The sequence below is a fragment of the Amia ocellicauda genome, chromosome 18 (assembly GCF_036373705.1).
Source record: "Amia ocellicauda isolate fAmiCal2 chromosome 18, fAmiCal2.hap1, whole genome shotgun sequence".
Lineage (NCBI taxonomy): Eukaryota > Metazoa > Chordata > Actinopteri > Amiiformes > Amiidae > Amia > Amia ocellicauda.
The window spans coordinates 16,419,387-16,558,999 of record NC_089867.1 but is presented as its reverse complement, the minus strand read 5'-3'; the positions used below and the strand labels follow the sequence as shown (position 1 = coordinate 16,558,999).

At 48.3% G+C, this 139,613-nt stretch overlaps 10 protein-coding genes across 15 annotated transcripts in view; 4 read left to right on the top strand and 6 right to left on the bottom strand.

The window, feature by feature from the left end:
- Nucleotides 1-9,255: 9,255 nt before the first annotated feature.
- On the top strand, nt 9,256-19,461 carry fam131c (family with sequence similarity 131 member C). The gene is made up of 7 exons (XM_066690695.1): nt 9,256-9,583; nt 13,085-13,158; nt 13,855-13,887; nt 14,785-14,872; nt 16,846-17,082; nt 17,378-17,476; nt 18,101-19,461. The coding sequence occupies exons 1-7, from the start codon at nt 9,562-9,564 to the stop codon at nt 18,412-18,414; spliced, it is 867 nt and encodes a 288-aa protein (XP_066546792.1). The 5' UTR covers nt 9,256-9,561; the 3' UTR covers nt 18,415-19,461.
- A 155-nt stretch (nt 19,462-19,616) lies between these two features.
- clcnk (chloride channel K) lies at nt 19,617-28,518 on the bottom strand. The gene is made up of 21 exons (XM_066690694.1): nt 28,439-28,518; nt 27,536-27,786; nt 26,413-26,590; nt 26,164-26,295; nt 25,867-25,995; nt 25,519-25,658; nt 24,921-24,998; nt 24,649-24,724; nt 24,308-24,433; nt 24,049-24,133; nt 23,799-23,900; nt 23,396-23,480; nt 22,965-23,141; nt 22,625-22,694; nt 22,240-22,350; nt 21,640-21,853; nt 21,273-21,406; nt 20,796-20,866; nt 20,507-20,587; nt 20,200-20,286; nt 19,617-19,870 (listed from the first exon to the last, which is right to left on the bottom strand). The coding sequence occupies exons 3-21, from the start codon at nt 26,576-26,578 to the stop codon at nt 19,817-19,819; spliced, it is 2,118 nt and encodes a 705-aa protein (XP_066546791.1). The 5' UTR covers nt 26,579-26,590; nt 27,536-27,786; nt 28,439-28,518; the 3' UTR covers nt 19,617-19,816.
- Nucleotides 28,519-30,997: 2,479 nt separating this feature from the next.
- hspb7 (heat shock protein family, member 7 (cardiovascular)) lies at nt 30,998-35,464 on the top strand. The gene is made up of 3 exons (XM_066690693.1): nt 30,998-31,658; nt 33,639-33,772; nt 34,071-35,464. Exons 1-3 carry the CDS (start codon nt 31,478-31,480, stop codon nt 34,254-34,256), a joined length of 501 nt encoding a protein of 166 aa, XP_066546790.1. The 5' UTR covers nt 30,998-31,477; the 3' UTR covers nt 34,257-35,464.
- A 7,087-nt stretch (nt 35,465-42,551) lies between these two features.
- Nucleotides 42,552-52,746, top strand: zbtb17 (zinc finger and BTB domain containing 17). 2 transcript variants are annotated; one of them, XM_066690540.1, is made up of 16 exons: nt 42,552-42,688; nt 43,748-44,142; nt 47,236-47,412; nt 47,590-48,096; nt 48,224-48,319; nt 48,592-48,851; nt 48,961-49,103; nt 49,465-49,765; nt 49,889-49,976; nt 50,071-50,187; nt 50,280-50,400; nt 50,527-50,657; nt 50,804-51,037; nt 51,221-51,310; nt 51,437-51,874; nt 52,190-52,746. In XM_066690540.1, the coding sequence occupies exons 2-15, from the start codon at nt 43,938-43,940 to the stop codon at nt 51,847-51,849; spliced, it is 2,883 nt and encodes a 960-aa protein (XP_066546637.1). In that variant the 5' UTR covers nt 42,552-42,688; nt 43,748-43,937; the 3' UTR covers nt 51,850-51,874; nt 52,190-52,746. The 2 variants fall into 2 exon arrangements, with proteins under 2 accessions (XP_066546637.1, XP_066546636.1); XM_066690539.1 differs by having other exon boundaries at nt 51,437-52,746.
- Nucleotides 52,747-55,036: 2,290 nt separating this feature from the next.
- On the bottom strand, nt 55,037-91,675 carry spen (spen family transcriptional repressor). The gene is made up of 15 exons (XM_066690538.1): nt 91,463-91,675; nt 79,851-80,171; nt 73,886-74,515; nt 69,625-69,785; nt 69,194-69,394; nt 68,694-68,845; nt 68,242-68,367; nt 67,809-67,922; nt 67,020-67,133; nt 66,539-66,639; nt 58,330-66,238; nt 57,745-58,149; nt 57,410-57,604; nt 57,116-57,274; nt 55,037-56,996 (listed from the first exon to the last, which is right to left on the bottom strand). Exons 1-15 carry the CDS (start codon nt 91,543-91,545, stop codon nt 56,865-56,867), a joined length of 10,803 nt encoding a protein of 3,600 aa, XP_066546635.1. The 5' UTR covers nt 91,546-91,675; the 3' UTR covers nt 55,037-56,864.
- A 9,212-nt stretch (nt 91,676-100,887) lies between these two features.
- fblim1 (filamin binding LIM protein 1) lies at nt 100,888-107,543 on the bottom strand. 3 transcript variants are annotated; one of them, XM_066690724.1, is made up of 9 exons: nt 107,515-107,543; nt 107,081-107,208; nt 104,394-104,936; nt 103,030-103,172; nt 102,769-102,880; nt 102,245-102,414; nt 101,902-102,080; nt 101,645-101,765; nt 100,888-101,322 (listed from the first exon to the last, which is right to left on the bottom strand). In XM_066690724.1, the coding sequence occupies exons 3-9, from the start codon at nt 104,932-104,934 to the stop codon at nt 101,209-101,211; spliced, it is 1,380 nt and encodes a 459-aa protein (XP_066546821.1). In that variant the 5' UTR covers nt 104,935-104,936; nt 107,081-107,208; nt 107,515-107,543; the 3' UTR covers nt 100,888-101,208. The 3 variants fall into 3 exon arrangements, with proteins under 3 accessions (XP_066546821.1, XP_066546822.1, XP_066546820.1); XM_066690725.1 differs by lacking the exon at nt 107,515-107,543 and adding an exon at nt 106,788-106,927 and having other exon boundaries at nt 107,081-107,275; XM_066690723.1 differs by lacking the exon at nt 107,515-107,543 and having other exon boundaries at nt 107,081-107,275.
- Nucleotides 107,544-109,240: 1,697 nt separating this feature from the next.
- On the bottom strand, nt 109,241-112,708 carry tmem82 (transmembrane protein 82). Its single transcript, XM_066690931.1, has 6 exons — nt 112,265-112,708; nt 112,014-112,086; nt 111,686-111,842; nt 110,406-110,811; nt 110,030-110,217; nt 109,241-109,911 (listed from the first exon to the last, which is right to left on the bottom strand). Exons 1-6 carry the CDS (start codon nt 112,347-112,349, stop codon nt 109,807-109,809), a joined length of 1,014 nt encoding a protein of 337 aa, XP_066547028.1. The 5' UTR covers nt 112,350-112,708; the 3' UTR covers nt 109,241-109,806.
- A 1,374-nt stretch (nt 112,709-114,082) lies between these two features.
- Nucleotides 114,083-118,820, bottom strand: slc25a34 (solute carrier family 25 member 34). Its single transcript, XM_066690932.1, has 5 exons — nt 117,599-118,820; nt 117,102-117,167; nt 116,768-116,920; nt 116,420-116,554; nt 114,083-115,099 (listed from the first exon to the last, which is right to left on the bottom strand). Exons 1-5 carry the CDS (start codon nt 118,064-118,066, stop codon nt 114,911-114,913), a joined length of 1,011 nt encoding a protein of 336 aa, XP_066547029.1. The 5' UTR covers nt 118,067-118,820; the 3' UTR covers nt 114,083-114,910.
- A 4,281-nt stretch (nt 118,821-123,101) lies between these two features.
- fbxo42 (F-box protein 42) lies at nt 123,102-133,938 on the bottom strand. Of its 3 annotated transcripts, XM_066690791.1 has the most exons (11): nt 133,547-133,938; nt 130,724-130,807; nt 129,976-130,338; nt 129,747-129,863; nt 129,500-129,634; nt 129,176-129,329; nt 127,114-127,224; nt 126,876-126,972; nt 126,707-126,763; nt 125,270-125,386; nt 123,102-125,039 (listed from the first exon to the last, which is right to left on the bottom strand). In XM_066690791.1, the coding sequence occupies exons 3-11, from the start codon at nt 130,328-130,330 to the stop codon at nt 123,981-123,983; spliced, it is 2,202 nt and encodes a 733-aa protein (XP_066546888.1). In that variant the 5' UTR covers nt 130,331-130,338; nt 130,724-130,807; nt 133,547-133,938; the 3' UTR covers nt 123,102-123,980. The 3 variants fall into 3 exon arrangements, with proteins under 3 accessions (XP_066546888.1, XP_066546887.1, XP_066546889.1); XM_066690790.1 differs by lacking the exon at nt 130,724-130,807; XM_066690792.1 differs by lacking the exon at nt 130,724-130,807 and having other exon boundaries at nt 129,976-130,335.
- A 2,131-nt stretch (nt 133,939-136,069) lies between these two features.
- The window catches only part of szrd1 (SUZ RNA binding domain containing 1), a 6,446-nt gene continuing 2,902 nt past the window's right edge, over nt 136,070-139,613 (top strand). The window contains exons 1-3 of the mRNA XM_066690689.1: nt 136,070-136,227; nt 138,036-138,085; nt 138,444-138,725. Of these exons, the coding sequence (XP_066546786.1) occupies nt 136,177-136,227; nt 138,036-138,085; nt 138,444-138,725 (383 nt within the window). The 5' untranslated portion in view covers nt 136,070-136,176. The remainder of the gene's footprint in view (nt 136,228-138,035; nt 138,086-138,443; nt 138,726-139,613) is intronic.

The window sequence follows — 139,613 nt, the reverse complement described above, 5'->3', positions numbered from 1 at the left end:
TAACTGAGCTCCCAGCCGCCTGTAGACCCACCTTGTTTGTGCATTCTTGCACAGTGACACTGCCACCCTGTTCCCAAGAACAGGATTAGAGCGCCTGAGGTTTAACTGGAGAACAGCACCCCCTCCTGTCTGTCTGCGCCCCTACAGGGCAGGTGTGGCCAGTCTGCTGTGACAAAATTATTATTATAATTATTATTATTATTATTATTATTATTGTCTGTGCTGAAGGATGCAGGTGTATATTAACAGACTCTGCTCTGTCCAGTTCTCCCAGAAAGGAGCCGTTTTACAGTAAGCAACAGTGAGTCAGTCAATGTGTCGGTGTCTCCGGGGGACACAGGGATTTCCCCCTCTCCCTCCCCCTCTCTCATCCTGCCTGCACCTCTCCCTCCCCCTCTCTCTCACTCCCTGAGAGATCTGAGGGTTTGGGCTGCTTTGTTGTAGCGCCCTCTCCTCTCTGTGCGCCTCTCTCTCCTGTGACGTCAGAGGTCTGAGGGTCTCAGTGGCTCTGATCCAACCCATCTCTCTCTGCCTGTGAATAATACTTTTTATGAAATATTAACAAGGATTTATTATTTAATCGGATAATACTAAGATATACAAATATAGTATTATTCTCACATTAACTTTTATTGTACATTTACACTGCATGGCCTATAAGGAGTATATAATCGACCTTTTACAAACCTATACTGTCCTGTGTTACTTGCAACATGTGTAAATGACATACACAGTACATACCTTTATGATACAGCCCCAATTAATATAGGTACTGCATAAGCATAGAAACACATACATCACTTTCACAAAGGATGACTGTTTGTCACTATGTCCTCTAGTAACCACCCCCCCAAAAACCTGGTGCAGTCTACTTAAGTATGGTTGCCCATGCTGGTATATGTCCACCCACTGTGGCCTGGTAATTTCATTGTATTTTATTCATACAGCCTTTAATATGTCATTTATAGTACTGGCTTTTTTATGGAACAATTACTCAAATAAACAGAATTAGCACTTGCTGTGTGTTTAGCACTGTCAGTAATGTCACCTAGGGATGTGCATGACAAATATTGTGACTATCGACAATTCCACAGCTGTTGAGACAATGAGACCATTTCTGCTTTTGCAATAAGTTCTGGACTTAAAAAAAAAATACTTAGCTAACACAACAACTTAAAACGTTGTTAAAGAAGCATTAATAAATATTAGGCAATGTAAAAAAGGAGACGTACGGAAATGGCATAATGACAGCAGCAATACGCAGACCTGTCACTCTCACGCATATCGTGTCAGACTCTCATATGTTGCAATCATTTGTTATTGTTTCCTGATATTGTCACAACATTTTATGTAAATTACAATTTCAAATTAGGCTACCTACCAAGGTTGTGATAATTGTCTTTAAGAATGAATGCTTGTTTACACTTGTCTCTCATGAAAATTACGCCACAAGAACTGAATCTTTTGCAAATACAGCTGTAACCTGACCGACCAGAGTGTTTTTGTTTTTCAATTGTTATTCAATATACACTCACCTAAAGGATTATTAGGAACACCATACTAATACTGTGTTTGACCCCCTTTCGCCTTCAGAACTGCCTTAATTCTACGTGGCATTGATTCAACAAGGTGCTGAAAGCATTCTTTAGAAATGTTGGCCCATATTGATAGGATAGCATCTTGCAGTTGATGGAGATTTGTGGGATGCACATCCAGGGCACGAAGCTCCCGTTCCACCACATCCCAAAGATGCTCTATTGGGTTGAGATCTGGTGACTGTGGGGGCCAGTTTAGTACAGTGAACTCATTGTCATGTTCAAGAAACCAATTTGAAATGATTCGACCTTTGTGACATGGTGCATTATCCTGCTGGAAGTAGCCATCAGAGGATGGGTACATGGTGGTCATAAAGGGATGGACATGGTCAGAAACAATGCTCAGGTAGGCCGTGGCATTTAAACGATGCCCAATTGGCACTAAGGGGCCTAAAGTGTGCCAAGAAAGCATCCCCCACACCATTACACCACCACCACCAGCCTGCACAGTGGTAACAAGGCATGATGGATCCATGTTCTCATTCTGTTTACGCCAAATTCTGACAGAAATCGAGACTCATCAGACCAGGCAACATTTTTCCAGTCTTCAACTGTCCAATTTTGGTGAGCTTGTGCAAATTGTAGCCTCTTTTTCCTATTTGTAGTGGAGATTAGTGGTACCCGGTGGGGTCTTCTGCTGTTGTAGCCCATCCGCCTCAAGGTTGTACGTGTTGTGGCTTCACAAATGCTTTGCTGCATACCTCGGTTGTAACGAGTGGTTATTTCAGTCAAAGTTGCTCTTCTATCAGCTTGAATCAGTCGGCCCATTCTCCTCTGACCTCTAGCATCAACAAGGCATTTTCGCCCACAGGACTGCCGCATACTGGATGTTTTTCCCTTTTCACACCATTCTTTGTAAACCCTAGAAATGGTTGTGCGTGAAAATCCCAGTAACTGAGCAGATTGTGAAATACTCAGACCGGCCCGTCTGGCACCAACAACCATGCCACGCTCAAAATTGCTTAAATCACCTTTCTTTCCCATTCAGACATTCAGTTTGGAGTTCAGGAGATTGTCTTGACCAGGAACACTCCCCTAAATGCATTGAAGCAACTGCCATGTGATTGGTTGGTTAGATAATTGCATTAATGAGAAATTGAACAGGTGTTCCTAATAATCCTTTAGGTGAGTGTATGTAATGCAAATGACTTAACATTAGCATCCTTGTGGCAATGTTTTCCGGTCATAGCGAAATATAAAATATATTACATAATCTAGATACCTAATTTATACAATCCACTTAACTAAACGATTTACTTTTCCAAACCACCCTACCTTAGACTACCAAATCAAATCGGAAACATACCTGTGCTTTCAAGTTCCAGTGAATAAAAAATAAATCGCTTATAAGCAATAGCAGGCTATGTATGTACAGTAGCTATATAATATGAATTTGTTAGTTTCTCCTCTTTCCTTTTCTGCCATTGCTAGCGTCACAGAAGGGTATTTGGCTTTTAAGTGTGTCAAGCTATCAGTTGTAGATTTGTGGTAGTTTAATTGCACTGCACATTATTTACACTTAATGGTGTTTTAAATTCACGTATTTACTTAAGTATTGCCATGCAGTACTTTTCTGTGTAGAATACATTGTTAGCCAAGGTACGTTCTAGTTTAGCCAATCACAGACAAGAAATAATAACCTATTAACCTCCAGGCAATCTTCATTACCACTAGAGACCAATCATCAGTACATGCACTATAATAAAATCAATATATACTTTATTTTTGTATCTATGGAATTTTGGACTCGATTGTGAACGAATAGTCGAACGTTTGACTTTTCAGTCTCTTCACCCACAACCTGTTGAAAAAAAAACACAACACACTGTATAAATCTTTGCCATTTTTTTTCTAGTTTGGATAACACCGAGCAGGTTAACTTCCTCTGTCCTGATCCAGCATGACCCCCTCCCTTTCACCCCCCACACACACCCCCACCCCCGGCAGGGCAGAACAGTACACCAGTGTGCTGACTCAGGACTCCTTGCCTCAGAAACAATCCTGACACAGGCTGTGATTATAGTAATAGCGAGGCCCCCGGGCAGCATAGCTGTGTCCAGAGTGCCAGAGTGATCGCCTACCTCCTGCTCTTTGATTGAGATCTTCTTTTTTCTCTTTACAGATAGGATAACGCCTGGGAAGCCTATAACCTGCAAGCAGCTCTGTGCCCCGAAAGAAGCGTGTAATCAGGGCTGGCCAACCTTGTGCAGGGGCTCTTACCTTTGCAGAACAATGGACCTCTATCCACGGAGAGAGAGGCTCTGAGTCATGTTTTATTTCAGCACTGTCACAGAGTGGTAGGAGGAGGTGTTAATAATAGCCAGCTGTCTCAACATAAAACACTGCCCCCACCCCCACCCATCTCTCCCTTACACTCTTTGTTTTTCCTCAATCAATCACTCACTCACTTGCTCACATTCATTTTTATGGAGAGCTTTTTTATTATTGTTTTGCTTGGTTATGTTATTCTTCCATGTCTGAATGCCCAAGCTTGTCTCCGTGCTGCCATGACTCGCGTCTCCACAGGGCACTGTAAACGCAGAGCTGGCCAAATGCAGGGGTGCTGGGGGTGGGATTGGGGGTGGGGTGAGTATTAAACTTGAACGATCAGCAGGTTTTATGTCTGAGGGCCAAAAAAACAACTATAAAATAAAAGTAAGATTCGTTCTTACTAGTCCTATGGGGGGCTGCAGGGTCTTGGTCACAAGATTAAGATAATTAACTTTCTGTAATACTGCGGGAGGACCTGCTGACTGCTTCTGCTGCTAATAAGGTGAGGCTTGTGTTGCTGCTGGGTTCATTGGGGGGGAGTCCTTCTAATAATTCTTTACTCTGGTGGGAGTCCTGTTGTCAGGATTACAGTTGTAAGGATTTTGCTTGGGTCCGCTGCACTGGCCTCTCTCTTCCACTAGGTGTCAGGCTTCAGCACACAGAGCTCAGATCCAGAGCTCACCTGCTTAATGGCTCCTCAATATAACATTTGTTTTCATTAAGAATACAGATGAAGGAATGCAGTTACCCTTACATGCAGGTTGTTATTCTTATTCTTATTATTAATAGCATTATTTTGAGTGATTTAGTCAAATTATGCTCTTAAATTAAATTTAGCTATCAATTTAGGGTTGCATTGTGTGTCAGGTTGGGGATAGAGTCCCCAATATACGTAGACTTTCATTTAGGTTGGGGTTGCATCCTTCTAGGTTCACTGGATTGAGTGTAGATTGGTAGGGGCCTATCTTAAAATGTATGGTGTTGACTGGGGTTGGGGGTCAGGCTGCTGTTTGGGCCTTTAAATGGGTCAGGTGACCAACTGATGTAACACAATGAGTTCCAGTGAAAGGTCCCTGCTTTTCCACACTGCAGTGCAGCATCTCAGCTCAGAATAAGGACCTGATATTATTTAGGTGTTAGACTGATTAATTGCCTGTACAGGCTGAAGATTGTGACCAAGCGAAGTTTTCACTGGAGATACAGATGAAGGTAGGAATGGTCGAACAGTTACATTCAGGTTTTCAGGAGTTTATCTCAATTTAAAATTCAGTGATGATATTAGGGTTACATGTTGGTGAGGCAGGGGTGAGGGGCCTAGGCTGCTATTATGGTTGGGGCTGCATTCCTGCTGGGTTAACTGGATCAGGTGTGGGTTTTTAGGGGACAGGCTTGGATTTGGGGTGCTGGCTGGGGCGCAGAGAGGGCAGGCAGCGTCTGCACACAACGTGCTCAGACTCTGGAAGCTCCTGCGGTCCCCACTTAATCTGCAGACAAGTCAGCGCTTGTTTTCTCTGTCTCCCTCTCCCTGCCGCTCTCCATCTTTCAGGGATTAAAGACCAAAAGCTGGGAGCTCTGCTGATAGCGAGGAGTTGCCATGGGAACCAACCCAGCTGTTACCGGAGTTCTTTTGTTGCCGGGGGAATGATGTCAACGGATCTGGTGCCTCTCTCTCTCTCCCTACCTCTCTCCCTCTCTCTCTCCCTCCATCTCTCCCTCCATCTCTCCCTCCCTACCTCTCTCCCTCTCTCTCCCTACCTCTCTCCCTCTCTCCCTCTCTCTCCCTCCCTCTCTCCCTCCATCCCTCTCTCTCTCTCCCTCCCTCTCTCTCTCTCTCCCTCCCTCCCTCTGTCAAAGTCTGGTTCTGCTTTTTGACAGCAGTTTTTCCCACCCCACACTTTTACTTTAATTGCTTTTCTTGATGTTTTTAGTTTGTTGCGTTTTTCCTCCTTGGTTGTGCCCCGGTCCACACAACACTACGCTACACAGTGCTTGTGCCAGGGTCACCACAGCTATCATTTTGTGAGTGCTACCTCTGCCTGACCTTCTGAAGATGGTCTAAAACACTGACACAATGACTGACTGACTGACTCATAAACTAACAGACAGATACATTGACTGATTGATTGACACACTGACACACTGACTGACCGATACACTCACTAACAGACTGATACATTGACTGATTGATACACTCATTGACTTGATTAACTGACTGACTCCTGCAATGGGAATCCTCTGTTGCTGTAGACTGTGAACCAGCTGACCAGACTGGAGAGGGGAGCTCATCTCGCTGCTAACCTCTTATATTCTTCTTCATTCATTTATGTTTTGTTTTTGCGCTATATTTATTGTGTTCTGCGCCAGGCAAGGGGGGCATTGCCTGCCAGCGGCGCTTTGAATGTCTCCATCGTCGGCGAGTGGGATTTGTTTTTCCATTGTTGATGAGTAGCCCGTCCCTGCCACCCTGAGAAGCAACTGCAACTTAACCTTCCTGCCGCTCAGGGGATCCTCCCTCCAGCAGTATCTGGAGCAGCTGAAGCAGACAGTGTGCCACCAGCAGAGCTTTTAACACCCAGGCAACAGCAACAACAGGGAGAGAGAGACTGATAAATATAAACAGAAGCAGTAAAAGGGACGAGACAGGTTCCTCGCCCTCTGTGTCGCGTTGTCATCTCACTGCCAAGAGTAGTGTTGCGTACAGCGCAGCCCAGCGCAGCCCCCCTCACAGCAGAGTGAGAGGGAAGAGAGGAGAGAAGGGGTCTAGAGAAGAGTGAAGTGAGGACAGAAGTGTGAAGAGAAGATTCAAAATAAAAGAGTGAAGAAAGAAGAGAGTATAGTGAAAAGAGATGAGAGAGGAGAGGAGAGTGAAGGAGAGAAGAGTAAAGCATGGGAGAGGGAGAGAGAGAGAGAGAAATAGTGAAGGATGGGACACATGTAACTACATTAACACTATACATGGGAGACAACATGAGAGTTCAACTAAGACACCGGTAATTATTATTATGGAACACACAGTAGGCCAACAATACAAATACCCAATACAAGAACAGCAAACCACACTCTTGCAGCCCCCAGGCACGATCTCTCACATTCAAATTTGAAATCACAAGCAAGCATCAAGACTGGTGCGAAAACACAGAAGAAAATACATTATCAGCTCGACTCACAATAAGAGTTAATCTCCTCAGGACTCTCTCCTTCCACTCGTTTTTGTCCATTTACAGGTAAGGTTACTATCATCTGTTTCTCCTGCTCTGGCCTATCTTTTCCTACTCCCAGAAAGACTTTCATTGGTGGAGGTCGATGAAGATACCTTTTGGAGACACTTTCTTATTTCTATTTCAACCACAAAATAAATGTTAGTTTGTTACGTTATTTCATGGAGTACGTGCCTGAATTCTGAATTCTGAAAGATGATAGTTCGGGGATTTGTTTATGTTAAAATTAATTCTCTGCATAAGAAATTAATATGATCGATACACAAAAACGGTGTACTAAGGTTGCACTAGGGGGTAGCCACAGAGAGGAGACGGGACAGAGCATTCACCTGCTCTGCGCAGTACCGCCAAGCCCCACATGGTGGCAGTGTGGTGCTGTGTCAGTGTGGCTCTGGTGCGCTGCGGGGGTGACTGGGCGTTTACAGGACTGTTCTGCACTTCCAGCCTACAATGCATGTCGTCTATCTACAGATACAGATTGAGACGGGAGCTGAAGGGAGAGGGAGGGGATGAAGAAAGCAGAGGGAGATAGAAGGAGAGAGAGAGGGAGCTGAGGAGAGGTGAAATGGGAGGTGAAAGAGAGAGAGATTTTCAGAGATGCCAGCAGAGTCCCTGACTTTGCCCAGCTGCGCCTGGCTCAGAGTGGTGCTGGGGAAGCAAAGACCCTGCCATAGATCTACAGCCATGTATCCAAACCACCAACACAGCGCACTAACCATGTAAAGGTGGCAGGTTCTTATTCATGGGGGTCCCACGCAGCCCCCCCACCCCCCCAACACACACATTCACACACACACACAAAGAGAGGGAGAGAGAAAGAAAATGTACCAGCACTGGCACAGGAGAGTAACTGGCCTGGATCCCCAAGAGACAAACAGAAGGGCAGAGGATACGGACAGAGCAGGAGGGGGTAAGGCAGAGCGAGAGAGAGAGAGAGAGAGAGAGAGAGAGAGAGAGAGAGCGGCGCTGTGGTCACTGCGAGACAGGAGAGGTCAAGAGATGCACTTTCTCCTGCAATACAAAAAATATGCCCAGATAAGGGACACTTTCTTCAACAAAATAATGAATGCCCACCCAACCTTTGACAAAAGTGAGAGAAAATAAAAACTGTCAGTCCTCCTGTGGAGGGACACAGGCTGCCCAATATGTCGCCACCTGCCACAGCCTGAGGGGCACAGTGACACACGAGCACCAGCTGTAGATTAAATGGAAATACTAATTTGTAATGTATGTCATTGTGTTTCAAAAAAGTAATCTGTAAATAGTATACCTATTTTCTTTATTTCTATGTATAAAAGATAATTTATGTTTTATTTCATTTAGTTTTTTCTGTACTTTAATACGTCTTATTGTGATTTATAATTGTATACAGCCGGAGGTTGTAAGAGGAGTCAAAAGCAACATGCCGACAATGATAATAATAATAATAATAATAACCATGAGTTATTGGTTTCAGAATGGTTTCACACTTGTTCTTCACACTCCTCTAATCATTCCTCTTCACTTTTCTCTTCACTCTCTTTTTCTACTTTGGAGATCCCTGACACTGGCTGAGCTGAGCCCTGGCCCCAGCTCTCAGCCTCTCTCTCTCTCTCTCTCCCTCTGCCTTTTCTCCCCTTTCGCCACCTCCCTCCCCTCTTCTCTCTCAGTCTTTTCTCTATCTTTCTCCCCATCTCCCTCTCTCCCCCTTCGCTCTCCCTCCCCCCCTCTCAGAATAAAAGGAGCCGGCCTTTATTTGTTTACTCTGTTGTTCACAGGTTGAAAACCAATCAGTTGAAAGTGTTGTGCGGCGCTGGTGGCTCCGTGTGCCCTCTGTCTCTCAGCAGCCTTGCAGCCCCTGCCCAGCGAACTGTGACAAACTCTCTGACTCACAGGGGCACTCACACTGTTATCTGTGCGTGAGGGTGAGTATGTATGTCTGTGTATAACACTGTGTGTCTGAGTGTCTGGATGTGTGTCTCTCTTAAAGTGCCTGCCTGTGAGTGTGTGTGTGTGAGAGTGTGTGTTGTGTGGAGCAGCAGTGTAGTGCACTCACAGTCCTCCAGCATGCAGAGGGTGAACCACTGGAGGGGTAGAGGGGAGGGGAGGGGAGGGGAGGGGAGGGACAGAGAGTCAGCAATGTGTGTTTGTTATTCTCTCTCTCTCTCTCTCTCTCTCTCTCTCTCCAAAACGACAGAGACGCTGCTTCCACGGCTGCCAAGCATCGGGGAAACTCATCAGAGCCGCTCACCTTCCCGCTCGTCTGTCTTCCAGTCACACTCCCACCTCTTCTTCCCTGCCTCTATCTCTATCCCACCCATTCTCTCTCTCTCTCTCTCTCTCTCTCCCTCCCTCTCCCTCTCTCCCTCTCCCTCTCTGTCTCCCTCTCTCTCAGCCCTGGCACCTTTTCTCAGCAGCATGGTGAACAGATAACTGCCTCTGCATCTCAGCAGCCCCCCCCAACCCACCCCAACCCCAGCCCCCCTCAGACGGCCACTATGGGCTCCTGCATTAGCAAAGGTAAGGGACTCACCTCTCCTGGCTGTGTACGGCCGATGGCATTCACTCCGCTGCGTGTGTTGGGGTTCGGGGGGCGCCGGCGTGTTGGGAACTATGATATTACTGGGAGGGGGGACAGGGCTGGGGCAACAGGTGCATCTGCTGTGGAGTTCTGACAGGGGAGGTGAAGGAGGTGTCGGGAAAGAGGACCTGTGGCTTGGTTTGGTTAGTGTTTGTAAAGTTGGGAGGGGGTGTGTAGAGGAGTTGGGGTGGGTACCCATACTGGTTTAATTCATTTATTTGTTTATCTTTCATTTAAACGAGTGAACAGTTTACACGGTGAAGAGCAGGGGAGCTGTGCGTGACATGCTAGTGTGGAGCGGCCTCTCTCTGGAGGGCTTGGTAAAGGTGTCTGTGGAGGATGGGGTGTTGAATGCGAGCCAGAGGTGAGGAGAGAGGGCTGTGTGTGTGTGTGTGTGTGTGTGTGTGTGTGTGCGTGTGCGTGTGTGTGTGCTGACAGACCAGGTGCGGAGCGGCTCCTGTCCTCCAGGGGACCAGCTTCCTGCAGGTGTTACAGGCACCGTTCTCAATTAACAGCTGGTTGACACCTTGAATCAACAGGGTGATTAGACTTCTTATCCAAATAACAACTCAGATCAATTAAGAGATTAAGACCCTGAGGAGGAAGTCCTTCAGCCCTGCAGTGGGCTGGATGTGCCTGCTGGAGTCGGACCACATCCAGGCCGAACATCACAAACCCACTGACACCCAGAACAAGGGCCGGGGAACAGCCAAAAATCTGAAGACTTGCATCCAACTCCAATTGATTAGTCTGTGAATTGAGCATCTGATTGGAGGTGAAGGGAATATTTATTATTGTTGGTTGGTGCAAAAATACCCCATGTGTCTTACGTAGTCTGATTCGTGATTTGTATACCTCGTTTCTGTTCCTATCGACTGATGGCTTCGAATTTGCGTGGATTTGGCACCAAAGGAGAAACTATCGGAAAATAAACATTTCTGTTATATTTTTTAAATCTTATTGGACGAAACCCCCACTGATTTTCAATGTGTTAAGGCACCGTAGGCAGTTTCCCTACAGTCTAAAGAATCGGCAGTTACGCAAGTTTCATTACCATACCTGCATGATGGCGGTGTTTGGATTACAGTGCACAGACGGTTCATTTGGATGTGAAATAAGTTATCTTTTGAAACTGAGAACCCCCCACCAGAGAGGAGGCACTCTCCACTCAGAAATTAGCCACCAGCCGTGATCTGGTTCTCATGTGGCCCTTCGCTCCTGCCTCAATACAGTGTGTTCGTACAGAGTCCCCCCCAGGGGCTCTGGAGCTCTGCATCGCGCACCTGGCTGGAATTACAGCAACGCGCAAGGAAGGGGAGACTCCATTTAAATGCAAATGCGCACAGTGTGACCTCAAACAGCATTTCCGACTGGCTGCTCAGACACTAACAGCAAGCGTGTTTGTGGTGGGCGTAATTAGTGTGTAATCAGTGTGTAAACCTCTGCTGCAGCCATGCCTTGTCTGCCAGTGTTTGTCATCAGCACAGCCACACTTACTGAGCATTCGAAACCCTCTGCACTATCACTGTTATTATTGTAATTATTAGCATTGTAGTTTGTTTAGTTATCATTGTCATAAGAGTAGCAGCTGAAGGAACTTCTGAGAAGGGAGTATTGTTGTTGTGTTCCTGGGGGACTCTGGCTGTCAGACTGGGCTGTGAATGGCAGCGTGACCTTGACACTGCAGCTCCTCAGCTCTCTGTGTTTCCAGGCAGAAGAGAGGCAGAGGAACTCCACGGAGGTTTTAACAAGGATCACGTAAAAAAGAAAAAAAATATATATTTATATATATCTAAAAATAGGAAAAATGTAAAACACGGAAAAATGTATTATGATGTCATCTTGTCTGGGCGCACTGGCTGTGTGGCAGGGCACTTGTGTAGCTACAAGTTGTTCTGGTGAGACAGTGGCTACATTTCACCTTAATGTGTGGATAAGGTGGGGGGGTAAATTTGCTTTCACTCTCAGGGCATCCCTCAGGGGACAGTCTGCTTAGTGCTTCTCAGTTGCCATGGAAACGTGGGTAGCAACAGGCGCAGAGAGGTGCCCCTTCTCCTAGAGCATGCTGGGAGGAGGACAGAGGAATACAGATTGGCCTCAGTTGCTGGTCTTGAGTATTATATTTAACTGTGGATCTTTATTGAAGATTTCAAAATGGGTTTAAATCTGATTTCCTCTCGCGCTGCTGCATCTTTCTCTCCCCTCATCTTGTTCTTTATTGTTGTTGTTCTTTATTATGTTTAATGTGTTTCTGCAACACTGGTTTAAATGGTTTTCATTGAGAAAAGACGCACACACACAGTGACACATGCACACATAGTGACACACTGACACACACTGACACACTTGCACACAGTGTTACACTTGCACACAGTTTAGCACGCACAGTGACACACTCACAGTGACTCACTCACAATAACACAGTAAAAAACTGTGAAACACAGTGACACAGTTAAACACAGTGTCACACAGTGACATATTCACAGTAATACAGATGTACACAGTGACACACTCATAGTGACACAGTTGCACACAGTAACACACACTCAGTGACACATACTTGAACATTCACAGTGACACACAGACCCACACAGAGGCTTTCCAGTGTAATCTTGTTCTGTCCCTACCCTCCTTCCCCTCCCCCTGACGAAGCTGTAATCTTTGACATTTTCAGTGAACTCACTTTAGCAGCTCAGACAAAACTGACGTGACTATAATAATAATACTAATAATCGTAATAATAATACTTTCTCAGTATTGTGTGTGTCCTGTGGTTGGGGCCGTGTTGTCATACCAAACTTCTCATTCACTCTGTAATTCCCTTTTGTTTTCAGTTCACTCTTTCATGCAGTGATTGTGGTTTATTTACAATAATTCAGTATTTTTCCACCCTGCAGACATGGAGAGGAGTTTGGAGATTGCTTCCTGCAGGGTTGTAACAGCTCCTGCACTTTTGTTCCAGCATACCTTGTAATACCTTAAATGTACTAATTAATCAATTAACTAATTAACAGGGACCAATCTCAGCTCACAGTGTTCTGCAGGTGTCCCCAGTGGAAATAGGTGCATCTTCTGAATCTAATTGCAAAAAAAAAAAGAAAGTTAAACTTGTATTAAAATGTTGAGGTGCCTGACAGACTTCCAGCTGGCAGGTCCGGGTGAGCTCAGCGTTGGCTATGGTGGTGGTCCCCTGGCCTCCAGGCAGCCGGGCTGATGCTGCGGGGGTGAGAGTCTGTGTTCCAGGTTTATTGTTTTATGTCTGCAGTAAGTCTCCTGCTTCTCATTTGATCCCTTTATTTTCTAACTCTTGTCTACCTGAGTACTTACATAGATCTATCTGTTTGTCTTCCTTGCCTGCCAACTGGTCGGTTATTGTGTTTCTGTCTGTGTGTTTTATCTCTTCTTCTGCCCTCAGTCTTCTGTCTCTTGTTGCCCCACAGAGTTCCACAGCGCCCCCCAACACCCCTGCACAGAACTGCAGCAGCCTTGCCCTGAGGGGACGCCCATAATGAAGGTAAGAGGTACATGAGGGTGTTTATTTAAGGGTACATGTAAAGGTAGTTACTCCACCTTGAACACACACGCACCGCTCTCTGTCTGCACACCGCTGTGAGAGTCTGCCTCCTGTGCTGTCATGGTGAATCGGTCACAGCACAGGAGAGCGCCAGCGCACGCAGCAGCCACTTCAATGGCACATAATGTGTCGAGTGCAACAAAGTAAACGCTGCCTGCCTCCCTGTTGCTGTTTACCCCCACCCCATTCCCCCCGTTACCCTGACACTGACTCCCAAGGGGGAAGGGGGTTGGGGGGTGGCTGAGGGAGAGGGAGAGGGAGAGGGAGAGGGAGACAGACGCACACAATCCTACCTGCTCACAGAGGGACAGTAACCGAGCTCTGCTGCCGAAGCTCACCCATTACCGCCACAAACACAACCTGCAAAAACAGTCATTAAATTACGTATCAGAATGCTTGAGGATTTACAGACTGACAAATCCCCAGTTCCTCACATTCCCCGTTCCCCCGACTACATTTTTATTCACATCAGTCATTGTCAGGGAGGGTCACTGTAACAGTGCAACGATTTTTTAATGAAGCTCATAACGAGCTGTAACAAGTTGTACTACCTCGTTAAGACAGAGTAGGACTGCACTCCCCCCCCACTCTCTCCCTGGGCGGTGCTTTTTAACTGGGCTGTTCTGTGTTTTGCAGGAGCAGACAGTATTTTGCTGGGACCCTCTGCAGGTGAGCTCAGCACCTGTGTCTGGGACTGTGCAGTGAGGAAACATTTATCTCTTATCTGTTTTTTCTGTCCCTCTCTGTATCCTAATCTCTCTCCCCACCTCGTTCTCTCTCCCTCTCTTCCTCTCCCTCTCCCTCTCTCCCTCTGTGTCACCAGTTCTCTCTCTCTGTCGTGTCGATGTGTCTATGTGGCTGCCCAAGCCCTGCTCAGTGTGAGCTCCCTGGCTCTCCGTACACCAACCCTCATCGCTCTCTCCAACCTCCCGCATCTGTCTCCATCTCTCTTTCCATCTTGAGTCCCAACCCTTATCGGTCTGGCAGAGAGGCACCCTGAGGCCACTGCTAATCTTTGGTCGCTGTGTCACAAATTCTTTCACTTCTATTGATTGATTGATTGATTGATTTAAGGGAGAGACACTAATCTCTTGCCGACGCTACTCCAACAGCTGTCTTGTAGCGACTATAACAACAGTGTAGGATAGTGCTGCTGGCGATGAGTGAGAGGCTGTCGAATCTGTCTGGTCTTCAGCTCACGCTCAGTGGCACTCTTTCAGCAGGGGGCTGCAGCCCTGGCCCTGGAGAGCCACAGTCCTGAAGCTGTCATGGGGAACCTTAAATGCTCAATAATGACAGATCTCTGTAACGAGATACATGCTCCTAATTACACACATAGTTAGTCCAGTGAACCAATGCAGAGCTCGGCAGGAGACCCTGTGAAGTGTGTCACGACTGTGTGCGTGTTGCCATAGTGATAGTCCAACCCCCCCAGTGGACAGCGCAGTGAGCCTGATGGACGCTGCGTCTTTGTGTTTCTGTGCGTCTCTGCGCTCCCTTGGCGATGGACCAGGCCTTCCAATTGGACAGGTGTCTGACCCTATGTGTGCTTCTCTGTTCCCGCAGCAATGCTTCAAGCCCTCCTCCAATGGGACGGAACGGAAGGTTGCCCCCGGTTACGATGTGACGGAGCTGGCCACCTCCTCACTGCTGGGTAAGACTGAAGGGGGGCGGGGGGGCGTAGAAACACAGATGTATTAAATTCCAGTTGTCAACAAGTGTGTGTCTCTGCCTCTCCATCCCTCAGTCTCTCCCTGTCCAGCCCCCTGTCTCTTCCTCTCCATATGTAGGTATTTCATTTTATTTTTTATGGAAGGCCCCCATGTCCCACTCCATCTCCCTCTACCTCTCTCTCTCTCTCTCCCTCTCTCTAGCTCTCTCTCCCCAGCCCACTCTAATTAAGTCAATGATTGGGTGTCTAATAATAAAATGTCTGTTTCCAAGGTTACTGCAGGGAGCAGACACCCTGCCCGTACACACAAGAACAAAAACCCTGCCCCCCCCCCCCACCCCACCAGGGAAGCCTGTGATCTGATCAGGAGACCCTGTCTCTCACTCTGTTAAACCATCTCCGCTGATCAATACCCTGTCACCTCAGTCTCGGAGTGACTCTCTGCGCTGCTCCTGTAACTGCAGTCTCTCTTCCTCTTCCTCTCTCTCTCTGCCACCCGTTCTGTCCCTCTCTCTCTCAAATTCATTTTCGATTTCAAATTCAAAAAAGCTTTATTGGCATCATTAATTCACTTCAGTGTTGGCAGAGCATTGACAGACAGGCCCAGTGCTCAGGATCAGGGAACAATTAATACAGGAATGATGCATTTAAATATTTACAGGCATTTTTTTATCAAATTGTTGTCTCCCTCTCTCTCTCTTTCTCTGCAGACCTCCCTCTCTGTTCTATGTCTCTGGCTACACTCTCTCCCTCCCTCCCTCCAGAGCAGAACTCAATTACCATGCTGATAAGAAATTCCCTGTTTGAACTCCTCAGCATTGCTTTGGGTCCCTTTAATCCAAACAGGGTTTTAATTAGAAACTCAATCAGAATAAATACATAAATAAATAAATAAATACATACATACATAAACAAATTAATAAATAAATACAATAAATCCAGCCTAAATGTTCGTTTTTACAAAAGATAATGATTTCAAAGGTGCAGACTCATAGGAGTCAGCAAACAAGTCCTGTAAGACTCCCCGCTGCTCAACTCTGCATTTTGTAAAATTAAATGTGTCCTATGGGATTTTCACTTGGGGTTGGTTTGGCTGTTGTCTTCTATTCCATACCCTTCCTGTCTACTTTTCTTCTTCATCTTCTTCCTGTAGTAGTGGTGGTTATGATTGTGTGTAGTTGTTGTTGTTATGATTGTGTGATCGGCTGTAGGGAGCAGCTGCCCAGAGAGCTCGGCCCTCTGCTTGACAGCGCCACATGTGGCCCCGTGTGACTCTGTGTGTCATACAGCTGAGCACCTGTCTGACCTGACCGGGAAAAACAAACACAAACTCACATCGGGCGTGTCACATTAATCTTTCAGGATCCTAATGTGTGTGAACAAAAGCATTTATTTGTGTTCCTTTCGTACCATTGTGTGTTTGTTTTTCAGATAAAAGAAAGGAGTGGTGATCTTCACACCAGATCAGTTGTTCAAGTGTTGTGGGTTTGTGTGTGGTGTGCAGGCAGGAGGGGGAGTTTATTTCCATGTGTGGCTCTGTACTGGCACCTTGTGGATAGTGTGTAGTACTACAGCTCACATGAACCACCCAGAACTACACACAGTGACTGCGATATAGGATGACCTTTATCTATTTACTTCTTTCTTTCCTCATTCCTCATTTCCTTTCTCTCCTTGTGACCCTCCCTCTTCCTACCTGTCCTCTTCTCCTTTCTCTCTTTACCCCACTGCACCTCTCCTAATCTCTCTCTTTATTCCACCTCGAATCCTCCTCCTTCCACCTCCCTTCCCCTCTCTCTCTCTCTCTCACTCTCTTCCTCTGTCCTCTCTTACCACCTCCCTCTCTCCCTTCAAACCCACATACTCCCCCTACCTTTCACCTCCATCTCCCCTTCTACCTCTCACCACCTCTCACCTTCCCCCTCTTCTCCTCATTTTCCCTCTCTCCCTACTAGGCCTGGTGGCAACCTTTAAGGATCACATCACCAAGCCCACTGCAATGGCCCAGGGTCGAGTGGCCCACCTGATCGAGTGGAAGGGCTGGGGCAGCTCCGGACAGCGGGACTGGGGGGTTGGCGCTGGCCAGCACACCTGGGTGGGGGCGCCCGGGCAGCGAGACTGGGGGGGGCTGCAGGAGCAGGAGCAGTACAGCGACCTCAGCGACGAGCTCAAGGAGGCCAGGTTTGCCGCAGGTACTGTCACATAAAAACCGCACTGCTGAGATTGACACTGACGTCAGCTGACCACTGGTCCAGCTGCCATGGGGGGCTGAGAGCAACTGATCTGTGTGAATCGAGACAGGGTGTACAGTCCCCTTAAACTGGACAGGGTGTACAGTCCCCTCAAACTGAAGGGCACTGAAGTTTCTCTGTCCCCTTTTCCCAATCTTTCATCCTTCTCCCTCTAATCCTCTCCCTTTTCCCATACCCTTCTCTCCCTCTCCCTCCCCCTCCCTTTCTCTCCTCCCCCCCCCTTTCTGTCTCCCAGGAGTCGCGGAGCAGTTTGCCCTGGCCGAAGCCTCCCTGAGTGCCTGGTCCTCGATGGAGGCCCTGGAGGAACCTGATGGGAGCAGCATCCTGCTCCCAGGTATGGCCCCCGGCCCTCGCAGTGCCCCCCGGGCTCTCCATAACTCTACTGTATTCCAGTGTTTTTCTCATTCTCATTCTCTTTCTCTGAGTCTCTCTGATCATTTCTCACCCCAGTTGGGTCCCCAGCAAACTTAGTCTGTCACTCAGGTTAAAGGGGTTCACCGGATCGAGTGTAGATTGGTTGGGGCCTGGCTTGGAATTTGGGGTGTTGGCTGGGGTACGGGTTCAGGCTGCAATGGGTTACAGTGAAAAGTCTCTCCTTCTCAACACTGCAGTGCAGCATCTTGGCTCAGAATAAAGATTCAGTATTATTTAAGTGATAGAGTGATTGATTGCCTTATCTGTACGGGCTGAAAATGTGGATGTTTAAGAAACAAATCTCAAATAAAAACATTGAAAATCCAAAATGAGAAAACAACCTTAGCAAGCAAAGTTGTCATTAGAGGCGGGGATGCAGGTGAAGGTAGGACCATCCCACGTTGCAAGGCAAGCTCCTTCAGCTGTGCTAAGCATGAAGTGTTCTTTCTGTTGAAACCCAGAGCGTCCACCTCAGGACCTGGAGTGCAGTCTGCTCTGTGCTGTCCCTCTCTCACTCTCTTATTCCCCCTCCTCTTGTCTTCAGACTCAGATGGACCATACCTCTCTCAGTTCCCGCCCAATGGCGCCCCCTGGCTGTACAGTGAGGTCGACACCGCTGGGCCCCTCTCCCCGCTGCCCTCTTCTGCGCCCCCCTTGCCCCACCCTGGAGAGGAGACAGAGGGTGGTGTCTCACCCTCCAGTCTCGGCCCCTCCTTGTACACGGGGCCAGGCGAGGAGGTGGAAGCAGAGAAGAAGACAGGGTGCCCCCTGGTGGTCAGGAGGACGTCGTGTGGGGACGGGGCCCTGAGACACGCAGACAGCAGCTCCCTCTCAGAAGATGAAGTTTTTTACAACTAGTGCTGGCCTTGTGTGTTCACCGCTCTCCTCCTCCTCCTCCTCCTCCTCCCTTCTCCTTCCTACTTGACCAAGCCTCTCATTTTATCCTCTCTCCTCTTTCTGTCTTTTTGTCTTGTCTCTTTCTCCACGCTGTCTCCTCCCTCTCTCTCTCTCCCACTCCTCATTACTCTCCCCTCTATCTCTGTCTCTCTCTACATGTGTGACTCTCAACTCAGCAGCTGTTTTGTGTGTTTCTTTGTGTTTCTGTTGTAAAGTGCTGTTCTAGAGCAGGCCTCTGTGCTGTGGTTCAGTGCCTTGGGGTCCTGCTGTATCAGGTGTTACCCCGGGACTCAAAGGGAAGGACAATTGGCCTGCCCAAATTAAAGACCCGCTCTGGACTATGGCAGAGAGCTCCCACTGCCTCCCTCTCTGCTGTATTCTGCCCCACCGCACACCCCAAGAACTGTGAACTCATCGCCCTGCAGAGTGATGGAAGGCAACAGCCTTTCACACTGGAGTCTCCAGGCAAGTGGATTTTGTCCCTCAGGACTGTGGATTTCACCTGGGAGGTGGGACACATGGAGTCATGCAGTCCAGGCAGTCCAGTCAGCCAGTGAGTGTCTCAATGTGTCCAGCCAGTCTGCCAGTTTGTATATCAATCAGTCAGCCTCAGTCAGTGTATCTGTCAGCCTGTCAGCCAATCCAGTCAGTCAGTTTCTCCGCTGCAGCCGACCTGTTGACCCCAGTCCTGCAGATCCTCCAGCTTGTCCCTGCAGTGTCTCCTGAAGTGTTTCTTAAGAGCTGGCAAGTCCAGTTAGACTCTCAGCTTTAACTGCAGCCGCAGGGATGTTTCCCAGTGTTTCCCGGAGCGTCTCTGAAGGGGACAAACTTCCAATGCCTCTTTTTTGACTGGACTCCCTGTCTCCCGTGGCCTCCGCTTGCCAAGGCAGCAGGGAAGGCCAGAGGGGACCCAGGCCCAGTCTGATTTGGGCCAACAATAATGATAGAGTAAAAACTATCGATGTTTGTGAATGTGGAATAAATAAAAGTGTCTTTATCTAAACCACAGTGCAGTCTGCGGCCTCTGTCTCGAAGAACATTGGACAGGCTGGACCCTTTCTGCTGAGGAGCTCGAAGCACAAGAAACACACATACACTCACGCAGTTTCTCCTGCATAGTACTGCTACAGAAACACTGTTCACTATGTACACATGCAAGACACGTTATTATAATATGTTTGTGTTTATTTGTGGTTTTATGCTGCTGTCTGTCCAAAGCAACCGCTGTTTAGACGCGAGCCTCGCATCATGCGCTACTAAGCAGCTGCAGGGTGTGGCAGGCTGTTACGGCTTAGGTTGCATTGTACGCTTTGTCAGACGCAGGCATTGAGGTGCACAGTGAGAGGGGAGAAGGCCAAGCAGTTTATGTTGGTGGAGATATTTTTCCATTGGCCAGGTCTTCAATTGCTTTCTTCATCTGCAACAAAAACAACAATGAAGGCAATAATAATAATAATAATAATAATAATAATAATAATAATAATAATAGTAGTAGTGATAATAAGATAGCAGTACTGACAATTGAGTGGCTGTGTCATTCCTGCATGTGTCTGCAGAGCTGAGCAGCAACTTTTTAGGTCTTCTATCAGTATATTCCTTTCCTGTGTGTGTGTGTGTGTGTGAGAGAGTTTGTGTGAGTGTGTGTGTTGTGCGTGTGTGTGTCAGTGTGAGTGTACGTGTGTGTGTGAGATAGTGTGAGTGAGTGTGTGAGGGTGTGACTGCTTTCCGAAGGATGTGACCTCTCACCTCTGAACTGGACATTACCCCGACAAGCTTTCCCCCCTCTGTCACATACAGAGGATGCAAATCCAGGACAGTTAGCATAGCATGAGCCTGAGACAGGGAGGACAGGAGGAGTAAAAGTTTAACTATAGGGGGTTAATTTGCATTAAATATACATATTTAGACCATTAACTTTTTTTTTTGTTAAAACTCCACATCTGTCTGTTTTCATTGGGCTGCACACCAGGGAGCCCCCAGTGAAGGGACAGTGGTGTTGGCAGACAGACAGGTGGAGGTGCTTGGTGCCGATGAATGCGTGAAGGGGCTGTACCTGCTTGATGGTGGTCTCTGACAAGAGCTGAGCTGTGGTTGGCTGAATAATGCACACCTCCCCCAGTTCTCTGTCCAATCCCTGTGAAGGACAGCAAACATGGGTGTGTCTCAAGTGTGGCAAATGGATTCTTATAACAGCTCTCTATACACCCTACACCTCACCCCCTACTCCATACTGACCCTGTACCCCAAAATGTACTCCCACAAATAGCGTTTCCATAACAACAAGGCACTGTTGTGCTACAGCCCTGCAGTTTTCATGTATACGGCCCAGGTTTCTCCAGTACCGATCCAGTGGACTCTTGCAAGAAGCGGATCAGCTCAGACCGGCACACAGAACCCAGCAGAATCATGGAGTCTGAAACACACAAAGCAACACTGAGCTGACCACATGTAGTGCGCTGCCTCTGATCAACGGTGTGACCAGTGAAGCTACATGATGTTGAAGAAAATTTCCACTTGTCACTGGGGCATCAAGTGTGGAGAATTCTGGGTTAATGTTACAGGTACCCCCCCTTCCCCCATAGTCTGTCTGTATTATTCGTTGTGATGGTATTGTGAAGTCATTCTGTATTTGTTTAGTTGTTTATTGTTTCTTGAGCACCTGTATGTACTGTGTATGTAGTAGTTGTTGTTTGTTATTGTATGGTTGTTGTTGCTTGACCTCACTGAGTACTTGTATCACATTGTGTTGCTTTGTATTCCTTGTGTGGTGGTTTGCTGTGTGAGAATTCTGTGGGCATTGTGTTGATGCTTGACCTCACCGAGGGTGTCCACCACGGGGATCTCGCTGTCCTGGACAGCGGTCAGCGCCGCCCTCACCTCCCCCGCCTTGCCACACCTCGCCAGCACCGTCACTGAACGCTTCATCAACTGACTGACCTTTACCGCACACAGCCTGACAAGGGTAAGGGTCATAGGTTAGGAATTATGGTAATAGGTTAGGGTTTGGAGTAGTTTTAAAGATTAGGAGTAGGGTTATATATTGGGATGAGAGGATACAGGTTAGGGTGAGGGATTAAAGGATAGAATGAGAGGATAAAGGTTAGGATTAGAGGTTACAGTCTCGCGCTAGACATAAGTGCTTGATGCTAGAGGTTAAGGGTTGAAGGGCGGGCTGGACATGCTCACTCAGGGTGGTACTGCAGGACCATGGGCAAGTAGGGCAGTTTTTTGATCAAGATGATGCCATCGTAGAAGTTGGGCGAGAAGCGCCGGCAGACAGCGTTGGACAGCAGCACAGCCAGCAGCACGGGCAGGGAGTGGTACAGCTGCCCGGTCATCTCCAGCACCAGCAGCCCCGGGGAAAGAGTGTGCGTCACTGCGCCCGAGAACGCCGCTGCACCTGTCAGCACACAGCACATCGCACTGCGATACAGCACAACACAGCACAACACAGCACAACACCACACTGCAATACAGTACACAGCACACCGCACTGCGATACAGAGCACAACAAACCATGACATCACTCTGTAATACAGCACACAGCACTGCGATACAGCACACAGCAACACCACACAGCACAAAGTACTGCAATACAGTGCACAACAACACTGCACAGCATCTTGGTTCAGAATAAAGATTCTGAATATTATTTAAATGTTGGACTAATTAATGGCCTCATCTGTATGAACTGAAGATTTGGAAGTTTAAAGTAGGCAGGAAATCCATTTAAATTAGAATCAGATCCGCTCCGCTGTCTTTTTGCCAGGCCAGTCCTGCTCTTACCAGCCAGCGCATATCCTCCAGGGTTTATAGGGTTAACAGACCCCTCGGACTGGATCCCCTCTGGGAACACAAAAGCCACGAACTCCCCCACCAGCCGACCAATCGCAGCTCCTGAAACAGATGCCCCCCGGTCCAATCAGAGCGGATTAGTCAGAAGGGATAGCTGTAGTGTGAGGTGTGGATCGGGGTCAGAGGTGGATTCAGAATACAGTTTGGGGTTGGGGTTATTGGGTTCGGAGGTGGCGTTGGGCCGCAGGTCAGAGTTCGTGGTTGGGGTGAGGGTGGGGGGAGGGGGGTTCATTGGGGTCAGAGGTGGCGTTAGGTTGTGGGACAGAGTTTGTTACTGAGGTGAGGGTGGGGGGGGGGTGGGGGTTTGGTTTCTCACCGTAAAGGTACACAGGCATGAAGTACCCAGCAGGCATCGGGATTGTGCAGGCCAGGAGCAGCAGCCAGAACTGGGAGATTTAACACAGCAACACACAGTCAACCTGATCCAGTTCTCAGTGCTTTGAGCGCATGAAAGCTGCACATCTGATCTGATCTGTCATCTCTCTCTACTTTTCCAAATGTCTGTCGGTCTGTCTGCTTGTTTGTCTGTTTCATCTCTCAGTCAGCATATCTTATATTATATGTCCCTACCTTCTCTTTCTCTTTCTCTTTCTACTCCTCGCTGTCTGTCACTCTCTTAACTCCATGTCCCTATTTTCTCTCTCTCTCTCTCTCACCTTCATGGACAGGAAGACCCCTAGTGTGGTGAACACACTGATTCCTGGAGGGGTCCACTCCAGCCACAGCCTCTTTACGTCGACTTGTGCTGGGGGCCAGGGCTCGGAGCTGTTCTGGGGCAAATGAACCCATGCCTGGCTGTCCAGCAGTGATGTCAGCAGCTCCCTCATGGAAAGCTGAGTGATGGAGAGAGAGAGTTTACAAACAAACATAAGAAAGTTTACAAGCGAGAGGAGGCCATTCGACCCAGTTGGAAGGAGGTGAAGGTGATTGGTGGGAGAGGAGAGGAAGGGAGGCTGAGACAGAGGGAAGGAAGGAGAGGGTGGCTGAAGGAGACCTGGGGGAGGGTTGTCAGGGTGCTGGTAAGGATGAATTTGTCATAGTCAGGGTTGGGGATTGAAGTTGGAGCCGCAAGGTCAAACAGACTCACCCTGGAGGCCATCAGCCAGCCCACACTGCCAGGGAACGTCATACTTGCCAGCACAAACACCACCAGCCCCGTGTACAGAGTCTTCCTGCGACAGAGAGACAGGGAACTCCCTTAGATTAACACACCAGAGGTAACTGCCTTACTGTAACACACACAGAGGGACACAGAGAGAGAGAGAGAGAGAGAGAGAGAGAGAGAGAGAGAGAGAGAGACTGACAGACTGTGAAAAGGGGCAGTCTGGTTATTTTGGTGTTCAGTCAGCCAGGCTTGGTTGATTACCAAAACTAAATTGTTGTTCATTAGGAAGTGACCAGAGGTTGTGGGATTGGTTAGGTAGGCCAATGCATTGGCTGAGTGGCTGATTGACAGATTGATTAGCCAATGGATTGATTACCGCACTCACTCGGTGGTCAGCAGCTTCTTGAGGATTTTATTTTTGAGGGTGAAGCGGATGATCCAGCGATGGCCGAACAGGTAGACAACGCACAGCAGTCCACACAGCAGCCTGTACACACACACAAATACACACACACACACACACACACACACACAGGACACACAATGGGAAGACAAGAGCCAGACAGATGACCAGAGTCAGATGGACAGGCAGACCCAGAGAGCAGGGATACCGGGGATACAAGGAAATTATTTACCCCAGGACAGCAAAGAACACCATCTCAGGGAGGTCGAAGGGGAAGTCCACAGGGAAGGAGGTGCTGAGCAGTGGCAGGATTGTCTCTGTGAAACAGGAAGAAAGCCACAGCTTCATACAGCACTGACCCCACTGCCCTGAGTTTAACTTAATTTGTCTTTGTGCCTATCTATCTCCTAGTGTATTTATCCCTGTGTCTCTCCATCACACATCTGTCCCTCTCCCTCTCTTCCTCCAGCCTTGGAGGTGGTGCTGTGTACCACGCTCGTTGCTGCAGATTGCCAGTATCCGGAACATCATGGCCCCGCATATGGCAGTGAAGAAGGAGCGACAGTAGTTCTTGGTAGCGAAGTGGGATGACATCACCTCCACACTGAATAGCACTCCTGAGAGAGAGAGAGAGAGAAGAGGAGTAAATATGAGTGCAAGTCTGCTCCTCGGGGGCCAGAGTGCTACTAGTTTATATTCCAGCCTGATTTCATTCAATCATTACTTAAACCAATTGACCAAAAATGCACTTAACCGGAGCACCATTTTCCTCAGGACTGATGCAGATTGGTTTAAAGAGACACGTCAAACCTGATACTCAAACAATCCTCACCGCTGATGGGACACCCAAAACAGCTTGCCATGGCCACTGCTGCGGAACACACCAGCATTTCATAGTGGAAGGATTCCTGTCAAGGAGAGAGGCGGACAGTGATAGGAGGAGCACGAGGGTAAAAGGAGAGAGAGAGAGAAAGAGAGAGAGAGAGAGAGAGAGATGGAGGTAATCACAATGTCATGGCTCTCTTCTGATTTTCTTCCCCTTTCAATCACTCTTACTCCTTCCCCTCTCTCTCACTACCCTCTCTCTCCTCCATCCATACTCACCTCCCCCACTTCGCAGACGATGCTGAGCAGCCGGTTCAGAAATGCCCCCACCATAGTGGACAGATGGACAAAAGGACCCTGAGGACAGACAGACAAACAGACAGACAGCTGAGTAGAAGAGAATAATAATAATAATAATAATAATAATAATAATAATAATAATAATAATAATAATAATAATCATTCCTTATTATTCCCTCCCTGTCTTTGTCTCCTCCTTCCATTTCTCTGTTCTCTCTATCTCTCTCCCTGTCACCGTTTCCCAATCCCTCTCCTGTCTCACAGTCACGGCAGTCCTCTCTGGGCATCCAGGTCTGCCTGTGTCGGCCTGTTTCTATGGCCAGGCTGTGGTCACTGAGCCTACACTGCCAGGGTGTATTCTCTGTTGAGAGTCCGATAGCATTTGAGTTTGTTTTAGGATTTGGTTTCTTTCTTCCAATGTACCAGATAGGAGTTTTTGGAATGGTTTATAAGTCGGGTTGAGCAGTGCTGGTTGGTATTGTGGGGGGTTAGTCCAGTAAGAAGCTCGCTTTTCCTCTCCCTGTCTCTCTTCTTTGCCTGCCATCTCCCTCTCTCCCTCCTTCCCACCCTCCCTTACCAGTTTGCCCAGGAATACAGGGCTCCCAGCAGCCAGGGTGCAGGTCATGCCCACAATCTTGGCTATCAGGTTGTTGAGGGTCAGGTAGTCTGGTAGTGGCACCCCCCCCATGATCGTCTTCACCTCAGGCACACCTGAGCCTGGAGGAGAGGAGGAGGTGGTTATGTGTGTGACAGAGACAGTGAGTGAGAGAGAGAGAGAGGGAGAGAGAGAGAGAAATTGAAATGGTTACAGTGACAATTCCAATTGCAGTACTTTACCCAAAGTAGACAAACTACAGACTGCAGACAGTAAGGTCAGAGATTAGTATAAGGACTGTGCGGACAGCCTGCTCCCCCCTCCATTTACCAGCAGACTGTGGACAGACGCTCTGTGTGAATCCAGTGCCGAAGGTTGTCAAGGCGATTGGGCACACGATCCAGACCAGGTACTGCAACCCCACGCCACCCCCCACAGAGCCCATCAGCCATCGCTGAGCTGGGGGCAGGGTCAGAGGTCAATGCATATATATAAACATACACACACATACAAATGCACTCACACTTACCCACACACACATATACATGCACATGCACACACTCTTATACACTCTCTCTAACTCACTCACTCTCTTCCACCCGCTCCCTCTCTCTCTCCCTCTCTCACCGTTGAGCACTCTGTCGGTAGTGAAGTCCATGAAGCAGCTGGTGAGGGCGGTGAGGATGCCCAGCGCTGCGAGACACATCCAGCGTGCCACACCTGTCCGGCATAGCACCCTTGCCAGGCACCCCAGACAGCCTGCAACACAGAAGATACACCAGACACACTGAGAAACATTGGGTGAGAGAGGACAGCCCCTAACTTTACAGTAAAAAAAAGATTCTTAATCTGCAGTAAGAACAATAGATGGCTGACCTTTGACCTTGGCCCGTGTGCGGGGCCATGGTTTACATGAGTTCTTCTGCAGGAGGAGGAGCTTCTCATGGGGCCCCGCCCTCTGACCATCTGTCACCTCCCCTCTCTCTGTCTGATTGGCTCCTGCATCACCCACTCCCCTTGCTCCGGTCAAGACCCCCTCCATGTGAGGAAGACACTGTGGAGTCACTGTTGATTAGGCACTGTCTCCTTTAATGCGTCAGACTTTAAAAAAAAAAAAATCACCTGCCGGCCTGTAGAGGCTCATCCCACAGAAATCATGTGAAACAAACCACAGCAATACAGTGCGCATTTAAAATGAACTGGCTGATTAAAAAGTGTACTTTGAACTGGTTTAGATTAACTGAGCCGGCCAATTAGACAGGAAAAAACAATTAATTCCCTTGTGATTATCATTTGTTAATTATCAGTGCAGTGCAGCGCATTATCAGTGCTGTGCAGTACAGTGCAGTTCAGCTGATTTACAATGCCAGCCTCAGTAACACGCTCTTCTCTTCTGTCCACACAGTGCTGGGTCCAGTCAGTCAGGCCCCCTCCCAGTAAACACCAGCAACTTGAGTACTGGCCCAATACAATTTGAATATTTACACAATGCAAGCAATATGGACGCTATATATCATATAACACTCATCATTAAACTGCAGCATTGACACACAACAAGCAATAGTAGTCTGCGCACCACCAACAGACAGTGAAACCTCAAAACAGAACATAAACAAAGCAGCCAGAGAGAGTAGCACAGTGTGTGTGACTCACCATTACAGTCAGAATGTATTTTTCCTGGTCTTTGCTGATGCAAACTCAGATTTACTTGATAGCTAGCTAGATAATAACTAGAGGGAAGAATAATTCAACCTGTATCCAATGGCTGGCAAACATTGACCGCGGGGTGCACACTAAATGACACACTTGAGAAAAGCAAAACATGTTTTAATTGATGTTACATTTCCATTGAGAGCCAGACTGGCTAATGCCCCCTGGAGGCCAAGGCCCTGGGTTGCAGCCCATGTAGCCCATTGGGTTAACCCACCCCTGCCTGCAGCTGACTGTTCACCCCCCCAGCTGCAGAGCTGAACAGCAGTGCTGGGAAAGATCCTCTTACCTTGATCAATTCTTCTGTCTCAGAGGCAGCGTCTGTGTGTCCCTTGGTCTTTCTTTCACTCCCAGTCTCTCAGTGTCTGTGTCTCTGTCTCTCAGCGTGTCTCTCAGCTTCACAGTCTCTCAGTATGTGTCTCTCAGTCTCTGCGTCTCAGTCTCTCAGTGTCTCGTAGTCTGTCTGACCGAGCCCAGAGCTGTCGCAACGCCAGCCAACAGGAGTCCTGCCCCTGAGACCAGTCTGAGCCGCAAACACACCTGGCCGAGCAGGAATAGGTGAGATCTGCAGCCACACAGGTACCTTCTGACCTTCAAACTCACTGTTATAACATGTGTGAGTGTGTGTGAGTGACTGTGTGAGAGAGTGTGTGAATGTTTGTGTGTGTGTGTATGCGTGTGTGTGTGTGTGTAAGTGTGTCTGTGTGTGCTTGTGTGAGTGTATGTGTGTGTGTGTGTGTGTGTGTGTGTGAGAGACAGGCCTGTATTCATAAAACTTCAACAGAGCCCTCTACTATCCATCCCTCCATCACACACACCCCTCCCTACACCCCTCTCTCTTCCTCAAATTCCTATCTCAATTGAAAGGCGCTATACTGATGAGACAGTCAGTTTTGCCAAACATTTTTTTTAAATGTCACATTTCTCTTCTTCTACCCCATCTCCCCCTCTCTCCCTCTCAATCTATTTGCCTCTCTTCCACCCCCCCTACCCCCCCCATCTCTTTTTCTCCAGTTTTTCCCTCCCCCTCTCCCCCTCTGTTAATCATTAGCAATTTTCCTCAGGCAGTACGGCTGTATTGCTAATTTAGTCAACTTTCTCAGCTTTAATATTTTTGAACCTGCAAACCCCCCTCCAACACACACACTCTACATTTGTAAAGCAGAGATGCCCCAACCCCACCCAAACTCACGATTTCCATAGTAACCTCACGGTAGTCTCGCACCCCTAGTGGCATTCCTGTGATCCTGCTGCCACACTCCGGGCTGTGCGTGCGGGGGTCCCAGAGTGCAGAAGCCACGTGAAGTCCAGCTGCACGCCTGAGTGGACTCAGCTTTGACCCCAAGCCAAAGTGACTTTGACTCCCTGCCACCCCCCCCCCCAACACACACACACACTTTCAAAATAATTACAGTGTAGGAGGAGCTGGTGGAGGTCGATAATGCGCTTATTGCAGATGAAGTGCCAGGTGCTACTGTGCTTGCTGTGATGGTGCTGCCACCTAGCAGGACAGTTGGTGGAATTATACTCTGTACAATCTTGATTTTCACTTGACACCATTCCTGGGGGGTAATTGTGTAGACTGGCTGCAGCTCAGTTAGCAAGGCCCTGGGGGTTTTGGTGGAATGTAGCATCTTCACTGCAGTGACTAATGCTGTCATTATCAATTCAGTTACACATTCTTCATCTCTCCCATTTCATCCCCTCTCCCTCCCCTTTTCCCACTCAATTTTTTCAATTCGATTTCAATTTAAGGAGCTTTATTGGCATGACAAACAAATTTGTGTGGGCAAATCACTCTCTCTCTCTCTCTCCCCCTTTCTCTCCCTCTCCCTCTCTCCCTCTCCCCCTCTCCCTCTCCTCCTCCCTCCGCCTCTCAGTCACTTTCTCTCTACCTATCAGACTCTTTCTGTCTCCATCGCTGTTTCTCTCTCACTCTCACATACTCCCTCTCTCTCAGCTGTGTCAGCAGCAGGTCTGGTGTGACGGTTAACACTCTCTCTGTGAACACAATGTAACTTTCAGATCCAATTACCCTCTCTCTCTCTCTCTCTCTCTCCGTGTCTGTTTATAAACACCTGAGAGTACTTACACTGTACATACAGGCAGGTAGACACATACACAAACCTCTCACTTACAGCACTAACCCTCTACTCAAACCATTGAAATCTGACACCTGTGCTTTCAAGAATACACAAGAATAGATACACACACATAATCACACACACTCACACACACATATACACACTTACACACTTAATTATTGAGCTAGGCCAGATACACACTCACACTGTGTTTCAAGCACACTTAGACAGTTATTACAGTATACACTATATTCACAGACAGCCCCCCAACACACACACTCACTCACACATACACTCACCCTCCCAACACACACTCATTGCACAAGAATAGACTCTTGCACTCTCTCTTGGTCATTTTGCTAGAGTTAACCCCCTCTTTCACACTGACACACACAAACACATAGTGTCACTATCTCTCAAAGACACACACTCTCTCATGTGTGGGCTGCTGTGGACTGTATTGAGGAGGTCGGTCAGGACAGTGACTGATGGTACATGAGTCCAGACTCGGGGCAGCCGCATCATGGGACTGGATTCCTGCAGATCGCAGCAGTGAGATCACCACCACTCACCCCCCCACCCTCTCTCTGGCTCATCTCCTCTGGTCATTTGGAGATAAACACCAGAATGTCAACTGGGATATTTTTTTTTCCTCTCACTTGTTCAGAATTCCAGATAGTCAGTCAGTCAGTCGGTGTATCAGTCAGTCAGTGTGTCAGTCAGCCAGTCAGTCAATCAGTCAGTCAATCAGTGCATTAGTGTCTGCAGTCAGTTTCATCTACCCATCCATGAGCCCCCTCTCCCACCTCTCTCAGTGTAAAGTAACTCCTCTAGATTCTCCAGTCTCTTCAGTCCCAATCGCCCCTCTGCTCTTAATCCCCATTCTGTGCTCTCAGCTCACAAAGCATTGTGGGGCCTGAAGTGGACTGCTTTGGGATGACCTTGCCCTCCCCCTCTGTCTCTGGGGTTAGATATTAATTTTGGTGGTTCGATATTAATAGCAATTATGCTCTCCAGCCCGGACGGACATCGCGTAATCCCTTTTTCCAGACACTGCAGTGTCCTTTATTCCAACTTTTATTTTCCACATATCTGTTGACAGAGAAGGGGAATGTGGTTGGGGGGTAGGGAGAGAGAGTGTGTAAATGCTTTGGCAACACTTGTGTAAACTTGTCATTCCAATAAAGCTCGAATTTGAGTTTGAGACTCAACCAAGATGAAGACAAAAAACAGTGGGGGGCAAACTGAGAGAGTTGCCGAGAGAAAGGTGGGGAAAAGGCAGAGAGGCGGAAAGATGGATAGAGAAAACAAAGGCACAGAGAGGGAGAGAGCAATGGAGGGAGGGGGGAGATAGCAGAGCAACAGTCAGGCAGCTATTTCTGGCTCTCATTGAGCACTGCTGGAATGATAGCTTTGACTTCACCCTGTACCCCCCCCCCCCCACACCCAACCCTCTACACCCCCCAACCCCAGGCCTCTTCTCTTTGTTCAGAGCAACTGGCCAAACTCTTACTGTCACCTCCTAAACTTTCCACTGCGCAACACACACACACACGCTCACTCACAGGATAAATATAGCTCCAGCAGGCATCCTACCAATAAGTACCCCCTTCCCAAACACACTCACCTCTCCCTCACAGGCACACACACACACACACGTGCACATGCACACACACACACAAAAGCCCATAACTGAAGTTGCTGTATAAAAGCCAGGCGGAGCAGCATTCCTGTAGAGAACAGTGTGTGAGAGGCTGGGAACACAGCAGACAGACCCTCTTCAAATACACTGAGAGAGACCAAGGCAGAGAGAGAGACGGAGAGAGACAGGGGGCTCCAGAGAGAACGAGAGAGACAGAGGGCGAGTGAGATCCAGAGGAAGACAAAGAGTCTGAGAAGATCCAGAGAGAGTGGAATACACACAAACGGATAGAGAGAGAGAGAGAGAGAGAGAGAGAGAGAGAGACTGCGAAACTTGGACACTGAAGAGCTGCTCTTCCTCCACACTCCCCTGTCTGGATCTGTCTTCCTGATCTTCCTCACGCTCATCTTCCTCCCTCCCAGCAAGGTGTGAGTGTGTGTGAGTGCGCAGCCTCCCACTACTACCCTCCAAACCCACCATTTTCCCACCCCCCCACCCACCGTCAATGAGCCTGAAAAACGCCTCTTCAGCCTTCCGATCGGAGCGCAGTTTCCACCAGGCTTCCTCCTCTTCCTCTTCCTCCTCTTCCTCCGGCACCGAGCCGCACATGGAGAAGACCAGAGGGATCTTCGGTGAGGAGTTCGGCTCCTTCCTGCGACCACATGAGGAGCAGCGCAGCTTCACAGGTGAGTCAAGAGGGGCCGGGGGGGTGAAGAAGAAGCGGCAGTGGCGTTGCATTGTGTGGGGGATGAGGGTAAGAGAAATCAGAGTCGGGGGGGCACCAAGTAGCGGGATTCTGAAAAGGAGGGGGACGTTGATGTGTTGAGTGTTGATGTGTGTTCGAGGGGTAGGTAACAATGAATCAGTGACTCTCACACCTGGACCTAATTTTCTGACTGGAGGCGTTGGCCCTTGCTGTCCCCCCGACCCCCGCTGCTTCTGGGGGCTCTCCCAGAGTGTTCTGCTTCTGGGGGCGCAGCTCAACTCTCACTACAGGGGAGACGCGCCATGTGATTCCCCCGTGGTTGTTTTTCGATTGGCTGTGCTGGGAGACCAGGCCCGGACTGCTGCTGCGCTCTCCGCAGGAATAAACTCGCGCACGGCCTCATTATTTGTTTATGGTGCAAACAGAGTCCAGTGGGATTATACAAAAGAAAGGAACACAATTTCACTTCATGTATCAGCTTCTGAAGAACAAAACTCTTTGGGTGACAACATGGAAGGAGTGCGGCCTTTGAGGTGCCAGGCGTGTGGAGGTGCCAGGCATGTGGAGTCCCGGACTAGAGTCTGGTGTGTGGATGGATTCGCACTTTATTTCATGCTGTTTGCAATGTTAAAGTTTTTGGCATCTGGTGTGTTAAATGTGCAGGATTACCCACAACTTTCTGATTCTGATTCTGATTCTGATTATTCAGTTTGCAGGAGCTGAAGTCTTTAGGTTTGGTGATTTTATCAGGACTGTGCATGTTTGTGTTACTGCGCTGAACTGCACACACAGAGGGAGAGGGGGAGATTAGGGTGGGAGAGAGAGAAGGAGAGCAAGAGAAAGAGAGAGATACACAATACTATTCCTGTATGCCATGCCAATAAAGCAAACTTGAAATGAAAAATTGAATTGAATTGAGAGAGAGAGAGAGAGAGAGAGAGAGAGAGAGAGATTAGAGTGGGAGAGATAGGTGGAGAGATTAGGGTGGAAGAGAATGAAGGACAGAGAGAGGGAGAGATGGGGTGGGGGAGAAGGAAGGAGGGGTAGAGAGAGTTTTAATCCATGGCCATGCCCGGAGGAGGGTGCGGCGCCAGCACATTTTTGGTCGGCGTCCAGCCCCGTGATGCCACGGCTGTGGAATGGCTCTGGGACAAAGCGGTCATCGCCTATGTCTAGCCCTGCACCCCCCCCCACTACCCCAGGGACTATGAGACATGCGGCACTTGCCCTCTGTATAAGGGCAGCACTGCATACAGACAGCACTCACACACTCACAACCACAGACAATCAAAATCGCACTGTCACACAAAACTCTCACACACAAACACAACATTCACAATTACTTAGACACACACCAGTCATTCACTGACAAATACACAACTCTCACACACTCACAATCACACAGACATATAAGACTCACACACTCACAGACACACAACTCTAACAAACACACAACGCTTGCACAAACACACAACACTCACAAAGACTCGCAGATGCACACAGATAGCTGAGTCTGAATTGGGCTGTACGCTACAGTGGCCCTCCTGCATCGCAGGGGTTGTGTTGCTCAAGAACACTTTGCTGGGCGAATATTCCTTGGACGGATTTACTGGAAATACTTAGGCATGTTGTTGTATTGTAACATTCAAAGTAGAAAAACAAGGTGAACGGCGGTGAACCCAGCATGGAGAGATGTAGAGAGGCGTGGGAAGCTGGACGATGTTCCTGAACACGCACTGTTGTGTGTTGGGTGAACCACACATTATTGAAGGCATTCAATAATGAGCATGTAAGTGAATCTGCACTGGAAGAACATGCGTTGGACAAGGGCTTACTGCACTGGAATTACATTTTTGGGACTAGGTTTTAAAATGGTGGTTGTTAGATTAAATTTGGGACACATTCAAATAAAGGTAGGCTTGGTCTCATCTATACTCCCTCCCCCCCTCCTCTTTCTCAGCTCGCCCTGGCAGTGCTGGCACTGTCCGCACGATGGGAGACACGTACCAGTTCACTGTGGATGTCAGCGACTTCTCTCCTGAGGACGTCATCGTCACCACGTCCAACAACCAGATCGAGGTCCGCGCTGAGAAGGTGGGACACTGGACAAACGGGGACACATAGTGACACACAGGACACACAGAGACATATAGGCAGATTACGTCACAATACACACACACACTGTGAAGTTAATACATAGAGAGTTTTACAAACACAGAGACTGTACAGTTTGTCAGTAGAGGGCTCTGCACTGAAGCTCAGCTCAGTATCAAACCTAGGATTACTTACCCATAAGTCTGCACACTGAACATCTCTTTCTCCCTCTCCCTTCTCCCCTCACTCTCTCTCTCTCTTTCCACCCCATCACTCCCTCCCTCCCTTCCTCTCTCAGCTGGCTCCTGATGGCACAGTGATGAACACCTTTACCCACCGGTGCCAATTGCCAGAGGATGTGGACCCAACCTCTGTGACTTCTGTCCTGGGGTCCAGCGGGGCACTCACCGTCAAGGCCCGGCGCCACCCAGCCCGGCCCGGCGAGCATGGCCAGCAGACCTTCCGCACTGAGATCAAGATCTGAGCCACAGTGGGGAGCCCGCCCCAGTACCCCCTTGTACCCCTCTCTGACTCTCTGTACACACCCTATAGCCCCTGTACCTCCTCTGTTCCCCTACTGTACTCTGTACAGCCTATAAGCTACAGGGTTGTACTTCAAAGATTGTGTAGTATATATATATTTAAACATAATAATTAAAAAAACTATGTAGGATGTACAGCTAATAAATAAGTAAAGTTTTCTCACAATGTAATTTTTAAAATGTGACTATTTTCAAGTTTTGCTTTTGATTGTCCTGTAACTGTAGCTGGCATTTTCTGGATCAGTATATGGGTTTGTTTACAGTGGTGCTTTCTTTAGTAGAGATGGACTGTAGGGGCTTGTTTGTTTGTTTGTTTTAATGGAGTTTGAGTCCAATTGCCCTCCAGTTTGCCAACTCTCCCATCGCAGAGGTCAGAGGTCAGACCAGAGACTGAACGCCTCTCTCTCTCGGCAGGACTGCTCTTGCACCTACAGGTGTGGAAATCCAACAAGAGAAAGAGAGAGAGAGAGAGAGAGAGAGAGAGAGAGGAAGCGTGGTAGAGGGAGAGCGAGTGGGAGAGAGAGTGCAGGAGAGGACTTGAGAAATGTCAGAAGAACCACCCTTCTGCTCTGGACCAAATCAACAACACATCCATCACCTCGCCAAGCACAGAGACGACCGCTCCCCACAGTGCCCACTGCGTCCCTCCTGCTCCCCGCCCATTGTATGTTGTTCAGTGATGTATTTGTCTTGTGTGTCTATTTATTTTTCCCCGGTGCAGTCATTTGCGCCGGTGTATTGATCTAGACCAGCCCTTCTTCTGAGTGGGTTCAGCAGCAGTTACCGGGAGCATACACAATTATTATAAATTATTTAATCAATAAAGAAATTAAACTGCAGCCCTTCAGAGTTTGGAAGTGTTTAGACTTCAGTGCAGAATAGAACAGCTTCTGTGCTTTCAGCTAGCAGTTGTGTTGTGCCGTGCTGTGTGGTGTGCTGTTGTACTGCACTGTTTTCAGCAGGGAAAGGTGCTCAGTGCAACACCCTTTAACTCGAAGGAAAGAAAAAACACATGCCTAGGTTTACTGCTCTGGCCTCAGCCCTGCACAGCCTGACCCTGCAGCTGCCCTCATGCCCCGAGGCGGGAGGGTTGGTGCACTGACTACATAAGTGTTGAATTTTTACATTGCCAATAAAGTGTCTGTGAGTCCCTGGGGCGTACTGCCACTTATTGATCCATTGACTGACTGACTGACTGACTGACTGGATGACTGGCTGATTGATTGATTGGCATGGTTTTATTTCATATTCATCCTGTGTTTCTTTTGAATGCCAGACAGGAGATGGAGGAAGAGAGAGAGAGGGAGAGAGGGAGAAAGAGATCGAGAGCTCAGAGAGAGAGTGAGAGAGAGACAGAGAGCGAAAGAGAGACAGGAAAAGTGAATCTGAAAGTTATCAGAGGGAGTGTTTGAAAGTTTACAGTGACACCAGACCTGCTGTTTACACAACTACAGACAGAAACAGAAAGAGAGAGAGAGACAGAGAGAGAGAGAGAGAGAGAGAGAGAGAGAGAGAGAGAGAGGAGGGGAGACGGGAGAGGGAGCGGAAGAGACCGTTTTTATAATGTTTATATGAGAGAGAGATGAGGAGAGAGCACGAGGGGTCACAGAATTGAGAAGCATAGTTTTGTGTTGCGATGGGTTGTGTTGTTGCAGAGTCAATATTGACATGGAGACTGGGTCCCCTGGGGCTGTGACCACTTGCTCACCCTCCCTCTGTCTCTGTACTGAGTATTTCCAGCACCTGACTCAGTGTCCCCGGCTCTGTCAGCTGTCAGTGTAACAGGAGTGCAGGAAGCCAGCCTGTCCCATTCCCCCACCCCCCCTGCTGTATTTATAGTACATGCTGCTCTCTCCCTGGCATGCCTGACGTGAGCGGCCCTGTCTGAGTTTATAGCTCAACAGATACAGTCAAGTTCAGTTTAGTATATTTGTTTATTTATGTATTAACTGCAAGAGTAGTAACAAGGGAAGAAATCAAAAAGACAATGTTTTAGAACAAAAATAAACTGGAAAAACAAGAGGAAAACCAAGGTAATCTATTGCCACACTACAAGCAGAAGCCCCATCCAGTCACCCCAGTTTCTGAGTCCCTCACTTCCTGTCACCCTGCTTCTGCCCCTGAAGGACCCTGAGCAGGAACTTCACCAGCTTCTTCCCACCCAGCAGACAGGCCTTTGCCAGCTGATTGGCTGCCACCGTGCTACCCGGCCCCCGATTGGCTGGATGTGCCACCTGTTGGGGTGGTGGCTGGCAGCCCTTCTCTTTGGTGACGCTCCTTGGAGACAGCTGCATGGTGGAGCCATCAATCAGCATGAAGGTGTGGTGGGGCAGGCAGGTGGGGGGGGGCCTCTGGGTAGGCCTTGCAGGAGGGAGAGGGATGCGGTGGTCAGGCATCAGCACAGCACCGGAGCCTGGGCACCCCACTAGGAACACAGGGTGGGGGCCAAGGCAGTGGGGGACGCTCCTCCTCGGGGCCACAGACTGGGGCTGCAACCGGCCTGCAACAGCACCAAAACCAGGAAATTATTAGCAGCAGGAAAAATGTAGATAAGCTTGAATCTGGGGTGTGCCCTGTGCCTGCAGGCCTGAGTGCCAGCTCACCACCCCCCTCTACTGGATGAAGCTGATATTGAAAGTGGATGGATGGATTGAAATGAAGGTAATGTGATGACCAGGGGAAAAGCACAGGATTGTCCTCTTCTAAGTCAGAGTCAGAGTCTGGGACTATAGTCAGACTGCAACTGGACAGTAGGAAGGAAATAAAGTTAAAAATCAAAGATGAACTTGGATCAAAAGGGAAGTGGTGCAATCCAGTTTGGGAGGGCTGTAGGGGGGCAGAAGTATAGGACTGTCCTCTGTTGGGTCAGAGCCTGGGACTGCCTGTGCTGCAATGTTAGTGAAAGATTTAAAAAAACAACAGAGATGTGTATCTTCAGCACCTCTGACTGGCGGGAAGGAGAGAAAGAGGAAGGGGGGCAAAGAGAGAGGGAGCGAATGATCAGACAGGTTCCCCTGCAGTATTCTTGCTCCAGGGCAGCCGGATTGTTTTCTTTTTCAACTCCCAGTACTTTCTGAATCTACAGCCACTTCTGCCTGGAACTGCACTGAAGCGACAGGAAAATAAAAATAGCAGAAGTGTGAGGGCACTCTTCCTCTCTCTCTTTTCTCTCTCTGTCGAAAGACAAGGAAAACAACTGAGAAAGTCTAAAGGTGCAAAAATCAAAAGCAGCCGCAGCAGCAACAACAACATAGACAAGGAAATGAAACTAAACTGAATATCGTTGTTATCAATTTAGTGAGCACATGAGATACGGAGAGAAAGGGGAAGAGCAAGAGAGAGAGAGTAGGAGAGCAAGAGAGGGAAAGCTAGAGGGAGAGACAATGTTAGATGGAGAGAGAGTTGAGTTGCAGTGCAGGGTCTGCAGGTACCCCAGATAAGTGGCAGCAGGTTAGCGAAAGAGAAATCCATAGCACTGCTCCGTACCTGTGGCCTGCGATCTGCGTTCCTGCACGGGCTGCATGCTGTCTCTCTGGTTTGGCGCTGAGACTGCAGGTCACTGATCAGAGCAGAGGGCAGCGAAACACACTGCCCTATCCTGTCCTGTCCTCGTCTCACCGCCTCGCCTCGCCTTTTCGCGCCTCTCCTCAGTTCTCTTCTCCTCTCCCTCCGCAGCACAGACTGAACTGGGCTTCCTCCACCCCACACATCTCCTCTTAAACCGTGGCCCCTCCCTACATAACAACCCCGCCTCTCCTGCAGTCTTGCATCATGAACAACAAACAAACACACCCCCACACACTTACACAGGTACACACACACACACACACACACTCATGCTGATACAAGCATAGACCCATGCACACAAACACACACATTTTTTTTTGGCAAACACAGACACACAACACATAAACACAGGTGCTCACAGACCAGTGAACTCAGAGACACACCAACAAACAATAACGCATACCAAGACACACACACTCCTCTCTCTTGCCACTGTCTCTCCCCTCAGCCTGCCCGGACGGCAATTCTGACAGACCTGTACTGGCTTGTCAGTACAGCAGCTTGCATTCTTTAATATGTATTTATTTATTAATTTCTCTGTTCTTCGGGGCTTCCTCATTCTGCACGGTCTGTGTCTGTGGTTGCAGTTTAATCTGCAATATGCAAACAGACACACAATGCAAACACAGAAACACAAACCGACACACCCACACGCAAACACACACAGACACACACTCTCATATACAGAAACACTCAAACACAGACACAGACACACACACGTTGTAAACAAACTTGGGAAGAGCTCACAGATCTGCAGTTGTTATGCTGTCTTGTGGTGACTCAGGGTGGCTGTGGTCTGCTTTCACCACGCCTTATCTTATATCTTTTTATCTCTCTCACCCTCTTATCTTTTTCTTAACCAGACACCCTTGCAGCCCGCCTAGCCTTAACAGGATCTATTTCTGAGGAGCTCCCCCTCCCCCTCCCTGCTACCTTACAACATTGCAGATTAGGCTACACCCCCCCAGAGATAATGAAGTAAAGGAAAAGAGCTCTCAGGGCTAAAAATACTGTTTTATTGTATGTAGTATTTTACATTACATATAAAAACAATTCAATTTTTAATACTTATGATTAAAAACTTTTAAAATCAATTCTTAAAATCACTTAAAATTTTTAAAATCTTTGTGGTTTAACAAAATCAAAAACAAAAAAAACTTAACTTTAAATAAACGTGCACAAAACAACAAAACAAACGTGATTAAAGCAAAACTACTCACCAACATAAAAGTCAAATACATTGAAAATAACTGAAAATGCATTGGACAAAATAAAGAAACAATAAAAAGAAACAGGGCTCAGGGCTAAAAATGTTGCATAACCAGCTGCCCAGGTGTCTGGATGGTGCTGCGCTGGGCCCACCAGATCAAGCTAGCCAATTGCTCCCTCCTGTTCACCGGAAGCTTTGCCCAACCCAGGGGTGCTTGCACGTCCTGCTGCACGCTGTGTGCTGTGTGGAGCAGCAGGCAAATGGACACACACACACTAACAGGACTCTGGGGGAACACACTTCGCCTCCCTCTCCAGCTCTGAACAGCGTCACACGAGTAAACCCATGCACATGCCAAGTTATTGTGGACGCGGACCTATATATATAGACCAAATCAAGTGGAAACATCTTAAGGAGGCATTCATCCAGCAGTGGATCGATATAGGCTGATGCTGATGGTGATAATATGTATATATACAGACGGGTGAAAAATTTAAGGAAAAACCTGAATAAATGAGTGGAGGAACATAACGAATGCAGATGCCTCCAAACAGGTGTACTGCATGATACAATTAAGCAATTCATATCCTATCATGCTCTGTGGCATGCATAAAAATGCTGAGCAGGCCCAGTTGACCTCGATTTTGGATCAAGATGGCAAGAGGAAAGGATCTAAGTGATTTTGGAAGAGGAGTCATTATTGGTGCATGAATGGCAGGAGCTTCAGTCACAAAGACACTCAACTGGCTAATGTTCTCAACAAGTGGGCGAGTGCATGTGTGGCGACACCAAGAGACCGGTACAGGACTGACTGCTTGACCCCTACAGTGAGGGGGTCCGGAGGCTCTGTTAGGCTGTGGGGGGCATTTTCCTGGCATGGTTTGGGTCCACTTGTCCCCTTAGAGGGAAGGGTCACTGCAAATCATTACAAAGTTATTCTGAGTGATCACCTTTATCCTGTGGTGAAACACTTCTATCCTGATGGGTGTGGTCTCCTCCAGGATGACAATGCACATCCACAGGGCACTAGGGCTCACTGAATGGTGTGATGAGTATGAAAATTATGTGAATCATATGCTATGGCCTTCACAGTCACCAGATCTCAACCCAATTGAACACCTATGGGAGATTTTGAACTGACGTGTTAGACAACACTCTCAGCCACCATCATCCAAACACCAAATGAGGGAATGTCTTTTGGAAGAATGGCGTTCCATCCCAGTAGAGTCCAGAGACTCATAGAATCTATGCCAAGGTGCATTGAAGCTGTTCTAGCGGCTCGTGTTGGCCCAACACCTTACTGAGACACTTCATGATGGTTTTTCCTTTGTCACCTGTATATGTCTCTGTGTGTTTGTGTCAAAACAGGAAAATACAAGTTTTCCTTTTCAATTATTATTTTCAACTATTATGGAAAACTAGTACAAAAATCCCCCCACTATAAATAGAATTTAAGGTAACTCCCCATGGTCCAGACGGACTAAAAATAGAGGTTAGTGGAAGTCTAGTGTCTGGGATGAGATATGCACTGCGGATCCCAGCTAACTGTAAATAATAATAAGGGCAGCAACATGTCAACACAGTACAGGCTCACACAGGCCTGCCTGGCACAACACCACCACACCTCACCGCTGAACCACATCAACAAAAACACAACACATAATACATTCTGTGTTTTGATATTGTGAAAGCCAACCACACTGGATTTGGGAGCTATCAAGGGTCTCCAGCCCTAGTCCTGGAGAGACACAGTACAGCAGGGTCTTCAGCATTGGTCCCGAAGAGGACAGGGACACGGGACAGACAGATGGACAGACCATAGCTCTAATTACACCAATCAGTCGTAACATTTTGACCACTGACAGGTGAAGTGAGTAACACTGATAATCTCATTATCATGGCACCTGTCAGTGGGTGGGATATATTAGGCAGCAAGTGAACACTTTGTCCTCAAAGTTGATGTGTTAGAAGCAGGAAAAATGGGCAAGCGTAAGGATCTGAGCGACTTTGACAAGGGCCGAATTGTGATGGCTAGACGACTGGGTCAGAGCATCTCCAGAACTGCAGCTCTTGTGGGGTGTTCCCGGTCTGCAGTGGTCAGCACCTATCAAAAGTGGTACAAGGAAGGAAAAATGGTGAACCGGCGACAGGGTCATGGGCGGCCAAGGCTCATTGATGCAGGTGGGGAGCGAAGGCTGGCCTGTGTGGTCCGATCCAACAGACGAGCTACTGTAGCTCAAATTGGTGAAAAAGTGAATGCTGGTTCTGATAGAAACTTGGCCTCCAAACTCCCCAGATCTCAATCCAATCGAGCATCTGTGTGATGTGCCCGACAAACAAATCCATGGAGTCCCCACCTCGCAACTTACAGGACTTAAAGGATCTGCTGCTAACGTCTTGGTGCCAGATACCACAGCACACCTTCAGAGGTCTAGTGGAGTCCATGCCTCGATGGGTCAGGGCTGTTTTGGCGGCAAAAGGGGGACCTACACAATATTAGGCAGGTGGTCATAATGTTATGGCTGATCGGTGTATATGTTAATACCACACTGTATTGTACTGAGGATATTACATGCAATCTGTGGCTTCATTACTTGTCAAGGACTATAACTGCTGGTCATCTGGGTACACACCACAGTGGATATATTAATAAAAACATAAGAAAGTTTACAAATGAGAGGAGGCCATTCGACCCATCATGCTCGTTTGGTGTCCATTAATAACTAAGTGATCCAAGGATCATGTCCAGTCTATTTCTGAATATTCACAAGTTTTCAGCTTCGACCACAGCGCTGGGGAGTTTGTTCCAGATTATAACGACTCTCTCTGTGTGAAGAAGTGTCTCTTGTTTTCTGTCTTGATTGCCTTTAAGCCTAATTTCCATTTGTGTCCGTGTGTCCCTGCGTTTCTGGAAAAGCTCCTCTGGTTTGATGTGGTCTATGCCTTTCATGATTTTGAAGACTTGGATCAAGTCCCCACGTAGTCTCCTCTGTTCCAGGGTGAAAAGGTTCAGGTCCTCAGTCTCTCAGTAGGACATTCCCTTCAGACCTGGAATAAGTCTGGTTGCTCTCCTCTGAACTGCCTCTAGAGCAGCGATATCTTTCTTGAAGTGTGGAGCCCAGAACTGCACACAGTATCCAGATGAACTCTAACTAGTGCATTGTACAGTCTGAACATCACTGCCCTTGTTTTAAATGCTGGCAATGTGTTTAATACTTGTTCTGTTATTTTCATGAGCAAATGTAGACCTTTCACGGAACTGGTAAATGCAGAGAAGGATCTTAGCCAAAGTTTATCGTAATGACGTTGACAATTATTACGATTAAATTCAAATCGTGCTTTAATAAATAAATTATGTAATCCCTCATGCTCGACCCCGTGTGCCTGGGACTTGTACGTCATTGCACGGGAGCGCGCCTGCGCCTGCGCCTGCGCAAACATCAGCTTTCCGCCCGGCCACTATCAATCGATCAGAGAGCCGAAGATGGCGGCGGATCGAGTCTGAGAGGAGAGATCGATCACCGAACCACTCGATCGAGCGGGATCAGCGTTTCGCCGAGAAAGCGTCACAAAACGAGCCCGGAGAGACGGGGGCAGGTGAGAGAGACCGCGACGGGGACCTAACAGGTATATTGTAGAGCTGTAACCGGAGAAGGGAGGCCGGGAGGGTACGTGACTCGGCGGACAGACTCTGCTCCTCTGCGACCGCCATCTTGTCTCTGCTCACTCCGGCTCACTGTCTATGTAGCGGCAAGGCAAACTGAATTAATCCCGGATAGACAGCGGGAGGGATAGAGGGGGCATAATCAATCTGCAGCATCGTCAACCAAATACAAAAAAAGGAAAAGGAAGAAAGCTCGGTGTGCTTGACCGCCGTGCCTCCCTCGCTGCCCGGTGCTGACCCGCACGCCTGTCCGGTGGCCCTGCGTGCACACACCGCGTCTCAGCCCCGCACGGCAGCTTGAGCAAGCGGGTTTTGAGTCACCGTATATTAGTAGCCTAACCTCATCCCCAAATAAAATACATAAGACACACAGATCTATAATGTGTTTCAGCACTGTGTGATAATATCCTACGATAGTATAAATCCATCAGTGAGTGCATGTGTCTGTCTGTCCTTCAGTCCGTCCGCCAGCCATTCTCATTGGCGGCACAGACGCGAGTTGCAATAATAATCATATAATTAGGCTGTATTATTAATGTAAAGGGTGGTTTATTAACAATATATATAAAAAATGATATAATTTTGTTTTAATAATAAAACATGTTTTACTCTATTTAATATATACACACACACATACAGAGGGAGAGATATTAGTATTGCACTGGGTTAAGCTTAAAATGTGACTTGTGAGTGGACAGCCCTGGATGCAAGCAAATTCTGCTGTGTTGAGCAAAGACAACACACCCATGTGGCTGTTTCAATGGGTGCCCTTGTGTTTCCCTGTGGATAAAAGCATCAGAAAGTAAATGCATAAGAACAGCAGTTCTCAATAGTAATTGCAGTGCTGTTTGTGGGTGGGGTTCAGAGGGTTTGGGGGGTCAGCTGAAAGTGGGTTAGTTGGGAATAACACTGCTTTCTCTGTGGCAGCTAGTACAGGGTGCTGTTGAACTGAATGTGATTTTTTTTCTCTTATCTGTCTGTCTGTGTGTCAGTGAGGAGCTCTGTGTGTCTCCTCCCTCTCTCTTTCTCTTTCTCCACCTGTCTCTCTGGGTCAGCGTGCACTCTTTCCCCCATCCCTCTCTTCCTTCTCTCCCTCTAACCCTCTCTCTCTCCTAAATTTCCTTTCTCCCTCTTTACCCTCTCTTCCTTCTCTCACTGTCTCCCCCACCCCGGCAGTGTGGGATGGACTTCCCATGGCACAGTGGGAAGGTGCTGGAGCAGCTGAACCAGCAGCGACAGCTGGGCGTGCTGTGCGACTGCACCTTCGTGGTGGACGGCGTGGACTTCAAGGCACACAAGGCCCTGCTGGCGGCCTGCAGCACCTACTTCCGCACGCTCTTCCTGGAGCAGAAGGACGTGGTGCACCTGGACATCAGCAATGCTGCAGGTGAGCCCCACCCCTCACACCTGGGGACAGACCCCCACATTGCTGGGCAGTAGTAGCACGGGTGGTGTTGGGAGTGGCACCACTCTATCACTGTAGTGGTAGAAGGGGTAGCTGTGGCATAACTGATATTATTAGGGTGTTTCTCATTAAACCAACCTTGAATCATGGGCATAATTTGAATATAAAAACAAATAATGGATCTAAATGGTAAAACCTTAATGCAGTAGATATACATGTATTCTGTCTTGCATAATTACATTATTTAAGATTTTGTCTGCATTTTCCAGTTAATTTCTTATTACCGCAATGTGTCCCCAATTCAAAAAGATGGTCATCTAATGTATTACAAGTAAAATACACTATTGGACATTTTTTTAATTAGAGTTTATCAAAATAATTTATTTAAAAAAAACTAGACATGATCATATGGATAATATCATGAAAAAAAACATGGTGTCCATCAACTCATTTCTCATTACCGCAATATTTGATCATTGCCCTGTCAAAATCATAAAGATATTGTCAATTCAGTTTTCTTCTCCCATGATGCATCAACAAGAGAAGGTCAAAGATGGACAAAACGTATGCTAGTATCCTCACTTTTATTCACTAAAAATGTTGTTCTTGTATCTAAAGCCCCTGTTCCCGACACTAGATTCTCATTACCGCTATAGATGATAAATTGTTATCATCATAATTTTTTTTTATACATTTTTGATCAATATGACAGTCTTTAAAAAGCTCTACAAGATGATGTATTATTTTTTGCTGAGTCAAAAAGGCTGCCCCTATTGGTAGCATTTTTCACTAGGCCTCCTCATCACCGCAATGTATTTTCTCATTACCGCTATTTTACGATACCGTTACGATTTCGGTAATGAGAACCTCAGTTTGCGGTAATGATGAAAAGCATATTTCTCAGTATTTTACGTTGAACTTGTCTTTTTATCTGTAATATTAATGGATAATATTGTTAAATTAATATATTATGTGGTTACCCAGGTTGACCGGTAGTGAGAAAATATTACAGATGAACAGTTACATTGTTATGATACTCCGGGGTGGATCGGGAGGGGGGTGCAGGGGACTCGAGCCCCCCCTAAATGTTTGGTCTATATGTACTGTTCCTTGAAATGATAAACCATGTATTTATTTATTTTAAATGGGTGAGGATGCAAAATTTTCGATTTTTGCCCCTCCTAGAAATATGCGTTTTCATTGGAAATATGCTGTTTCCGTGTCGGAGTTTGTAGGTGAATTCAAGTCTCCTGTTGTGACGCCTAAATTCATCAAGAACATCTGCATAAATTAGTTTGAGATACTTATTTATGTACAGGTGCACAAGCCCATCAAGTCTTTTGTCTTTCATAGTGGGGTGCAAATATGTTTTGAGTAGTTTTAGCCACTGGATGATTGCTCCCCTGTTGATAGAATAATAGAAGACCTGAAGCTAGTTTAAATCAGAAACTATTTGATTTCTGGAAAATATTTAACTTCATTGCCAATGAAGACTACCATCCTGCTACCCCCTCCCTTCAGTTTTAGTTTTTAATTTTTTTCAACAAACAATTTCAATAAAAGAAAGTTTTCCTCATATACACCAAAGAAAATCAACAATTTTCTTACCTCCAATTTGAAATTCCTGACTTGTGAATCTCAGGGTCTTAATCTGATGCTTTACAGAGGAAAGTCTGCAAAAATAAAAATCATAGATTCTGCTCCAGTTTCACTTTCACTTTCACTTTCACTTTCAAATTGAGGTAAAGACGTTAATGGAGATGGTTTAGCCACTCCGGCCTTGGAACTCAGGGATAGTCTTGGGCATGACTTAAAGAATCACAGTTTTTTTTTTTTTTCCCTCATGGCCCTGATGCCCCTCCCCAATAAATACGTCACTGTTTTTCTTCTTAGACATTAGTCATTCGATTAACTGCAAATTACTGATTTTGACCCACCTAATAGAAGAGTTGAGGTCACTAATCCATTAATAAAAGGCGTAGTTTGATTGTCTATTAAATGTTCTAATTTGAACGCTAGGGGCACTGAATTGAAAATGTACTGCTCATGAGCCATCCACCCCCAATACTTAATACTTATATAATTATCTAGGTTTTTTGAAGTCATATTATCACCTATGGATATTATGTTTCCTTTGATATGAAACACAGAATACAGTTTTTTCACTTTCCTACACAATTGTCTTTTATGTTTCTTTTTTGGTTATTATAATAGTCCTATTAATTTCAGGGCTGACATTAATGGTTCCCTAGTCAAGATTTTGGATTGGCAACCCCAAATACCAGCTTTAAGTAAAGCCGTGGAATGTGATTTATTATGAGAGTAAATGGTACTGAGGAGGGTCTGGGGGTCTTCAGATACAACTACATCAATTATCATGTTTATATTAATTCAAAAGTAGGCAATATTAGGCATAAAATCAAGTCATATTTTGTAATCTCAACCCCCTGGATGGATGTCGGCCTAGGTGACCTAGGTCGCCTGTATAGCCTATGCCTGGAGTCAGCCCTGATTAACTTAAATTCAATAAACATTTCTAGTGTTTTATGCTTTGATATTGATGCTGCACCATATCTATACATTTTACACTGTTATCTGATTAACATGAAACATGAAATCAAATACTTTTGCTCTTTACATAGGCTACTCAGTTACTCTCATTACCGCAACCTGCTTATCATTACCGATATATAAAGTAATTTAATTATTATTACCTCAACTGCACCTTCAGTTAAGCTTAGCATAATATAGACCGACACTATGGGTTAAGCTGTTGTAGGAACTCAACTAAATTTGGTAAGGTAAGTAATTAAACATGAATGATCCCAAATGTTACAATTGCATTCTTGAGGTATATTTCGGTAATGAGAAAATATTGAAAATAAAATATATTAATAAAGTAAAGAATTATATTTTGTCCATTACTATATTTTTATCATATCAGTTCAAAAAAGTGAAAAAGAAAAAATGAATGTCCCACTCTTGTGCTTGTGAAATATTATTGCGGTAATGAGAAATACTTTTAGATAGTAGCCGTAGTGGCAATATGTGTAGTCACCTCTCTCTCCCCCACAGGCCTAGGGCAGGTGCTGGAGTTCATGTACACTGCGAAGCTCAGTCTGACACCTCAGAACGTGGACGATGTGCTGGCGGTGGCCGGATTCCTGCAGATGCAGGAGATCAGCAGCGCCTGCACGGCCTACAGGAGCCTGACCGCCCCCCCCGCCGCCGCCGCCGTTGCCATCGCCATCGGTGCGTGATCACAGCACAGAGCAGCTCCTATTACAGCCCCCAGCCTCGCCCTGCCCTGGCCCTGGCCCTTTCCCTGGCCCTGGAGTTAGCCTCATCATTATAATAATAGTCATATATTAAAATAGTAGTACTAACAGTAGTGATAATATTAATAATAGTTTGCCTTGACCTCTGCAGACTCTGAGAAGACAGAGGAGCTGGGGAAGGAGAGGTCAGAGGTCATCGAGGCGGGGGAGGCCACGCAGGGTGAGGGTGGGGGGGAAGAGAAGACTATGGCCATCACGCCCCCCCCTGAGGCCCCCACCCAGGAAGAGGAGCAGATAGTGGTGCTGGGGGGGCTGGACACCGAGACGCAAGCAGACACGGCACAGACCAGCCTGGGCACTGTCCCCGACTCGCACCCCCCCACTGAGGCGGAGGGCGCACCCCTCCTGGAACCCACCATCTCTGAGCCTGAGCCTGAGCCTGTCTCCACACAACCCCCCACCGCCCCCCATGAAGGAATCGCCGTGACAACGCAGCTCCCAGGGATGGAGAGGCTGAAGCAGGAGGCAGGGGAGGATGAGCAGCAGGCGGCACTGGTGGAGGAGGAAGAGGAGGCAGGAGGCAGGGGCGCGGAGGAGGAGGAGGAGGGCAGAGAGCCGGTGTTCCAGGATGACCCCTCCGACGCAGACTACAGGCCAGGTCTGAGAGTGTGAGTGTGTGTTTGACTCTGAGAGTGTGAGACTGTGTGTGAATGTGCCTGACTAATTGAGCGTCAGTGCATCAGTGTCAGTCAGTGATCGTCTGCACTCTTGATGGTCGTTTGCAGAAGTCCCGGTTGGTGCCACAGGAGGGCGCCAGACACACATGACAACTCGCCGGAGCAGAACGAAGAGAAACACTCAACGAGCCCAGAGAGAGAAAGGTAAGAGAGAGAGAGGGAGAGAGACGAGGGGAGGGAGGGAGAGAGGCAAGAGGTGGATGAAATGGGGAGGTAGTGCGAAGTAAGAAAGATGGGTCAGGAGAGAGGTAAGAAGGGGGGAGAGAGAGGAAGAGAGTGGGGGGAGAGAGGGGACTGACTAGAGGTAAGGAGAGAGATGGTGTGTATCTCAACAGAAAAGTTAAGACCAGTAAATGAAATTAACCTCACTTCTCTTCTCTTCTGTCTGTCTGTGCATCTCTGTGTCTGTGTCTCAGATTCTGACTCAGCTGACGCGGGCCTGTCGAAGGAGCAGGAAGGGGAGGATGATGGGGAGGCACAGGAGGAGGAGGAGGAGCAGGAGGAGGAAGAAGAGGAGGAAGAGGATGAGGAAGGGGAAGTGGAAGTGGATGGAGCAGGGGAGGACGAAGGGGCGGAGGAGGACAGCAGCAGCTCTGATGGCAGGCAGCTGCGCTCAGGAGCCCTGGGAGATCGCAGCGAATCTAGAGCATACGGCTCCGTGACTCACAAGTGCGAGGTGAGCGGGAGGGGGACAGAAAGGGGGCGGGGAAAAGGTAGTGAGGGGGGCATTGAAAGTGACCATTTCTGTTTTGTTTCTTCTGTGTGCCCGTGTGCCCGTGCTGTAGGACTGTGGGAAGGAGTTTACACACACAGGGAACTTCAAGCGTCACATCCGGATCCACACGGGCGAGAAGCCGTTCTCCTGCCGGGACTGTCACAAGGCCTTCTCCGACCCGGCCGCCTGCAAGGCTCACGAGAAGACGCACAGGTGCCCTCTCCCTCCCTCCCTCCCTCCATCACTCAGTCACTCCCTTGCTCCCTCCCTGCTTTGCTCCCATTGTTCCTTCCTTCCTCACTCCTCTCCAGCCTTGATCTCTTCTCCCTCTGGTCTCTCTCCATCCCTGTCTGTCTTTCTCAGTGTCTGTTTTGTCTCCATCTCTCTCTCTTTCTTGGTCTTCTCTCCCTCTGCTGCTACTTCTACTGACACAGTCTACTCAATTCGCTACGTCCACTGCTGGTGGTACTGTTACTTGTAACTGCTACTACTAGTACTACTGCTACTCTGGCCCACATTCTCTTTCTTTCTCTCAATACATTTTTACAATTACATTTATCCTCTCCCCTCTCAGCCCGGTGAAGCCGTACAGCTGCCTGGCCTGTGGGAAGAGCTACCGGCTGGTAAGCCTGCTGAACCTGCACCGCAAGCGGCACACAGGTGAGGCCCGCTACAGCTGCGACGAGTGCGGCAAGCTCTTCACCACCTCGGGCAACCTGAAGCGCCACCAGCTGGTGCACAGCGGAGAGAAGCCCTACTCCTGCGACTACTGCACTCGTGCCTTCTCCGACCCCACCGCCAAGATGAGGCACCTGGAGACGCACGACACCGACAAGGGCCACCGCTGCCCGCACTGCGACAAGAGGTTCAACCAGGTGAGGTCTTCATGTGTTCTGTGCTTCCGCTGTTCTTCTGTCCTTCCGTTCTCATATTCCATTGCTGCCTATGTCCACTGCCCTGCTGAACACTGCCCTGTGTCTCTCTGCTGCTGCTCTCAGGTGGGGAACCTAAAGGCTCATCTGAAGATCCACATCACAGACGGGCCCCTGAAGTGCAAGGAGTGTGGGAAACAGTTCACCACCTCAGGTACGCCTGTCCGACGCCTGTCTCCCTCTCTCCCGCCATCTCACTCTCATTCACTCTCCTACACCATTGCCCTCACTCTCTCTGTCCCACACAGGGAATCTGAAGAGACACCTGCGTGTGCACTCCGGGGAGAAGCCGTATGTCTGTATGCACTGCCAGAGAGCCTTTGCGGACCCCGGGGCTCTGCAGCGGCACGTCCGCATCCACACAGGTACACTGTCTACACACACACTCACCTGTCCACATGGCAACACCGCCCACATACACACTTGCCTGTGCTGAGCTGCCGGTGCTGTGTTGCAGGTGAGAAGCCGTGCCTGTGTCTGATCTGTGGGAAGGGCTTTACCCAGGCCAGCTCCCTGATCGCTCACGTGCGCCAGCACACCGGAGAGAAGCCATACGTGTGCGACCGCTGCGGCAAGAGGTAGGGTGGGGGGGCAGTTCAAACAGGGATGGAATATAGAGGGGGCAGGGGGGTATAAAAGCACTCAAAGGATTATGTCTTCTGACCTGCTGTCTCTATCTGTGCATCTGTCCTCTCACCCCGCAGGTTCGTCCAGTCTAGCCAGCTGGCCAACCATATCCGCCATCATGACAACATCCGGCCACACAAGTGTCACGTGTGTAACAAGGCCTTCGTCAATGTGGGGGACCTGTCCAAACACGTCATCATCCACACAGGTATGACACGCCAGTGACATGCGAACATGCTTCCACACACCCACACTCATAATCAACTGTTGAACAATATCGTGGGACTGGGAGCAGGCAATGCTTAGCCCTTGCTGGCCCTCACTGTCCCTGACTCTCTGCCCCTAACCCCCCAGGAGAGAAGCCTTTCCTGTGTGACAAGTGTGGCCGTGGCTTCAACCGTGTGGACAACCTACGCTCCCATGTCAAGACTGTCCACCAGGGCAAGGCCGGAATGAGGAGGCTGGACTCCTCCGGCACCCCCCAGGAGCTGGACGACAGCGAGGTCAACATAGTGACTGTGACGACTGATGAGATTGTCACGCTGGCGACCGAGGCCCTGGCAGCCAGCGCCGTGACCCAGCTCACAGGTCAGACGCGACACGAGTACCTTCCTAGCACAGAGAGCGGGGAAAAGGCGCTATATAGAATAATGGGCTTTTAAAGACTATTATTTTTTAATGTCTGGGCTCACTGTGCTCTATTTGACTTCTATCTCTCTCTCTCTGCCCCGTATACCCCTCTCTTCTCTCTCCTCTCCCTCTCACCCTCAGTGGTCCCGGTGACTGCCTCCGTGTCTGCAGACGAGACCGAAGCTCTGAAAGCTGAGATCACCAAGGCGGTGGAGAAGGTGCAGGAGGCAGGTGAGACTCCACTGAGACATTGAGAACCTCAGTAATATCTCTGTGTGTCTTCAGCTCTGTCTCTGTGTCCCCCTCACACTCTTGTGCTCTGTTTTTCTCTCTCTAATTTCTGTGTCTCCCTTTCAGACCCCCACACTCAGATCCTGTACGCGTGCGACTCCTGTGGTGAGAAGTTCGTGGACGCCAGCTCCCTGGCGCAGCACGTGCGCCTCCACACGGCCCAGGCGCTCGTCATGTTCCAGGCCGACTCGGACTTCTACCAGCAGTACAGCGGTGCGGCGGCAGCCTGGACCGGCGCCGAGCACATCGTCCACACGGGGGAGCTGCTGTTCCGCCCACGAGACGCCCCCACACACCCCCCCGACACCGCGGCGGCCGCGGAGGAAGCCGGAGCAGAGACGCCACCACCGAGCATGTCGGCGATGGTGGAAGCGGCGGAGGCAGCAGAACTGGGAGAGGGCCAGGAAATGGACACACAGCCCGAGCCAGAACCACAGACCCAGACAGTGGAGATGGAGTGCAACAGCCAAGCGGAGTAGAGATGGGAGAGCTGCTGTTGGAGAGGTGCATTCGGGCAGGCTTTCACAGGGTGCTTGGCCAGGTGGGGTCAGGGGGAGGCCGGGTAAGGGGGCGGTGACAGCAGAGCGAACAAGCAAACGGGAAGAGCAATAAATCTGAGAACCTGCTCTCCTCTTCCCAGAGTGCCCTGCAACTCACCCCCTCTGAACGCCTCCACACAGCAACACCAGCACACTGAGACCGAACCACAGACACACACTCACACGCTGCTCTCGCAATCGTTTCCACATCTCAGACGAACGACAGGTAAGGCTTTGCTTTCCGCCAGTTGAAATATATTTTACTTCATGGTTGTCACAGCAAAAGCTCCTGCAGTGACAGGCAGAGGAGCAGGGGAGGTCCACGGCTGCGGCGCCGAGACGGACAGCATGCAGCGAGGAGAGAGGAGGACCCTGGAGGCCCCCTGCACTCCCACACTGCGCTGCGCCACTGACTGGTTTCTGCAGGACAGGAATTCCCAGCAGGGGTGACTCCCCTTCAGAGGGTGGGGACACTGTGTACTCACGGGACTGTGGGGAGCAGTCAGCAGTGAGGGCCCTTTCAAACAGGGTTCTGTACATCTGATGAAGTGCCGCATTAATCAGGTAATGGAGAGAGAGACACGCAGCTGGAACTGGAAGCCCCGCGGGCCCCGGAGGAGCGCAGTTTGGGCCCTGACCCCTGTGTGTGTCACTGATGGAGCTGTGTCTTGTCACACTGCACTGCTGGGTCGCTGGACTCTTTTCCAAAAGTAACAAAACAAGGAGCAAACAATCTTTAAAGACCTAAAAATCAAGAAATTAAAAATGACAATGTTCCTGGTCTCTGTATGCACCTACACACTTGTCATTAGATAAAGGCATTTCCGTTTAGTTTCATGAATGTGTTTTCTGTGAGGTGTGTTGCAGCATCTTGGGACTGCGGTACACAGGAGTGATCATTTCAGTGTGATTTTTTTTATTTATATTTTAAAGTCATTAAATCATTAGCAGTCCAGAACCTCAACATTTGTGATAAATTGTACTTATAAGTATCAATTGTTTTGCAAATTCTATACACGATATAACTTAGTGATATACATATATAATGATTTAAAAACACATTCCATTAAGTGTCACTTCACTGTCTGTTGGAACATATATAGAGAGAGTGTGTGAGTGTGTTGTAGGGTATGTGTATATGAATATAGAATATATATAGTAGCAGTGTCCCCTCTACTGGCAGTAGTGGAGTCTGAGCCTCACCTGCCTCCTTAAGAAATAATGACTACTAAAATACAGATATTGAAAACAAAAAAATGGGAATAACTACCCCATCAAACAGCACTTGTAGGGTGTAGTGCCAGGCAGGAACAGCTCTGCGGAGGTCAGACTGATACTCGAGGCAGCTCACCCACACACATTTCAGGGTCAGGGTTCAGAGAGAGTATTAGGGTCATTGTAAGACCCTCCTAATCCCAAGTGTGTACTGTTTATGTGGTCCTGTTTATAACACATGACAACTTAGACACTACCCTGAGCTTCAGCACAGTCACCTTGTCTCTGAGTATCAGGAGTATTTCTCCAAATCATCAGTGGTGCTGATCAGTGTATTACCCAGGTCTGGGGAGCCATTTACAGTGTGTGCCGTTTTGTGATCTGCAGCTCAAGAGGAGCCCTGACCTCATAAAGGATTTCTGATCAGTTACAAACCATGGTGTAAAGCCTAATCTATTCATACACCCTTTGTGAAACACAAGCAATTCCAATTAATTTTCCTAAATGTATTCTAAATTATTTAAAGAACATGTCAGCGAGATCTTGAGCTGCCCTGCCCCGTGTCGTTGCATGTTGTGTTTTTGTGTGGTACCGTTTGAATCAATATAAACAGCTCTCAACATGCGACGCATCGATCGTATGGTTAGGGTTACAGAGCATCTTTGTACACAAACTGCCACAGCGTTCTTTGCCCACCAAGGGGGTGCCTTTACAGACCTCGCTGCACTCACTAGAACATTCACAGCATTACCGACTCCTCAAACTGTTCAGCGCAGATGTGGCACAGGACCCTGCTTCATTTGAAACCATGTTATTCTGCCGGTCGCAGTCAGTTCATATCTTCATATCTATAGTCGGTTTGCAGGGCGCTGAAGCGTTTATTCCGCCCCACAGAGAACTACAGATTCTGGCTGATGAACTGACATACAACTTTACTGGAGTTCAAAATTTGTCCAAGTACTCGGTGAACCACCGTTTTAAATAAAGGTTGTGCATTCTAACCCCTACAGCTATGAGTGAGTGAGTGTGGGTATGTGTATATTTAGATTACACACACACGTATACTGAACAAAAATAAACATCTAAAGTGTTGGTCCCATGTTTCATGAGCTGAAATGAAAGATCCCAGAAATATTTCATACACACAAAAAGTTAGTTAGTGACCATTTCTCCTTTGCCAAGATAATCCATCCATGGCATATGAAGAAGCTGATTAAAGAGCATGATCATTACACGGGTGCACCTTGTGCTGGGGACAATAGAAGGCCACTCTAAAATGTGCAGTTTTGTCACACAACACAACGCCACAGATGTCTCCGGTTTTGAGGAAGCATGTGATTGGCTGCCGACTGAAGGAATGTCCACCAGAGCCGTTTGCCAGATAATCGAATGTTAAGTTCTCGGCCATAAGCTGCCTCCGTCGTTTTGAGAATTTGGCAGTACGTCCAACCGATCTCACAACCGCAGACCATGTGTAACCACGCCAGCAACACGCGTGTTCCAGTTCCCGCCAATATCCAGCAACTTCACACAGCCATTGAAGAGGAGTGGGACAATATTCCACAGCCACAATCGACTCTATGTGAAGGAGATGTGGTCGTGCTGCACGGGGCAAACAGTGGTCACTCCAGATACTGACTGGTTTTCTGATCCATGCCCCTGCACATCTGTATTCCCAGTCATGTGAAATCCATAGATTATGGCCTAATACGTTTATTTCAATTGACTACCGAGTTACACTTCGTATAAGGAAATCAAAGTCTTTGAAATTGTTTTATGTTGCGTTTACATTTTTCTTTGGTGTACACAGGTTTCATTTCAGAATTGGGGGGTGCTGTCAATATTGCGGGTGACCAGTTGTGATAAACCTAAATCAAACACATGAAATAAAACTCCTCCAAACGACCACCAGTTTAAGATTCATTAATGTTATTTTTATTTTTTTTATTTTTTTGGTATTTTGTTTTTATTTCTGTGTATCAAAATTATAAGTGCCTTCAACATCACCATGAAAGAACTGTCAGCCTGGACGCTGTACAAATATTTACACCACAAAAACTGTTAACATGGTTCAACCGGTTTTGTTATTTTCTGTTTGTGTTTTTGTACTTTACAAATCAATGACCCTGAAAAACAAACAAAAAAAAGAAAAAATTAACACAGAAGTCCGAGTTACTATTTACAACGTGTGACCGGATGTACAGACTAAGGGACAGAGGGAGAGTGTGGTTTATCTGCAGTCTGAGTGAGGAGTTGGCTCAGCTTACTGTAAAATCCCAGACGTCGTGTTCGTGTCAGTCTCTGTGAGCCGATCTCGTCCGTAGTTTCAGTTGTGATGCCAAAAAAAAAACCAAAACAACGTTTGCGAGTACAAGGGAGAGAGGGAAGGCAGAGAAACAAGAAAAGTAAAAATAACAATAATTATAATCACGGTTGCAAAAAAAAAAAAAAAAAAAAAAAAAAAAAACTTTCCATAAATTAACAAGAATTGTAGAGGAACATCTTTACAAGCATAAAATTCTCCCGAGGAGGGGAAAGTAAATTCTTGCGCTGAGGAAGGGAGAGCGCAGGAGCCTCCGAAGGACAACAGGAAACAGGCAAGGTCGAGAGTGAAGCGCACTTACGATGAACGACGATACAAAGTCAAGTATGAAAATAAGTTTTAGTTTTTTCCCCGTTATTTTTTCACTTCTTTTTTAAAGTTTGTTTTGTATTTCTCTGAAAAGATATTTTGGCACAGATTTAAAAAAAAAAAAAAAAGTTGCGCCACCCTTCCCCTGGCTTCGTGTCGGGTTCCTGTCCAGTCCTCCGTCGGTGCTCTTCCGTTGGTCTGCTTGTCCTTTGAAATATTTATATATGTACACTTCTGCGTCTCCCTCGCTCCAATTCCACAAGGTAACGACAATCAAGAACAGAGCAGATCAGCCCCTGTGCGCTGTGCTGCCGGGAATAAACTACACTGTACAACTGCAGCAGGACGCACCACTGCCAGGGAGGGAGAGAGTGAGAGCGAGAGAGAGAGAGCACGAGCGAGCATGTGGGCCAGAGTGGCTGTAGCAGTAGCAGTAGTACAAGTAGCAGTACCACCAGCAGTGGACGTAGCGAGTTGAGTAGACTGCGTCAGTAGAAGTAGCAGCAGTAGGAGTAGCAGTAGAAGTAGCAGCAGTACACTTTGCAATCTGAATAGAGACAGCAGCGACGGCGGTAGAGTAGCGACGCCCTGTGGCTCTCCCAGGTCTCCCTCCGTCCTCTCTTCAGGCCGAGTTCTGTTCATTGTATGAGCAGGCAGCTCTGGGCTACAGTTCTGTGAACAGCCTGCGCTCTGTTTGTCCATCTGTCCGTCTGTCCAAAGGGCCATGGTGTTGAAATATAGTGCAATGACTGATCCCATCCTCTTGTACGGAAAAAATAAAACACAAAAATGAATGAGAGCGAGACAAGTCCGTCGGCGCGTCCTCACTCTGCCCCCACACCAAACACCCCCTACCAAACCAATCCACTGTCAGCTCTGCCCAGCCCCCCCAGGCCCGCTCCACCCTCTCCCACACACATCGCCCCAGGAGTCACAGGGAGCCAGGAGGTGCCGGGAGCGCGAGAGGAGAGCCGGACTGTAGGCAGGAGCAGCGGGCAGGGAGAGCCAGCAGCGCTCTTGCTGTTGTGGGGAGCGGGGTGGCGCTCGCAGTGTGGCTCCGAGGGGGGCTTCCAGGGCGGCGGGGGCCATGGCTGCAGTGGAGGGGCACTCACACGGAGGCGATGACAATCATGAGGTGTGGGGAGATGCTGGAAACGCGAGCCAGCAGGTCCGGGGCCAGGCGGCACAGGTGGCTCTCTGAGAACTCGCAGGGAGGGAAAATTTGGAGCACGTAGGCTGGCTGAGAGAAGCAGGGAGGGAGAGAATAATATATAGATTAAAATATATTCTACATTACCTGTATCCTACATTATTTGTTTTTGTCATTCACACCCTCACACACTGCGGGGGGTGGCGTACCTGGTTGGAGCCAGGGTTGGGCACGTTGATGATGCCGGCTGCCTGCTTGGCCTGCAGGTAGGTGATGAAGGCGGCCTTCAGGGAGGCGGTCTGGCTGACCACATCCTCCTGGTCCCGCCCGCATGGCAGCGCCAGCAGCAAGCAGTAGTCACTCTCCACCTGGGCGACAGCACAGAGCTTCAACACACAGCACCTAACTGTCCAACATAATACTACAGAGCACAGTACTACACAGTAACACAGCACACACTAAGACTAACAATAAAACACAAAGTACAATAACAGCGGACTCACGGTCATTCTGCGGGCCACGCCCTCGAGCTGCGACGCCTCCAGCCGCATGCGCTGCACGATGCGCAGCAGCTGCCCCCCCTCGGGTGCGGGGAGTGAGCGGTGCGCCAGCACGTTGTTCCCCGACACAAAGTGCAGCTGCACTGCGGCCGTGTCGTTCTTCAGGGCCAGGTGTCCCTGCCACACGATGGGGTACTTCTGCTCAGAGAGAGGGGGAGAGCCAGTTAGTCAAACAGTTTGTTTCAATCTAAACCATTCATTTCCTAAAAATATCCTATTACAAATGTTCTTGTTTCTTAAACTGTTATCAAACTCATCTTCACCCCCCCCTCCCTCACCGTGAGCAGCTGCACCATGTCCACAGAGCGGTGTCCGTGCTCCTGCTTGCCCAGGCTCTGAGTGTCAGGCCGCTGGGAGGGGGCGGTGGAGGGACCGGCAGAGGGCGGCGTGGAGAGGAAGGTCTGTTGCTGCTGTCCCTGCCCCACCTGGGCCACCTTCTGGCCCGGCATGGGGGCCAGGTCGTGCTTCAAGGAGATGGGCACAGGGGACGGGTAGGAGGGCGAGCCCGCGTCCCCCTGCACTCTGGAAATGTGTGGGGGCAGGTCCATGGCCCCCGTGTGCCTCAGAAGCGTGCTCTCCGGCCCCACTGCAGTCTTTGGGTCCCCCCCCCCACCCGAAGACACCTGAGGCGTCTTGCTGCGCATTGGCTGGCTGGGATGTCCATGGTCCCCATCCAGAGAGCCCTGGAGCGAGGGAGGGAGAGAGAGAGAATGAGAGGGGGAAGGATCAGTCAGCGATGGGTGTGCATGTTTCAGTGCATGTGATGGAGTGTGCATGTGTAAGTGAGACTGTCAGCATGCATCAGTGTGCGTCAGTGTGTATGTGTGTCAGTGCACATGGATGTGTGTAGCGGTAGTCTGTACCTGTGAAGGTGTGATGCTGCGAGTGGGCAGGCTGATGGTGAGGGGAGAGCCCCCGGGGAACTGGTACCCACGGATGTCCCGGTACACGGCAGGGTATTCGGAAAAGGGACCAGCAGAGGGGGGCAGCAGTGGCACGCCGTGGGGCACCATGACTGGCTGGGGCAAGGGGGGATGAGTTGAGGGCAGCACCCCCATAACTGCCTTCTGGGGATCCTTCCCGGGCTGGGGGGGCTTGTTGGTGGGGGGGGTCTTCGTGGAGCCTGAAGAGGTGGCAGCGGTGATGGAGGACGAGGAGGAGGAAGAAGCGGTGGCCTCTGGAGTGCGAGCCTGCCTGCCCTCACCGTGCTCACCCATGGGATGGTGCAGCACCATGCGCATGTCCCTCTGTGCTAGGCTGTACTGGTCCAGCCGCAGACCGCCGTGGTGCAGACGGTACTCAGCCTGCATACCCATGACGTCAGGCGGCCGGCGCAGGCCCTGGGGGAAGTGCCGCACTTCATCCTCTCCAGCTGGCAGCGGCTGTAGCACCATGTCCCTCAGCGCGGGCTGCGGTGTACTGGAGCGCTGCTGCAGGCCAGAGCGCGGAGACGACAGTGACTCAGGGCGCAGGGGGTACCCCATGCCCGGAAGAGGTGGGGTGTTCATGCGAACCTCCCCCTGCGACAGGTGGCTTAGCGACACTGTCTGAGTCACACTGTGTGGTGGCATGATGACAGAGGATTGCTCCGAGTGGTGCACACTGGACACGTACTGGGGCATCGGATGGCTCGGGCCAAGCACCACGCTGGCGCTGATGGGTGACGCAGAGCTACTGCCGCTGGGCTGACACACCTTGGGGAAGGGTGAGTGGCTGGTGCGAGGGGAGTGCGGCTCCTGCTTCACGGCACCCAGGTGGGGAAGCGTGCGCTCGGTGGGGGTGCTGGGGCTGGAGCTCACGTGGTTACCAGTGAGGGAGGGGTGGTGGGGGCTCAGGCCTGGGCTGAGAGTGGATGGTTGTGCTGGCTTCCCCGATTCCACCTTCAGGGACACTGCCTCGCCGCCCACACCCTTCTTGCTCTGCTGCTGTATAATTGCCAGTTGGTTGTACACCAGCACCTGGGGGCTGTTGGACTGGGGAAGGATCTTCCCCTGGGGGCCCGGGTGGTAGGGGCCCTCGGGCTTGTCAGTGCTGGGACTCTCCTGCTTGACAGAGGATATGACGGGCTGGGTGTTGTAGGGCTGCCCCGCCAGCACACCTCCGGAGTGGGCAGGGCTGTAGCCTGTGGGAGTCTGTGAGCCCTTGGGCGTCTGGGAAGGCGTGACAGGCTCCTGCTTGACCTGGGCCTTGGAAACTGACTGCTGGAACTCTATGTCCACCGCACTGGCCGGCGGGATCTGGCTGATCTTGGCACTGACGCGATGCGGGCCCTCTGTCTTTTGGCCAGAGTAGCTGAGCACCACCACACCCTCAGAAGTGTTGACCCTCAGGCCAGGGCCTGAACCGTAGGGTGTGCTCTCCACCAGTGCCCGGCCCTCCTCTGCCCCCGCCACCAGCCCGGTGGCACCCATGTGGTAGCGGTTGTTGTCATTCATGCTGGCGCGGTACTTCTGCTTGGGCAGCGACATGCTGGGCAGCCGGGGGCCCAGGGAAATGCGCGGCGTGTCGTCCGGATCGAAGGGCAGCGGCATCCGGCTGATGACTGAGGTGGCCTTGGCGGCGATCACTGAGTTCACCAGCTTCTCCCCAAAGGGCTGTGGCTCAGCCAGCGTGGTGGGGGGTGGGGCCAGTGGAGGGGATGGCTTGTCCTCCATAGGTGGGGCCTTGGTGGGCTCGGACTCAGGCTGGGAACGGACAGAGCTGACCGGCTCACTGAGAGAGGTGGTGAGCACTGTGCTAGGCACAGAGCCCCCCACTGCCGACGACACATATTTAGGCTCCATGAGGATTTTCCGCAGTGTGCTGGAGCTGGGGTCCACATCTGATGCCTTTGTGTCTGGGGGCATGGGGGGGGTGGCGGCGGGCACGGCAGGGCTGGCGACAGGCCCCTGGGGCACTGCAGGGGGCAGAGTAGAGTCCTCAGGCCGGGGCAGCCAGTCTGGCACAGCTGGGGGGGGCGTAGGTAGTTTGTTTACCGGCGTCGTGTTGAGCCTGGTAGGAGAGGGGTTGGGGGAGGGGGTAGGTGGCTCGTTTGCCTGCTGCTGTTTGAAGGGGGCACTCTTGTGGCCAGTGTGGATGGCAGATTCACGAGACTCTGGCTGCTCCACTGGCGGCTGCTCCGCCTCCTTGGGAGTGGCAGAGCCTGCTGCCGGCCGAACTGCCTCCTGTTTGACAGCAGGAGCGGGAGCGGGAGCGGGAGTGGGAGCAGGAGCAGGTGCAGGTGCAGGTGTAGGTGCAGGGGTGGGGGTGGGGGTGGGGGTGGCGGCAGGGGCAGGGGCAGGGGCAGGGGCAGACGTGGTGCGTTGCGTCTCCTTGTCCTCGGGGATGGACTCTGGGAGTTTGGTGGCGCCGGGCTCAGGCTCACTCACACCCTCCTCCACCGCCTCACCCTTCCTGCTGCTGCTACCCTTCCTGGCACGCGTCTTCTTGACTTTGGGCCGTTTGACCTTCCTGGGCGTCTCTGCCTGCCCGGGGGGGGATTCCTCCTGTGCAGAGGCCTCGCTGGGTGCAGAATCACCCCCTTTGGTGTCTGGGAGCAGGCTGCCCATCTCGGGCTCTGTGTCTAGGATGTTGCTGATGGCCAGGTGCGTCTCTGGTTCCATGCCATCAGCGGGTGGCAGCACCAGCTGCTCAGGTGGGGGGATAATAGCAGTGTAGGTGGGTGCGGCGGGGAAGCTGTCCGCATCGGTGGAGATGTCCTCGGCAGTGATGGAGTCGATGGCAGCAGCGAGCTCGGTCTCACTGGCTGGGTTGGTGGGCTTGTCGATGCTAATCTGACACCGTGGCTCCTCGGGCAGGGGAGGCAGCTCTGGGGGCTCGGGCGGTGGCTGCTTATATGGAGGGAGCAGGGTGGGCTCCTCCGTCAGCTTGGCAATGTTCTCCACCGCGCGCTCCAGCTCCATCTGCCGCGCTAGCTGAGCAGCGGCCGGGTCAACTGGTGGCTCTGGGTCCGACAGCACCTCCTCCTTGTCTGGGCTAAGCTCCGGTGCCTCCTTATGGTAGGCGGGGGGCAGGACTTCATCCTTGATGGCAGTGGGTTTGGGCTTCTTCTGCGAGGCGTCAAAGGACTCAGGCTCACCCTCGCTGCGCAGCACACCCTTCACATCATCCACGCTCAGCCGGATCTCCAGGTTCTTCAGGCTCAGGGACGAGTCGTGCGCTAGCACCTTGGCATTTCGTGTGGTGCGGCCAGCCTTGGCTTTCCCGCTCTTCTCCAAGGGGGGACGCTTCTCGGGCTCAGATTTCTCACCCTCACCCAACTTCCTGTCCGCAGAGTCCCCTGGCTCCCGCTCCCTGTCCTTGAGTGCTGCGGGCAGCATTGCCTCCTCCTCCCTAGCCCTGGCGCTGGGTTCCGTGGGCTCCTCTCTGGGTCGAGGGGCTGGGGGCTCAGTGGGGGCCGGGGGCTCGCTCCCTGTGCTGTCAGTCGGCTGCTCTGGGACTCTCTCAGCTTTGCCTCCCTTCCTGCCCTGGGAGGGGGCTGTTGGGGGGGAGCCCTGGTTAGAGGCAGTTTTCTGGGTGCGTGGCGAGCGCCAGCCCTCTGTGGTCTTGGTGCCCTCACCGCTCTCCTTGCCATCAGGCTCCTCCGGCTCAGCCTTCATCTGTTCCCCTTTCACGGGCGAAACGTCCTCACCGCGACGCCGTGTCTTGGGCGGCCGTCCCCTGCGTGGGGTTGTGGGGGCACTAGGCATGTCACTGGTAGCTGGTTCTTTGTCGACGCCTCGCTTGCGAGTAAAGCGAGGCGACTCGGGCACTTCCTTCCCTGCGGCCTCGTCCTCCACGGGTGTGGCGTAGACGGAGCGCACGTTGCGGCGGCGTGTGCGGCCAAGGGGCAGGCTGGGCTCATAGCTCTCAGAGTCTGGGGCATGGCTGGGAGACTTTGACGTGCTCTTGGGGTCAGAGGCTCTTGGCGCCTCGCCACGTGGGGAAGAGGCTCGCTTCAGTTTTTCGCGGTCGATGCGCTCGCTCTTGCGGGTGGCGGGTTTCTCTGTGCCAGCTGGGGCAGGGGGGGCCTGTGTCACAGCAGGGGGGGCCTTGGCGCGCTTATTCTTGGCTTGTTTCCGCGCGGGTGGCAGCGGCTCCACCTCTGTGTCATTGTCGGAGATTAGCGGCTGTGGCTCATGGAGCTCGTCTGGCCTCGGTGCCTCGCTCTCTGCTACCTCCCCCTCCCCCGCCCGGCCCTCCCCACCGGGCTGCACCTTTTCCTGCACTTTGGGGGAGGAGGGCCCAGGAACTTCGGAGGTCTCCACCTCGGGTTCAAGGCCACTGAGGGATGCCCCTGGTGTGGGGGGCTTGGTGTCCAGGTATGAAGGAGCCTCGACACTTAGTGCAGTCTCCACCATCACCAGTGGCTCTTGTGCCTCCTCCTTGGGCTCCACCTTTGTGTCGGGCTCTGGGGTGGTGGGCTCAGGAGGTGGTGCACTTTGGGGGGCGGCAGGTGGCAGGGTGTCAGCCAGGGGGGTCAGCAGAGGACTGAACTTTTCTGGTGGTGCATCAGGCTTCTCCTCCCTCACGGGTGGTGGTGGCTCAGTAAGCTGGGCATCTAGCACTAGCTTCTCAGGCTGTGGTGTGTCACGGAGCAGCGGGAGCACTGGGGTGGGGCTCACTGGGGTGACTGGGGTGACTGGGGTGACTGGCTTAACTTCAGGCTCGTGCGCAGGCTCCGGGGCTCTGGGCTGCTGCTCCCCATCCTGCTTCTCACGTTCAGTCACTGCAAGGCCGTCGCTCTCCCGCGGGCGCTGCTCCTTCTCTCTTTCCTTCTGCTGCTGCAGGCGTGTCAGCTCCATGAACCGGCTGTGGAACAGCACCACGGGTTCCTGCAGCAGCTCCCCCCCTGCACTAGCCCCCCCCTCCCCCGAAGATCGCCTCCCATACAGCCTGCCAGCCGGCACCTCGGGCTCCTCCTCCTTGCGCTCCAGGTGCTGCAGCCGACGGGAGTCCTGCTCAAAGATGGAGCTGTGCAGGAAGCGCGAGGCAAACAGCTCCTGCCGCTCCGGCTCCTCTGGCTTCGGCTCCTCCTTCTTGTCATCCAGTTTGCCCTCCGAGTCAGTGCGGATCTTTTTCTTCTTCATGTACCAGGAAGGGATGGGCCGCGGCGCCGCCTGCACTTGCTCCTTGTCCTTGCTGCTGCGGAATGTGGCAAAGCGCGAATCACGGTCCAGGAAGGACCAGTTCTCCTCACGAGATGAGGACAGGGACTTGGCACGCTCCAACAGCGCCTTGGTGTCGGGTGTGATGGTCTGGTCCAGCGCAAATGAGTAGAACTTGTTCCTCTCCAGGGAGCCGGTCAGCTTCAGCTCTGACAGCCGCTCCTCCCGCTCCCTCAGGAAACAGGAAAGTCGAGTACTCTCCAAGGAGGTGGAGGGCTTAGGAGAGTGCATCTTGTTCTCGATGTCCTCGTCCGAGTCAGAGGGCACCTCGCCTGGCTCGAGCTCACGCACCAGCCGTTTGCGGATGCCTTCCCTCTTTACGATGCTGCTGGGGAAGCTGAGGTCCAACCGCAGGGGCTCCTGCTTGAGCCGGCCATCCCAGCGCTGCAACTCCTCCTCGCAGGCCAGACTGGCCGCCTTCAGCTTGGGTAATTCCAGGTGCGAGGGCCGGCGCGTCTCGTATGCGCCAAGCTTCAGCATATCCAGATGAGAGAAGTCCTTCTCCTCAGGCCGTGGTGAGTCCTTGGCCTCCGGGAGTGTGACCAGACGTGGCGAGTGGGGGACGTTTTCGTCCTCATGGTATGCGAAGTGCCGTAGGCCGGGTGGCGAAGGCCTGCGCTCCGAGTCCTCGCTGGGCTGCCGTGTGCTGCGGTAGTTGCGCTCACCTCGCTTGGCGCTCAGCTCGAAGTCGAAGGCCTCCATCTTCTTGCGCTTGCTGGGCGGGGAGTCATCCGTGACGTCCTGTGGAGGCTTGCCCACTTCGTGCACCAGGCTGCGGCGCTCGCAGTCCTCCGGGTCGGTACCACGTGGGCTGTCTGGCTTGTCGGGCTTGGCACCAGTGTCCACCTCCTGCAGCTGCTGCCGCAGGCGCCGGCTCTGCTCCATTTGCTTGCGGTAGCTCTGAGAGTGGTCGATGTCAAGCAGCGGGCGTTCGTCGCCCTCCCGGTCCTGCGCAAGGCCATGTTCGCACAGCTCGTCTAGTAGGCTCTGCCGCTGTTGCTCCTGCAGGTCATCGGGGTCCAGGCTGCCGTCGTCAGAGAGCATGCGGGACAGGCTGGCCTGGTGCTGTACCCTCAGCCCTGCTGATCCGCTGGCCTTACGACAGGGAAAGTCCAGTGGGTCAGTGCTGTCGTCCACAGGTTCCCTGAGCCGGGCTTGCAGGTCCAGGCTAAGCCCTAGGCCAATGCCCACAGAGAGGCTGCCGGTCTCCTGGCCGTCCCTGGGGCTGCAGACAGTGACAAGCCGCTCGGGTCTGGCTTTGCGGTGCTCCCTCTTGTGCGCCTCCTTGCGCAGAACCTTTCGGTCACTGTCCAGGTCCTTTCCTAGGCTACCTTCCACCCTCTTCAGCCCCAACCTGTCCTCCTCATCCTGGACAGCCCGCTTCAGCCCCAGTCTCTCCTCATCGTCCTGGACGGGCCTCTTTAGCCCCAGTCTCTCCTCATCCTCCTGGACACTCCTCTTCAGCTGCCGCTCTGACTTGGCGCTGGCCTCTGCAAAACGCCGCTTGCGCGCCTCCAGCCTGTCCAAGTCCAGCGAGCTGGCACTGTCGGAGCCGGGCTCGGGCTTAAGGTGCTTCTTTGGCTTAACCTTGCCCTCCTTGTCCACAAGCTCGACCTGGCTTGCCAGGCCCTTCTCCTTGGACGCTTTGCCACGGGGCTCCCCCTTAGGAAGCTCCCCCTTTGGCAGCTCCAGACGGGGCAGGAGCCCCCCCTTTTGATCGGATGAGGGCGGTGGGGGCAGTGGCAGGGGCGGAGACCGAACACTATCATTCTCCCCTTTCAACCTCTGTTTGTCTGGACCAGGCTGCTCCAGCAGCTTCCCCTCCTTCTCCCGGACCCGGGTGAGTTGTACCACACAGGGTGGCAGGTCCATGCGGGTCTTGCTAGAGCCGTCCTTCTCCTTAGCAGGCAGCTTGGGCTTCCCACGCAGCGCAGCGTCAGGGCTGGCTTCACGGTCCGGCTCGGGGTCGGTCTCAGAGGATGGAATGCTGGGAGATGGCGCTTTCACCTTGCGCAGCTTCAGCTTCTCGCCCTTGTCTGCCTTGTCCTTGCGGCTGGGGCGCTTGTCCTTGTCCACGCGCTCCTCAAACCCACGCTCCTTCTCCGGCTTGTCGCTCTTGAGGTAGCGCTCAGGCCGCGTCTTGTCCGGTTTGTCGTAGTGTGGCGGTGACAGCGAGCTGCAGCTGCCACTGCGCTCTGAGGAGCGGCTGTACATGCGGCGCTCAGAGTCACTGGGCAGTCGGTCTGAGGGCGCAGGCGAGGCGGCGGGGCTGGTGGGCCGTCGAGGGTGGCCGGGACTCTGGCTGCGCTCGATGGTGCGGCGGCCATGGTCGCGCTCACGGTCCGTTTCAAATCGTTCCCGTTCGCGCTCCCTCTCGCGCTGCAGGTAGCTGTACTTGCGGATGTCCTGCTCATATGGGTCCCGGTACTCCCGGTACTCGCGGGGGTCATCGTAGTAACGGGGGTCATAGTAGTCACCCTGGTAGGGGTCCCAGTCAGCGTAGAACTCACGGCTGCGGGCCGGGTACTCCCGCCGTGGGTCCTCAGTGTATGAGCCTGGCGTGCGCACGCTCTCGTAGTACACACGCTCCGCAGAGTACTCGTGATAGGGAGGCCGCCGCTCGTCTCTGCAGACAGAGAACAGATCAGTGAATGCTGATAGAACTGAAAATGAGTTGATATTTAACTAGTGAATTTTACACAACAGTCTCGGAGTCAATACTACAATACATACTGGAATTATGCTCATATACAGATGCTCTCTCACACACATTAACTCACTTATAACCAAGTCTTAATTATGCAGCAACTCAAAAGAAAAACTATGTGGGTTTCCTGCCTGCTGTCAGAATATGACCAGGGAGCAGTGGCTCCTGCGCCTTGCTATTCAACACTATTCAATCAGCACCGCAGTGCAGTCGCCGCACCTGCGCTCAGACAGGATCTCGTAGAAATCCCGGATGTCCTGGCCAGATGCCTGCATGGAGCGGTAAAAAGCCATCTGGCTCTCCTGGTTAGCAAAATCCACCTGCAAAGAAAACGGAAGAAAACAAAACAAAACAAAAAAAGGTCAGAATACATTTGGGAGGTCAGCACAGCTCCTCTCCACACGGCTGCACTGTGAGCATGAGTCTGGTACACAGCGCAGTGTCAAAACCTGCTGGCACAGAGCACTCCACCATCAGGGCTGCATTTGAATATCCAAGAGGCAGACTCTGCACCCTGGGTCCAATGACAACTAACATCTGAACAAAATCAAAAGGTCTCAATACTGGTTCAGTTCTTAAAATGTATGCATTAACTACTGTATGCATTGTTGCCATTGCCTTGTTCCTGAGCACTGGAGCTGTCAGCCAAGCTTTCTTGAATTGAATTGTAAAAGCACCCCTGCCCCCACCCTGCACTCACCTTGATTTTATTGCCCCCAATCTTCCAGCCCTTGGTCTCCTTGACGGCGGCCTGTGCATACTCGATGTTGTTGTACAAAATCAGCGCCATTCCCTTCAGCCGGTCGAACACCACCTGGGGCACAGCACAGGGAGTGAGGCTACAGACAGACACAGAAGGCCCCGCATAGACAGCACTGTTGGGGTAAAATTGCTTTCCAGTAAGATACTAGTTAAAACTTGCTCTTATAAGGGTTTCCTTGTTCTTATTTGGATTTCTCTTCTCAGACTTATCTGTGTGGCAGATAGAGATAATTTCTACTGCCGTGGACATTCTTTAGTTAACGAACCAAAACTATATAACATGTTCTTATCAGTATAGTGTGCTGTGTCCTTGGTACCAGTGCTTCCATGTCTGGATGAAATATTGTTTCCCCAATTATAAAGAATACCTTATGAATTATTGCTTCCCGTGTCTCGGAACTGCCCCGGGACACATGCCAAGAAAATATCATCCAGGTTCGGGACAGCCCCGAACCTCCTTTGAAATATTGCTTGTAGATGTATAAAAGGCTGTGTGAAACTTTCAATAAACGAAGATAAACGAACAGACATTGTGTCAGTGACTTTACTTCCCGGGTCTGTCTCCTGCTGAGAGTCTACACTGTTACTGGAAGCGCTCATTGGGGTGCCTGATTCACTGGGATCCGAAGGGTTGCTTCAACTGAAGCTTTGTACCTTAACAAGCACAGACCCGTACAGACACGGGGGAACAACGCAGCGCATGGACTGGCTGCAGGGGAACACTGACCTTGACGACGTGGCCGTAGCGACAGAAGTGACGTGTGAGGTACTGCTCTGTGATGTTGGAGGCCAGGCCGTCCAGCCACACACAGGTGGTCGGCATGCTCTTCCCAAAGCCCAGCTGCACACAGGACACAGACAGCACAGTGTCAATACACACAGTAGTTAACAACACACAGGACAGCACACGGTCTATACTCAACCAACACGTACTCCGTCAATACTCACAGTTGTAATACTAACACACAGCACACTGACTCAGAAACCGTACTAATTATTAATACCCCCCTACAGGCTTCCTGCTACTGTGACTCCCAATTCTACTGCTACCACCCCCAGTTACATTGCTGCACATAAGTGTTACTACTGACAAATTAGGACTGCGAGATACATGTTAAATTCCTACAAACCACCACTTTTCTACCAGTGAAGCCCGCTACCTTGAGCCTATTGTTGCCCAGGTACTCCCCGTCCATCTTCTTGATGGCCTTGCAGACGCTTGCGATGTCACAGTACTGCAGGAAGGCATACTGCGGGGCTCCATTCACCTTCTTAATGTCAATGTCCTGGGAGAGCACAGGGCAGGAAGAGGGAGGTGGAGAAAGAGAGAAGGGTTAAAACACATATACATATATACACATATATACACATATACATATACACACATATACATATATATACATATACATACACATATATACACACACACAGAGATAAATAGGTATTGGTATCCTCTACATGCTATAATATCCCAAAGAACATCACACATTCACTCTCCTACGCACGCTCACTCTCATTCTTCTACACACCATTACACACACACAGTTTATTTATGTATGTGTATATGTGTTAGTGTCCAATTGTATGCTCCCAGCATGCCACAGGGCCTCACCACTATCTCTCCAAAGCGCTGGAAGATGCTCAGCAGGTCATGGTAGCTCGTGGTCTTTTCCAAGTTGCCAATGAACAGCGTCCGCGTCGCCTTCGGGTGGAACTCATCTATCCGCTCGTCCAGCGGCCGGAACTCGTTCTCACTTTCCGTCTCTGGAGAGGGGGGGGATTTATTACAAATGTGAACATTTTATCTTTCCAATCCAGACCATGCTATGGAATAAGTAATTGGGTGGAGGGAGAGTGAGAGTCCATACAAGCAAGAAAAAAGAACAAGGGAGAGAGCAATAGAACTTGGGAAAGAGTAATCAAAGAAAAACAGAACAAGGGAGAGAGCCAAAGAGCAGGACGGAGGAGCAAGAAAGCAAGAGGGACAGAGCTGAATACTGTGAGAGAGAGAGAGAGAGAGAGAAGGACAGTGTGGAAAAGAGAAGGAGCGGGATAGAGGGATGGCACGAGAGAGAGAGAGAGAGAGAAACAGCTTGCGAAGGTGGGCCGTACCGGGGCCGCTCCAGGCGGTGACCTCGATCTGCATGCCGAAGAACAGCTTGCCCTTGGAGGCGCTCAGGGCCTTCTCCTGGTCCTCCTGCTGGCGGAAGAACACCAGGCCGTAGCGCTCCTCCGAGGCGCCATGGATCTGCACCGACGTCACCTTCCCATACTTCTTAAACTCATGGAACAGCCCGTCCTTCAGACTGGTGTCTGGGAGGGAGAGAGAGTTGTAATGTGAAGTACTGTATACAACAGTACTGTATCATAAAATAAGGTACTATAGTTAATTACAAAGTATTGGTCCACTGAGCACTGGATAGCTGTATTACACTTTACTGGGCTACTCTTCTACTCAATGCCACACTCCTCATATTTACTATTAGACTGTGCTGTACCTACTGCAGGTGGGCACAAGTGTGGGCATGGCAAGGGGGGCTCACCTGTTGAACGGACGGGCAGGTTCTGCACTTTGATACCAAAACTCTTGCGTGGCTCATCCTTGTCCAGCGGCGGGGGGGGGTTCGCGGGGGGGGCGGGCACAGCGGCTGACTGCACTGAGCGCGCAGGCGACTCATCACTCGAGCTGCTGCTGGAGTCACTGCTGGAAGAGACCAGAGAGCACACAACACGTCACGCACAGCGCACACAACACGTCACTCGCATACATGCATGCACACTGTCCCACTCGCATATGCTCAAATACACACTCTCACAAACACTGACCAATAGCCATGGACACACACAAACTGCTGTCCCCAACACAGAGCATGCAGTAACAAAGAAACCTAAACAATGGTCCCTACCACAGACAATATGCACGCTCACTGACACACACATACAGAGCTGACTTTACATATTCGGTGTCACACAAATTCATGGAACTTCCAAGGCAGTAATATACAAAGGAAGATTTGGATTTAATAAAAAAAATCAGTTCTTAGTTGGTAGTGTAATGAGAAAAATAACTAAAAATAAATTACAGTTCTACTTTTCTTCCCCCAGGTGGCACCCCTGACTCACAAAGCATCTACTTGGAGCATAAACAGGAGAGCTGGGAGAGGGAGGGAGAGAGCAGAGCAGAGAGACTGACAGAGACAGAGAAAGAGAGCGGAGCAGAAGAAGAGAGGGATACAGAAATAGAGCGGAATAGAGAAAGACAAAGAGAAAAAGCAGATCAGAGAGCAGTTGAGTCAAAGAACTGAGTGTTTTTATTCTGGATCAAAGGCTGTTGAGTGAAGGCCCAATTGATCTGCCTCACAATGCCACACAGGGGGCTACAAACAGATAGAGTAGTGGGGTGTGGAGCAAACTATCCAGGCACACTGCAGAGTGGACACTGAGAACTGCAGGGAGGGAGTTGGTCTAGACAACTAAGATTATTATAATTCATTATTATTAGTATTCGTAGTAGTCGTAGTCTGACTTAAGTAACATTACACCTCTGCATACCCGATTACGTTGTACAGTGTTTATGTGTGAGAAAATCAACGTTTGTCAGTTAGGCTTCTGGAAAGCCAGAGTCTCCCAGCCTGCGCCTGTACAGAACATGGATCAGTAAGCAGCTTACTGTCCTGCTTGTGTAATGCAGGAAAATCCTCCTCAATTCACATACTGCGCACCCCCCCCCCACACCGGTCCTCTGTTTAACCCTTTCTCCACCTCCTCCTCTCCTTGCACTCCTGTACCTACTCCTCCCATTCCCAGTCTCCCTATCCCCTCTCCCCCTTCCTGAGACACTCAGACACCTGCTGGCACAGAAAACTGATTAAGCATTTCCTAAACCAGCTACACCCCCTTCCCAAGAGATGCACAGGGCTGGGGGAAGGGGTGGGGGGTCGACAGCTGGCTGGCTAGTCATTGAACCTTAGACTCAAATGCCTGGGAACATGTACACACACACACACACACAAACAACCGGGATCCGATCACTGCGTATACACAATCACATACACATGCAAACGCAGATACAGACATTCAGACACACATACAGACTGAGACACTCAAACACAGATGCACACACACAGAAGATTTAAATTATTTCCTCACACAAGTCACCTCAATCTTTACTTCGGTATTTCTCAAGAGAATATACAAATATAATTAAAATTAGACCCAGACATCGCTGTGCTGTAACAGTTCCTGGAATACAAGCACAGCACTCTAACACTGCAGCTGTAGTAGTGTCTACCATCAAAGGGCTCTCTTCCTCTGTAAACTCTAGAGGCAGTAAATTCTCTCCCCTTCTCAACACTTAAGAAAACGCTTGCTCTCTCCTCTCACTCTCTGTATGTATGCAGTGCAGAGTCGGCTCCCAGGCTGTGTTGTCCTTGCCGTCTGACTCTCTGACAAGTACATCCGGGTTAATGAGACCCAGCAGACAGACCATACTGGTACTATGGGAGGGAGAGGAGGGGAGTGGGGGGGAAGACTGGATACACTCTCCCTCATCAACTGAACCATTAACCACAGACTTCTGTACTACCACAGAGCCCACAACAGCCCCCCTTGTCCCTCGCTCCCTTTCTCTTCTCCTCAAACAGGAAGTGGCGCTGACGGAGTGCCTGCCTGTGGGAGTGGGCAGCCAGCCAGCAACGGCCAGAAAATTCCAGTTCAGACCGGATCACACGGAGGCGGGGGGAGGGGGAGTAGGCGCATAAACAAGAAAGCCAGAGAGACTGTGGAAGAGGCCGGCTGTATCTCTCTACATAAACAGAGCACACTCACTCTCCCTCCTTTCTTCCCGCGATCGCTCTCTCTCCTGCACCCCCCTTGGTTTCTTGTGTTGCTCACACATTTCAATTGATATCCACAAAAAAAAATCAAGGTGTGCTCTCCCTGCAGAAGGCACAATTCGACATGCATCCGGTGCCAGGGAATGCACAAGTCACCCCTGCTGTCTGAACAGCAGCCCACTTCCCCATGACCTACTAATCTCACTAAGGAAATCTACAACTATAAAAAAACAAAAACTAATTTAAATCCGACAACAATCGAGAGTTATGTGAATATTTGTTCTACAGGCAGTACTTGCCACAGAGGCAGCAGCGAGGTGTAGGGAGAGAAGTTGGAGTCCAGTCTATGTTACGATTCGGGAAGACCGGTTTATATACTCTCTCCCTTACTTGGACACGGGCACACACACAGAGACAGACGGACGAACAACATTTGCAGACACTTGCTTGCACGCACGCACACACACATAGAACTGTGTATGCTCACAATAACTCAGACATTTCAATGTCTCAGATATATTATGCAGTAGAGTTCAATAGAAGGTATGTGTGTGTAAGAGTGTGCGTTGGTCTGTCGATCTGTTTGGGACAGTGTTAGTCTAGCTATGTGCATGAGTTTGTTTGTGCCTCAGCAGTGCAGGCACAGAGCAGGCCTCCCCAAGCTGAGGGGCAGGGAGGCACTGAGGCTCTGGTTACTGTTTACTGTAATGGTGAAGAGAAGCTCGAGTAACACCCCCCTCACACAGGGAATCACCCTGACCCAGCACAGGAAGATGATCGAGAGAAAGAGAGAGGGGCAGAGAGGAAGAGAGTGAGAGGGACAGGAAGAAAGGGGCATGGAGGTGGAGGGGGGGTGGAGACAGAGAGATAAAGTGTAGCAGACAGACTCCCAGAGCACAGCGGCATAGCCTTGTCCACAGCAGGCTTAGTATGAGAGTAGCTCCCACAGACACTAGTGGTGGGAGCAGGAACACAAGGATGACGTGACATTCCTGTGACGCAGCACTCTTTTGGGCTGAGAATATAATCCTCTTCTGCAGTCTGGCTATCAGTGTATGAGTTAGTCAGTGTTGATGTGAGATTTTACTTCCTTAGCCCGTCATAGCAGGGAGTGACCTCCTTCCCCTACACACACATTTTATATATACATCTCCACACACACATACATACATATTTCAGAGTGAGCGTGGTTATGTGAGGCCACATCAACCAGGAGGGAGCAGGGAGAAGATGAGCAGAGTCTGTGAACACAGCGCATTACCCAGCAGGAGCGGCGAGAGGAAGGGCTGGCCTACTTTCTCAGAGAAGTGACGCGCATTACGCGAGGAATCCTTGACACACTCTGCTGCACATCACAGACACTGCTGCACACATGTATACAATTAGTATTATACATCTCCCATTCTTTCACACACACTCGTTAGTCCCAGGATGAATGTATATTGGACTCCTCTTCTTACACACCCTCCAAACCACTCTAGTCTTCCGGTGCACAAAGACTCACAGAACCCCCTTTCCACTGCCCTCCCACTCCTTTTCCACCCTGAGCCCTAAGTGGAGGAACAACCTTCCCACAGAGGTCAGGACAGCACAGTACCGGACCACCTTCCTACAATTACTCAAGTCTGTTCAGACTGTACCTGTGACACAGCAGACTGATCTCCTGCGCTCTTGCCCATAGACAATTTATTAAATTCTGCCCCATCACACCTAAGAATTACTTATTCTTACTATATTTTTAGCACTTCATTTTACCGCAACTTCTCCTGATCCTGTAACTACACCACCCCTGAGCACACCGGGGAGTGTCAAGCCTGTCATCTGATCACATGAGCAGCTTATTCTGAGATTTATCTACACTAATTACAGCCCTGAACAAGTGTGTGTGTGTGTGTGTGTGTGTGTGTGTGTGTGTGTGTGTGTGTGTGTGTGTGGGCACACAAAGTGTTAATGTTTGAGCTCCCCATACCTGTCACTGCTGGTGCTGCTGCTGCTGCTGACTGAGTCGGAGCTAGAGGAGCGGCTGCGGGAAGCACTGGCACTGCGGGAGCGTGGGGGGCGGGCAGCCTGGCTGGCGAGCCTCTGGGGGGAGGGGTTGCGGGACTGCGAGGAGTGGGGGGACCGGGAGCGGCTGTGGTGGTAGCCCCTCTCCCCTCGGCGGCCCCGGCCCTCGCGGCTCAGCTCATCACGGTACAGGTCACGGTGCACCACACTGGCCACGGTGAAGGGCTCCCTCGGGCGCGGCTCGTACCGTGGTTCTGGCGTTTCGAAGCGGCTGGGGCTCCGGCTACGTGAGCCGTAGTACCCCCCACTGCCTGAGCCTCCCCCACCACCGGCTGCTGCACCTCCCCCGCCCCCACCTCCTGCACCCCCAACTGCGCTGCTGCTGCCCCCCCCAGAGCCCCCGCCTCCTCCACTGCTGGAACCGGAGCCCCCACTGCCCCCCCCGCCATGCGGCAGTGTCCTGTCGCGGTAGTAATCCGTGTCGTAGTGGCGGGCACGCTCGAATCCTGCTGCCCCGCGCTCGAACCCTGCTGCCCCGCGCTCATGGTGTCCATAGGCACTGTGATCATAAGCACGCTCCCGTGTGTCGGAAGCCCTGAGAGAAAGGGAGGAGGAAGAGGAGGAGGAGGAGGAGGGGAGGGGGCAGGAGAGAGAGAGAGAGAGAATGGTAGAGAGAGTTACTTTTGCCAGGCCAAACCCTGAGAAGCAGACAAGGTACACATTTACAAAATAAATAGTGAGGTCACAGCTCTTGACACTGTCATAACCTTGCGTCCACAAACAACTGCCCTCAGATGCTCCTGTGGGCGTCAGGCAATCAGAGACGGGGGTGGGGGGGGCATGCAAAGAGGCAATAAGAAAAACTGACAAGGCTGAGAAAAGAAAAACATCTATGGGACAGGGGTATTTTACTGCCTGCAAGTAAGTCATCCGCAGTAAAGGTGAGCTCAGTGTCTAAGCCCGACGCCCCTAAGTACGAAATAGCAGATACGCAGGAGCCCAGTGATCTGGAATGGACTGAAGTTCCGAACCCTTTATCCTTCTTGAGAAAACATGACGCAAACGGCAACCCCCTCTCTGCCCCGAAACCACACAGCCCACAGCACCTGCTCCTGCCAGGGTACAGGCACCAGTTGTGGTGCTACATCATTATATTGCGCATTTTCAAGTGGGAGCATGAAGTGAGAAGTTGAAGTGATGGTAAAAGTAAAGCCTGGATTTCAACAGCAGAGTGAATCGTGGGGCTGCAAACCACAAGATGTACTCTCTGGGGGGCTTGTGAACTGTGACCAGCCGGAGCACCCTCCATAAGGTAGGGAGAAGTGTATTTGTGTGAGTGAGAGAGAGTGGCAGTGGGGGGGGAGATTCCGAGCGCTGTGGAAGCCAGGGTGCTCAGGGGCCCAGGGAGCCGGGGCAGAGGGGTGAGAGGGCGGGAGGGCGGGAGGGCAAGTAAAGAGTGGTTAGCAGGGAATTACCACACTTTTTTATTACAGGACTGGCATTTCTGCAGATCTGTTTTTCAATCCAGTGACAAGATCTGTGAGGACTGAGGGGGGAGGGGGGACTAGGCAGGGTAACGCAGACGGCAAGGCCTTTTTAGTTTTCTTGCAGTTGTGTTTTCATTGGGCACTGGGAGGGTACAGTTTAAGACCCAGTGTACCCTGCATGGGTAGGGTACAGCTCGGGTTCTGGTGCCTCATGACAGTGGGCTGGCCACCACATTAAAACCTGTAACTGGGGGCTGTACAATAGCAACAATAACACATTTCGTTGAGCCTGCTAGTTTGTGTTTCAGGAGAGAGTATGGCATAGTAGCAAAAGGCTAGGGACAGGACTGTTGTTTGGGGTGGGGGGGGGGGGGGTCAGTCAGGGGAAGGGTCCTTAGTGCAAGAATGGGTCCAGTAACATGTGACATCACAGACTGTGATGAAGTGGAATGTGAGCGTCATACGATTTATTTCGGGAACAGGGGAGTGGCTTCAAAACTGCTTCATAAGGACCTTGCTGTACATGGAGCGGGTGAACAGGAACCCTGTGCCAGTGTGCTCAAGAGTAACAGCCAATTCAAAATAAAACCTTGCAGACAGTACACAAATACTGTAAAGTGAGCTCTAAGGATGCGCCAGTGTCAAACAATAAAACAGCTGCTGCCTCCTCTCACTTTACTTACTGATTTAAATACTTTATTTTCAGCTCTGGATTTATGGCAGGGCCCTTTTTGTTGTATTTTTAAAGCCACCGCAGTGTCAATATGGAGGAGAAACACAGGCCTGCATTTCCAGCACAGTGTTGGTGTTGTGTTAGACGCACTTTGTGATGCAGCTCTCATTACACCGTATGAGTCGTCAGGTGTGCATTAGCCTGCAGGGGTCACTACCTGATCTGACTGGCGCACACGCCCCAGCTGTGTGGAGCAGCACTGTGCGGTGATGTGCAATTCGGCCTGGCACTGTGCAGTGCAGAGCTGTGCGGCCTGGAGCTGTAAGGTGCGATTCGGCACGGCATCGTACAGTGTGGTGCAGAGCTGTGCGGTAGCCAAGCATTCATTTATGTATTTCTATATTTAATACACTTGAAAGGATTAGAAGCCATCATCCTGAATTACACAGGATTACTGTCAGAGCTTCACTGATGCTGCTGTTGCTGCCACCTTTGCTTCACACTGACTCCCGATTTATTGTTGGGGCCTCCCTCCACCCCCCCAGCCCTCTGCCCTACTCACTGCACTGTCCGCACTTCACAATGCTGAGAAACACAGGAGGAGGGAAAGGCAGAGAGAAAAAAGGGAAATGTAGATTGAGGGGTGCTTAAAAAATGTATTTCCTTAGACAGGATACAAATAGATATCTATATGAATTAGTGGACAGCCGACCCTGTGCAGGCAAGACCCTGCCCTCAGAGGCCAGCTCCTCATAGGCAAGTGAACTGCTCTGAAATGCACTGACCTGTACTGATTTCTGTGCTTTATGGTTTTGCATTATACTGCAGCACTACACTACTTTATTGTAACACACTACACATGGTATTTAAGTGTCTTGCACTGCACAGAGCTCTGCTTCACTACAGTGATTGCCACGTCTGCACTGTGCTATACTGTGATTTTGTACTATATATTGCATATTATGCCACTACTATTACACTGTGTTATATAGCACTAGAGCACTGTGCTGGACAGTTCTGAACTGTATTGCACTGGTTTATGCTGCTATGTTTTGTACTGTACTACAATGACTGTATTGCACTGTACAGTTTTAGACCTATAGATCAACTTTATTGTACTGAACTTTCACAGTGCGTTGTGCTACACTTAAGCTTAATGCACTGCACTGTCTTGCGAGGTTAGATTTCATAGGTGCTCTCCTCCACAGTGCATTACACAGTGTGAAGGCAACCTCTGTCTCTCTCACACACACACACTCTCACGACTACCGTTTGTATCGGTTGTGCACTGAGGAAAAATATCAATGTGTGCCAGGAGTATGCAGAGAAGCTCTGATACACACATGTCAGAGAGAGAGAGAGAGGTCAGAGAGAGAGGACTACAAAGAGAAGCCAGAGAGACTGAGACTGCAGTGTAGTCTACAGGACTGGAGGCAACAGCTCTTCTGTCGCCGCCGTTTTCTCTACAAGCTACTGGAGTTAGTGGAAAGAGACAGGGGTTGGACTGGGGTTAGAAAGAAGGGCTAAAATACACAGGGCAGGACATACCAACCTTTTCAGACTGTGGGAACCCGACCTAAAATCCCATTTAAAATCTAGGGAGACAGAATTTTGTGAGCAAAAAGGAAAAAAAAAAAAAAAAAAAATGGAAAAAATTAAAAATGGAAAAATGAGAAAAAGCAGAAGTAGTAGCACTGGTAGTAGCAGCAGTAATCCTCTGGGCCGCCACTCAGCCAGGCAGGAGAGTGGAGGGTATAATCCAAACATACTTGCACAGATCCCAAGAGTCCCCTTTTCCATTTGATGGTTAGTTTTTCTCAAAAAAACAAAAAGAAAAGAAAGTAACCAGAAAGGAAAAAAAACAAAAATCTCCAGTCATGAGGTTAAAAAAACAAAACAAAAAAGCCAAGAGTCTTTGCAGAAAAAAAAAAAAAAAAATAGAAGAAAATGAATAAAACATAGATCCATATGGAGTTAGATCCCCTGACAGCGCAGTACAGCTCGGTCTACGTTTCCCCAACACAAACGCAACTCAGTGTCCCATACAATCCCAGGACGGGCGGTCCACAGCTCCCCTCGTCTTCACACAACTGGTCTTCCACTGCAGTCCCTCTCCACAGTGCCCCCTGGCTCTGACCCGTCTTCAGAGCAGCTGCCTCCGCCACCCCGGACTCTAAATGCCTCAGCCCTGGCATGCAGCAGGAGAGCGATGCCTCGTCTACTGAAGCAGGCCTCAATCCACAGTGTGTAGCGTTCACAGAGTCTAGCCATTGCTCATCACACAATCGTATTAATAATAATAATAATGTTGATGATGATGATGATGATGATAATCATATCAATAAATCCAAACAAGTCTTCGCAATGGCATGAGGTGGTCTTGACAGATTACAATCCCCAGGGACAATCCACTATGTTATTCCATTTGGTTTTTTTTTGTACAGACCAGTCTTGCATCTATCCATCCATCCATCAGCAGGCAGGCAGGTGGAGAGAGAGAGAGAGAGAGAGACCCAAGATCTCTCTGGCAAAGGCTTTTATGTAGGTGTCTGTTGAGGCTGCAGCTTCTCCACTGTGATGCATCCACAATCCCAGCCCACAGATCAGGACTGAAATGCACGGTCATATCCTCGACTGGTGATAATATGATTTTAATCCAAGACAGAGAGAGAGAGAGAGAGAGAGAGATGGAGGAAGGGAGGGAACGAGAGAGAGGACCCCATATACATCCAAGAAAGAGCGGAGAAGGGAAGTAGAACATTTTTTTTGTATTGTACTGTATTGTATTTCTGCTGGAGTCTTCTGCAGCTAAGGTCATATTTCCACTGAGTTTGTTGCAGCTTGCCTTTGGTTGTATAGATCCATAGTCTCCAGGGGGTTAGCACGATAGTCCTCATCTTCACAGAACATCCCCCTCTCCGATCAGAAAAACAAAACTAAAAATCAATCACTTACAAAAAAAAAAAGATGAAAAGGAAAAATAAAGGAAAAGGAAAAAAGTGTTTGTTTGCTCAGAGTGCGTTTGTGTCTGTCTGTCCATCCACGTGGCAGGGTGGAGCAGTCGACCAGGACTGACGCCCATAACACATAATCCCACAGGAATGCCCGAGACCCACTGGCACAATCCACACACTTATGCTTATATCCAAGGGGTACATTCCTGGGAATATCCACAAACTCCGGAATCCACACCCGTAATCCTAACAATCATCAGAATTACGTACTTATAATAATAGCGAAAGAAATGATCGGAAGCCCTTAGTTAAAATATATATAATTTGTTTAATATATATATATATATATATATATATATATATATATATATATTTTTTTTTTTTTTTTTTTTTGGAATAATTCCAGCATGTGCAGTACTGTACTCCCAATCCAGGAAAGCCCACAGGCGCAGCAGGACAGAACAACTCCCGTGTCCAAATCCGCAGAAATTATCCAACACTCGGTATTCCCTGGGAATCTGTTATCCAACCCGTACAGGACACAGCTCCCACAGTAACTCCCAATCATACACCAGCGGATCATTAAAATTGCGTTCGGTATATCAAAATAAAAAAATACATACAAATATGTAAAATTTAGATTTTGTGAATATATCCATCAGGGGGATTCCTAGAGTTATCGGTTTCTGTGCATGTTTTGTTGTTTTGTTCTGTTTTTGAGTTTATAAAATCACACCAAAAAAAAAAAAAAATGAAAAACAAAAAATAAAATTAATATTACTAATCACCCTGCCGTAGAGAAATCTTTCCACTTACCCGTCCAGTCTTCGCTCATAGCGGCCCTCCCTGCTGTGCAGCGAGGTGGGGGGTCCGTACACCGCCCCCCCCGGGCCTCCACGGAAGCCCGGGACCTCACGGCCGCGCGAGCCTATGGACAGCGTGTCGTCCAGCCCGCGCGCCGCGCTGGGGATGGTCCCCGGCTCATTGTAATCGGTCCTCAGGTCGCGATCCCCCATTTTGTTGACGGAATTGTGCGCCTTCTGCGCGCTCTTAATGTCCACAAAATCCACAAAGGCCGCCACCCCGCCCTCTGAGCCACGCTTGGGCAGGATCTTGACACTCTCCACACGGCCATATCTGCAGCAGGCAAGGGGGAAGAGAGAGGGAGAGGAACAAGAAAAATATCAGTGCAAAGCAGAGAACTGCTGTACAGAGCTTTTCATTAACAGTCACAGGACCAATCGCAGTCTCCCCTGTACACTCTTCTAACTGAGCTCTTATGATATAACTAGAGCACGGTCTGATTGGCCACCGAGCAGCACGCCAGACCCAGAGTGCCACTGCATGGGAGCACAAGACCCCCAACCCGATACGCTTGTCAGACCCCGTATGCCCGGGTAATCATGGCTGGGGTGTAGGAAGTGGCTAGAGTACCACGTGAAGGACAACACCAGCATGACAGCAAATGTATCAATTCAGTGAGTATCCCTCTGCCCTGTCTGTGTTTGGGTTGGTAGGCAGAGTGCTGCCCTGTCCCTGTTTGTTTGCACCTTGCATCTGTTCTTAAGACGCCCCCACGCCCATCCGTCTGTCTGCTTAAGACAGAAACTACACACTCGCTGTCTCAACGCAGCCACAAAATAATCTCTCACACACACAACATAGCAATGGATTATGAACAGAAAACAGTGTACTGACTAAATTTAATACACAAAGCTTCTGCCATCATATTACTTTTGTTATAATTGCGTGTCATAATAAATAATTAAATCTAAATAAATTAAAATACACACACAGGCAGGCATGCACAGAGACACTCATACCAATACAAATACACACATTCGCACTGTCCAGTCAGACACTGTTCCTGTCAGTGAACAACAGAAAAAAGGAAGAAAGAAAAGGAGCAGTCAATGCAGCTGGACACACTATGCTTTGATCACCTCCTCAGACAGGCAGAGGGAGAGGGAGAGGGAGACATAGGCAGACAGGCAGCTGCTCCAGCAGTGCAGGCTGCCTCAATTTGGGGTAGGCCTCTGGACAGCAGGCACTGAATCACAGTCCGTCAGCAGCGGCAGCTGCTCTGTACCCATCACTGGTGTCCGTCTAAACAGCCACAGCACAATATCACGCAGACCCCACTGGGCTCACCACTTTCTGTTTATTACAACACACACACACACACACAAATAAGCTCCTGCAATTATTACTAGGATTCACTTTACAAATGTGAACTCAATTTAAGAAGGGGCGTATTATACAGTGAGAGAGGGATAAGCATAGTTAGGGAAGCTAGAGTTACTGACTTACTGCTCACAGAGAATAACAATAGAACAAATGGGCAACTGTCAAGATGCACTGCCTTTGGCTGGATTCTATTGATGAAAAAAAATAAAATTATATATTTAAATATATATTTAAAAGGGGGGGGGGGGGTTGGGAGATTGAGAAATATGGGGTTTTGTGGTTTGTTAGAACAGCACAGGAAAGTACCCAGTGTACCATAGCCCTCTAACAGTTCTGTGACCAGATGAACATCTCCCACTTCCCTCTTCTGTGGAAACAGTGTCGACTTATGAGTGCCTTGCACTTGTGAGTACCTGTTCGAGCACCTGTGTACACGAATGAGAGTCTTTGTGCGTGCGCAAGTCTGCGTCAGCTCGAGCACCCCTGTGCGTGAGAATCTCTGTGTGCCTGCGAGTCTGTGTGTGCAAAAGTGAGACAGTCCACACACAGGCACTCCCCTTTGTGCACAAATGTCTGTGCACATGAATGAGTGTGTGCACTTGCAAGTCTGTGCGCGTGCGAATGTGCAAGACACAGACACTCGAACCAACAAATGCACTCACACCAATACACACTCGCTAACTATTGTGTTGCTGTAATAAATCAAATAACATTACAATTCAGTGTTCTCCTGCGCATCACTTATGTTCATTGTTTTATTGTGTAGGCCATTATTATGGAGAAAAGCAGTGAACCTCAGCTCATAATGACACAGAGGTGTTGGAGTGCTGTATTCAGACTGCACAGCATAGCTTGCATTACAGACATAAGGGAGTGCTTGGAAATCTAAGCAGTTAAATAAGCATCAGTGAAGGCGGCTGTCCTGTAATGACACGCACAGAGATCAACATTTTCGGTCTGCTGTCAGCACTGAAGCCAGCTTCATCTGATTTTTGCATTCTCTCACTTCAGGTCACTACACACCAAACCACTGTAGCTGCAAATGCTGTTATGAGTTACTGAATCAAACTGAAGGACATTTAAGCGTTCCTCTTGTACAACAGTTCCCTGGCTGTCTCACACAACATCCTTCCCTTATTGTCCTCAAATTTACATATTAAAGGCATGAAGCTACAGAAGGAACACTGATCAGGTCACAGAGTTCTTGATTGGAATCGTGATGAGAAAGGTTGTGTCTCTTATGAATTCCCCCTATTTTCACTGTGTCCCCCCGTACTGGTCTTTTCGCTCTGAGCTTTGGCACACTGTTCCTACCCCAGAGACAAAATGGCCGAGCACACACCCCCACCGCGCCTGCAGCCAGCGTGAGAAAATACAACGGCCTACCCAACATTCCCACTGAAACACTCAAACTTAGGAACAAGTTGCACAATAATGCAATCCCACACAGCCACAAAGCCCCTGCACTGCTACAAACCTAATTCATGTGAATGAAGGACAGCATTCTTTTTTCTTTTTATGTTTTCATTCAACATCTTGGAAAATGGTCTTAAATCAGACAAAAAAAACAGCAAAAGAGCTTAAAATTAGTCCAGCTTTAAAAGTAAATAAACTCCATAAGTTAGACCTGGCTCACGCTCTCACACACAGCTACTCTGAACAGACCTCTCTTTGTAGTGTGCTGTGCAGCAGCTCTCTGTCTGTCGGAGGAAGAGGGACCAGAGTACACAGAACACCAGTTGCTGTACATGTGACAACTGCACTGTGCTGAAAATGTACAGAAAACAAATGAATGATAGAGAGGCTGTGAGTGGAGGACTAATAAGGCCATTCTTCAAGGATGTCCTGAACCCAGAGCACTCACAGACAGGGTGTCAGCAAAAAACAATATAAACACTGAAGCAACAGTTTTTGTGTGCTAATGAACTGAGCCCTGTAGAGAATGCAATTTATTTTCAGTATATAAAAGGTGTCTTCCTGACTCTGGAGAGACTTTGGTTAAAAAAAGTATCCATTTTCCAGCTGAAACCATAGTTGAAAACCACTCAATCAGCAGAAAGAACACCTGAGTGGAGGTCTTGCGCAGTGGAGTATTGTAAATTCAAAAAAATGTTTTAACAAAGATAACTCTACATTGCCAATGCTACCTGCTATGCCATAGAAAAACAAGAAAAACAAAACAAAAAAAGGAACAGGAATGTCTAAGTCAGGCCCTCACAGGCTGCTCACACCCCTGCCCTCTCTCCCATATCTGTGGGAGAATTCCCACACTGATTCCCATGGATGCCTTATTCCTCCCTCACTATCATCTCCCTGTTCCTGAACTTTCCGCCCTCACTTCTCTGCAGAGGTGATTTACTTCAGTTGTAAAGACAAAAATAAAAACAGGCTGCCGGGAAAATTGGTGCCGAGCAGGCTGCAGTTGGCTCAACTCGCGGGACGAGTATTTCCACACCACCATTATGCCACTTTTCTCCCTCCCCTGTCTATTGTAGATTTGTGTTGACAGGGTGTTCCCTCCTCTAGCCTCCCAACCTTAAAAAGTCTCTTACAAAAGGATCACCATCCACCAAACAGATCAAAACCTCTCCTTGTCTATAAAGAGATGGGGGGAGCCATCACAGAGACAGAATCAGAGAGATATAGGGACAGAACTGGCTAATTTAAAAACACCTGTGTGCAAATGTTACACTGTAATGACACAGATTTATTCAGGTGGTTTCATTTTTAGCCATTGAGGAACCAACCTCTGGCACAGAAACAACTATCACACAAATACACTGAACACAGTCAGTCAACCCCTCAGGCACAAAAGAGAGCAAGGCAGGCATTTACATATGCATTATCTTTCCATTATTACTATTGTATAGGTCAGTAACACTTTCTTAGAAATGGTACAAGGACTCATACAAACACACAGTCACCTGAAAAAGTATTGGCATCTTGTATAAAATAAGCAACACAGGTAATGAGCTATATTTTATCCTCAAAATTATGGGTAAACTTATTTTAAACTAATGCATTTTGCTCAAATAAATTGTTCTTTTCTCAGGAAGATAGGTGTCAAACTAAATTATTGCCACTGCAAAAGATTCTTATAAATAAATCTGCATTACCATTCTATTTTTTTAAGTACATCTCAGTATTACTTGTATTGTGGCCTCCCATGGTAAAAATTTAGCAATATACATGTAAAATTCATTCGACATCCATCACCATTAGGAACAGAAAAGAACTCAAATGGAGAACAATAGTTGCTGACCTTCGTAAAACATGCAATGGCTAAAAACCTAAATCTAGCACTTACGACTATTAGGGCAAAACAGTGAGGAAGGTGGTTTGGGAGGCAAAGACGAATTACAGAACTTGGTTGCATCTTGAGGTTTACAATTCTCCAAATCTACAATTAGACACCACTTCCATGCCAATAGCCTATTTGGAAGGGTTGCCAGAAAAAAATAAACCTTTATTGAGAGCAACCAATGTATGCACCTGGAGTTTGCTTAAATGGCATTGGCACTTGGATTGGAACTGGTCAGATGAGACTAAAATAGAACTCTTTGGCCACACACACCAGCAGTGGGTTTAAGTGTCGAAAGAAGGATACACATGCAGAAAAGAACCTCTATACTGTAAAATATGGTGATGGATCTTGATGTTATCGGTCTGATTTGTTTCCACTGGTCCTAGGACTCATTAAGCCTTTCTCCACTTAGGAGCCATTTTTGCTTTTTGAGCCTCAGGATGGTAGCTTGTAAATTTGATTCTGGCTGCCTTGAAATCAGCCTTCAATTATTGCTGACTGACTGAAGAATTCCATAAAAACACTTCATAATGACCTGCTGGCTGTGAAAACTCATGCTCTTTTGTAAACAGAAAGGGTTAAGGTCAACACCATTATGAACCATCAATTACCAAGATATTTTAGACAAATACTTTTTTGCCTCCGAGTCTGAAACTCGGCCACAAGTGGATCTTCCAGCAAGACAATGACCCCCAAGCACACAACAAAATTCACAAAGAAATGGTTAAGTGACCACAAAATCAACATTTTGCAATGACCATCTCAGTCTCTGAACATGAATCCCATTGAAAACTTGTGGATTTGCATTGAAGAGGACAATCAATAAGCACAGACTGAAGGATATCAATGATCTGAAAACATCCCGAATGGAGCAATTGTCTAATATCCCTTCAAATGTGTTCTCTAATCTCATAATAAAATACAAAAAAAGGCACGGTACTGAAAACAAGGGTGCCAATAATTGGGAATTGGGAAATAACTTCATTTGCGAAATTTGTGATTTTCGTTAGTTGTCTTGAATCATTAATAAAGTACAATATATACATGTATATAGCTCATTACCTGTATTTACTTTATACAGCCTTTATTGCTAATCGTTGTCAAGGGTGCCAATAATTTTGGAGGGGTGCATGTATATACAGATAAATATAAACAAAAAAATAAAAACTCCTAAAGGATGATCTTGAATAGGGATTATTTTTAATTTTAGTGAAACAATGCAAATAGGATGAATTACGTGCATGGTGATTAAATAGTATCATATATATATATATTATACACACACACACACACACAGGTATTAGGGCTATATTGTTTTGCTGAAAAACAGTAGGGGAAACTGGTGTAGAGCAGCCGCCATTCCGACAACTGTGGGATTTAATTGGAAACAGTTGCCAGGCGCACTGTATAACACGTCATCCTATTCAGGCCTCCAGAAAGGTCACGAATACTGAATACAGAAGTAAAACTAATTTTGTAAGGGGGTTAAATTCGCTTCCAGTTGACAAAAAAAAAAAAAGTATGCATTGTGTCTTGCTGACGTTAACGCCTTAGATGCAATGTTGACCAAGTCGCTGTATCCGCCGAATTAATTAATTTCAATAAACGTATCTTGTGTGTGTGTGTGTGTGGGGGGGATTATTTAACCACAACACCTTCTTTAAAGGCCTACATACGTCTAGATTTGTTGAAGATCGCAGACTAATTGTTTTTGCGATGCACTGTTATTTTAGTTTTAGTTGTATATAGGTTCACGTATACAAGAACAATTGAATATAATATTTCCCAGGGGTACAGAAGAGCGTCGTATTTTTCCCGCACGTCGGGGGGAAAAAAAGTTCAAACATAAAAAGGGAGTACGCGTTTTCGCAAGCTGAACGACAGAGAGAGAGAGAGAGAGAGAGAGAGAGAGAGAGGGAGAGGGGGGTGAGAGTCACATGAGAGAAATCTTACACCAAGACAGGAGAGGAATGTGCAAACAGGCCTGGGAGCTTTAGCTGGCTAAAATGAGTCAGAAACCATTTACAGCGGTATCTAAATAACGACACAGGCCGAACCAGCGGCTGGGGGGAGGGAGTAGCCCTTGTAGTATTTATTTACTGGATTATTTATAAACTAAATACATAAATATGTTTTTACTCGTCTGGCGGGCTTGTTGCCTTTGCCAGGTAGGCCCTGGTTTGTGTGAAAAGTGCTGCTGGCCCCGTTTGGCCCGGGAGGCTCGCTGACATACTCGTTTTGCATCCAGGCAATCTGTCGGGGGGGTGGCGTATTTACATCCTAAAGTACACCGCCGCTGGAGCGGAAGAGACATAGCTGGACCCACATTCCCACACTTCACAACAACAACAACAACAACTAAATCAACAAAATGATGCACTGCATGTGGAAATCATGTTTTATTCACGAATGAACTTCGTTAAATACACGCGCTGAATTGCACATTGCATTTTAACGTTGATGCGTTTAAATGGCACGATTTCACTGTGTGGAAATAGTGATCTTTATAATACAATCATCTCCCGGTTTTGTTCATTTTGCAATGATTTCACTGTAATAAAATAAACTCTGATACCCCAGTCCATTAACCCAGCAAATACCGAGCAGAAGTCACTGACCAGTCCTCCCTGACAATATTAACATCAACCGATAAACAACTTCACAGACAACTGTCCCCCCTGCCCTCGCCACATGAAGCATGTTCCCCATAATGCAAACAAATATTAATCTCTCATAGCTATCAGGAGAGCGAGGTTTTAAACACGATCTGGAACCTCGGCTGCAAATAAAAATTAGAGGAGAAACTTCTAGCATAACGCAAATACAGGTTTCAGCAAGAATCTCTCTGTTAATTACACCTCCAGAGGACATTACAAATTAAGATTCAAAAGAAACGTCACGGGGGAGGAATGCAACACAGTGCCAAGCCATCTCTAAGCTAGTGTCACAGAATAAACTAACCCAACACAAAGCACACACAGAAGTGCGTGTATAACATGGCTGTATGCAGATATTGACACGTGTGTAGGTGCACGGCGGTCTCTGTCTTATAATCCATCTCCAGCATGCACCAAGCAACAGTAACTAAGCAACTCCAGCAGAAACGCGACACAATTCTATTCGGCACATAAAAGCGCAAGGACAAGTGTAAGAAAAGGACAACATGTCGATCAACTGATAGAGAGAGGGGAATGGGTGGAAATAGGGGGAGAGAAAGAAATGGAAAGATATATAGAGTGACAAATTGATATAATGAACTCAATTTGGACAATATTATGTTTAATTCCTGTATAACTTCCCGTGTTTAAGTAACTTATAATAATAATAATATAAAAAAAACCGAGAAAGCTGTCTCGTGTGTATGGGGGGGGGGGGGGGCAATGATAATCAATAAGATTGCAGGAGTAAACACACGCAACAGACACAGGCAGAACCAGGCTCCTGTGCCGTTGCTTTGTGTATTGTGTTTACTTTCCAATGCATTTTCCATTTTTGTGTCTATCAAAAAAAAAAAAAAAAAAAAACGCGTTTTTGGCATGGCAACAGTATTGCCGGAGCATTGCAGAAATGATCAATAGCCACGTATCCCGCCGCTCCACGTCACAACGCTACCTTCCGATCACTTAAGGTTACCTTGACAACAAGCCCCCCCCTCCCGAGCCAGCCCGGTGAGCGCGAGCGCCGAGCCGCCCCGCGTGGCTGTCAGTGCTCGGGAGCTGCATCGAGGTGGGGTTTTACCTCCTCTCCCCCCTTTTCACTGTACCCCGAGGCATTTACCCCCCCAACATCAGCCCTCGTACAAATAACACAAATAAAAGCACAAGAGGGCAGGACTGCAGTATTGTTAAGGGCCCCATTCCCTGAACTGTAAACAAACTCAGAATATTTCCCTGTCAAGCTGAATGCGCTGTCATGTACCTTACAAGTAGCAACTGGAACAGATCACCCCCGGCGTTGTATTATAGATACAGACGTATTCAAATGCAACCCGCTACAAAACAATGTCACAAAAACACCAGAAAGGCTGTCGTAATGCAGCCATGCTTCGGGTGCACACCGAGCTCAGCTGACTGTTCTGACAGCACTGGAAGTGCGTCGTGTAGAGTGCAGTGCAGCACTAAGCACACTTATATACAATATGCATGCTAGGCTGTGTTTTAAGGGGAGGGGTTATGGAGCAACGAGTATTTAATTTGATTATATATATATATATATATATATATTTGTTTTTAAGCGATATATTTGAAACAGGGGAATGATGTAAGAGTGTACAGACGTGTGTTTATTAAATTCTGTATTTTTAAAGGACAGTCGTCTTTAAGGCCAGATGCCTAGACGGTTCCCACACTATCGAGTCGTGGACGCCATTTTACAAACCCATTCACACTGCTTACTCACTATCCCATCCCCCAATCCTCCCTCCCTCTCTCTCTCTCTCTCTCTCTGTCCCGCAATCTGCTGACACGCTATACTGCTGCGACTGCCTCACTGTGAGGGCATAAACACCAACAAGCGCTTCGAAACTATATTCGTGTTTAATAATCATAACAATACTACTACTAATCATAATTTTAGTTATCCTTCCTGATATGCTTCCTCAACACTGGGCCATTCCACGCTCCGTTAAACGTATCAATTGTCAAAAATAGAAATGTAAAAATGGTTGTAATTTCACATGCCTTATCTTTCAGTCACACACAGACTACATTCTCTGTATCTGCAGTGTTTTACCATCTAATTCACCCTGAATCGGAGAAGCAATGAACGCACACGCGTCTCCAGTCTGCTTTCAATCCATAATCTCTCAGCCAATCATACACCCAGTATACTCTGTCTTCAGCACTGTCCAAATCATTGCACTTTCACGAAGGGCCCAATAACTGCCTACTACCAAAGTTATGCATCAGCCTTTCACCATGAAAACGAAACAAAAATGTCCAGAAAAACCTCACCTGACCTACACAAATCTGCCCCAGAATAACACACTGGCGCCCGCACAAATAGTCAACGTGCTTCTCTTTCATTTTCCTCTGCAATTATCATCAGTGCGTCCACATATACGTGTTTGTGCCATTCACACATCATCTCACGCAAACAGGAGGCAAACCACCAACCAGCAAAAACAGAGCAGCAGCAATAATAACTACTATTATTACATATTAATAATACAAGGGGCATGTTTAATATCATTGAAACCCTTCAAAAGTCAAAAGCTACATGCCCTCAATTCTGCACGCCTGCAACCAGCTCTGCTCTGCGCTTAACCCCCTAAATCCCTGCTATCTCAAGTCTGGATGGCACAGTAGCATTATTATTATTAAAAATGAAAGCATGAAAACGACACACACGTGATGTTCACTGGCGCTATTTATTCCCCCCTTTCTTTTTTGTAAAACATTTTTTAGGCAGGGCGATTTACTGCACAGTATGTTCCAGCTCGTTATAAGTGCCCTGGAATACACCATGAAAGGTATGGTATACATCTCCACAACCCACGTGTAGCATTATATATACACACACACACATATATATATATGTGTGTGTGTGTATATATATATATATATATATATATATATATATATATATATATATATATATATACACACACACATACGCTTCATGATAAAAAAAACGATAGGGCAATCATTACTAGGCTGCTAATATCAAAGAATATTATCAATAAGGAGGGAGATCTCACTCTTGACTGGGATCTCACCTTTAGTAGCACACAATGCCACAGTATCATTATATCTCTAAATTACAGATTAGGAAACTAGCAAAGCAAAAGCCACCAGCTACATGTACCCTTTAAACTGGTAGAAAAACGATCAGGAAGGGGGGGCATTATATATATATATATATATATATATATATAATACACACACACACACACACACATATACACTGAATGTATATATTATACACACAATTCAGCATCGTGTAACACTGATTTGCTCGAATTCGATACAATTTTACAACCTTCTACATTGCCAGTTCGCAATCCAATACTGGATACACAGTAACCGCTAAGATATTTTACCCTCCTCCTATTCCTCTCTCTGTTTCTCGCAACAAATAGAGGGAATGTATTAAAAAAAAAAACACAGTCACATCAAAACACACCCCCAGCAATAAACTGCATTTTTAAGGCAATCGAGAGAAATAACAGACATTGACAGAGTACTAAAGTCCAAGTCTTTTTAGCGTGATAATAAAACACACAAGGTCCTCTGGCTGTTCAACTCTCTCCCTCCCTCACTCTCACATACATACACAACCATCGTATGCCGTATTCCTGAATCTGGATTGTACCAAAAAAACAACAACAACTCTTAAACAATCAAAGTAGTGCATCTCAAAAAGCCTGCTCTCTCGTTTCTGGGGTTGTTTTCGTCCGAGAGGTTCCGTTTCTTTCTTTCTTTTTTTATTAACACAAAACCTTCAGATCTATAATTCTGCAACTGTATTTCAGCAACACAACTGTAATAACGGTGGCTCGCGTTTCTTGTTTGTTTGTTTTGCATTTGACCAACACAAGAGGGACAGACGTTTGAAAGCAAACACATGCAGATAATATAGTTAATCGCAGCGTCGTTACCGCGATGCCTGCTCTCTCGGAATCCTCAGCCAGTCCTCGATATCCTATGCGCCTGGGCTCGCAGAGAGCATTGAAACAGAGAAACATGCACACCATCCTGTAAACCCCATCTCTTTACTTAGCTTGGGCTCTCCGTTTCTTTTTCTTTTGTTTTTAATTTTTAGTGCAAGCATATATTCCCAGCGGAACAGGCGGTTTATAATCCAGACGGCATGTTATACATAAACTCTCAAGGCAACGTATCCATCCACAGCGAACACAGAGAGAAAGATAGGACGGAATCCATGGTGCCGTATGTCGGTATTACCCCCTCTCTCTCTTTTTTTTTTTATAACTCACCGTTTGAAATGTTCGATAATTTTCTCCTCTCGTACATTTTCGGGCAAATTCCCCACCCAGAGGTGTCTGGTTTCCCGGACCATACTGTGTGCCCGTGTCCCCCGTTCATACAGAGTGTTTTGGTGCAGTTTAATCCGCGCCGGTTCGGTATCCGTGTTGCAGAGTGCAGCGCCTCGCTCCGCGCGGATCCACCATGAGCCCTCGCGCCGACTGTGTGTGAGAATCCCCGGGGCGCGCTCCCTGCTCCGGCGGGGGCGCGCGCCGCTCCCCGTGCCCGCGCCCGGGCGCGCCCCCGCCGGGCCCTCCCCCTAGGAGCGCGGGGGACTGCGCAGGCGCGGAGGGGCGAGGGGAAAAAAAAAAAAATAACAATGACTCTTTCTGCGGCGCTAATGAAATCACCCGCCGCTGTGCGCAGGCGTGGAAGTGTGTTGGTGGGGGAGGGGAGAGGAAGCGCTGGAGGGCTGGGATCGGTTTTAATCTTGTGAAATGACATTTATTATTGCGCAATATGGTTTTTTTTTTTCGTCCCCCTTTTTAACGGGCTGAATGGCGAGGTGAGCGGCATACAGAGTAAAGGACAGCAGGATCGCACCCAGTCCCGTCTGGTTCCCATCAATATCATATCGCCATATTTCCCGGTGCGCATTCAGATGTATAGTTAAACCCTATACTGTCGGTGTTTTGAAGGGTGATCTCAATGCAAAACTGGACAGGGCAAAGAGAGACGGCGCAGGCGTCGAGCTCGGGCTCATACTGATGAAAGGTCAAACCGGCCACGTACACCGACCCGACGGGCTGCTCCACCTGGGCACGGGAAACACGGGGACATCCACGAACACGCACTGAGACGCAACATACACGTGTGTGCGGCGGAGGGGCGGCTGGAGGTGCCGATTCCTGCTCTGAGCGCAGAGGTGTCCCGGGGCTCAGGCGTGGGACTGGGCTCATGGTGGGGCGGTCAGACGCGGGACGGTACATGTTTAGTGCAACGTGTGATTTACCAAACGAGACAGGCTGCAGCTCAGCCAGAGCTTTCTTGCCTGCCAACATAACATTATTAATTATTAATCATAATAGTGGCTAGATAAATCATTTTTGCAGATTCAGAAATGCAATAGACCCAGTCCTGAAGGTCTGAGGTGCATGTTAATCAGCTTCTGATTAAAACCTGGGCACCTCATTTAATTTCGTAATTAGAGTGATTGAAAGGTGGGCTTCTGTGAATGGCAGACTTTGTGACAAAACCACGCTTTGTGTTGTCCTGTTTTATTGTATTATATTTTCTGCTGTCCTGTTTTACTTTGCTGCTGTGTTCTTTTGTACTGTAGGTTTATATATATATATATATATATATATATATATATATATATAAAGTGTTGCAACATGTATTTTATTACATTGTGCTGTACTGTGCTGTGTTGCATTGCCATGTCTCCTTGTATCATGGCTGTGCAATGCACTGTGAGGTGTGTACAGGGGGGACTTTTATTTAGAAGGGAGTGCTCAGGGATAGAGTGACAGTCTGAAGGTCAGCCAGTGACTGCAGCGGGAAGGAGGGAGGGAGAGCGAGAGAGACATTGCAGATGGGAGACAGTGTAGACACACAACGCCACAAACACAACACAAATGAGGGATGAGAAGTGTGTGTGGTTTTTACTGGGACTTGGGGGTCAAGACAGGCAGCACAGTCATGTAGTGACATAAAGGCCTGTCCTCTCTGTTCACACAGCATGACATCTGAGCCAGGCCTGTCCCACATCCACCTCACAAATAATGCCACTATAATAAATATCACAAATCACTCCCATGAGGACTGCGATAGTATAGTGTGCTTTCTTGTGCATACTGTACTTAATTTCTTGAAATGTGTATGTTCTGTGACATGTGGGCTAGAGCAGCTGCTGGGACAGAAAGGGGAGTACAGATCTTTATCTCACAATTCACACTGCGTCTGTATATTGTATTTTCTTTGCTCTTACTGTATTATTATTTCAGAAACAAATCTATTTTGTGAGAGCTGTAATTCTCCCTGGGTAAGAGCATCTGCTAATAAATAAACGTATAAATAAATAATGTTTCAGCCTAATACATATCCCGCAGGCTGCACAGAGAAGAGAAGGCACTGCTGTTAGTGTGCCGTCATGCTAGTAAAGTTGAATCTCTGTGATTTTTCGAGCGACAGTTCGACAAGTAAGAAGGATCTGTGACACTGTCCTACTAAGGCCTGGTCCCACAGCAGCCCTGTCTGTCCTGCTTTTGGTTTCAACCAAGGTCAACGCAACCATTAGGCAGAATAAGCAGCCAACATGTTTGGTGTTAGCCCAAAAATTGGGGGTGGGGGGATTGAAAAAACACTTTGGCTTAAACTTGAGTTACTGGATGCAGGCTGAAGCCGACGAACACAAGCGTTGTGACCACTCGCCTGTTAGTTGGGGGTCTGGTCCCTGAGAGCCTCAGACGGTCAGTAGGTCAAGTCAGTCCTGCAGGGTGTGTGTCCCTCCCATTGTGCCCTGCACACACACTGCAGACAGAGTTTCATCAGCTCAGCATAGACAAGGAAAGGGCTTGATTAAGGCACTAAGAGTCTGAGGAGGTGCTAACACAAGAAGACACTGTGGCCCCTCCAGCAGACCCCCCAGCACTGGTGCACAGCAAAGCAGAGCAAAATCAGGGAAAGGCATGGGGAGGAGGTGTAGGTGTATCAGGGCTCAGTGTGTGTGCTTGTCACAGTGATATGATCCCTCTCTGAGTTGAGCTGGGTGGAGCATTTCACCCCCCCACCCCCACCCCTTTTGTTAGGGCCCTGGTCTGTTGGCGCAGTGCAGGATAACAGGTTTGTTGCTGTGCTGGTGAGGCTGTGCAGGTCACACAGGCACTGGGAGTTGTTCAAGTGCAGGTCCCTGCTAGAATAAAAATTAAGAATAAAAATTAGAATAAAAGTGCGGGAAAACTACAGGGCAAACTGGCCAGGCACAACTGACAGCCATAGACTGCCCTGACAATCCCAGTCCCCCCTAACTGAACGACTTCAACTGCTTACCATCTGACAGTGATTAAAATGCTCCAATTAAACAATTACAGTTCTATTAAGGAGTGCGTTGATCTGGTAAATTGGAGCTCAGCTGGAACAAGAGCAGAATGGGAAGGGGGGGGGGTGTTTAGTGACGTTTCCAAATGGTAAAATTAACAATACAAAGGGGGGCATGACACCTTGTTGTGTCAGCACCCAGAACCCCCCACACCCCCAAAGATGGAGCAGGCGGGACCTCCCCAGGCACTTGCATATTCTCTTCAAGGGACAGGATGCAAGTGTCTCCTATCCTGCTGTATTTTAAATCAGAACAGGGAATGGAAGAAGAGCCGGGGGCAGAGGCACACTGCTGGAGCCTTAATGCTGCTACTCTGAAGAAGAAGAAAAAAATATCATAAAGTAAAAAAAATATATATATATTGTGATCCCTGCGTCAATGGCCTTGTCCAATGCACTGTGCTACCACACACACACACACACACACACACACACACACACACACACAGTCGGTTTGACCTGCGTTCCAGTGTTGCTGTTGCAGCTGCGGCATGTGTGCACCGCGCATGCGTCGGTATGCGGCAAAAAGCGGGGGGAGGGGGAGCCGCAGTGTGCCGTGTGCGCATGCGCTCCACGCCCCCTTTTCTGCGGGCTGGAGAAGCGGATCGGCGCTCGGCTCGGCAGAAACTTCTGGAAAAGACGCTGAGAGAGGAGAGAGAAACTTTCACCCACCGAGGAAATACTAAACAAAATTATAGCTATATACAACTGCCAACACCACCAAACAAAGCCTTATCAAACAGGAAAATACTTGGAGTTACCCGCTTTCACCCACGAATAAGCTTTGCCCTGCAGCCTACAAACATCCGCTGGTTTAAAATAAAACTTGAAGGGAGTCATTAAAAATATTAACTTGGTTCTTTTTGGGGAATATAATTATGGTGGAAACGAACCATATCTCAGCCTGGCTTTATTTAAAAAAACACACACGGAGCTACAAACTGGCTCAGATCTGTAATCTTTACAAAGAGAATAAAACCCAGTTTACTTACACACGAATTGTGGGCTCTGGTCTGATTGGGATCTATTGAATTCACAGCTTCGTCTGCCTTGTCCCTTTTCCCTTTGTGTCTTGGAATTATCCTTGGAAGGAATTAAAAAAGTGAATAAAATCAGTGGATGTATTGTTAAACCCCGATTTACATCACCTTTTAAAAACACTGAAAGAATTAGTAACAAAACAAAGCAACTTCCCGGGGAATTAACTGGATTAATGTGCAGACACAATGTATGCACTAGTAATGGGAGATGTAAAAAAGCAGCTGGTATTTTTTGTCAGGAAAGAACTACGTGTGGTTTAAAAAAATGATGTTTTCACACTGTATAAAGTGAAGGTATGGCGAAGATAAGGTAATATGTGGTGTTTTGTGCGGGGAATGTGGGGTTGTTTGTTAAAGAGGAGCGTTTTTATCGTGTTTGGATGGATAACTTGTTTTTTTTGTCCTCCATCGGGCGCCATTTTGTGGGTGTCTGAGCTGCCGGGATGACTTGCGTCCGCCATTTTGTGTGCGAGCGGTAAGATTAGTCATCGAGTACACAAAGCGTTTCAACACAGGCAGCAGCCAGGGCTACGTGAGCCCCGCAGACACATCTGAATAGAGAAGTGGTGAAAACGAGAAGAAAAACGTCCTCACCCCTTTAATCGTCTATAGTTTATGTGTATACGTTTTAGACGACGCCCCTAGCTAATGTGATCAGTCTGTTAGTCTCCGCCGAAGAAAATAACCAGTTGGAGGTTTACTGTGAATAGAGCAAAACACAACCATCTAATGTTTATTAATGAAGTTTAGGCCACAATCGGCCTATATATAAATGTATATACTCCTAACTTGAAGTAAAAGTTTGCCACTCCCTGCTTAGTTAAAAATAAACCTGTCATTTTGTTGCCAGATCGGATGACAGATTGGGAATTGTGTAATTTGTTACATTTGTAACACGGATCAAAATAAGTTCAATGAATATAAGACCTGTGTTTTAAATACATGTGTGAAGCCATAGCCCGTCATTAAAAGAGAAAATAAATGGGTGTGTTTGACTGGGTGTTTTGACCTCAGTTACCCCCACTTAATGTGAGCTGCGGTGCACGGAGGTGTGTAACTATATGCGGTTATTTATATTTCAAACAACACCTTTCCGATTAAAATCAGCCTAGAATGACAGCCAATCAGACACAGCGAGGAAAATGCCCCCCTGTGTTGCAACAACAACATGTGTTTGGTCTAAAATACATGAGAAAAGGCCTCCAGGGCTGCAGCAGCAATTACTGCCAGCCAGCTCACACCCGAGGAATAACAAACTGGGGAGATGGTAATGAGTCCTTATTAAAAAAGGAAAGCATAATAAATGGAAGCAGACGTTGGGATCGCTTGTCATATAATTGGTCTGCGCAGAACTGCGGGCGTCTGCGCTACAATGCGACCCCAGCGTGTGAAATCGTGCAGCTCAGTGAAGGATGTCGAGCCGCTTGGGAAACTCGGGCTGCAGTCCGCCATCTCTCGCCACTGGAGTCCAGCCAGTTCAAACGCCCAAATCAAAATCCGGTTTTAGTTCTGGTCTGGTTTTGAAGATCATTTGGCAGATTTGATTAGGCCCGGTATCCAGTGCATCACGCTATTGGAATAAACAAGCAGTTGTCATGCAATGATCTTAACTATCTACCGTACTATCTCTTAAGTGACTGAGTAAATATAGTATCGCAGAGTGAAACCCGACTGCCATTAAAGTATCTGTAGCCCAGCCGTGTTTCAGATCAGAGAGGTTACAGGGACCTCTGCCGGGCTGGGAGGTATCTGGGTATGAAGCCTGGACTGAAGGTCGATTCCATGACAAGGACACTGCTGTTCAGTTGCACCTCTTGCTCTGGACAGTGGGTTATTTTGGGGCTCTGATATAAATAGTCACAGAATCCATCCATCTATTTTTATACAATTGCTTGAGGAACTATTTTGAAATGTAATTGTACATTTAGGCTATTACAATTAACATCCTGTATATATATGTGCTTCTTTTCTTCTGATTTTTAATGTAAGATTAATATCGAGTTAGTTCAAGTCGTTACAAACAGAAACACCTCAGTTGCAGAGCAGCCGCAATCACGAATGACAGCCTTGTGGTATTTGAATGTTATTAGCCTAGTAAAACACAGCCCAGACCATCTCTGTCCAAGGGATCCGTGGGCTGTTAAAGTCAACTGGAGATTTGCAAACAAACCCAATGAAACTAATGATGTATAACAATGAAGCATTACAAAACAAATATGGATACATTTTTGTTGCAGATTTAAAATATTTAAAATATAAATAAATGAGCAACTGGAATATTAGTGACAGTCGAAGGTGTCGCATGGGACACATTTTCTGTCCCACAAGACACAATTTATTTGGCTGGTATTTCAATATTACAGGTGTTCTGATATCAAACACGGCTAAATAACTCATCTTGTCCTCTGTGTGGTCTGTGCAGCAGGAATACAATCATCAGGTCACTGAGTGTTTGATTAGTGCTGAAGAAAGTCCTGTCCTAGCTGTGACTGTCCCCTGTGACACAACCAATGTTCCCAATTAAGACCCAATTACCTAATTAACCAATTGTTGACTGTTGTGTGAGGGACAGCTAGGGATGCTGCTAGTCGGAAATGTAATCACAGAGTGGTAATAATATATTACAAGAAAAAAGAGGCTAGTACTTCTGTACCATTTTCCTTTCAGCGTCGTAAATATAAGATTATCGATTGATGTGGGTATTTTTAGCGGTTCGTTTTACTGTTAAACATGATTGGTCGGCCATTTTGTCTCATGGTCTCAGTCTGGCTGACTGAAGAGGAGGTAGATGGTTTCATTTCATCCAGCTCTATTTATTTATTCAACCAGTGAAACAAATATGAAATAAACTAGCCAGTCTTTGTTTTATATTCAAAATTGTATCAAAACTTAAGCGCCCCCCTCACCCCCCCAAATAAATAATGAAATAATAAATCCATGTAGGTACAGTAAGACTGAGTTTCACAACAGTAGGCCTACAAATCATGTAAACAGATCAAGCGAGACTACACCGAATTGAAAGTTTAAAGAGTGTCGATATATAATTAATAGTCTTCTATGAACGATTTCAATAACTGGGACCTTGCATTTTCTAAAGTAATACGTTTTCTTTTCTTTTTTTTGCGTTTCAAAGCAGTCCAGTGTAAAAACTACAGCTACATTTTCATAATGGTGTAACGTACAAACAGGAATGGGTGATTAAAAATGCTGTAAGAATATAAATTATTAATTTTGAAACAATTTGAAAACAATGTGTGTGTATATATGTACAATATTGTTATAGGTACCGTGTCTCTCCAAATCCAGGGCTGCAGACGCTGCTGTACTGGACTGTAATGACTAACGACTGAAATAATCTGGTATCTCAGAGGCACAGGATCACAATGAGCTTCAGCTTTTATAAAGGGGAGTGTTACTGAATGCATTAGTGCAAGTTCCCGAAAATGATAGTATCTATTCCAAAGTGTATATCTTTCTGCACTATATTTCAGAAACTAGTATATAGTTTCAGTTCTTGTGATCGTTTTGTCTTTCTTCCGGTGTCTTAAAAGTCCCAGAATGCATTGCGTGATTGACTAAGTAAGACCAGTCTAAGGGTGGACTGCAATGGTTTTAACTGAGTGTCTGTTGTTAGTATTATTGTTATAATGATATTGAGATGGAGACTTAGGGCCAGATTAAATAAAAACTTTGACCCACCCACTAATAGCAAACTACAAACTTGTTCATCATTTATGTTGTTACATTTATGATTAGAAGAAAGTGTCATCTTACTAAAAATGAAGCCGCAATTGAGTATAGTTCTTTAGTTTTCTATTAGCGGGTGGGTCAAAGTTTTGATTTAATCCCACCCTTAGTATATGTTTTGAAACCGGCCCAAGGTGGTTCTACTCTAAAGTCTGGTCAGGGGACTCCTGTGCTGATCTTCAGTATGTTTTGTGGAGAGTACCAGAGTGACCAGTACATCGGGACACTCGCTGGTGCTTAAAGGCACTTAAAGCTGCCCTCCAGTGTTTGTTCTTGTGCCACCAGGTTTCTGGGAAGCAGCCAGACTGGGTAGTGTGAGTAGTGGGGTATGGGGTGGGCATGGGGGCCAGAAGGGCTGACTGCTGTTCTGTGTTTGTGTTCTCTCCTGCAGTGATGCAGTGAGTTCAGCCTGATTGAGGAATCATAATTCAACAGCAACGCCACAGAAACAACAACTATAGCACAGCAAAGACTCAAGACTCAACTGGCACCCCTATCTTAGAGCCCCTGGACCACAAGCGTTGGAGTGTTGTCCTGGTGCAGGGAGAGGAGGAGGGACTGGGGTCTTACAGATGGCTCCTAGGAAGGAGATCAAGTACGAGGACCGGCTGGCGATCGTGTCTCTGCACCAGCAGGGCCTGTCGGGCCGGGCCATCGCACGGCAGGTCAACGTGTCGCACAACGGCGTGCAGACCACCTTGAGCCGCTACCGTCAGACAGGCAGCTGCGTCAACAAGCGGGGGCGCGGGCGCAAGAGGAAGACCAGCCGGCAGCAGGACCGGCAGATCGTGCGGCGCTGTGTGGCCGACCGTTGGCAGACCAGCACGCAACTGGCCGCCCAATTCAACGCCACCGCCGCCGTGTGCATCTCTAAGGAGACGGTGAAGCGGCGGCTGCGCGAGGCCGGGATGATGTGGACGGCGGCGGGAGGGGACAAGGGGGCGGCGACGACCAGGGCTCTGCAGAAGAGGCGCGGCGTGGCAAGGGAGGAGGCAGACAGAAAGTCGCGACCCTCAGACACACCTAGGAGACAGAGGACTGACACTAAGACTCACAAACTAACAGGAGTGAAAAGAAGAGGAGGGGGCTGTGATTGTGGAGACTGAGCTGAGCTTTAATGTTTACGAGAGCACTACTGCAGTACTACATCATAACATTTGTGTTATCAATTCATACTCCTCCTCACATGAATGAACACAGATCCTGCCTTAAAAACTACAGGAACAAGAGGTGTAAAATGTGGGTAAATGGCTCCGTCTGGGGACTGTGATGGGAACTGCACCCAACCTCATCGTTGTGGGATTGGTCATTCATTGATCATTAGGAAGTACTGTGAGGAGGATCAATAAATAAACCTGCAAAACACAAAGGCAGAACAGTGTGGAGCGTTCCTGTCCTCGTCCTTTCTTCTCTATCTCTATCTCTATCTCTGTCTCTCTCCTCTCTCCCCCTCACTCTCTCAGGTCTGATCTCCCTTTCTGAATGAATACATCTGGACCTTGATTTGTTTTGTGAGGAAACGTGTAGTGAAAAAGACACAGAACCAAGTGTGTGTTTGAAAATATTTTATTGATTAATGAGAATAAATAAAGATGAGAAACAAACAGACAGAGAGAGAAGGATATGTATACAATATAAAAAAGGTCAGTTACAATAAAACACCCAGGTGCTCCAATGACTGAGAACATTCAGTGGTCCCTTATTAATTATAAATCTGAGAAATAAAAAATAATAATAGCAAAGCCCAAGAAGAAGGTCAGGGGCGGAGGGGTCAGAGGTCAAAGGGCAGTGCAGTGGGGGTACTGGAGTGTGGCTGTCAGGTCAGGGAGAGGTCGTACAGGGGTCAGGTCACAAGTGGGGTCACACAGGGGTCAGGGGGTGCTCTGCTGGGCCAGGTTGATGTGGCAGGGCTTGCAGAGGATGCGGTCGTCCAGGGGGAAGCAGCCCTGATCAGTCGGCTCCGGAGACAATTGCACGCCACACACCTGAGACACAGACAGGCAGAGGAAATTAATCAATGGGTGTATCATGTGTTGAGCGGGGTGAGTACAGTGCAGTGTGTGCAGTGGGTGTATGCATTGTAGTGGGGTGTGTGTGCAGGGCAGTGTGTACAGTGCAGTGGAGTGTGTACCGTGCAGTGGGGTGTGTGCAGTGCAGTAAATGAGTGTACAATGAGGTTGTACAATGTCAACAGTGTAGTTTGCAATGAGTGGGCTCTGTGGAACATGGTAGTGGTAGCAGTGTGCAATATGTAGTGCAGTGTGTGCAGTATGCAGTGCAGTGCACAGCGAAAGGGCTCTGCGGTACCTGGCAGCAGTAGCAGGCCTCATGGAAGCTGCGGCCCAGACACTCCACAGTGTACAAGTCCCGGCCATCCGGTGCTGGGATGATCAGCTGTTCACACACACAGCAGCGAGATGCAAACCTCCTGCACAGAGAGAGAGAGATGAGGGAGGCAATAAGCAGGTGCCTGGCCGACTGTGCAGCACAGTAACAGTGTACAGTATGTTCATATGGGATGTGATGTATATCCGGGTGTGTGGTGTTTAGGGGGGGTTTGGTACCTGTAGTAGTCAAGCAAGCAGTGAAGTTCGTTGTTGTCGTCCACTGCGAATCGCTCGGCTCCGATTGGCTGGCTGCACACAACACAGGTGAAGCAAGCAGGGTGGAAGGCCTTGTCCAGGGCCCTGATCACTTGGTCCTGGATCACCTGCCCACAGCGCCCGCACTGCTCCAGCGTGGCCTGCAGGGGGAGCAAGAGAGCACTGAGACACAGCAGGGCAGCCTGAGCCCCACAATCACACACATACAAACGCACACACAAATGCACAAACACATACACATACAAACGCAGTGTGTCAATGTCACCGTTTTACAGTGTCCCATTATGTCAGTGTGTCAGTGTACCTGGTAGCAGGGCTCGCACAGTGGGGTCCCGGCCTTGTTGTAGTACAGCTCCCCAGCCAGCGGGTGGCGACATTGGCGGCACAGGAAGCAGGCAGGGTGGTACGTCCTGTTCATCGCCTCGATCGCTGGGGAAGCAAGCGGCACTGACTTACGGCAAAAACCACAGAGCTCTGGAAGCAAGAGAGAGAGGGAAACAGTGAGAGATGCACAACAAAATACATATACTTACATGGATATATGGTCATGTGTCTGTGAGTGTGTGTTGTGTTTTGTTTTGAACTGTTTTATTGTCAGTTCAATTTCAGGATGTCTTTTTATGACTCGATTTCTTAGCAGACACCCTTATCCAATTATTACAATATATCACAGAGAATTGTTGAACCTCTCACTCTTTCACCATCATTCTCTTGTTCATTTTTCTTCCACTCTGCCCTCTATATACTCCAGGTGTGCAGTGTGTAGAGTGTATATTCCTCGTTCACCCCCATCCCTCTGTTCTTCCCCCTTTCTCTCTCTTTCTGTACCTTTGCTCTCACAGTCCAGCAGTTCTGATTGGATGTGCTGCTGGCCTTGCAACACCTGCTTGTCACCACCAGGGGGAGCTCCCTGTCCATGCTGACTCCCGACCACACCACCCTGCAATGGCCACAAGAGGGCAGCATTGATATACAAATACATATTAGACAAAGTACAAACCTTAAAACAGAGGGCTGCAACAGCAGGTCCACCTAAATGTTTACAGAGACTCCATTCAGTGTCAGTGTTCCGTTTCTCTGTTCTCCTACCTGCAGTTGGGGGGCCGGTGGACTGTGCAGCATCTCTGCGCTGGAGACAGGAGGCACTGGGGTGTACAGGGAAGGCGGGGGCGGGGGTGGTGTGGAGTGCTGGGTCAGGGTTGCTTCCTCAGGAGGGGGCGGGGGTGGCAGGTCTGACAGCAGAGAGCAGTGAGGAAAAGAGAGGAGAGAGGAGGGAGGAGAGACCAGAGAGGGAGAGGAGGGAGGAGAGAGGAGAGAGGGCAAAAAGCAAGAGGGGAGGGTTAGAGAGAGCGGGAGAGGTAGTAGAGAAGAAATAGACAGGGAGAGTAAGGAGAAAGAGAGGGAAAGGTGGAGATGGGGAGATATGTCAGTTATTACTATTATTATATGACAACATAGTTTTGTTCCCTTGCAAGTGCCTTTATAATTAGTATTATGATTATTATTATGATATGAGAATCACTAACTCCTCTTCCGTTCTTGCGCTACACATACCAAACTTCATATTGTGATTCACATTCTATATAATACGCTGCTTTGTCAATCAGTGTTACACTCTAATACTGTGACACTATATGATCAATAATTATTGATTTATAATCTATCAATTATAAATGCAAACATGCCATTGACAACAAGCAGAGCGAATTGTGATGTATTATGTTCAAAAGCCAATTAACAGTAAGGATTTACAGGTATTCAAGCACATTCCTGTATTATTAAACAACTAGAATTGAAAGTCTCTGCAGATACTCTGTCTGCATGTGAAAATATTTTCTGCATGATATATAGTGGGATATGCATTATTGTGTGGTAGTATGAGCAGGTGATAGTTTCAATCAAAGTAGTAGTAGTACTGTAAAATTTAGATTAGGAGTTATATGCATCAGGAATAGTATGTCCATCATTATTATTAAAAACTATTATCTTATTAATAATAATTATACATTCTTATACCAACTTACATACTATCATGAACATGAACACACCTGCAATTATTCTACATCTACGAACCTACTTACCTTTACACGCTGTTTATAATGCACACGACTCCTAACCTAAATTATACTACTATTTAAATAACAAACTATCACTGATATTAACCTGCATGCTACCATTAAAATAATACATTTCCAGTAAAATAGCAAACAAATTACTGTCCCATGCAAAGTATCTACAGATACTTTAAATTCTAGTTATTATGATAATGATGATGATAGTGATTGTAGTCAGTCAGTGATAGGTTGTCCTGCTGCTTATATTTTGTGTTTTCCTGCACTTTAGAAGCATCTCAATTAACCTTTACCTACACAAAACCACGCATAAAACAGAGCATGCACAAACACAGCAATACAGAGCCTCACTACTCCACCTCCCTAACACACCCCACTCACCATCAGTGCAGTTATCTCCTGCTGTTGGCTGTCCATTGGCAGAGGGGGGTGGGGGTGGTAGTTTCCTGGTGAGGCCAGTGGTGATGGGGGGAGGCTGGGGCACTGCACCAGGGCTGGAGGGCGTGGTGGCATTGAGTCTGGTGTACTTGGAATTGATGCCAGTCAGTGTGCCTGCTTGTTTGCCCGTCTGTGTGCCAGTCAGTGTGCCTGCTGGTTGGCCAGTCTGTGTGCCAGTCAGTGTGCCTGCTGGTTGGCCAGTCTGTGTGCCAGTCAGTGTGCCTGCTGGTTGGCCAGTCTGTGTGCCAGTCAGTGTGCCTACTGGTTGGCCAGTCTGTGTGCCAGTCAGTTTGCCTGCTGGTTGGCCAGTCTGTGTGCCAGTCAGTGTGCCTGCTGGTTGGCCAGTCTGTGTGCCAGTCAGTGTGCCTACTGGTTTGCCAGGCTGTGTGCCAGTGGGTGTGCGGGGCGTGGCACGGGAGGGAGTCGCCAGTGTGATGAACACAGATGACACCATCCTCTTCTGGGGCGTCTGGGCTGCCATCATTACTGCAACACACACGGACACACAATTAAAACCTCATTATCAACACCACGAACACACAGTACTGAAAGTATCGCACACACAATAACAACAACAACAACTACAACACAATAGCTCAGCCCTGCCTGCAGACAACCAACATGACACACCCCTGTTACAGTACACTGCTCTGTGTGTTTTGGCGTGTTCTCACCCATATTTCACAAAATACACTCCATACTCACACATACACATTCACACACATTCACACAATGATGTCAGAGCTGAATGATACAATATCAGTGTGTGTGTGTACATGAGTGTTTAAATTTCAATCTGCATGTTGAAAAATAAATATTTGCTGTTTGACTAAATATTTAAATAAATCCTAAATCTGGGCTTAATTAAATTAAACATGTAACTTTGAAATAAATATTCAACTTAAATCCTGTGACCCACAAACATACATATTTAACTTTTTAATAAATGTTTCAATTAAATCTAAATGTAAAATCTAAATCTGAATGTTAAATCTAAAAGTTTAATCTAGGGGGTTATGCAAATGAGTCTGGTGTACGTCAACTTCAAACAGCAAATATTTATATAAACGGAGATTTCTTTAAGTATTTATTTTAAAATTTGAAATGTTTATAAATGTAGAAAAATGGCTTAAATATTTACTAAATCTGGAAAAACAGACAAGATTTAAGTTAAATCTGTGAAAAAAGACACCAGAAAAAAGTGCATTGTTTTACAGTTGTAAAATATATATGTGTGTGTACGTATACACACTGATAGGAGTTCCGCTGCAATGGGGAACTCCCAGTCAGTCAATACTGAGCAGCAACTCCCTGCAAACTCACTGTGTGTCTGTAGATAAGCCAAACTCTCACACTCACACACACACACTCACAGTACAGTGGTACAGTGTCATACAGTGCAGTACAGTGTAATATAGTGTCATTCAGTGTGGTACAGTGTCATACAATGTGGTACAGCTCTTGTACTGCAGCTCTCCAGGAACAGGCCTGTACCGTGCAGCAGTGTGCAGCAGATATAGTTGTGTCTGACAGTCTGACCCTGGGCTGCAGACAGTGAACAGGCAGAGAGCCAGATGCCAGTTCACGTCCTGAGACACTCCGACACTCACACACTGACACTCACACACAGTCACTCACTCTCTCTCTCTCTAACACACACACACTGTACACACTGTACAACACACACACACTGTATACCTCACAAACACACACACTGTATACACTGTACAACACACACACCATATACACTGTACAACGCACACACACACTATACCTCACAAACACGCACTGCATACACTGTACAACGCACACACACACACTATACCTCACAAACACGCACTGCATACACTGTACAACACACACACACACACACTGTATACCTCACAAACACACACACTGTATACACTGTACAACGCACACACACACACTATACCTCACAAACACACACACACACAGACTGTATACACTGTACAACGCACACACACTGCATACACTGTACAACACACACACACACTGCATACACTGTACAACACACACACACTGTATACACTGTATAACACGCACACACTGTATACCTCACAAACACCCTGCATACACTGTACAACACACACACACTGTATACACTGTACAACTCACACAGACAGTATACAATGCACAACACACACATTGTATACACTGTACAACACACATACACACACTGTATACCTCACAAACACACACACACAGACTGCATACACTGTACAACACACACACACACACACACACACACACTGCATACACTGTACAACTCACACAGACTGTATATACTGCACAACACACACACAGAATCCTGCCCACCTTTCACTACACAGCTGCCCTGCTCTGTACTCTGCTGTCTGTATAACTCATGCCGCTCGTGCTGTGAAGCTGCCTGGTCATCTCTCTGTACAGAGGCTCGCCTCAGCACTGCCCCACAGTGCCCTGGACCAGCCCTGGAGCTTCATAGAGGTGGAAGAAGAGCTATAACTAAGAGCAATGGTCTGTGTGTGTGTGTTGTGTGGGGTTTATGTCTTTTGTTTGGTATCAGATGCTCTGCTCTTTAAAATCTTCTCCTGGACAAATTGCTTCCACCGGGACTCGGCAGAGCTCACCTGAGGACAAGGTGTGAGAATCGCTGCTCTGCCGCTCTCTCTCTGTCTCTCTCTCTCTCTCGGTCCCCTGGAGTCTGTGGTGTCTGTGCAGCAGCTGTTCCTCAGTGTTCCTCTGTCCCAGAGAGCCGCTGCCGAGACCGAGAACACTATCAGCTCGCTGGAAAGGCCACTCCTTTTCCTGCAACACTTCACTCTGTCCCTCCCACCCTCCCCCATCTCCCCTCTTCTCCTCCTCCCTTTCTCTCTCTCCCTCCCCCCCAGTGACACCAGCTTTTTCTCAACCGTAAAAGGTGAACAGTTAGTGGCTCAGGCTGTGTGCTGCAAAAGACTGACACACACACTCACTCCCTCTCACACAACACACACACACTCACTCTCTCACACTGACACACACTTACTCACTCACTCACAAACACACACACACCCACACTCACTCTCACATGTCCAGACAGCCCCTGCCCCCCATCTCCTCCCTCTCTCTGAGCAATGCAACAGGATGTGACTCCAATACCTGCCCCCACCTCTCTCTCCCTCCCTCTCTGGCTTCTTCCCTCTCTCTCTTTCCCAAACTCCCCAAGCCCAGCCCCCCCTCACCTATTCCCTCCTTCTCTTTCTCTCACTTTGCAGCCTCCCCTCTCTCTCCCCTCCCCCACCCCCCTGGGCAGCCCTGCTGTCAGCTCTCTCTGGTCTCTGTTGTGTCTCAGTTAATGTGGAAAAAGCTCAACAGCATTATTATTAGTAGTAGTGGTGCTTGTGGTATTGTTATTTCATGGCCCTTGACAATAGCAGGAGAGGTGCACTGTGAATTATAGATTATAGAGCTGAGTGGGGTAGTGACAAACTCTCTCCTGGCACGGCACACTTACAGCAAAGAGACAACTTCAGCTACACACACACACACTGACAACTGTTTTAACTATATTATTTTGCTATTGTTTACATGACTAAAATGAGACTGACATGTCACTTTATATTTTTGTATGTATTGTAATACTTCTATTTGTCTTGTGTACTATGTCAGTATGTGTTTTTATGTAGGCACACTTTCTGCAGAAACACTTTCCCCTCTGGGATAATAAAGTTGATCTAATCTAATCTAAAAATGAGAGACTTCACCTGCACACACACACAATGTGTACATCTGTATACTCCAGGTGTGCAGTGTGTAGTCTGTATGTTCCAGGTGTGCAGTGTGTAGTCTTTATACTCCAGGTGTGCAGTGTGTAGTCTGTATGTTCCAGGTGTGCAGTGTGTAGTCTTTATATTCCAGGTGTGCAGTGTGTAGTCTGTATACTACAGGTGTGCAGTGTGTAGTTCATATACTCCAGTCTAGACAGAGACATCACACACACACACACTGCAATGGGGGGGGTGTGTTCTCAGCGCTGTGTTGGAATGTGCCGTAGCGAGATGGAGCTTGCCCATGATGACATCACCCTCTCCCCAGCCAGGGGGTCAGAAGGTCACCTCGTCTCTCAATCATAGAGCTAAGAGGAGGGGCCACACTGCCAGGAGCCGTGTGAGGGATGGAAAGAGGGAGAGATGGAAAGGGAGATGAAGAGAGAGGGAGCAAGTAGGAGATGCAGAGGCAAAACTGTACATGCAAACTCCTATATGACAGTCCAGTGCGTTTGTTTTTTATTTGCAGTGTGTGAATACGTCCTGTATGTTTGCAGCTGTCTGTTGCGTGTCAGTTTTGTTAGTGTTGTTGTTTTGTTGGGTTCTCTTTCTCGATCATCCCCTGGTTCCCTCCCCCTCTTCCTCATTCCTCTACACTCTCTTTCTCTTTCAGTCTCCAAATCTGTACAAGCGGAGTGCCACACTGACACACTGCACTCCATCGCAATAGCAGGAGAAGCAACAGCACGTAGTAGTTCTAACACACTTGACAGACACACTTTACAGACATATTGACACATTGTACGTACACGTGCTGTGTTCAGACACATTGATGCACTGTATGGACACACTAACATCTTACAGACACACTATAGAGACATCTATGTGCTGTATAGACACACTGCCAGAATATATGTACACACTGTGCGCACACTGACACTGACTGTAAAGACACAGTGTTACAGGCCTGAGGCAATGCAGACACACTGACACAAAGTACCGACACACACACAAACACTGACACAATAATACACAACACAGTGGGAGAAAATAATACTCATATAATAAAAAAAAACAACCACAAAACAAAAGCAACCAAGACCAGCCCCTGAGATCCAGCCAAGTCCCTAGAGCCACACAGTGCTTCCCCGAGGACATGGGGATCTGGAGCCCCCGGCTGGCCAAGACCGGGACTGCAAAACCATACAGCCCTGTGAACTGTCATCATTCTGGAGTGGAGTCCTGTCTTCTCCCTCCTTCACTTTCTCTCCCCTTTACACTTTCACTCTATCTATCGCTCTGCCCCCCCCCCTCTCTCTCTCTCTGTGTTGAGGTTACAGTTGGAGTGACAGGAGCTGGAAGATCTTAACACAGAATCAAGTGTCACCCATTAGAAAAAAGCAGGCCGAGTCTCCAGCCATGCAGCCCAACTCCTCTCGCCAACCGATTCGGCCATGTCCTAGTGTCAGTGAGTGTCTCAGTGTGTGTGTGTGTGTGTGTGTGTGTGTGTGTATGAAAGATTGGGTGTCTATATGGTCAGTGTGGGAGCCAGCAGGGTTACACAGTCTCCTCTCCGGTGTGACATCACAGTGTGTGAGGGGGCGGGGCTACAGGTCTTTCCTGCGTGGCTGTGTGACCTCCTCATGACCTTGCCATCGTTTGGCCTCCCTCTGTCGGCCCACAGACGACCTGTAGGGGGGGTCATCAATGTCCTGCAGAACAGACATTCAAACACACAGAGAGACACTGACAGTCAGACACTCATAGAGATGAGACAAGTAGACGGACACAGACCTACGTGCCCTCTGCCCTCTCGCTGACCCCTCTGACCTGTGCACGGAGAGCAGACAGCATGTCCCCAGCGGTCAGCAGGCAGCAGGCCTCGCCCAGCAGGCACACACCGATGTCCAGCACGTCTGTCCAGCGGCCCACGGTCAGCATCAGCACCAGCAGTCCCCCCAGACGCACCCCTGCTGTACGGAAAACCACCCCCTCTCCGGGCCGCTGCTGCTGCTCCTCTGAGTCGGGGGTGGCAGAGGGATAGAAAGGGTAGTTAGTTATGACAGGGAATATCCCAGATGCACATCAGCTCCAGTCCACTGCCCATCCTGCACTCTTCTCTAGTCCCATTCCCTCTCCGTTCTCCTCTCTCAACCATCCCTCCATTCCTCCCTACACTCCCTCTCCCTCACAAATCCCCTCTTACCCTGCATGTACACCACCAGCAGGGTGTAGCAGATGGTGAGGGGCGTCCAGAAGCGCAGGGCGTCTCCGGTGGACAGGAAGTCGCGGTTGACGAGGGCGACTGCAGCGATGTCGGCCACCAGGAAGCAGAGGCTCAGGGCCCGGCGCAGCAGGCGGGGCAGGGAGCAGCCGTGGGACAGCAGGGTCAGGCACAGCCCGCAGTAGCGCTGGGAGCTGTGCAGGGGGTACAGTACCCCCACGTGGCGCCAGGCCGACTGTGCACACCAGGACAGCAGTCCCGCCAGCCCCGCTGCCAACACCAGCCCCAGGGTCCGCTGCGCCGCCCCCTCCTGCAGGAAGCTCAGGCTGCAGGTCAGCGCGCAGCCCAGCGAGAACTGGCACTGAACCAGGAGCTGCCCCCCAGGACCCTGCCCAGAGCACACGGTCAGTACTGCTGCTGTAGGGGCGTTAGTTTATCTTTGGCAGCTGATAAATGTGTCTTTTGCATGCATCTCTCAGTCTCTCTCTCTGTGTGTCCACCTCTCTCACTGTCCATCTCTCTCTGTGTGAGTCTGTGTGTGTGTGTGTGTGTGTGTGTAGTGGGAAAATGTTATTGTATTATTTTCTTTATATTATTAATGGTTTCATGTTGGTCTATAAAGCAATCATTAGTCTGTATTTACTCTGTTCTGGGGACTACTTTCATTATTAGTTCTTAGTGCATTTCTGTCTAAGAGGTTACTTCAATCAAGCATTGTCTTTTGATTATTTCAATCTGTACTATCTTTAGAATTATTCAATCAGCTATTACTTTTCAGTTAATTCATTCAGCCACTTCCTTCATATATTCAGATATTCAATCAGCTGGAACAGTCAAACAGTATGGAGATTGTGTGTTTTGGGGCACAGGTATTTGATTAAGGACTTAAAACAATGCATTTGATAACATCTGCTGCCTGAAGAATGCTGACCATCACCAATCAACTCATCAAACAACAGAAATAAACTCAGGTCTGTTAATTATTATTAAACTGTTTTGTGTAACTGAAGCTGAATGAGATAGATAGATAAGATTGTAACCCATTGTCTATCTGAAGATACAAAAAGACTTGTCCAAATGCACATCCCTAGTTCTGTTCTTCACTTCAAGAGAGAGGAGGGCTCCTAGTTAGCCTGTATTTATGTTTTATAAACTTGTTACTACTTCGTCGGTGTATCCTGGGATTTACCGAAACCACTACACGTGTGTCCCTCTCTCTTTCTATACTTCAATCCCGTCTCTCTCCCCATCCTCCCTCTTACCTGCTGCCCAGCGACTCGGGCGGAGACGGCCCTGAGGGAGAACTCCAGCACCAGCAGGGCAGCAACCCGTGGGCCCACCAGCGCCAGCAGCCCAGTCAGCACCCACAGCACAGCCCAGTCCAGCAGCCCGCCCCCCCGCAGCCCGCCGCGCACCGCACTGCAACACACACACTGAGACAATGCAATAACAGATACAGGTAAACTGGACTCCCCTCCAAAGGCGCACACACATTCTTCCCTCTCTCACTGTCAGACAGACACACACACACACTCACTCACACACATCAGTATCGGAGTAGCACACACTGTAATAAGTCATCAGACTCACCTACAGCCCCCAATGTACAGATGGATCCTCATCAGGTTGCACAGCACGGAGATCCCACAGGACGCCACCAGCCCTGCCAGACACACACACACACACACACACAGCATCACCACCAAAATATACAGCTATACAGATGCAAATACACAGTGACTCACAGGCACGTACACACCTAGCACAACTACACAGGCATGAGTGCACACACAACAAGAACAGCTACAACGTTTAATTCATATATTATTCTTCTAGTTTACCTTGCAGCAGACAGTCCAGCGGGTTTGCAGAGAGCGGCCACAAGCCGGGGACCCCGGGCAGCCAGGAGCGCAGGAAGGACAGCATGCCGGGGTTTGGGGATGAGCAAAACACAGGCGTTTCAGCGTCGTCCCCCCCCCCAAGATATATACAACTAAACAGATATCAGAGTGAGAGCATAAACTGCAGACAACTTTACAACAACCACCCAATTGGTGTCACACAGGTATACGCTGTTTTAAGTGCAAAGCCGGCCCTGGTCTCTGTGTGCGTCTCTCTCTGCCTCTCCCTGTCTGCTGGAGGTCCAAAGGTCGGGAGAGAGACTGTGCGAGAGACAGGCGCGGTTGGGGGGGGGGGGCAGTTGGACATATATGGACAGACAGCGTGCATGTGGGGACAGTTGTGGTCTTTCGTGCTGGATTCATGCATCGCTGGTCGTCCCTGCCCAGCTGCTGGTCTGAGACAGGGTCGAGGGACCGAGGAAAGCGTGCATTGCGCGGAGAGAGCCGGGGGTGTGGGGGCGGAGGGGCGTGTCAGCGATGGCAGTACTGTGCGAGCTTTGAACCGTGCCAGCTGATTTGTATCCCTTTAACAACCAGGGACAGAGACGTGGAATATAGTATTGGCTTATAGGCACATACACAGCAATGGCTAAACATGTGGCGCTCTCTCTCCGTCTCATTAATACGTAGAGTTTATGAGTTCTGCATCTTTTCTTCTGCTATGTACATGATGCTAGTGTAGTATCATCGCCCCCGTGTGGACGAAGGGATGCACTACCACGTCGAAGAGCGGCTGGTTATTTCCTTGTCTATCTCTGTGTCAGTGTCAGTTTGTCTGTAATTCAGTATGATTCAGTGTGACATGAACCAGTTTTTTTTTAAAGACACTGTTGTGGGAACATGCAGACTCTTGTTCTCTTTCAAGATCTTTATTATTTATGTATTTATTAATGCATGTATTTATTTACTAGAAATATTACAGCTTTTGCCATACGAAACTTAGTTAGAAACCTACCTTTGTCCATTCCCTGTAATTGACCTCATCCTATATTCCGTAAACTTTTTAGTTAATAATAATAATAATCATCATCATCATAATAATAATAATAATAAACACAATGTAGGCTACAATGTATTACATGTGAGATACTAGATATCAGTCTGTTATTCATTAAAGTGTTATAAGGGTCCAAGGGGACAAGAGTGCAGTCTTTGACCCATATGGTCAGTGTGTTCATGTGTATAGTATACTTTACCATATTTTACCATGCTACACAGCATTACACCTTATTATATTTGAAGATGTGGTAGACTGTACTTCACCACCATATTATTACCATGATTTTGCCATGTTTTAACATGCCACAGAACACTACACTTTACTGTGTTTTTACCACAGTACACCACACTAACCTTTACTCTTGCAGGGGACAAAAGTGTCCCGTTTTGCCCATGGTCCTGTGTGAAATTTGTTGTTCTAATGACAGTCGTTTGTTTTTCACAGTGTGTTGTTTTATCTGAGAATCCCAGAACTTAGATTTGATATAATAATAACAATAATAATACTACTTCATACTCTCATTAACATATCTGCTATTATACTACAGATACTAACCGATATACTTTTACACACTATTCCTGATGCACACCACTCCTAACCTAAATTAGACTACTACTGTACTTCGATTACAAATTATCACTGATATTAACCTGCTTACTACCATACAATTATACATATCCAGTAATATAGCATGAAAATAGTACTGCAGATAATATATCTTCAGGTACTTTACATTCTAGTTACTCTTTTTTATTTATAAAAAAATGACATATACACATATATAAATATAGTTATCATTATTTTCCAACATAAATGTAATAAACCAAAAAAGCTTATTAAAGCCCAGTGTTAACTCAGTATTTTGCAGAGTCTTAAACCCCCCCCCCCCCCCGCCGCAGTCCACTAGTGTGTCTGTCTGTATATCTGTTTGTGTTTGTGTGTCATAGGTTATAGGGTCATAGGTCACCCTTTACAGCACCGCTCTGTAAAGACTAGGAAAAGCTTCTTTCTGATCCCTGGTTATTATTATTATGAATTATAAGTATTATTCAGCTGGTGGTGGTGTGTTGTGTTGTGTTCAGTGCACTACACTACAGTCTGATGCACTGCTCTACACTATATCTTCTTCCCAGTCAATATCAAGGGAAGAATTAAGGTGTGACCTCTGACCCCTGCTCTATATTGTTAAGGAAGAACAACAGTAATGATTGCCAACCCTGAGCATCCTCCACTCGTACAGTGTCTCTGAGCCCCGATGACCGCTCTGGTAAACCACGCCTGTGTAAACCACGCCCCTTCCCTGGCAATGGTTAACCACACACTCTCCTCTGTTCCATCTCCAACTCCCTTACCACTATCACAAACCATGCCACTCATAAACATTGCCCCTCCCCTCGACCAATCCCTCTACAGAGATTAATCACACCCTTTCCATTGCTGTAAAACCCCATACTCCCAATTACATGAACATCAAACCCCACCTATTTGTTTCAACACCCCCCACCCTTGAGTCTCTAGGCCAATCCCTGGGCATTTGCACTATGTGGCTCCTCCCCCCAACACCATCTCCAGTCTGTATCAAGTGCTCAGCTCTGCCCCTCACCACACTGATATAAAAAAGCTCGCTGGCGCAGCAGGTCCCAGAACAGCATGCTGAGTACAGTGTGGGGGCCCAGCCGCAAGAAGGCTGGGCCCAGGCCCTTGTATAGGCCCAGTGGCCCCTCTGCCCTGCACACCCGTGCAAAGCAGTCCAGGAAACCGCGGTAAATACGACCCTGAGAGAGAGGGAAGGAAGAGGGACAGAGGGAGAAGAGGTGAGAGTCAGAGAGCAGCTGTAATAGTATGTAAAAGTAAGTAGGTTAGTTAGTAGCTGTAGTATAATAGCAGATATAGTCATACATGATAGTATGTAAGTTAGTATAAGTATATATACAATTATTATTATTATAAATACATATTATTAATATTATTATTATAACTGCTCATACACCCCCAGGATTAATTAAACTGTTTCAGCATCATAACTCCTTTCTAATATGCAAATACAAGCCCAATAATGAGAAGACAGACAAGTGTGGTGCAGGACAGCCAAAAAGTGTCATAACGCCATCAAAAAACTTCTTGCGGACCGCTTGGTGTTGCAGTCAGTTTTGTTGCTGTTTTTTCTCATGAGTAAAGTCAAACAGGTCAGTCGGGTTTGGAGTAGTGATGCTTCAGTGACAATGCAGTCATAGTATAATAGCAGGTAGGTTAGTGTCTGTGCTTATGTGTAAGTCAGCACTGTATACGTATATGTACCTCAGCAGCAGTGATACACAAAATGTAGTTTAGTAATAGTAGTGTATGTAGGTCAGTCATTTGTGCTGATGACCTGAGAGCACAAGCTCAGCTCAATAACCTGTGTAAGATGCTACTCAGTCAGACCAGTGGTGTTGTGGTAATATAATAAGTGGGCAAACTATATGGGCCAAAGATAAGGACGCACTGTCCCCAACGACACAGCCCTGTCCCCAACCATATAGCCCTGTCCCCAATGACACACTACTGCCCTTTCTGACACTTTTTAATGACTGAATGACTGATACACTACCAGATAATACATCCTCACTGCTGATTGACTATGAAACATAATATTTACTTCTGATTGGCTATAGAAAATATGACATCACAAGAGTGTTTCTGAATGTTCTGCCACTGTTTTCAATTTTTCTTGTTTTTGTGATCAATTATAAATACATTATTATTGATCATATCAGTTAAAAAAGCAAGTACTAGGTATCAAGATGAATCAGTGTATGACGTTTGGTATGTGTAGCTCAAAAACTGTGGGAGGAGTTAGAGATTGTCCAAATCATAATATAAGCTTTATTATTAATAGCAGTACTAGTTGTAGTAATGAATAATACTGATATCATGTAAAAATGAAGTTTACAGAATATAGGATAAGGATAACTATAGGGAATGGACAAAGGTATATGCCAGTATGTTTCTAACAACGTTTCATATGTCAAAACAGTAATAATAATAACAATAATAATCATGAAAGAGAACAAGACTCTGCCTGTTGTCACATGCAAACAAACAGCCTGGCTCACCCTGCCCAGCTCATCCACTGGCTGGTTGTACAGTCGCGTGCTGATGACATCAAAGGGCGTCATGGCTATTGCCACAGCAACACTGCTGATCATAGCTGCAGTCAGGGCAACCAACCAGCTGTCCGGAATGAACCACTGTGGAGGAGACGGGGGGTGTAACACTGTTTTCATTTGAAAATGACTCTATCTGTAGTCAATATATTTACATTACAGAATGCTTTAATAGACACACTGCACACCTGGAGTATACAGACTGTACACACCGCACACCTGGAGTAAACAGACTGTACACACCACACACCTGGAGTATACAGACTGTATGTACACACTGCACACCTGGTGCCTTACCTGGTGGCAGGTGACCCAGTCCTTGGCAGCACTGAAGGTGGCGAGCTGGGCAGCTGAGCCCACCATGACCCGGGGCACGGCGCCACTCACGCCCCGCCACAAGGCCAGTACCCCCCCACTGCGGTATATACTGCCCAGAGCACTGGACACTCCCTGAGAAAGAGAGAGATGGTGGGGGTGGGATAGGGAGAATGAGAGGAAGAGGTAAAGAGAAGGGGAGAGGGAGAGGGAGGAGAAGGAGAAGACAATTAAAAAACGGTGAAACATTAAACAGTAATTGGATACTTAAAAATTATAATCCCTCTCCTTCTCTCCCTCCCTCTGCCACCCTCACCTGGTGGTTGTGCTGGTGTCCCACGACGATGGCCGCTACACTCTGAGCCTGCAGGTGAGTCTTTACCTGGAAGACACAGCACTGCGTTACACACCTGTACACAACAACACCGAGCACACAGACACAGGCAGGGAAAGAGTGAGAGGGAAGGATGGGGGAAAGAGGATGAGAGAGACAGGGTTCCTATGATGTTAAAGCATTTGAACTCCCCCCCCCGATTGTACTATGAATGACTGTGCAGTTCTTCAGTGTGTAAGGTAACACTGCTCAACCCGCCCACTGCACACTACATACACTTTTTTAAAAATAGACAGAGACACATGTCCCCAACTTCACCCCCCTATCCCATTCCTAGGGGCACTGGGACTGTCAGTGTATCAGCCAGTCAGCCAGTCCATCAGTGTGTCAGTCATTCAGTGTATGCTGTACTATACTGTGCTGTACTATGCTGTGGCATTATGTTGCGCTGTTGTTGCTGTGTATCACGGCTCACTCACCAGGTAGGCAGGACTGGCCACAAAGGCACCTAAGGCCCCGGCCACAGCGCCTGCCAGCAGGCTTCCCCCCTGTAGCCCAGTCAGGCCTGCAGCCTGGGCGTAGGAGTAGCAGCCCAGCCTGACGCCGTTCATCACTCCCTGGTACAGCAGGCCAGCTGTCAGCCCCTTCTGCAGCCCCAGGAGGCCGTCAGCCCGTGCCACGGCCCCGATCGCCTGCAGCACGCCACGATACTGCCGAGGGTACGAGCCCCGAGCGCGCAGCTCCCCCTGCAGCTGCAGCCGTGTCTTTACCACCTCTAGGGGGTTGGTGAACAGGCAGGCCCCACAGCACGCCCCCGCGCCTAGGACGAAGTCCAGGGGGGGCCACAGCGCTTGGGGACGAGATGGGGGGGGGGGGGAGGTAGGGGGCATCAGTTCAGGATCTGCAGAGTATTTGACCAGTGCTCCCATCTCTGAACTGCCTTCCATCTCTTTCTCTTGCTCTCTCTCTATCTTTCTGTCTCTCTCTTTCTCTATATCTCTCTCCCCTTCTCTCTCGCTGCTCAGCACAAGCTCAGCTCAGTGAAATCCAGTCAGCCCGGTCCAGCCCAGTAGCATCCCAGTCTCCAAATGTACAGCTTCCTGCTGTCCTCAGGGTGGTCCAGTCCAGTCCAATGAAGCACCATCCAGTGTACCTGAGGTCCAGTTCAAGTAAGTTCCAGTTCGGCCCAGATCAGCTACCAGTATTCTATACTCCAGTTAAGCTCCAGTCCAGCCCAGTCCACCTCCTCCCATCATTGAGATGTTTTGATAGAGAGAGACTGGGATCAATGAACCGGGGGAGGGGAGAGACAGACAGAGTTCTGTAGTTCAAAGTAAACTTTCCTCGGATTTCAAAGCTGCTGTGTGAGTCTCTCTCTCTCTCTCTCTCAGTGACAGCACTGCCTGCTCCACTGGCTCCCCTGTCCCCTCTCTCTCTCTACCCAACAGAGACTCCTCTGTGTTAGAAAACAAAAATATAAACAAAAACAAGAACAGACCAGCTGTAGTAGCTACTGTGCTTCTGTGCTGTTTTTTATTTCTCACTCTATCTCTATCCCTATCCTTTCTCTGTCTCTCTCACTCTCTCCCTCCCTCGCTCCGGTCAGACAGCATGTGAACAGCAGCACGAATCCACAGCCGGGGAAGCCACGCCCACCAAAGAACAACACCCCTCCCCACACCCCGGCTCTCAACCAATCAGGTGTGTCCCACTAATACCACTCCCCCCCCTTCCCTTAGAGTATGTATTATCTGCAGAGACTGGGCTCTGGGTGAAAGGTCAAAGGTGTTTGTGTCTATGTAAGTGTGTGATTGTGTGTGTATGTGTCTGTGTGAGTTTTTCAAGTGTGTTTTTCTGTCTGTGTGTGTGCGAGTGTGAGTTTGTGTCTGTATGAGTGTGCAAGTTTGTGTCCGAGTCTGTCTGTGTGTATCTGTCATAGGAACTGAATGAGCAGCATTCCTGTGTGCGTGGTAAAGCACATCTTTGCACGCAAACACACACACCCTAGCACACTCACATGCATGTGCACATACCCTCTCACTCATGTTCACACTCACACACACACACACTTGCACTTATAATGGGATGAGGTGTTGTGGTATTTATTTATTGAGTGTTGGGTGCGTGACATTATTATTGTACACATTATATTTTTGTGGAGTTGCAGATTCTTGTGATTTTAGTGGGGTTTGGGGATTTTATTTTCTGTATAGTAGTAGTGGAGGGATGGGATGTGGAGGGTGAGAGCGAGAGCTGCACAGCTCCCCCGGCTGGACATGCAGGGACACTGCAGTAGCTCTGCAACCACCTGCTGACAGACTCCTGCAGGGCTGGCCTGGAGTGTCAGGGCTCCATACACCCTGTGTTACGCCATATAGACCAGTGGTTCCTCTACCCTGCTGTTTTTTGTTCCAACCAAGCTCTAAATTACTTAATTGAACCTTAATTATTGTTATTATTTATTTTAAACAGTAGGGCTTTTCAGTATAAACTTGTATAAGGAACTTATTAAGGAGCTAACTTTTATCAGTTACACAATTTAAGAAGTCAAATGGAAGCAAATTATTACTATTTTATTGGTAAAAGTATTTTACATTTCAAAAATAAAAACATTCATTCAAATTGTAATACTCATGATTATTATTTTTTTTAATCAATTCTTAAAATCTTAGTGATTAACGTAAAATAAATACTGAACTTCAATAAACATGTGCTTAAACAAAACAAACGTGATTAAAGTAAAATGTTACCAACAAAAGAGTCAAATACATTGAAAATAACTGAAAATTCACCGGACAAATAAAAAAACAATTAAAATGATAAAATAAAAAACAAACCAAAACGGTCCGATGCATTTAAAATTAATTCCAAACGGTCAATGTATTTGACAAAAAAAAATAGAACAAAACTAACCAAAAAAAAACAAACAACTAGTGCTTTAAAAACAACTAAATCTTTAAAAACAGTTAAAATTCATTTTTAAAAGTCATTTTAAAAAACAATCATTCATAAAAGGGTTAAAAGATCTTGGACTCGGGCTCCAGCGGGGGGGATGACCGTCCCCGGAGGTGGGTCCCATCATGGGATCCTGAACTCCCCCAGATCTTGTATCTGCCAGTTCTTAAAGGCTTCCTCCTTGCCCCTCTGATGGACCTCCAGATTGACATAGTCCCTTATAAGTACCATGCCATAAAACTGGATGTTCTTGACCACGTAGGCCAGCCCCTGCGCCTTTATCAGCCGCACAACATCCGGGACCCCCCTGCCTCCATCCAGGGTACCCTTCACCATTTGCACTCTTTTCAGCCTCTCCATTTTGCTCCCCCAGACAAACCGAAATATAATTCTGGTCACTAGTTTTGCGACGACCTTGTCTGGGGGGAAGATCATTCCTACATAGAGGAGTATCGGGAAGAGGATGACCTCTACGACCAGCACCTTACCGGCCATCGTCAAGGTCCTTGTGCTCCAGCCGTGGATCTTTCTTTGGACTTTAGATAAAGCCTCCTCCCAGCTCCGGGTGCCCGTGTTGGTCCCGTCGATCGTGATCCCCAGAACCTTGATGGACGGCTTCACAGGGAACACGGTCGGTGGGCCCCGGCCGACAGGCCATGCTCTGGAGAGGTAGACCTCGCTCTTGGCCCTATTGACAGCGGCCCCCATCGCCCTGCAGAAGCCGTCCAGCAGTTCCTCAACCCTGGCCAGGGACGGCGCGTCCGTGCAGACCACGGCCACATCGTCCATATAGGCCAGGGCTTTCAGTTGCTCTCCGCCGGAACCCGGGAGATGGAAACCTGTCTCCCGGACGTCCCGGCGGATCACCTGCATGAACGGCTCGCAAATTATTAGTTAAATTAAAGGTTAAATTAAGTAATTAAGAGCACAGTTGGAACAAAACCCATCAGGGTAGGGGGTTCTCCCTCCAGGACCAGGTTTGGAAACCACTACTCCAGACACAGAGAATGTGCGTTCGGTTGCAGTGCTGTAGGTATGTATTCATATTCTCAGATTTTAAAATAGATCAAAACACTTAGTCAGGCTTGATTAGTATTAGTAGTCATAACTGATATTAAAAAACAAAACGATTTACATAATTACATAAAAATTTACATAATAAAATGTCAATGTCAAACTGAAAAATATAATCTGCAAATTGTTCTAAATTAATTACAAATACAAAACAGAAAATAATTAAATGCATAAATGATCATCCCCTATATTTGGTAGAGACACCTTTGGCAACAATTACAGCCATTAGTCTATGTGGATAAGTCTCTACCAGCTTTGCACATCTGGACACTCTTCTTCTTTGCACAATTGCTCAAGCTCCATCAAGTTGGATGGGGACCTTTGGTGAACAGCAATTTTCAACTTTTTCCACATATTCTCAATTGGGTTGAGGTCCGGGCTTTGACTGGGCCACTCCAGGACATTGACCTTTTTGTTTTTTTGCCACTGCAGTGTGGCTTTGGCTGTATGTTTGGGGTCATTGCCCTGCTGGAAGATTAATCTTCTCCCAAGTCCCAGGTCTCTTGCAGACTTCAGCATGATTTTTTCCAGGATTTATCTGTACTTTGCTGCATCCATCTTGCCCTCTATCTGTACAAGGTTTCCAGGCCTGACCTAGAGAGTCATCCCCATAGCATGATGCTGCCACCACCATGCTTCACGATAGGGATGGTGTTCTCAGGATGGTGTGCAGTGTTAGCGTTGAGACCAAAAATTTCTGTTTTGGTCTCATCAGACCATAGAAGCTTCCTCCACTTGCCTTTGGGCATGTGTTTTTCAACAATGGCTTTAGTTTTGCCACTCTCCCATAAAGGGCACTTTTGTGAAGCACCCGGGCTATCTACACAGTGTCTCCCAGCTCAGCTGTGGAAGACTAACTCTTTTAGAGTTGCCATAGGCCTCTTGGTGGCCTCCCTGACTAGTGCCCTTCTCACCCAGATACTCAGTTTTTGATGATGGCCTGATCTATGCAGATTCAGTTGTGCTATATTCTCTCCATTTCTTAATACAGGACTTTACTGTGCTCTGGGGGATATTCAATGCCTTGGAAATGTTCTTATATCCTATTCCTGATTGGTGCTTTTGAAGAACCATATTCCGGATTTGCTTTGAATGTTCCTTTGTCTTCATGATGTAGTTTTTTTCAGGAATTGTACTAACCAACTGTGGGACCTCCCAGACAGGTGTATTTAACCTGAAATCATGTGACACACCTTCATTGTACAGAGGTGGACTCCATTCAATACTTAGGCATTCAAGTATTTTCTGTTTTGTATTTGTAATTAATTTAGAACAATTTGCAGATTATATTTTTCACTTTGACAATATGGATGGTGTTGATCAGTGGCAAAAACTCCTGATTAAATCCATTCAGATTTCACAATGAAATGTGTGGGGTGAATACTTTTGAGAGCCACTGTACGTATGGGACACATAGCACACTTATTTTAGGCTAAAACAGTTAATACTATTTATTGTTAATATATTAACATTTAATCTAATACAGCCCAACTGAAAAGTTATTGAATATACAATTGATAGAGAAAATAAACAATGTATATAAATTCATCCCCCAACTTGTCGTTCCACCATTACGTCTGCAACATTGGACTGAGCAGGAGTGTGGGATGGGCCCCAGAGCTTCATTATGCAGACAGCACACTTAACCATTTACTGTCTCCTACAAATTTTCACGGTGGGTTCACAAATGTACTTACGTCGCCGGTCTAGGAACCAGTTATGACTGAGGTGACAGTGATTGGAAAAAATAACGAGGTGCTGGGTTAAAATCTCAGAACAGTAAATAACCCATCAAATGTACACATAACCCAATGATTGGGTTAAAATTATAACCCTGCAGAGAGGCTGACAAACACACACGACTCTCCAAAACAATTATGTTCTGTACACACTGCATATCTGTAGTATAGACGGCACAGAACACCAGCTCACACAAAAAACAGTTTTAACAGGTTTAATTTTTTTTCATTTTTATTTATTTTCCAAAATCTCACCTTCCTCTCCACCCATCCCTCCCCAACAACCCCCCCTCATTAATACCGCCTCCCCCTACCCCCAAACCCCCTCCCCATATCAATCATCCCCAGGAAAGATCAAAGCTGTGTCAATAAGGACACTGTCACACACTCACACTCGCACACACACACAGCAGTCGCACACACGCATACACACACACGGCGCTGTAAACAATGCACTGCTGAAGTGTTTCTCCTTGAAAAAACGAAACCAAAAAACAAATTGGTCTCTCTCTCCTCTGCACTCCCTCTCCTGCCTCCCCTTCTCTAGTACTCGGAGTCCAGAAAAAGAGTGACAGAGAGAGAGAAAGAGACAAGCTTCCCTTGGCACCCTGTCCTCATCCCTTCTTTTCCACCAGGCCCCTTTTCTCTTTTCTGAAGGACAGGGGTGGGGGGGGGAGGAAGAGAGTGAGGAGTCATCCAACCTTTTCTCTTCCTCCTCTCCACCATCTTTGACCCTCTGGTCTCCTCTCCTCTCGATGGGGGTTTGTGGGTGTGCAGGGTGTGGGGGGGGGGGGTGGAGGAAGCTTGAAAGCGTCACCAGCGTTTCAGTTCATTTTTCATAGTTTTAAAAATGTCTGTTTAAATTCACTCCATTTTATTTAAGGTATGCTTAAAAGGGCAAAAGGGTGGGAGGGGGGATCAGTAAACCACAATATAGGTCTTCCATTCAAACCCTCCCCTTCCCCCTGCTTCTCTCTCTCTCTCTCTCCCCATCTCTCTCTCCATGTGTGTAGTGAGGCAGTGAGTGTGCCTCGGTCAAGTCTGCCTGTCCATCTCGTCCTTCCTCTCCCTCCCTCCAGGCCTCTTGGCGCTATTATCTCTTGGCGCGGACGAAGTACAAGGCGTTGGTCTTGGGGTAGTACTTCACATTCTGCTTCTTGTCCATCAGGCCGCCAAAGATGATGAGCTCGCCCCGGCCCTGGACCACTGTGTGCAGGCTGGTCTCAGGGGGGCCCACCACTGCTGCCCCCCCGCCACCTCCTCCGCCTCCTGCCACCGAGGAGCTGCCCCCTCCTCCGCTGAACACCTTCCAGCTCACCATGCAGGCCTGCTTGGCGTGAGAAATGTCCAGGATGTACATCTGCATGGGCTTGCAATTGAGGCTCTGGTACAGCGGCTTGCCCACATTCAGGGACTGGGGCGGGTGGTGGCCCAGGCGCCGTGCAATAGCCGGGAGAGAGTGCCCGTCAGCGGTGGAGGAGGCCGACGAGGAGGAGCCAGAGGCGGCCGCAGGGGGAGGCGGGGCGGCTGGGAGAGGTGGGCTCAGAGCCGTGGCCACACCCCCGCCTTGAGAAAAAGAGGAGGTGGAAGAGGAGGAGGAGAGCGCTTTGACAGCCTCCAGGCCTCGCCGCAGAGCCCCGGGAGACACGGCGCCAGGGGGGGTGCGCACGGCGGGGGCGAGGAGCGGCGGGGGGGGCGTGTGCAGACCGTTGCTGTGCTCGGGGGCTGGGGAGTCCGGGGGGGGCGGCGGCTTGGGGTCCCAACCATAGTCCAGGGCCCGCAAGTGGGAGTGGGGGTGGGCGTGCAGGGGGTCCCCAGCGGGTGTCCCAGGGGAGCTGGCCTGGGCAGGGCTGCCCCCGGTGGAGGAGGAGGAGCCATTGAGGACGGGGGGGCTGTCGGCTCCACGCGAGGGGGAGGGACTGCCCTCCCGCGCACTCCCCGCCCTTGGGCCGCGTGGCCGCAGTGTGCCCCAGCGCCCATTCACGCAGGGTGCCTCCTCGCCCCCCCGGACCGGAGACTGGGGCCGCTCCCGGGGCTCGGGAGCCAGGGAGGGGGGGGTGGCACTGATGGGGGAGGGGCGCGAGTTGACGCTGGGGCTGAGGGGGGCGCGGCCGCTGGGGGCCTGACTGAACACCACCACACACTGACCCACCTGAGAGAGAGAGAGAGAGAGAGAGGAGAGAGAGAGAGAGAGAGAGGTACAGTGTTACTCTGGAAAATGTGCATTCACCCGATTCCAAATCTAATTTCTGAATATAATTAAAAAACATAAAGAGTGAGAAGGGGGGGGGGGGTCAGGGTGTGAGTGAGCAAGACTGAGGGAGAGAAAGAGAGAGGGAAAGGGGCAGGGAGAGATTGGGAGAGGCAAGGTGCGGCTTGTACCCGGCAGGCGGGGTGACACCACAGCTCCGGGGCGCCGTGCTCCTCGTTCTCCACACGTAACTGCTGCCACGTCCAGGGGGGGGGGCCCATGTGCAGCAGCCATGCATCCTTTAGCAGCTGGGAGCAGAAGAGAGAGATAGTGAGAGTGAGAGTGAGCAACACACACACACCGTAGTTAGTCCCCCCAGAGATCTGCAGAACTTTCTTAAATTCTGCCATTTAAAAAGAATGTAAAAACAATTAAAAAGCATGAGACAATGATGGCTGCTTAAACTTGTATACAGTTTCCATATCTTAATGGAAATGTCTTAATTTGTCATGACAAATCAATATGAAAATCAAATAAAATAAATCTGATTTTAAAATGCATACAATTACATGCACTATAAATGCATAAAACATGCATTACTTTTAGATGGCATTACTGTAAATGAATAACTAAATTGTCTATTTAAAAAAAGTAATTTGTAAATCAAATTCAATATCTATTATAGACTATTGTGACTGCAAATAAATAAAAACATAAGCTACAGTTTAAATCTTTCTCTGATACATGTATTGTGAACATTATGTTTGAAAATGCCAGTGTAACTTTAACATCCTTTCATTAGACTGAGACGTAAGGCTTTACACAGCGATGCTTGGAATCTGAAATACTCGTAACAGACTGATCATGATTGAGCTAAGTTAGGATACAAAACACTCCGTTTGCATTTTAACACATTAAAGTTGATAGCTTTGCGTGTGTGTGTGTGTGTGTGTGTGTGTGTGTACGTGTGTACACGCACGCGTATGCAGGGCACGTTATCTACCTCTCTCTCCAGAAGCTACCGTTTTATGTATGGTTGTTGTCAAAGTCCTCTGGAATTTTCAAATGAGTTCAGGCTGTGAGGGACCAGTGCCAGAGGACTTTCTGATTTGATTTGAGATGATCATCAGTTGTTGATTTCCTTGTGTGGTCAACGACTTTGTTACAGACAGTACAATATAACTTGCCACCATCCTCATGAAGATCTGTGTGCTCCCTGCCCTCTGTTTAGCTGATACATTTCCAACTTTACTTTTTGATCTAATGCTATTATTTGGTCTAAAAAAATATCTAAATTTTAAACCTGCTTCTATCGTGTTGGCAAAGTTAAACTAATTTAGTTTTGTCCCTTCTATGACAGTAATAGCAGATCAAACAATACAAAAATACACGATGGAGATTGTTGACAAAAGGTGGTTACAAGTGAATGAAATGCAAAATATATTGTACCACCTTTTTTCTTCTTTTTCTTTTTTTTTTTTACATTTTCCCTGCCCATCATTCAAAAAGTAGCTTATTCTGCAGAATTCTGCACAAGGAAGAGAATTCTGCGGAAAAAGGCAAATTCTGGAGGGACTACAGTGCGATGCAGACCCCTATACACACACAGTACACTCTGATACACTCACTGCATTCGGGCCTCCACAGCCTCCCAGGATCAGCAGTGTCTCCTCATCGATCACAATCTGTGGGAGAGAGGGGGGGAAAGTGTTATACAGCTAAACTATGATAATTTGTGTGCGCTTGTGGGTGGGTGGGTGTGGCCTGGGGTCTTTGAGGTAATCCCACTCTCCTCACCTGAGACTGGCCTCCACGGGGATGGGGGGAGGGGCCAGCAATGGGTGGCTTGGACCACGACCACTGCTCCAGGTCCAGAACCCAGACCTCATTACTCCTGAGAAAGAGAGGGAGAGAGGGGGGTTGTTGAGTTAAGGTCGAACGAGGGCCAGGGTGGCAGCTTGCACTAGGGCAGGACAGTGGTGAGGGTTGAGGCTGAGAGGGGGGAGCGTAGCGTTTGGGGTCAGAGGTCACTCACATCTGCCGTGACCCCAGTGACCCCCCGAACACGACCATCCTGCCGCCAATCACAGAGGAAGAGTGTCCTGCCATTGGGGGGGGACCATGCGTCGTAACAATACAGTTCCACCTGCGGGGGGAAGGGGAGGGGTAAAGAGCGAGAGAGAGAAGGAGGGATGATGAAGAAGAGTGAATATCTCAATCCAATTTAAGGTGCTTTATTGGCATGACTTACAAATTCACAGTGTTGCCAAAGCACTTAAAACATTACATACAGATATGGAAATATAATATTTCACAGACAAGGTTTTATAAAAATAAAAAGGACAAAACTATTAAATTACAATATAAATGGAAAATCTTAATGATCAATTAATATATATATATATACACACACATGCATATACCTAAACATACACTACCGTTCAAAAGTTTGTGGTCACTTAGAAATGTCCTTGTTTTCGAAAGAAAAGCACATTTTTGTCCATTAAAATAACATCAAATTGATCAGAAATACAGTGAAGACATTGTTAATGTTCTAAATGACTACTGTAGCTGGAAACGGCTGATTTGTAATGGAATATCTACATAGGCGTACAGAGGCCCATTATCAGCAACCATCAGTCCTGTGTTCCAATGGCACGTTGTGTTTGCTAATCCAAGTTTATCATTTTAAAAGGCTAATTGATCATTAGAAAACCCTTTTGCAACTATGAGCACAGATGAAAACTATAGTGCTGATTAAAGAAACAATAAAACTGGCCTTCTTTAGACTAGTTGAGTATCTGGAGCATCAGCAATTGTGGGTTCGATTACAGGCTCAAAATGGCCAGAAACAAATAACTTTCTTCTGAAACTTGTTCTTGTTCTGAGAAATGAAAGCTATTCAATGTGAGAAACTGCCAAGAAACTGATCTCATACAGCGCTGTGTACTCCTCCCTTCACAGAACAGCGCAGACTGGCTCTAACCAGAATAGAAAGAGGAGTGGGAAGCCCCGGTGCACAACTGAGCAAGAGGACAAGTGTCTAGTTTGAGAAACAGACGCCTCACAGGTCCTCAACTGGCAGCTTCATTACATAGTACCCGTAAAACACCAGTCTCAACGTCAACAGTGAAGAGGCAACTCCAGGATGTTGGCCTTCTAGGCAGGGTTGCAAAGAAAAAGCCATATCTCAGACTGGCCAATAAAAAGAAAAGATTAAGATGGGCAAAAGAACACAGACACTGGACAGAGGAAGACTGGAAAAAAGTGTTATGGACAGACGAATCTAAGTTGTTTGGATCACAAAGAAGAACATTCGTGAGACACAGACCAAATGAAAAGATGCTGGAGGAGTTATGATGCCATCTGTCAAGCATGGTGGAGGCAATGTGATGGTCTGGGGGTGCTTTGGTGGTGGTGAAGTGGGAGATTTGTACAGGGTAAAAGGGATCCTGAAGAAGGAAGGCTTTCACTCCATTTTGCAACGTCATGCCGTACCCTGTGGACGGCGCTTGATTGGAGCCAATTTCCTCCTACAGCAGGACAATGACCCAAAGCACAGCTCCAAACTATGCGAGAACTATTTAGGGAAGAAGCAGTCAGCTGGTATTCTGTCTACAATGGAGTGGCCAGCACAGTCACCGGATCTCAACCCTATTGAGCTGCTGTGGGAGCAGCTTGACTGTATGGTACATAAGAAATGCCCATCAAGCCAATCCAACTTGTGGGAGGTGCTTCAGGAAGCATGGGGTGAAATCTCTTCAGATTACCTCAACAAACTGACAGCTAAATAGATCAGAATAATACAGTGTCTACAATCAGCACCTCTCCTCCCAGGCTGTGCAGAGGGTCACAGTGCACCCTCAGGCTGTGGCAGGCAGCTACTTACTGTAGGCTCCTTAGGAGGATTGCCAGATTTTCTGTGTGTTTTGCATTTTCACAAATATTGGATGGGTATTTATTATTTTATAAAATATTTGCCTAGTTTGGAAAGTCATAGAGCAGTTTTACACAGCGCATAACATAGAAACACCACCGACACTGCATTCCACGAGTGCAGCCTGACGGAGTGTGTATAACCCCCCCCACAACCGTACCAGTTCTTGGAGGGGGAGTAGGTATGGATCTCGTCGAAGAACCGCTCAGGCTGGTGCAGGGGGTACGGGCTGGGTCGAGTCCAGCCCCCAAACAGCACCAGCAGGTCCCTGTACACCACCAGGGTCGCGCCCGCCTTCGGGGAGGGGTATGAGCCTGGGAGGAGGAAGAGAGAGTAATGGCGGGGGGGTTACATTGAATTAATAACAAGCACTTTAGTGTGTATAACAGCGTATGTAGCAGTGTGTGGGCAACAGTGCATCTCAATGTGTAGTCTGTGTAGAATGTGTAGTATGTAGTTTCTGTAGTGCGCGCAGTGTGCATACCTGAGGCCAGTGGGCGGATCCACTCCTTGCTGTTGAGGTCGAGTCTCCAGAGGTCATTGAAAGCAGCGTTACAGCTGCTCTGAGTGCAGCCCCCGAACACATACATGGACTGGTTACTGTCATAGTAACACGCACCTGCAACACAACACAAGACACATGAACACACACGCAGACAGAGAAAAACATGCCAATAAAGCAAATTTGAACGAGAGGGAGACGCCGAGTCAGAGAGAGGTGGCTGACATACTGTGGGAGAAGCGCTGTGTGATGGGGGTGCCGGGGTAGGGGTACGTCCGGCTCTCCCACTGGATATTGCCCTCCTGCACCGCCCTCAGGAAACCATGGTAACACTGATGAGCCACACCTAGAGAGAGAGAGAGAGAGAGGTGTGTGCAGTGTATAGTATATGCAGTGTGTATACAGTCTATAAGGTGTGTGCACTGTAGTGTATACAATGTATGCACAGCGCCCCCTACCCTTGATGAGGCGGTACCACTGCTTGCAGACAAGGGCGGCGGTCTTGTGCTCCTGGTAGGGTGACAGGAAGGACAGGATATACTCCAGCACCTCCTCCGGCAGCTCGCCCATGGCCCTCTCCACCACGTGGGGGTGCGGTCTACCCCTGTCTCTCTCTGTGCCCTGTTCCCCCTCTGTCTCGCCGTCTCCCTCGGCCACTCCCTCTGCTTCCGTCTCGGCCTCCACCCCGTGCGCCGGCTCCTCGTCCTGCTCCATGCTGCCCCCCCCCGCCCCCATCACCATGCCAACTGCCGTCCCCTCCTCTGTGTCCATGGCAACAAAACTGTCATCTTCACTGTCAGATGAGGCAGCCATGGCAGCTGCTGCAAAAGGTGAGAGAGAAAAAAGAAAGGAGGGAGGGAGGGAATGGTAGGGGCAAAAGGAGAGATGGACAGAACAGAGGGAGATGGTGACAGAGGGGGTGTGAAGGAAAGAGGCAGGTGAGGGGGAAGAGAGAGAGAGACAGATAAATAACATTAGTTTCATGCAAACTAACAGTAGAACTACAATCATGACAAAATGTGAGTTAGTGTTTTGTCATTGCTACAGACTGTAGTGCTGTAGTGTTAAAAATTAACTGAAATAAACTAGGAGGGAGACGGTGCAACACTGAAACACTTCCCCGTTCACTTCCTCTCAGGTCTGAGAAGCATTATCAGATATTAATTAATGTATATATTTGAAGCATAGAAAAGTCTAGATACACACCCAGTAGAAGTAATATAATCCTAGTGTGCAATGCAAGTGATGCTCAGAGTGCTGCAACAGCAGTAACTGTGACTGAATTATTGACTGAGGGCAGGAGCGGGAGGGAGAGGTGTAGAAGGAGGAAGAGAGAAAGCGAGGGGTAAGGGGGGGAAGAGGGGTTATGATGGGGAGGTTGTGAGGGAGAGGGAGGAAAGGAGAGATACCACAGAAGAAGGGAGGGAGATGGGGAAGACGGTGGGAGAGAGAAGGTGGGGCGAGGACATAAAGGAATGACAGTACAAACAGGAGGGGTAAGGAAAGGTTGGATTAGAGACAAGAAACTAAACATCTGCAACAAACCAGACCAATTTAGGAAGGGAAGGGAAGGAGGGAGGGAGAGGGGGATGACACAGCATGGAGGTGGTGTGGGAGAGAAGCCAGGACAGGCAGTGTCACATTGGTGTGGCTGTTTTGTTGTTGATGTGGCTATTTTGTTGTTGATGTGGCTATTTTGACTGATTCTGAAAAGGAGGGGTGCCACAACAGCTGCACAAGGTTAGGAAAATGCAACCAAAAAAGATATCATGACTCCACTCCTCCCTGGCGCTGTGTTTCAGCTGATCAATACAGTTTTGTCTCAGGGAGAGGAAACTGGAGCCTGTCCGGTCTGAGAGGCTGCCCTGCTCTGTGGATTCTGCCAGATCATTTAAACACAGAACACCCTCCTGCTTCACTGAATATCTGTATCTGAAGGAGACAGCTTTGGACTTAAATTCAGTATTAGTATTAACAATAATATCAATGATAATAATAATGCTTTACATTTTTGTTTAGTTAGACAACAAAACTTTTTGCCACCAGGCTACAGAGTGCTTGGTTGGGTTTCTTGCCACCCTACCACGAATGCCAGATTTGTTTAGTGTTTCGGATATTTTCCCATACCCAGTCTTAACAATAAAAGCCCGTAGCTCTTGCAAAGTTGCCATTGGCCTCCTGATAGCCTCTGTGATCAGTCTCCTTCTTGCTTGGTCATCCAATTTGGAGGGACAGCCTTATCTAGGCAGGGTCTTGCTGCTGCCATACACCTTCCACTTTTAAATAATCGTCTTGACTGTGCTCCCATCCCCTGACCTGTGCCGTTCAACAATTTTGTCTGGGAAGTCTTTTGAAAGCTTCTTGGTGCTCATGGTTAAGTGTATGTTTAGAAATGCACTACCCAGCAGAGGGAACCTAAAGGAACTGATGAATGTATCCTTAAACATGTGAATCACTACAATTTAACACAGGAGGAGGCTGGTTAACTTGGTGTGTGATTTTGAAGACGACTGGGTACACCTGAGATCATTTAGTAATTTAGGATTGCTTCAAGAGGGATGAATATACATAATTATATACTGGGTGTCCTGCAGCGCTATCCAGCGTGACCCACCTGGCCAAAAATCGATGCCGCCTGGCTAAACAACTGTGTGAATGGCCCAAAATAAACCAAACAACAACAACAACCAGACTGTGGGAAACCCTGATTTATATTTTAATTCCAGGCTACAATGCAACGAAAGGTGAACATTTTGAAATAGGATGTAGACCTTCTATACGCACTATATGTACAGCCTCAGTGTGCCCTGGGCCAGCGGTGGCAAGTCGATACTGGCTGGACCACAGGTGACATCAAACGAGGTGACTAAGAGGTAAAGGTGAACTGTAGGCCAGGTCCAAACGTCCGTCTGTCAGTGTGTCCATCTTTCAAAACATCAATTTATGAAAGTGTCTGTCTGTCAGTGTCTTAACTTCTGCCTCTCTCAGCCGTCCATAAACTGAACTAGAGTATAAAAAGTAGAGCACACTGCCTCACCACAGTACAGTGCAGCTCTTGATAGTACACTACAATACACACACAGAACAGTATAGTACAGTACGTGACAGCAGAGGGCAGCTACATTATAAACACTGAACTTCAGTACAGTGAAGAAAAGGAAAGCTACCATACTAACACTAATACTAACAGGCGACTGTTGATGGTGAAATCGTGCAGCTACTCCCTGATAAAAAGGGCAGTTTTCAAATGCAGCTATGCCGCTGAGCCCGCTTGTTAGAAGGTACCAACGTGTATTCTTAAAATGCCAACATCTGCAGGATATTTCCCCATCTCTCTGAAAATCAACCACATTAATATCACGTGTACGAGCTGATCAGCCATAATATTAACAATAATACCAATACTAGTACAGCGCTCCGTTTAAAATCACCACTTAACAGAGACGGAGGGGAAACGCCTGGGGGGCAGATGATTAAATCAGGTTTTTTAGCTTATTCTCCGGTCGAACAATGATGAGCGACAGATGTCTATTAAAGTCGTATTGGCCCGACCGAACTCCACATATGATTAGTGTGTGTGTTTGCAGGGTTATAATTAACAAAGACGACATTTTCCAAATACCACAGCACAGCCATTCGTCATAATATTTATATTATTATTAATACTAACGGTTAGTGATTGGGAACAATACCAATACCTTCTACAATACCGACTCGTTATGTGTTTCTGATATGAAAACTGCACTGTGTGATCCGAGCCTAAATGGTATAGAAATAAATAAACGGGAAAGAAACGGTCTGGCAAACCTCTCTGTCTCTCTTGTTCCCACTTTCTCCCTACACTGTTCCCATATAACCCCGCCGTTGAGGTTCGGCCTTGCAGAGAGAGAGAGAGAGAGAGAGAGAGAGAGAGAGAGGGGAAGGGAAGGGAAGGGAAGGGAAGGGAAGGGGAGGAGGTGGGGTATGAATCTGTGTACCCACCACCCCCCAAAAAAAGTAACAGCCAAACACTCCCAGCGCCTCGCTTACCTACTCTCCGGGGCCCGGCTCGGCGCTCTGCCCGCTGCTCACTGCCCGCTCCCCGGCCGCCCGGCGAGTCCCTTGCCGCCTGCGATGCGTCTAGACCGGGGGCTCCGTTTCTGTGGAGCGCCGTCTCGCCGCCCCGGCTCCTCCACGACCCCCCGACGCAGCAGCGGGGCCAAGAGCAATTCGTGATGCCGGCTATAATGGATTTTTGTGGGGGGGTAGGCTGTGGAGTAAGAGTGATCGCCCGGTAGCCCCACTCTGCTGAATCCCCTCTTTCTCTCTCTCTCTCTCTCTCTCTGTCGCTCCTCAGTGCCCGCAGCGGCTCTCGCTCCCCTCGCGCGCCATCTTCCTCCTCAGCACCATCACCATTCCGCACGGGCGGGGGCGCGCACGCCTCGGACACGTACGCGGTCACGGGGAAGCGGGGGGCGAGCCCGCCGAGGGACAGGGTGGCGTGGACGCGCACAGGCGACTGTTTGATTATGCGCTCCTGAATTATGTCAGCACTCTCATATATTTAAGCAATAGTGCTGCGTTCTACCTTCCTGCGCCTTAAGCCTGTGGCTATGCCATAGAGTCGGGTTAATGGAAACTGCTCTAGTGTGAACTGCCCAGTTTAACGGTGTCTATTTATTTATGAATGTTACTGCTTTTTCTAATCTATAGCAATGATCTGGACTCTGGGATAGTTAGCAAACTTGTCAGATTTGCAAATGATACACCAATAGGTAGCCCAGCAGATATAATCTCAGAAGCAAAGGTTATTCAAAGGGACTTGGATTAAATTCAGTTGTGGGCTGACACCTGGCAGATTAAATTCTATGTGGACAAGTGCAAGGTATAAAAATGCCCACTATAATTACACTATGGGAGGAATATAACTGGGAGAAGTGATGCATGAGAAAGACCTAAGAGTGTATGTGGACTCATACGACATACCCAGTCTATGTCCAGTCAGGGGTGAGACAACGTTCACAGTGACAGCGGTCAGAGACGCTGCTGTGATTCTGCGTGTTGCACAGAGCAGAAGGATATCCCCTCTGGGGGTCCTGTACTATAGACTCCCATTATAGTACACAGTCAGATTAGCACAGTACATTGCAGTATAGTATACTGCAGATCAGCACAGATAATTACAAGAACATGCAATGCATTATGCAATGCAGTAGGGCACAGTGGAGTGCAATATATTGTATTACAGTACAGTGTGGTGAGGGTGAGTCTCCATACAGACTCAAGCAGGGAGGCACAGAGTGGATGGGGTATACATTGTCCTCAGGGCATCAGGTATCCCTGGAAGTCAGCTGCTCGTCCAGTCACTGGTCCTCTCCCACCTGGACTACTGCAACTCCATCCTGGACGGTCTGCCTGCAACTACTACCCTCCCGCTCCAGGTCATCCTGAACACTGCAGCTCGTTTGGTGTCCCAATTTGCACACGCTAGTCCACTGCTCCACTCCCTCCACTGACCGCTACAGTCTTCCTACACCCTTCCTCCAGAGCCGCTCCTGTTCATCCCTGGCCCCTAAGTGGTGGAACAGCCTTCCCACTGAAATCAAGATAGAAAACTCCCTGACCACTTTCCAGCAATTACTCGACACATTTTCAGACTGTACCTGTAATTTAGTAGTTTATTCCCCTGTGTGACTCAACTCTCCTGTAAATTTGCACTTACATAACATTTTCACCATATGTCTTGCTTTTACATTACTTGTACTCGTGTTGTTTATTTAGACTTCCCCTATGCCCCGCTCCCCAAAGTTCTTAACTATGACTTCACACCTTGTCTACACTTATTAACTATTACAATCTAGGATGCAGGACTTATATTTTGTATTTACTGTATATTTCCCTATAAACTTGTAACTATTATGCTTTAAACTGTACTGTATTATTGCACTTTTGTAATGCTCTTATATTTTGTAAGTCACCTTGGATAAGGGTGTCTGATAATAATAATAATAATAATAATAATAATAATAATAATAATGATAATAATAATAATAATAATAATAATAATAATAATAATAATAATAATAACAATAATCAGTCCCCTGTAACACCCCAGCGCCTCATTTGCAATGACGTGACTATGTGCCTCGCCACTGCACCCCCTCCTTCACCACCACAAACAAACACTGCCATGAGGGCACTGTGACCCACTCCCCTGTAGGACAGAAAGAGCCTGAGAACGGTGTGTGTGAGAGTTTTCTTACTTTTAGTTGGTTATTGCATTTATTACATTATCTTTACTGTATTTGCAAATGCTTTGGCAACATGTGTACATTTGTCATGTCAAAAGCTATTTTGTATTTGAATTTTAATAAGCGTGTCTGTCTGGAGTCTAAGGATTTATTATTATTATTATTATTATTATTATTATTATTATTATGAAGAAAGTAAGTAATAATTCATTAATATCCACTCATTTAACCCACACGCTTCTTCTTCTTCGACGTGCATGCTGGTCAAATGGCTGAGTGCGTGCAGAGACGTGCGCGCCCCTCCCTCCTTCTGTCAGCGATGATGAGGTAGACGTCGCGAGTGCGCCTGCGCTTGCGCAGAAGCCGAGGCTCTTCCCCCTAGTGTGTGTGTATGTGTGTGTGAGAGTGTGTGTCCGGGGAGGCTGGAACATGGAAGATGAAGAGGTTGCTGAGAGTTGGGAAGAAGCAGCGGACAGCGGGGTGAGAGGCCAATCTGCCGGGGGTCGGGAGCACTTAAGGCGCGGGAGGAGGCCCCAGAGCCGGGTGGGGGAGTCGTTGTGGTGGCGGGGAAGGGGTGCATGTAGCGGTGGAGCGCAGCCCGTGGTGTACACCGGGGTGCCGTGCGGGAAGTAGGCCACAGCTTAAAGGGACAGGCGAGCTGTGGTTTATTTCGGGAGAGAGTGATAAAGAGTGAAGGAGAAAGAGGGAGAAAGAGAGAGGGGGTACTGGGGTAGTTTGGCAAACGTGGTGGTGGAGGTAGAGGGGGCAGTAGGAGGCACGGCGATACTAGTGGGACCACGCTGAGAGGGAGCAGGCAGGCTGGGGGACGAGCGCTGGACGGCTCCTCCGGGACTTTGAAATGAAATCGAAGGGCCATAAAAACACACAGACGGCGATCGTGACAGCAACTGCAGCGACGCGAGTGGAAACGGGAAACTCCTCCGCGGGTACACACGATCGCACAGGCCCGCGTTCATCTCCGCGGCCCGGGCTCCACACTGAAACACTGCCGGGCTCGGCCGCCAGGCCGCCTGAACTTATAAACTTTTTCTCACGCGAGACCGCTGGTCGACTTGAATTGTGTTTCCCTGGTTGGTAGTCCTGTAGTTTGTGTGTGTCTTGTTTCTACACACAGTAGCGCCCCAACTACTGTACATATAGACTGGCCCGTTTACCAGCACAGTGCAGTCGTTCAGATATTTACTTATTTACGACTATTGACCCGGAAAATTGAAATTATCGACTATCGAATGTATTTGATCTCGTCTCACGTTTAATTTCACAACCATAAAGTGGTACCTGGCCGATGTGTTGGGTGCGTTAGTGAGCTCGGCGCTGTCCCGGTACTTTCGTTGTCTTACAGTCAACAAGTGAAATAGAGAAAGAAATAGGCTGTGGAAAAATGACAAGTGATTTTAGTGTAAACTGTTCAATCCATGGCAACAAGCAGGGAGGGAGATTGCATTTAGGGAGCTTGCCGTTCATGTGAAGCAGTGAGAGCATCAGTGTGCTTGTCAGTCAGTCAGTCTGTCAGTCAGTAAGCTGTTTGGCAGTTTTTCAGGGTCGATTGCACAGAGAAGAGGTTGTGAGGGTCGGCCACTCCTGGTGCACAGCAGGCTTATCCACTGAGGATGTATTATAATGTCCAATATTCAACACCAGATGACACTGGTAGTATGGATGCCTCCCAGTGTTATACACCAGCCTAATCTCCTGGGCTGCTTGGCATTATTTTGCACTTCCGTATGCTCCTACATACTTATGTATTGTTCACACTTCTATTGTGTAACTGTGACTTCTATGCCTACCCCTCCCTTTAGCACTTACCTGGGACTATATTATGTCTGCACTTATTAGCTCATTGTACTAGGATGTGTGTGTATTGTATTTTGTACTGACTGTATAACTGCACTTTTGTAATGCTTTAAATGTTTTCTGTTTAAACTGTAACATTGCCCTGGATAAGAAATTGAGCCATTAGGAGTGAATTTGTGCAGGCAGGTGTGGTGACAAAGCAGTCAGTGAGGGTGTAGAGTTGTTGTTCTTAGAGCCCTGCTGTCCCTATACTGTCTGTCTCTTTCTCTGTGAGAGAGAGACAGTGCCAGCCTTTATGCCTTCTCTGTATTTGACTGCTGTTCCATGGACACAAATAACCCCATGTAATCAAGATAGCCCTCTCCCCTCTCTCTTTTTCAGCCTCCCTGTGTTTCCTGGAAATTTTTCTCCTGTTTCTCTGTCCCCTCTCTCTCTTCTCTTTCTCACAGTCCTTCTTTTCTCCTCCTCTGTAGGAGATAGACAGACGACTGGAGGAGAAGCTGAGGATCAGCCAGAAGGAGAAGTGAGTAGAATAACACCAATGCTGTCTTACCGTCTAACACTCCCACTCTGTGCCTCTCCCTTCCTCTCTTTCTCCCCCCCTTCTGTAGTTCTCACCTCCTCCATCCCTCCATCCCCTCTCTGTCCCTCAACAGATCTGTTTGAACAACTAACAAGCTGGCTAACTCTGGCTTCATATGCCTCTCCCTCTCTCTCCTGTCCTCCTTTCCTCTCTTTCTACCTCAGCACTCCTCACAAGACACAAGATTCAAACTGCCTTTCTTGGCGTGACAAATGTATATAAATTTCATGCAATGTGATTACTGTCTCTTCCCCCGTCTCTCTCTCTCCCCCCCGGCCCTGTCTCTCTCCCCCTGAAGAAAGCCGAGCCGCTCTCCTTTGAAGACCGGCATCGTGATCCAGGACGACTCTCTCCCCGCTGCCCCCCCACCACAGATCCGCATCCTAAAGCGGCCGTCCAGTAACGGCTCATTGGGCTCTCAACTGCCTTCGCAGCGGCCCCACCCTCAGGTGAAGTCGCTGGCGCAGCGCGAAGCGGAGTACGCAGAGGCCCGGAGGCGCATCCTGGGAAGCGCCAGTCCTGAAGACGAGCCAGAGAAGGCGCTGCCCTCCACCACCACCACCCCTGCGCACACAGACAGGTAACATGTCTAACTGTCCCTTTCTCTGTTCTCTCATTGCCCTGCAATGGAGAGAGCTGCATGCCAGCACTGCCCTCCACTCATCCCTGCCTGTTGCTAACCCTGCTGTGCAGAGAGAGAGTGAGAGACTCTTTATACTGCACTCCACTACAGCCTCCCTTGGATGCTGCAGGAATTTTCTTTAAAGGTTTTAGCCTTCTTTTGAACTGTTCTGTTTGTGCACTTCAGTAAGGAATTGTAAGAGAGTCTGGGCACATTTGTGTGGGGTCAGGCAAAAATGTCAGTTTCTATGAGCTATGGTTTACCAGTTTGATCTCAGCTCATGTAATTTGCTAATTGTGACCCGGAGTACTCGGCTGCAGCGCACAATTGCTCGGCGCCGTCCGGGATAGGGAGGGCTAAATGGGCTGGTTTTCTCTCGGCTCGTTGCTAACTGGCTACCTGGGCACCTGCAGGTTTGCAGCACCACCAATAGGGATGTGCCTCTCCTCCAATCGGCGCTGAACCTCAAGTGCGGGTTGCATATCCTGCAGTTTGTAAAATGACGGGTGGCTAGAGGGTGGCTGGGATTGTAGGATCCCAGTTGTGCTTCCTCACCCTCCCCAAGTGTAGTGGTGGGGGACGTGGGTACAAGTCGAGATGCATTGGCACAATTGGTGATTCCAAAACGTACGAGGAGAAAAAAAATATATATATATTGATTCCAAAGCTTTTTTTTTTTTTTTTTTTTTTAATTTAAATTAGTCTTTCTAAAATGAAGAGCACATTACAGAACAGAGTGCTGAAGTGTACAGCACTGGTAAAGACTGGAGTGCTGACCGGTTTTAGATACGAGATGCTCACCAGACTTGGCTGTATTGATGAAGTGATCTGCACCACCAGGCAGGG

What these genes read in the sequence shown, in the direction of transcription:
- tmem82 (XM_066690931.1), bottom strand. Translation starts at nt 112,349, where the DNA reads ATGCTGTCCTTCCTGCGCTCCTGGCTGCCCGGGGTCCCCGGCTTGTGG. An exon ending in GCTGGACTGTCTGCTGCAAG is followed by an intron (nt 112,087 to 112,264) that starts GTAAACTAGAAG and finishes TGTGTCTGGCAG; the next exon opens with GGCTGGTGGCGTCCTGTGGG. An exon ending in GCTGGTGGTGTACATGCAGG is followed by an intron (nt 110,218 to 110,405) that starts GTAAGAGGGGAT and finishes CCCCCGACTCAG; the next exon opens with AGGAGCAGCAGCAGCGGCCC.
- hspb7 (XM_066690693.1), top strand. Translation starts at nt 31,478, where the DNA reads ATGAGCCTGAAAAACGCCTCTTCAGCCTTCCGATCGGAGCGCAGTTTC. An exon ending in GGAGCAGCGCAGCTTCACAG is followed by an intron (nt 31,659 to 33,638) that starts GTGAGTCAAGAG and finishes CCTCTTTCTCAG; the next exon opens with CTCGCCCTGGCAGTGCTGGC. An exon ending in TCGAGGTCCGCGCTGAGAAG is followed by an intron (nt 33,773 to 34,070) that starts GTGGGACACTGG and finishes TTCCTCTCTCAG; the next exon opens with CTGGCTCCTGATGGCACAGT.
- fbxo42 (XM_066690791.1), bottom strand. Translation starts at nt 130,330, where the DNA reads ATGGCTGCCTCATCTGACAGTGAAGATGACAGTTTTGTTGCCATGGAC. An exon ending in GATCCGCCCACTGGCCTCAG is followed by an intron (nt 129,330 to 129,499) that starts GTATGCACACTG and finishes TCCTCCTCCCAG; the next exon opens with GCTCATACCCCTCCCCGAAG. An exon ending in CCCGTGGAGGCCAGTCTCAG is followed by an intron (nt 126,764 to 126,875) that starts GTGAGGAGAGTG and finishes TCTCTCCCACAG; the next exon opens with ATTGTGATCGATGAGGAGAC.
- slc25a34 (XM_066690932.1), bottom strand. Translation starts at nt 118,066, where the DNA reads ATGGAAGGCAGTTCAGAGATGGGAGCACTGGTCAAATACTCTGCAGAT. An exon ending in TGGCCAGTCCTGCCTACCTG is followed by an intron (nt 117,168 to 117,598) that starts GTGAGTGAGCCG and finishes TGTGTCTTCCAG; the next exon opens with GTAAAGACTCACCTGCAGGC. An exon ending in CAGTGGATGAGCTGGGCAGG is followed by an intron (nt 115,100 to 116,419) that starts GTGAGCCAGGCT and finishes CCTCTCTCTCAG; the next exon opens with GGTCGTATTTACCGCGGTTT.
- spen (XM_066690538.1), bottom strand. Translation starts at nt 91,545, where the DNA reads ATGGTCCGGGAAACCAGACACCTCTGGGTGGGGAATTTGCCCGAAAAT. An exon ending in AGCAGCACCAGCAGTGACAG is followed by an intron (nt 69,786 to 73,885) that starts GTATGGGGAGCT and finishes GGTCTCTTCCAG; the next exon opens with CAGTGACTCCAGCAGCAGCT. An exon ending in CACCGCCTGGAGCGGCCCCG is followed by an intron (nt 68,846 to 69,193) that starts GTACGGCCCACC and finishes CCCCCTCTCCAG; the next exon opens with AGACGGAAAGTGAGAACGAG.
- zbtb17 (XM_066690540.1), top strand. Translation starts at nt 43,938, where the DNA reads ATGGACTTCCCATGGCACAGTGGGAAGGTGCTGGAGCAGCTGAACCAG. An exon ending in GCTCACGAGAAGACGCACAG is followed by an intron (nt 49,104 to 49,464) that starts GTGCCCTCTCCC and finishes CTCCCCTCTCAG; the next exon opens with CCCGGTGAAGCCGTACAGCT. An exon ending in GCGACAAGAGGTTCAACCAG is followed by an intron (nt 49,766 to 49,888) that starts GTGAGGTCTTCA and finishes TGCTGCTCTCAG; the next exon opens with GTGGGGAACCTAAAGGCTCA.
- fblim1 (XM_066690724.1), bottom strand. Translation starts at nt 104,934, where the DNA reads ATGATGGCAGCCCAGACGCCCCAGAAGAGGATGGTGTCATCTGTGTTC. An exon ending in AGGAGATAACTGCACTGATG is followed by an intron (nt 103,173 to 104,393) that starts GTGAGTGGGGTG and finishes CTCTGCTGTCAG; the next exon opens with ACCTGCCACCCCCGCCCCCT. An exon ending in TGTGCGAGCCCTGCTACCAG is followed by an intron (nt 102,081 to 102,244) that starts GTACACTGACAC and finishes CTCCCCCTGCAG; the next exon opens with GCCACGCTGGAGCAGTGCGG.
- clcnk (XM_066690694.1), bottom strand. Translation starts at nt 26,578, where the DNA reads ATGGAGGGGGTCTTGACCGGAGCAAGGGGAGTGGGTGATGCAGGAGCC. An exon ending in GTCCTGCAGTACCACCCTGA is followed by an intron (nt 21,407 to 21,639) that starts GTGAGCATGTCC and finishes TACCCTTGTCAG; the next exon opens with GCTGTGTGCGGTAAAGGTCA. An exon ending in CCCCGTGGTGGACACCCTCG is followed by an intron (nt 20,867 to 21,272) that starts GTGAGGTCAAGC and finishes TGTGTGTTTCAG; the next exon opens with ACTCCATGATTCTGCTGGGT.
- fam131c (XM_066690695.1), top strand. Translation starts at nt 9,562, where the DNA reads ATGGGCTCCTGCATTAGCAAAG. An exon ending in AGGGGACGCCCATAATGAAG is followed by an intron (nt 13,159 to 13,854) that starts GTAAGAGGTACA and finishes TGTGTTTTGCAG; the next exon opens with GAGCAGACAGTATTTTGCTG. An exon ending in GAGCAGCATCCTGCTCCCAG is followed by an intron (nt 17,477 to 18,100) that starts GTATGGCCCCCG and finishes TCTTGTCTTCAG; the next exon opens with ACTCAGATGGACCATACCTC.